Source organism: Hypomesus nipponensis, chromosome 3 (genome assembly GCF_054491055.1).
Source record: "Hypomesus nipponensis isolate SF chromosome 3, ASM5449105v1, whole genome shotgun sequence".
Taxonomy (NCBI): domain Eukaryota; kingdom Metazoa; phylum Chordata; class Actinopteri; order Osmeriformes; family Osmeridae; genus Hypomesus; species Hypomesus nipponensis.
The window spans coordinates 13749075-13891477 of record NC_140363.1 but is presented as its reverse complement, the minus strand read 5'-3'; the positions used below and the strand labels follow the sequence as shown (position 1 = coordinate 13891477).

General features: G+C 47.2%; 5 protein-coding genes and 4 long non-coding RNA genes across 17 annotated transcripts in view; 5 read left to right on the top strand and 4 right to left on the bottom strand.

The window, feature by feature from the left end:
• Positions 1 to 3648, top strand: part of LOC146299898 (procathepsin L-like) — a 4557-nt gene extending 909 nt beyond the window's left edge. The window contains exons 3-9 of the mRNA XM_084677473.1: positions 40 to 182; positions 367 to 567; positions 885 to 1076; positions 1398 to 1563; positions 2940 to 3045; positions 3186 to 3307; positions 3420 to 3648. Of these exons, the coding sequence (XP_084533599.1) occupies positions 40 to 182; positions 367 to 567; positions 885 to 1076; positions 1398 to 1563; positions 2940 to 3045; positions 3186 to 3285 (908 nt within the window). The 3' untranslated portion in view covers positions 3286 to 3307; positions 3420 to 3648. The remainder of the gene's footprint in view (positions 1 to 39; positions 183 to 366; positions 568 to 884; positions 1077 to 1397; positions 1564 to 2939; positions 3046 to 3185; positions 3308 to 3419) is intronic.
• Positions 3649 to 6554: 2906 nt separating this feature from the next.
• On the top strand, positions 6555 to 9768 carry LOC146299897 (uncharacterized). Its single transcript, XM_084677485.1, has 7 exons — positions 6555 to 6885; positions 7088 to 7123; positions 8446 to 8481; positions 8644 to 8697; positions 9020 to 9055; positions 9256 to 9306; positions 9467 to 9768. The coding sequence occupies exons 1-7, from the start codon at positions 6805 to 6807 to the stop codon at positions 9518 to 9520; spliced, it is 348 nt and encodes a 115-aa protein (XP_084533611.1). The 5' UTR covers positions 6555 to 6804; the 3' UTR covers positions 9521 to 9768.
• A 3805-nt stretch (positions 9769 to 13573) lies between these two features.
• LOC146299896 (cystein proteinase inhibitor protein salarin-like) lies at positions 13574 to 24286 on the top strand. Its single transcript, XM_084677461.1, has 23 exons — positions 13574 to 13592; positions 15508 to 15632; positions 15876 to 16018; positions 17802 to 17889; positions 18046 to 18188; positions 18288 to 18347; positions 18484 to 18504; positions 18733 to 18820; positions 18978 to 19120; positions 19220 to 19279; positions 19416 to 19436; positions 19665 to 19752; positions 19910 to 20052; positions 20152 to 20211; positions 20348 to 20368; positions 20597 to 20684; positions 20842 to 20984; positions 22777 to 22836; positions 23028 to 23087; positions 23225 to 23245; positions 23462 to 23549; positions 23706 to 23848; positions 24003 to 24286. Exons 2-23 carry the CDS (start codon positions 15509 to 15511, stop codon positions 24021 to 24023), a joined length of 1827 nt encoding a protein of 608 aa, XP_084533587.1. The 5' UTR covers positions 13574 to 13592; position 15508; the 3' UTR covers positions 24024 to 24286.
• Positions 24287 to 24466: 180 nt separating this feature from the next.
• Positions 24467 to 25405, top strand: LOC146299895 (uncharacterized). 2 transcript variants are annotated; one of them, XR_014731743.1, is made up of 3 exons: positions 24467 to 24487; positions 25055 to 25156; positions 25266 to 25405. It is a non-coding gene; the product is annotated as an uncharacterized LOC146299895 (long non-coding RNA). The 2 variants fall into 2 exon arrangements; XR_014731745.1 differs by lacking the exon at positions 24467 to 24487 and adding an exon at positions 24494 to 24638.
• A 36-nt stretch (positions 25406 to 25441) lies between these two features.
• On the top strand, positions 25442 to 26044 carry LOC146299894 (uncharacterized). Its single transcript, XR_014731746.1, has 2 exons — positions 25442 to 25575; positions 25705 to 26044. It is a non-coding gene; the product is annotated as an uncharacterized LOC146299894 (long non-coding RNA).
• A 9140-nt stretch (positions 26045 to 35184) lies between these two features.
• Positions 35185 to 36239, bottom strand: LOC146299893 (uncharacterized). Its single transcript, XR_014732306.1, has 3 exons — positions 36063 to 36239; positions 35505 to 35652; positions 35185 to 35393 (listed from the first exon to the last, which is right to left on the bottom strand). It is a non-coding gene; the product is annotated as an uncharacterized LOC146299893 (long non-coding RNA).
• A 2915-nt stretch (positions 36240 to 39154) lies between these two features.
• LOC146299892 (uncharacterized) lies at positions 39155 to 42619 on the bottom strand. Of its 2 annotated transcripts, none has more exons than XR_014734224.1 (3): positions 42063 to 42619; positions 41024 to 41221; positions 39155 to 40926 (listed from the first exon to the last, which is right to left on the bottom strand). It is a non-coding gene; the product is annotated as an uncharacterized LOC146299892 (long non-coding RNA). The 2 variants fall into 2 exon arrangements; XR_014734223.1 differs by having other exon boundaries at positions 39155 to 40921.
• Positions 42620 to 71795: 29176 nt separating this feature from the next.
• Positions 71796 to 133447, bottom strand: qkia (QKI, KH domain containing, RNA binding a). 7 transcript variants are annotated; one of them, XR_014731742.1, is made up of 9 exons: positions 133016 to 133447; positions 113913 to 114055; positions 102052 to 102168; positions 95717 to 95860; positions 78520 to 78607; positions 76417 to 76836; positions 73745 to 73819; positions 72093 to 72184; positions 71796 to 71861 (listed from the first exon to the last, which is right to left on the bottom strand). XR_014731742.1 is itself a non-coding variant. In XM_084677410.1 (9 exons), the coding sequence occupies exons 1-8, from the start codon at positions 133158 to 133160 to the stop codon at positions 73033 to 73035; spliced, it is 1194 nt and encodes a 397-aa protein (XP_084533536.1). In that variant the 5' UTR covers positions 133161 to 133447; the 3' UTR covers positions 71868 to 72184; positions 73024 to 73032. The 7 variants fall into 7 exon arrangements, 6 of the variants coding, with proteins under 6 accessions (XP_084533536.1, XP_084533554.1, XP_084533576.1 ...); XM_084677410.1 differs by lacking the exon at positions 71796 to 71861 and adding an exon at positions 73024 to 73094 and having other exon boundaries at positions 71868 to 72184; XM_084677428.1 differs by lacking the exon at positions 71796 to 71861 and having other exon boundaries at positions 71868 to 72184; positions 133016 to 133446.
• Positions 133448 to 142154: 8707 nt separating this feature from the next.
• Positions 142155 to 142403, bottom strand: part of pacrg (PARK2 co-regulated) — a 90631-nt gene continuing 90382 nt past the window's right edge. The window contains exon 5 of the mRNA XM_084683269.1: positions 142155 to 142403. This exon is cut by the window's right edge and continues 176 nt beyond it. The gene's annotated coding sequence lies outside the window, so the exon portion shown is untranslated.

Here is a 142403-nt window from a genome sequence, read left to right as displayed (position 1 = left end):
CACTAGATTTTGTTTGTGTGTGTGTTTGTGTGTGTCAAGGAAAGATATATACCTCCCCAGCAGAGGAAGCCCAGCGCAGGCTCACCTGGATCTCCAACCGCAAGCTGGTGCTGGTCCATAATATGCTGGCAGACCAGGGCATTAAGTCCTACTACCTGGGCATGACCTTCTTTGCTGACATGGTGGGTTGTACTCAGTAGAGCCAAACAAATGTAATCATTAACTTGTTTATCTTTGTAGGTGCTCGAAACATCTTTGGATCTGAGCTTTCCATACATGAAACCTCATCTCTTCTCTCTGAGGATTTTTGGGGTCATTTTTGTCTGATGATGCTCTGTGGTTCAAACACTGATTGTACCCTTCCAGGAAAACGAGGAGTACAGACGTCTCATCTCCCAGGGCTGCCTGGGCTCCTTCAACTCCTCCGCCCCACGCAGAGGCTCCACCTTCCTCCCACATGCAGGGGGCGACGCTGAGCTGCCCAACTCTGTGGACTGGAGGGACAAGGGCTACGTGACCGATGTCAAGGACCAGAAAGACTGTGGCTCTTGCTGGGCTTTCAGCACGGTAAGATGTTGATTGAGGGAGGGAAATGGATGAAGATATGAGATGGCTAGGAGCTGGAGGGGAATGAAAGAGGAGCACTGTGGGGCCCTCAGCAAGGTGTGAGGGGGTAGGAATGGATGGAGGGAATAACCACTGTAGGGTTTGGGTGAAGGAGGGGCAAGGTGAAAAGGCTTCCTTCATACATAATTACATTATATTGTGTATGGTATGTTATGTACTATATATTTATGTATATCTTACCTTTCCCACTTGCTCACCCATTGGCCAATTCCCTACCTCTCTTTCACTCTTTCCCTTTTTCTATTTCTCCCTCTCAGACGGGCTCCTTGGAGGGACAGACTTTCAGGAAGACCCAGAAGCTGGTGTCTCTCAGCGAGCAGCAGCTGGTGGATTGTTCCGGTAGTTATGGAAACATGGGTTGCAATGGCGGCCTCATGGACCAGGCCTTCCAGTACATCAAGGACAACGGAGGCCTGGACACTGAGGATTCATACCCTTACGAGGCTGAGGTGGGTGGTGGAAACATACACACACACACTCCTCACTCAATCATAGACACACACGAAACAGTGTGCAGGACCAAACTCCAGTCTTAAGTTAATTTAAGTTGTGTTGACGCAGCACAATACAGACATCTAGTGGATAGCTTTGGTGATACACCTCTGCACCTAAACTCTCCACATCGTACTCCAAACACTCTATTTAATAATTTTCCCTTACACGCTTACAGAAGGATTAGATTGTGATATTCCACATTACTAGATTGTGAAATTACACAAAACACACCATCCACTTAGTAGTTGAACAAACATGAACTCTTCCACACCCAGGATGGCCAGTGCCGTTACAAGCCCGAAAGCATTGGTGCCACCTGCACTGGCTTTGTGGACATAAAATCCGGTGACGAGGGCGCCCTACAGGAAGCTGTGGCTACCATTGGACCTGTGTCTGTTGCCATTGACGCAGGACACTCCTCCTTCCAGCTTTACGAATCAGGTTAGAGATACAGACACAGTAACTGGGTTATCAGTGCGTCTGCTAAATGACTAAATGTATCAGATTGAAGTGACCTCTAGCACAAGCAGATGTGTGTCAAAGTACATGACTTTGCCATGTCGTCTGAAAAGATCAGATTAACTGATGTGAACACCCCATAATGTTCAATCATAAATTAGTCACATACACAGTGTCCCTTAGACATTAACAAACTTTGATTGAAGCAGTAGTTTTGTCAGTATATGTAGGGTATTTGGGTGTGGTTGTGGACAAATAAATGTAGTGTTGGTGCTGTGTTTGGAGACAAGGTACAGTGTTTCCTCTAGGACAACACTGTACCTTGTACAACAAACAAAGTTCTAACCCTAACCCTATATTTCAGAGAAGGTTCATATAATAGTCTAATAGCTAATGTAATATTTCCGTCCTATTTCCCCTACAGCAATAAGGTTAGGCTACTTAAAGACACCTTCCACTCATAAAGTAGGCTATGTTCTAAATGGCATAAATGCTGCCAATTAATAATTGACGTAACAACTTATTGTAAATGGTCAGCCTAGCCTATCGAATAAAGGTACTCGGAAGCATGTACACTGTCTGCTTCATTTGATATTGACAGGCTAAGCATTCTGTAGCAAATAATAACAATACAACCACTATTTATTAATTAAAACTAATTCAGCATAATAATGCACCTAAAACACAAACGTGAATAAGGGCGTTCAGCAATTGCTATTGAATCAATAGACGTGCAATTTAGCTAGCAGAGGTAAAATACAAACAACGAAAATCACCAATTAACTTAATTTGCAAGAACTATAGACTAATACAAGAACAGGCTTAAATGAACAAACAACATAAGGTATACGCCTTACAGTTCTCAAGGACGCACACACACAATCTCAACTGGGGGAGTCAGGTGGCTGAGCGGTTAGGGAATCGGGCTAGCAATCAGAAGTTTGCCTGTTCGATTACCGCTGTGTCCTTGGGCAAGGCACTTCACCCTATTTGCCTCAGGGGAATGTCCCTGTACTTACTGTATGTCGCTCTGGATAAGAGCGTCTGCTAAATGAAAACATTTAAATGTAATGTAAATGTAACTGCGGTGTGAAGCGCATGTCTGTGCTATTCTCCGACATGCACTCTAACAACCACTGCTGATAGACGACTTTTTGTACAGCCCTATTTCTGATACCGTGGCGGCATAAATTTTGCCGTGGTGGCAAAATCAACATAGAGGAAACACTGAGGTAGTAGTGTTGGTGCTGTGTGTTTGGGGACAAGGTAGTAGTGTTGGTGCTGTGTGTTTGGGGACAAGGTAGTAGTGTTGGTGCTGTGTGTTTGGTTGAGACTTTGGTTGTTGGCTCCTCTCCCAGGTGTGTACGACGAGCCTGACTGCAGCAGCTCTGAGCTGGACCATGGTGTTCTGGCTGTGGGCTATGGCACTGACAACGGACAGGACTACTGGATGGTGAAGAACAGGTAATACACACACACACACAAGTTAGGGGCCCATTATTTAAAATGCTGATGATTCCAACAATGGATTGACAACTATTTTTCTATCTCTCTCGAAAGGTCTCACTAAGTTGTAATATGTCTTTGCTTTGGGTGGTGTCTAGCTGGGGCTTGAGTTGGGGATCCAAGGGCTACATCATGATGACCAGGAACAAGCAGAACCAGTGTGGCATTGCCACCGCAGCCAGTTACCCTCTGGTCTGAGGGGAAGTCTGGAGAAATGCAGGTGAATTCTGCAGGGAAACCAGTGGAGCCCTAAAAGAGGCAGCTCTTTAGACATGAAGACAAATAAAACGCCCCTGTACTGACTACATACGTGTTTAATGTTGCCTTCGCAGATGATTCAGGAGCACCACTACGTGAGATCCATGGAGGAGAAGATTAAATAAATAATTCAATGTAATTTCATAGAAATTTATTTCTAATTCTTGTAAGTAGGCAGTCTTCCTAGTCCGTTCTCCATGTCTCCAGGAGACATTTATGCACTTAAAGCCATGTGGGCACCCAAACTGTACTGTAAACTTCATGAACGGAAATAAATGCAGAGATTTAAAAACGTTAGAAAAACGTGTCGTTTTGTGCACATGCTGGCTGTTGAATGATTGTCCAACACACACTGTAGACAGCTCATCTGTTTGGTGTGCTTAAACTTAAATAGAAGAGGATTTTAAAAGTAAGGTTACAGAAAGTGTGAGTGGGTTGCTTAGTGGATGGATTGTACTATGTCCTGGGGCTCACCTATTCAAGGGAAGCCATTCCCTTGTTGAACCAGGCTTAGTCTGTCACATCTGTCAACAAAGCATATGTCACCTCTAGGATCTGGAAAAGTACCTTGGCAGGACCTGAGAGGAACAATTTGCCTATAAACACACAATGCTATTGTATTAACATACAGATAGAACATACAGAAACGTTTTGTACATAAGCGTAACTCTATAAGGGGACAGGGGGACACTCATACTGTATGATTATGCGGGCAATATCCATGTGACTGCTAGTACGTCTTTCTTTCCAGCTCTGAAAAAATCCCGGCCGGTCCATGTGAAAGACATTTTGGGCCTATGTACAATGAATGTGTTTTAGGAGAAGTTTACAGTTGGATAAGACGCTTGATACAATGTATGTAGATTCAACTCATTTGGTAGAGATGCCACCTGTAGTTTTATAACACCTAACTAGGAAACGTGAAGTCTAAGAGACGGGAAGTCTGGGTGACCTGGAAGAGTTCTTGTCACCTGGGGGGAAGACACAGTTGTTCCGAAGACAATGTGGATTCAACTTTATTGTTCTAAGGATTTAACCAATGACAGAAGAGATTTGGTATAGCTTCATGTCTGTAGGATGGACCAATCACTTTTGAGAACTGTCGTATCTATAAAATGGTCTGTTGAAGAATGTTCTGGGGGGTTCAGGGCCATCAGCTGAGTAGTGCTGGTGGGCTGGATTCTCCCGGTTCCATTCTAGAATGCTAGATTGAGCTGTATGGAATTGTCTTTGTGTTATTGTCTTTTGTTTGTGTGCGAATGATGTTATATTGGTAACGTTATTATGTTTAGACCTACGTCAAATAAACATTAACTGTATACTTCACCCGACTTCAGCTTAAACAATTGATTCTCTCAAAAATGTCCACGACAGTCCATTTCCCAAATCCATTCGACTTGCCTTACACTATACATTAACAAAACCTATTTCTCCTGAAACCCATGTCATGTTTTCCCTATACCTTTGTACTATTGTGCACTGTCAATGATGAAGTTACAAGCACGAAATCAGACAGACATTTGGCACATACTTATGGATGGTAAATATCCAGTATTTGGCAAACATAAACCCGTATGTAATTAATTTCAGTAGAATTTCGAATTGTAGGTGTGACTGAGGGTGTGACTGAGAACTATAAGAACAGGTTAACCCCCGTGAACCATCATATTAACTCACTGGTCATCACCTTCACATACTGCTTCAGTTCCATTTGGAGAGCAAGGTATGCCTTTTTTGTGCATCTGTGATTGTTGAGAGGAGAGAGAGGAGGGACCGAGTTAGAGCAATATGTAAATACCCATGGATACAATACCCATAGGAGTCTACAGTAGACAGGGGTAGTGGTACCTACCGTAGGTTGGTGGTTGGTATATAGATTCAGGGGTAGATACAGTAAGTGAGGGTGTATATGTGACGGATTACATATTGTGTAAACAGGTGCAGTGGTTGTTATATACAGTTGATAGCTGAGAGTGTACAGGTTCAGGGGTAGACAGGTTAAAGTAGACAGGTTCAGGGGTATATATAGGATTGATAGGTGCAGGGGGCTAGATATAGGGTTGATAGGTGTAGGGGGCTAGATATAGGGTTGATAGGTGCAGGGGGCTAGATATAGGGTTGATAGGTGCAGGGGGTTAGATATAGGGTTGATAGGTGCAGGGGTGGTTTTAGGCACGGGTGGACCGGGCAGCTGCCCGTGACCAAATGTCACGTGGGGGGCACACAAGCATAAAAAAAGAAAAAGAAAATGTCTGCGCTGCGAAGCGGTTTTCTCTTATCGCCCGGGGCAGAGTTTATCACAGGACCGGCACTGGATAGGTGGGTGTGTACAGGTGTAGGGCAGCAGGGGTAGGTATAGGGCAGATAGGTGAGAGTGTATAGCTGCAAAGATAGCTAGCCGATAGGTGATGAGTTGGCAGGCTTTGTCTGAAGTGTCTCTGTCTCTCCAGGATGCAGTCTGTGGTGCTCCTGGTGGTCCTGGTTCTCTCTGTGGCATTCGTCGTCTCCAAACCAGTAGCCAAGAATGATGGGGCGGATGTAGACAAAGGTTTTGAGGCCTGGAAGACTCAGTTTGGTGAGATGCTCTCAACACTCCTGATTCAGTATAACATTTAGAGTAAAATAATTGGCTGATGAGTACTATTCTTTCACGTGAACTTTTACTATTTCAAAATCTGAAAATTAGGCAATTATATCGGCAATGAGATTCAGGTACCATGTCATCAATTAGCCTTCTAGTAATACCTGTGAGGCAAAAACTATATTTGAAAGTCTTAGATGTTCATTCAGACCAGCTGTGCTCTTTACAGGGAAGAAGTATGCATCAGCAGAGGAGGAGTCCAGACGGAAGTCTATCTGGTTGGTCAACAAGAAGATGATTGAGGAACACAACAAGCGAGCTGAGAATGGACTGGAATCCTACACAATGGGCCTCAACTTTTTCTCTGATTTGGTAAAGAAGACATCTTTGGTTCCACAATTTTCATATATACAAGCATGTTTCCATTAAAAAAAGAAAAACGAATATTCCTACTTCCAAATTCTTCTAAGATGAACAATACTGAAGAAGATGATGTCATTTTTCTGATTGTCTGGGTTTTTCTGACTTTCTATAGGAGAGTAAAGAGATCCCGATGGGTCTCATGCCACCTCAAGGAGCCTCTTCCAGTCTTCCGCTTACCAAACAGCTGGTAAAGGTTATCCTCAATTTCCTGTATGTGTGTATATGTATGTGAGATGTCATACAGTATTAATGTCACTTCCTATTTTAATATGTATGTATAGAGGCCAAAACGTGTAAGAATGTCAAGAAGAGCACCTCTCCAATGGCCAACTGGCAATAAGGTCTGAACTGATATCCTGCACTCATTGATTAATGAATCCAAAGCTTAACTCTTGCTTGAGCATTAGTTATTTTGTGTTTAAATTACTTGATAAGTGCCTCTGAAGTGCCCATGAATGTTTTGCTATTCTCAATGTTTCCATTTTGACAAACAGCCAAACAGCCCTAAGCCCCGTCATCCACCCCCGCACCACATGGTACGAACCACCTCAATTTGAACAAATAGTTCATGTCACGATCATTCTTGTCTGTTATAAATTTAGAGATGCACTTTATAACTACCCTCTAATGTAACTCATAGCCAGAACTTTATCAGGGGAATCAAGTCAAACATATGACAGGGTTCTCCTCACATTGGTGTTTGAGTTGTCCCTGATTATCCCTGCTTTTTTTCCACAGCTTCCGGAAGATGCTCACCCACCCCCATCCGAGATAGTATGATCCACTCACATTCATTCACACTCTCCCTAAAACTACTCAATTAGAAACCCAAAAGGGTCCACTCACCAAATTTCCATTCAGTCCAGGGTCCGGAACAATGATGGTTAATTTTTCTGGCCCTTACCTCAGAGTTCTAGGGGTCATTTTGTTAAAGTGTCCATGTTTTGTGTCATAGTGACATTTCACATTACCAATTTTGAGAAGGGCAACCGTCTCCTTGCACATTAAACACATCGCGATTTTCGGAATAAACGTTTTCGCTTTTTGTTGTGTTTAGAGCACGCCATGATTTTCGCTAAGGAAGAAACAGGTACCGTTAGCAAATCGATTAGCCTGGGTTGCTGCGAATGACACACACAACTTGCGTGACCCACATAGGTTGAGGCCAACCAACGTTGAGTGAGTGAGTTGTCATGGTGATTAGTTATTACAGCTCCTGATTGGACATTTGGATTGGACATGGAAGATAGAAACCACATGTAGTAGGAACAAAATATTAGCCTGGTCCAAACCAGACCCTCGTAAATTTCATTTGTACAAAGGGTCTGGGACCGTTCCATTGACAAGCGTTAACTTCCTTGAAAGCGGGTACTCTGTAGAAGTTTAAAACTATTGGATCTGCCCAGAGCCACTCTGATCTGCCATAACCAATCGCTACGGTTCGTCTTAGCCAACTCCTTTACCACTACTGCAAAGGAGATAGCTGTCGTAGCTGGAAAATCAAACTTTTCCCAAACCCCATGGGGAGAAGGGCCACAACATCATGGCCACCAACAAAACCCAGCTTTAACTTTTGGATATTCGGCAGCGTTGCCACAACGGACCGAATGGCTTCGCTCGCATCTTTCTCCACCGCCATTACTGAAATACAACTCAAATTAGCGGTTGGCCCTACAAAAAGTTGATTTGAGAAAACCGACTTATGTGCCGAATTCCCAGACCTAGTACAAAAGCTAAATTAAAATTGAGTTGAAGTACGTAGGAGGGCAGAGCCAGGCTAACAAAATATAGGCTATAGCGCGAAATCACGCACCAATGACAACTTGCTTGAATCATGACTAAATTAGAATGTTGATTTTGGTTTTGGTCCAAATTGTATTGCGTCCGGGTGTGGATCCGGACTGGAGTCCCCCTATTGAGTAGCCTACGTACCCCCACCCTAAAATCATACATCAAACAAATAATAAAAAATAGATGCAAAACCTTTGAAATAAATACAACCCAGATTGCATTTCTATTCTTAACATATTTATGATCATAACACTAATAACGTTTTGTGACAAAACATTTGTGTGTGTGTCTGCCTTGTCTAACAGCCCACAACACCTGAGCCCATACCATTTGACGAAAAGGTAGGACCATGGCCCACTTATAAAAGCTCTTTAATCCATACATCCACAGTACATCTTGTTCAAACACTGTCATGATGAAATAAACCCTCCTTTGCTTTCTCTTCATCAAAGTAGAACTGTTGCCTGCTAATATTGTGTTTGATCAACTGTTTTTTCTGACAGAAGGACCTTTTCCCACACCACCTGCACAACCATCAATTCCATTCAGATGAAAACGTAGGACAATGGCCCACTTACCTACATTTCCATCTATCCATCCATTTTCACTCGCTAGTTTGATATACGCACCCTCACCTTCTCTTTCTTTCCCTCTCCCACCCTCTCTCTATCTTCCTGCAATGTTATGATCACTCCAGTCTGTTAGAAATAACAATAATACTTCGATTGAACGGTCTACAATATGATGAACCCACCTTTAATGTGACCTCTGGCAAACAGCCAGAACTTCATCAGGGAAATCAAGTCAAACGTATGACAGGGTTCTCCTCACATTGGTGTTTGAGTTGTACTTGAGTATCCCTGCTTTTTTTTCTCACAGCTTCCGGAAGATGCTCACCCACCCCCATCCGAGATAGTATGATCCACTCACACTCCTTCACACACTCCCTCAAACCGTACATCACACAAACCACAAACAAATAATAAAAAATAGATGCAAAACCTTTGAAATCAACACAAACCAGATTGTGTATCTATTCTAAAAATATTTATGATCATAACACTAATAACGTTTTGTGACAAAACATTTTTGTGTGTGTCTGCCTTGTCTAACAGCCCACAACACCTGAACCCCCAACACCTGAGCCCATACAATATGACGAGATGGTATGGCCTTACCCACTTATAAAAGCTCTTTAATCCATACATCCACAGTACATCTAGTTCTAACACTGTCATGATGAAATAAACCCCCTTTGCTTTCTCTTCATCAAAGTAGAACTGTTACCTGCTAATATTGTGTTTGATCAACTGTTTTTTCTGACAGGAGGACCTTTTCCCACACCACCTGCACAACCATCATTCCCATTCATATGAATAGGCATGACAATGGCCCACTTATCTCCACTCTGATCCCTCCATCCATTTTGTCCCTTAGATTGCAATACAAACACTCACGTTCTGTCTTGCTCTCTTCCACTCTCTCTATCTTCCTGTCTTTCTCTCACCATCCCTTGCTCTCTTCTTATCTATTATTCCCGTCTCTTTCTGGAGCATTACATGGAGCACCCTCCACTTCATCCTAACAAGAAGCCTGACTTTGTTGTGTGAAACATTTGGGAACTAGCTTGGCCCATTGTGTCATGTTGTAAACACACTGATCGTTCAGTGTGCTGGTCAATGTTTGGATGTGAAATTTTAATAAAATATATATGCATGTTGATGTGCAAAATATGATTTCAACATTTGGAACAAAACCTTCTGTTTGTCGTTACTAACTAATAGGCCTACTAACCGAGAGTGAGGTCATGCCGGGAAATATCAAACTGAGACTGGAACGGCAAAGCCGAGGTTTGATATTTCCCGGCATGGCCGAACGGTCGAGGTTATTAAGTCGTTTATTATATTGCATTTTTAGCTTCTTTTCATTTTGTAAACGAAAATAAATGGTACCTCTAGGCTAATTGTAGCTAGCTCTCAAGTCTTCTCACGCTACGTTTCATGTGTTGCCTAGCAACTCATTACTTTTGATAGAAAGCGGACAACATGGTTCGGCTAAAATGGCTTTAATTTCAACACAAATTAACGACACAAGTGATTAAAAGAGTCTAGACTTCATCCTCACTTTCGATGACAAATCTTTTCAGCATCATCTGGATAGTAAAACTCAGCAGCTGACTCGTCGCTGACGTCAGAGGGCAATCAAGATGACGTCAGAGGGCATTACGGAGCCGTATTGACCATAGACATATGGTATTGACCGCTGAGGAGGGCAATACGCGTCTGGCATGACTACACATTAGCCAGAAATGTACCGTCAGAAAGCTCGTACGGTCGTTGCCATATATTAAACTTCCATAATGCCCTTTTTAATTTAAATGCAATGTTACCTTTGTCATAATCTCATCAAATTGTATTTGTATACTCTTTTTTACAAGCAATGTCACAGATTCACATGAGCCCATGGAACTGCAGAACCAAACAAAGATCCTGTACCCCCCTTTTTTTGAGTAGCCTACACTATTACTTGTAATAAGAGCTTTTGTACACAGATGTTTTGATTAACCTCCTTAATCGTAGGAGGGGCTTCATATCGTAGGAGGCTACTGCTCGACTTTTCAGGGAATGTTCATGCATTACGAATACTCGAAGTTAGAATAAAAAATAACGCATCTAATTCTAATTCCACTGCCAATCTGAGAAGATTTCCCAATTATCAGGTTAAAACCCAAGGTAGGGTATAAATAATTTTTTTTATGCAATTGGACTTTTGCTTACAACAAAAAGTTTACTCACACTGACTTCAAGAAGGACTTCAAGAAGTCAGTGTGATACATCAGTACATCTTGTTCTAACACTGTCATGATGATATAGCCCCCCTTTGCTTCAAGAAGTCAGTGTGTGCAACAAGAAATGTTAAACAAAGTAGGCGACATTCCTATCTACTTCATGGGTGTATGTTATGACATTGAATTCGACAATGGTAAAACGTTAAGACGAATGTTTCCGAGGTTAGATTTTACTAGCATGTTTTTCAGACTTTCACTTAACTTCTACCGGCCAAAACATGCTAATAGTACTAATACTAATGGGTGAATTAATTCTAACAAGAACTTTAGGGAAATTACAACTTGTAAAACCTAATACCTAGGTTGTGTTATTTGAAAACTATCGTGCGAACTAGGCTACTCAGGCTGCAATAGTAGCAGCGAATTCAAACTGGCTCTAGCACTAACTACACTACACATAACGGAATATTTTTTAACAGGAAAAGGTAGTGGTAGTGTATTGCATGCCGCACCATGTGAATGCATGCATACAAATGAAATGAACAAAATTGCACATGTAATACAAATCTTTTTTTGTGGCATTAATCCAGTGCTTCGATCTGTGGCTTGTGGTTGTTTCATGTCTTTAATGTGTCTTGTCGATATTAAAGCAATAATGATAAATAACACATTGTAAATAATAATACATTCTTTATATGGCCACATATTAAAATATGACACTTTTCAGTCCTCATATATTAAAGGGGCGATTGACTGTTTTTTGGGGGGGTATTTCACACTGTTCCTTAAGGTCTCCGAATAGGGTATGTAACATTGGTTGGGTTGAAAATGGCCCGGGTGCTCTTCTATGCCCCCTGATAGATCCTCTGAAACGTTCCCGGAAAAAAACCCTGTTTTTTCTCGTTTTATGGTATGCTCATTAATATTTAGATAAGCTGCGCGCTGATTGGTTGGTTTTCAACGAGTGAAGCTGGGGAGCAAAAACGCAACACGGCCAACAGCAGCACTCACTGAAACACCAAAGGTGCATACTTGAAATATAAACGCCCAAATAAATCTATTATGTCTACACAACACTTTAACAGATTGACTACACATCATTTGAAATGATAACATTACTTGTTTCCACTGTTGTAGAAGCAAACTGGATTGACTTGAGTGGGTAGAACGTTAGGGTTAGGGCTTAACCACCAAACCATATCGTGATTCAACTCGCCTTCAGTTAGCTAGTGCTAGATATCTTGCTGAAAAATAACCTGACAAAGATCTGGACAAACATGTGTAACGGACTCTAACCAGCCCCCTACAATAATTATAAATAAAATGTCTCTGAGAGGTCAAAAGTACATTCAGCGGAGTTTTGGACGTTAATCTGTCACCACTTTATTGCACCTGCAACACAGCAGTAATGGGCGATTACACACAAGGGTAGCAATGCTGTTATCTACAACAATGAATTAGCCAGTTAGCACCCACGTAGTGGCTTGACAAACATTTATAACTCACACGTATTTAACGCCGTTAATTTGCATATTCAACAGGGTGCAAATAGCGGAGATGATAGACAACAATCTTATATCACAAAAAAAAATAAACGTGATGGAAAACTTTGAAAAATACACAACACCAATTTATCTAATTAACGGAGAATTAAAGAACCCAGCTTACCCCTTTCACAGATTTCTAGGTAAGAGGAAGTCTTGAGTTGTGTCACACCAATTATCACCCCATTAGCAACAACACTGAACCAGAGCATTAGACATTCACTGAGAATGTCTAATATAGAGAGAACTGCCACTCTCGGGAAACTTCCGGGTTCTGAACTGGTTGAAATTCCATGTGAGGGCGCTAACGAGCGAGTGCAGAATGAATGGAGGTCTATGGAGCGGTAACCCTCAAAATCCACTTTTCTCAGGATATAATTTTTTGTCCAGTAATTTGAATTCTGAGTTTGAAAGGGGAGGCCAAAAAAATACACACTGCCGGGTTTTAGATTTTTTGAAAGTCGCCTTTCTGTTCTAAAAAGCTTCTGAAAATGTCATTGATGTCATACACATCGTACGACCAGAGCTACTACTTGACGGCAAGCTCTGGTCACTTACTTTTTTCTCTCAGGGCATCGACAACACAGCTGACAGGTTAGGCTCTCCCTGTCAATACACATGCTTGAAAGAGTTTTGGCTTGCTAATGTTGTTGCTAATGTTGCTAATGCTCCGACATTCTGATTCCGCTTCGGATGCCATCAAGCGGGAGCTCTGGTCGTATCAGTCCTTTACTAACCAATCAGCATTCAGTAGCAGAATGCTAGCGTGTTATGGGCAACAACGACTCACCATGTAAGAAATCAAAAGGACATAAGTACTCGTTCATTCAATTTTCGACCTATAATCCATGTTGAACATGCACAAACTACAATCAAATCGGAGATTTTTCTACGACAATCAGGCGAAAGAGACAAATTTAGCCGTTTAGCTCCATAGACTCCCATTCAACATGCACTCCGTCGCGATCACCCCCAGTGGAACTCTGGTGGAACTGCAGCCAAATTCGGTACAATGGGGTTTAATAGGGATTGGCAAGGCTCTCCTTAAACAGGCTCTGACTGAACCCAGTAGTGGAACCAACTAAAAATATAAACAGAGATTTGGGGGAGTTCATAAAAGGCACGAAACTTTTTTTACATTATTACACATGCATCGTTAATTGTAGATTTACATGACACGTGTTATTTATTTGAATGAAACACAGTCAGGAACATGAAACAACCTTAGGCTAGCCCCATTGCCAATAAACTAGGCTAAATTATCACACATTCTACCTATGCTCCTGCGTTAGCAAGCTTAACTAGTTTACATGCCTACTACAGTCTGTGTTACTGGTAACAGTTACTAGCAATGCTAACGTATCCTGTATCAAGCACCTGCCTTTCTCCAGTTCTTTCAAATAGATTATTTAGACAGGCGTTAGCAATAAGCCAGACTGCTGTTCGTTTTCTGACTATTTTTTCGGAAGCTTCCCTTCTAATGCCGACTACAGCTAGTCTAGCTAGAGTCATTTGATGTGTGTAGAAACGTATTTAGCATTCTACCTATGCTACAGGACGCGTTAGCATTGCTAATAACTGTTAGCACAACATCATACTGTCCAGCTTGCGGTTGCAATGTAAATTTTGGGGCGTGACAAAGATACAGACCAGAGCAAAAAAGGGCGGTCCCCCGTCCTACATCACACCGGTGGCTTTGTTGAAAAGCTAGTGTTTTACAGCCAATTTTTTCTTTTTGAGATTTGCATAGGAAAGAGTTGTCAATGGACTTTGATATAAACTGTATGTTCATTTTACCCACCGAACTGTCGTTATTCATCTATGACAAGGTAAAATTGGTTTAGCAATTAATCGCCCCTTTAAAGGTCACATGATACGCTGTTTTTGGATGCTTTATATAGGCTTAGTGGTCCCCTAATACTGTATCTGAAGTCTCTTTCCCGAAATTCAGCCTTGGTGCATAATTACAGCCACTACGAGCCACTTGTAGCTGGACCAAGGAGAGTTAGTACTGTTCCAGAATTTTATTTCAGCAAGGCCAGCTTTGTATTAGCTCAAGTTGAGGAAAAAGTCGTGGCTGAAATGTTTGGCGCAAACATACAAAACTTTGAGAAGTTGTGTTGGCACATTTCCAGAGAAAATAAAATTAAGACACTTCAGAGGCTCGGATGAAGGAACTGTAAAGATACTTTTGTTTTCCTTTGTACATCCAAACTGAGCCAATGTAATGCTTCGTTCGTTTGCAAGCAATGTCTTTTGAGGAAAAACACTTGCACGGTCATAGCTCAGTTTCTCATGGGCGGCCCAGATTATCTGGGCGGGCAAAGCAGAGAGAGGGAAGGTAACTTACCACCGAGAGTTTCAAACCGAGCATTTGAGCTTTCATACTCTCTAAGGCGGAGAAGAATACCCAGGGCTTGGTTTACACCTATCGAAATTTGTAGCCCTTGGGGGACCAAAGGCAGGCTAGGGTAACTCTTTTTAATGTTAAATAACCTCCTAAAGTTCAGTTTTCATGTCATGTGACCTTTAAAGCAATAATAATAACAAAGGCGGCAAGGTGCTCAGTGTTGGCAACACTGGCAACACTGAGAAGGCGGTCGACCAATGACAGTTTACTCTAGTCAGAGCTCGCTCAAAAAAGTGGAACTTAATACCCTTTACAAAACTCGTAAGGGCGTAATAACTAGTTTGTGAAAGACCCATCCAACGAGGCAAAATCCCGGCTGATTTTGGAATCCCTGCCGGAAGCATTTTTTAGGTCTCAAAAGGACATGTCCGGGTAAAAGAGGACGTCTGGTCACCCTAGGAGATAGATACCCTTTCCAAAACTTGTAAGGGCATAATAATTAGTAAGTGATAATAATTAGTGAAAGACCCAGAGAAACACAAATATCCAACGAGGCAGAATCCCGGCCAATTTTGGAATCCCTGCCGGAAGCATTTTTTAGGTCTCGAAAAGAGGACATATCTGCAGAGATAGTCGATAGGTGATGAGTAGGCAGGCTTGGTGTGAAGTGTCTCTGTCTCTCCAGGATGCAGTCTGTGGTGCTCCTGGTGGTCCTGGTTGTCTCTGTGGCATTCGTTGTCTCCAAACCAGTAGCCAAGGATGGTGGGGCGGATGTAGACAAAGGGTTTGAGGCCTGGAAGACTCAGTTTGGTGAGATACTCTCAATACTCCTCATTCAATAAAACATTTACAGTAAAAAAAAAAACTAAAAAAAACTGATGTGTACTATTCTTTCACGTGAACTTAAAATTTCAAAATCTGAAAATGATGCAATTATATCAGCAATGAAATTCAGGAACCATGTCATCAATTTACCTTCCAGTAATACCTGTGAGGCAGAAACCATATTTGAAAGTCTTAGATGTTCATTCAGACCAGCTGTGCTCTTTACAGGGAAGAAGTATGCATCAGCAGAGGAGGAGTCCAGACGGAAGTCTATCTGGTTGGTCAACAAGAAGATGATTGAGGAACACAACAAGCGAGCTGAGAATGGACTGGAATCCTACACAATGGGCCTCAACTTCTTCTCTGATTTGGTAAGGAAAGACCTTCAGTTGCCCAATGTTTAAAGTCCAAACAAAGATGTAACTGTTTGGTTGAACTGTTTCCTGTTTCCATATTGTTGCTGAGTGGACACTGGACAGTAGTGAAAAATATGTCATTGTTGCTTTGTTGACTGTTTTATCAACTTTCTATTCACCTTATTCCGCCCCGCCCACTTTTTTTTTCATCTTTTCGCACTTCCTTTGTATTGGAGTTGTATTAAATTTGTATCAGAGCCTGTTTAAGGAGAGCCTGCCCACTCCCTATTAAGCTCCATTGTACCGAATTTTGTTGCAGTTCCACCAGAGTTCCACTTGGAGTGATCGCGGTCAAGTGCAAAATGAATGGGAGTCTATGGAGCTAAACGGCTAAATTTGTCTCTTTCGCATGATTGTCGTTGATAAATCTCAGATTTGATTGTAGTTCTTGCATGTTCAACATGTATTACAGGTCAAAAGTTGAATGGGTAAGTCGTTGTTGCCCATAACATGCTAGCATTCTGCTAACGAATGCTGATTGGTTAGTAAAGGACTGACTACAACCAATACTACCGCTTGATGGTATCCGAAGCAGAACCAAAATGTCAGAGCATTTTGAATTCTGAATTCGAAAGGGGAGGCAAAAAAAATACACACCGCTGGGTGTTGGATTTTTTAAAAGTCGCCTTTCCGTTCTAAAAAGCCTTTGAAAATGTCATTGACGTCATACACATCGTACGACAAGAGTTACTGCTTGACGGCAAGCTCTGGTTACTTCCACTTTTCTCTCAAGGTATCGACAACACAGCTGACAGTTAGGCTCTCCCTGTCAATACACATGCTAGAAAGAGTTTGGGCTTGCTAATGTTGTTGCTAATGTTGCTTATGCTCTGACATTCTGGTTCTGCTTCAGATGCGATCAAACGGGATCTCTAGTGTAGTCAGTCCTTCACAAACCAATCAGCATTCTGAATGCTAGCGTGTTATGGGCAAAAAATAAAGTACAGATACTAAAGTAAAGTACAGATATCCCAAAAAACGACTTAAGTACAGTAACAAAGTATTTCTTCGTTACATTACAACACTGGAAATCGGTGCAAAGTAATGTCGGCCCACAACACTCGGACCTCTTCTTTCTATGGTCAAAACAATGACAATACAGGGTCTGATTCTGTTTTTTCCAGCTGTTATGGCAGCCACGAACTGCACAGTTGACACTGGGCATCTCTATTAGCCTTAAATTAGTACCAGAGCCTGTTTAAGACATTCTCTTTTAGCACGTTATAAAGCGGAAAGTAAACCGGAAATGAGAATACGCGGATGGCTGCTCCCATCGTGACTTCAAGAATAAGGTGAATAGGAAAGTCCTAAGATCCCAAAGGGCCTCAACCCCCTTCAAGCAGTACCTCGGCTTGATGAGGTACAGTTTACAGTTTAAATAGTGTGTGTGGGAGTGTGTGGCACAAAACAGAAGAACACCCACAACAAACCAAAATATTATAGAACTAAAAAACCTTGTCTAACAAAACATTCTAGGTTCTCTCTGCCTGACAGCCCACAATACTTGTTGGAAAGGTATGGCCTTACTTATATAACACTTTCATCCTGCCATCCATCTATCCATCAATCCATCTTCTTTTTCTGATATAAACGTGATTAAATGAACCCCTTGCACTTTCTTTCTCTCTTGTTCTTAATTATTTTATTTTTTCTGTAACTGTTGTTCTCTCCATACAAATGTAACTGTTACCCACTGGTACTGTGCTAGTTTGACTTGTAGAACTGTATTTGCTCATAGAAAACATCTGAGCCGGACACAGACACAACCACACTTCCCTCCACGGACAAACTAGACAGAGAGTTTGAAGAGTGGAAACAAAAATTTGGTACTAAAACCTTCTTTATAGTAACAAATAAGTGCACTTCAAACTAATGCTGTTGACACTTGTCACCCTCAGGCGCATGTTTGAATAATCTCAATACAAATACCTGATGGTACCTTTTAAGAGTAAAGCTGACTCAGAGGGCCCTTAAACCCACAGGGAAGACCTATGCTAGTGCAGAGGAGGAGGCCAGGAGGAAGCAGCTGTGGTTGAAGACCAAGAAGATGGTGACTGAGCACAACATCCGATCTGACAAAGGCCTGGAGACCTACACCCAGGGCATGAACCAGTTCTCTGACATGGTAGGTGACAAGCAGCCTGTTTGACCAGACAATCTGCTGTGGTCAGTAACAAAAAATATGTAATTGTTGCTGAGTGTCTGTTTCATCAACTTTCTATAGGAAATTCATGAGATCCCACGGGGACTCATCCCCTTTCAAGGAGTACCTCGGCTTGATGAGGTACAGTTTACAATTTAAATAGTGTGTGTGGGAGTGTGTGTGGCACAAAATAGAAGAACCAAGACAACAAACAAAATATTATAGAACTAAAAAACCTTGTCTACAAAACATTCTCGGTTTTCTCTCTGCCTGACAGCCCACAATACTTGTTGGAAAGGTATGGCCTTACCTATATAACACTTTCATCCAGTCATTTATCTAACCATCAATCCATCTTCTTTTTCTGATATAAACGTGATTAAATGAACCCCTTGCACTTTCTTTCTCTCTTGTTCTTAAATGTTTTCAAATTCTTTCTCTGTTACTTTTGTTCTCTCCATACAAATATAACTGTTACCCACTTGTACTGTGCTAGTTTGACTTGTAGAACTGTATTTGCTCATAGAAAATATCTGAGCCGGACACAGACACAACCACACTTCCCTCCACGGACAAACTAGACAAAGAGTTTGAAGAGTGGAAACAAACATTTGGTACTAAAACCTTCTTTATAGTAACAAATAGCTGCACTTCAAACCAGTGCTATTGAATCATGTCACCCTCATGCCCATGTTTGAATAATCTCAATACAAATACCTGATGGTTCCCATTTAAGAGTAAAGCTGACTCAGAGGGCCCTTAAACCCACAGGGAAGACCTATGCTAGTGCAGAGGAGGAGGCCAGGAGGAAGCAGCTGTGGTTGAAGACCAAGAAGATGGTGACTGAGCACAACATCCGATCTGACAAAGGCCTGGAGACCTACACCCAGGGCATGAACCAGTTCTCTGACATGGTAGGTGACAAGCAGCCTGTTTGACCAGACAATCTGCTGTGGTCAGTAACAAAAAATATGTAATTGTTGCTGAGTGTCTGTTTTATCAACTTTCTATAGGAAATTCATGAGATCCCACGGGGACTCATCCCCTTTCAAGGAGTACCTCGGCTTGATGAGGTACAGTTTACAATTTAAATAGTGTGTGTGGGAGTGTGTGTGGCACAAAATAGAAGAACCAAGACAACAAACAAAATATTATAGAACTAAAAAACCTTGTCTACAAAACATTCTCGGTTTTCTCTCTGCCTGACAGCCCACAATACTTGTTGGAAAGGTATGGCCTTACCTATATAACACTTTCATCCAGTCATTTATCTAACCATCAATCCATCTTCTTTTTCTGATATAAACGTGATTAAATGAACCCCTTGCACTTTCTTTCTCTCTTGTTCTTAAATGTTTTCAAATTCTTTCTCTGTTACTTTTGTTCTCTCCATACAAATATAACTGTTACCCACTTGTACTGTGCTAGTTTGACTTGTAGAACTGTATTTGCTCATAGAAAATATCTGAGCCGGACACAGACACAACCACACTTCCCTCCACGGACAAACTAGACAAAGAGTTTGAAGAGTGGAAACAAACATTTGGTACTAAAACCTTCTTTATAGTAACAAATAGCTGCACTTCAAACCAGTGCTATTGAATCATGTCACCCTCATGCCCATGTTTGAATAATCTCAATACAAATACCTGATGGTTCCCATTTAAGAGTAAAGCTGACTCAGAGGGCCCTTAAACCCACAGGGAAGACCTATGCTAGTGCAGAGGAGGAGGCCAGGAGGAAGCAGCTGTGGTTGAAGACCAAGAAGATGGTGACTGAGCACAACATCCGATCTGACAAAGGCCTGGAGACCTACACCCAGGGCATGAACCAGTTCTCTGACATGGTAGGTGACAAGCAGCCTGTTTGACCAGACAATCTGCTGTGGTCAGTAACAAAAAATATGTAATTGTTGCTGAGTGTCTGTTTTATCAACTTTCTATAGGAAATTCATGAGATCCCACGGGGACTCATCCCCTTTCAAGGAGTACCTCGGCTTGATGAGGTACAGTTTACAATTTAAATAGTGTGTGTGGGTGTGTGTGTGGCACAAAATAGAAGAACCAAGACAACAAACAAAATATTATAGAACTAAAAAACCTTGTCTACAAAAAATTCTCGGTTTTCTCTCTGCCTGACAGCCCACAATACTTGTTGGAAAGGTATGGCCTTACCTATATAACACTTTCATCCAGTCATTTATCTAACCATCAATCCATCTTCTTTTTCTGATATAAACGTGATTAAATGAACCACTTGCACTTTCTTTCTCTCTTGTTCTTAAATGTTTTCAAATTCTTTCTCTGTTACTTTTGTTCTCTCCATACAAATATAACTGTTACCCACTTGTACTGTGCTAGTTTGACTTGTAGAACTGTATTTGCTCATAGAAAATATCTGAGCCGGACACAGACACAACCACACTTCCCTCCACGGACAAACTAGACAAAGAGTTTGAAGAGTGGAAACAAACATTTGGTACTAAAACCTTCTTTATAGTAACAAATAGCTGCACTTCAAACCAGTGCTATTGAATCATGTCACCCTCATGCCCATGTTTGAATAATCTCAATACAAATACCTGATGGTTCCCATTTAAGAGTAAAGCTGACTCAGAGGGCCCTTAAACCCACAGGGAAGACCTATGCTAGTGCAGAGGAGGAGGCCAGGAGGAAGCAGCTGTGGTTGAAGACCAAGAAGATGGTGACTGAGCACAACATCCGATCTGACAAAGGCCTGGAGACCTACACCCAGGGCATGAACCAGTTCTCTGACATGGTAGGTGACAAGCAGCCTGTTTGACCAGACAATCTGCTGTGGTCAGTAACGAAAAATATGTAATTGTTGCAGTCTGTTTTATCAACTTTCTATTGACCAATTATCACCCTACGTCACACGACTGTCAAGCAGGCTCAACTGCGCATGTCGGTTGCAAAAGATGAACTTCTCCCGGGTCTATTACAGTTGGAGTGTCAATCAGGTCATCATATATCTCCGCAGCGGCGTCGTTAGACTCTTTTTACTGGGGCCCCGACCCAGTATAAATTTGTTGTGCCACAGTAAAATCTTAAGTTTGAGTTTTAACAATTTACTTTATTAGTCAGTGCATTAATTTAGGTTGATAATCCCGGAAAAAATAAACACAGTATCCCAAACAGCACTTGTAAAAGCAAAGCAGTTAACCGAAAACACAAACCTATGCATGCTCTTCTGAGCTTGCCAAATAGCCACTGCAGCACACACACAGAACTCCAGGTGTCGGACTCGGCACACAAGTCAGAATTGAGGAAGGCTAAGAAAACATTACAAAACGAAAGAAAGTTTCTAAATGATAGCCCTTACCGATCATCTTATTTTTACTAAAACATAAAACAATATTACATGAAGCTAAAAAAAATGTTTTTGCGCTTGCATTAACTATAGATGTCCCTGCCAAAGCTGATATCAAACTTGCGTCCCTGAACTGTTGTATAGTGGGTTAAGCAAGGGGAGTTTCTATAATCTAGTAGTGTTTTGTGCACAACACACTTGGAAGAAAAAAAGGGATATGAATAGGGGCCTGTGCCCCAGTACAATTTCATCTCTAACAACGCCACTGTATCTCTGGCCACTGGATTGCAGTGCTTGACATTAACTTATTGTGGCACTTGTCCTTTGGACAAGTACATTTACGTTTCACTTGTCTATGCACAAAAGTCACATGACCCCGATACCTTTAAATAGCCTGACCAAGTGATCAGGCAAAACTAGCCTGGCTAACCTAACCAAGGTCGTTTTTTCAGGCAAATGACGAATGAAACAGGCTCGGTTAAAGAAATCCAAGATGCTGGCTGTCTTCAACAGGCTCGTATCTACAACAGGCAGTCCTCCCTGACGTTTTTGGGATAGAATGGAGTGAACGGGCAAAACTAGGCTGGCTCAGGAAAAACTAGCCAGGCTAACGAAGGTTGCTTTCTCAGGCAAATGATGAATGAAACAGGTTTGGTTAAAGAAATCCGAGATGCTGGCTAGCAGGCTCGTATCTACAATAGGCAGTCCTCCCAGACGTTTCTGGTGTAGAATGGAGTGAAATACAACATTGTGCACACTGCCAGTGAGCGACCCGAGTCTGACTGATGCTATCGTCAAAACACGGACGCAGTCTCACTCAGATTGCCAGTTTTAAACAAATCACAAAAATAATCAGACCAGGTGGCTAAAAGCAGAACTCCCATATCTCTTGAAAGCTGCCTTGCTCGACTTTTTAGATGTAGAATTGACTGTAAAACTGTAAAATTATAAACTTTGTGACATGACGTGAAGACATGGCTGCCGCCCGACTATGTGGTCTACCGGGCGACATTCTCACTCAAATTTCAAGACTTTCTTGATCCAAATCAAAATTCTGATGTGACAGATCAATGGGGAATCGCTTTCTCTCTTAAAGACTGTCCTCCTCAACCTTTTTGGCATTTTTAAATCTAACTATTTGTATGATCCGTGTTGTCCTTTTGCCGTTTTAAATGCTATCCTTTCCCGGTTTTCTGCAACCACATTCCCGAATGTTTACAAACAAATAATTTGTCTTTAGGCAAATCCTAAGATCCCAGAAGGACTCATCCCCCTTCAAGCAGTACCTCAGCTTTATGAGGTACAGTTTACAATTTGAATTCTGTGTGTGGGAGTGTGTGTGGCACAAAATAGAAGAAAATGACATGTTCTGACATGACATGCTCTGACATGGTAGGTGACAAGCAGCCTGTTTGACCAGACAATCTGCTGTGGTCAGTAACGAAAAATATGTAATTGTTGCTGAGTGTCTGTTTTATCAACTTTCTATAGGTAATTCATGAGATCCCAAGGGCACTCATCCCCTTTCAAGGAGTACCTCGGCTTGAGGAGGTACAGTTTACAATTTAAATAGTGTGTGTGAGAGTGTGTGTGACACAAAATAGAAGAACCAAGACAACAAACAAAATATTATAGAACTAAAAAACCTTGTCTAACAAAACATTCTCGGTTTTCTCTCTGCCTGACAGCCCACAATACTTGTTGGAAAGGTATGGCCTTACCTATATAACACTTTCATCCAGTCATTTATCTAACCATCAATCCATCTTCTTTTTCTGATACAAACGTGATTAAATGAACCCTTGCACTTTCTCTCTGTCTTTCTTTATTTCTTTCTCTGTTAACTTTTGTTCTCTCCATACAAATATAACTGTTACCCACTGGTACTGTGCTAGTTTGACTTGTAGAACTGTATTTGCTCATAGAAAACATCTGAGCCGGACACAGACACAACCACACTTCCCTCCACGGACAAACTAGACAAAGAGTTTGAAGAATGGAAACAAAAATTTGGTACTAAAACTTTCTTAATAGTAACAAATAAGTGCACTTCAAACTAATGCTGTTGACACTTGTCACCCTCATGCCCATGTTTGAATAATCTCAATACAAATACCTGATGGTACCTTTTAAGAGTAAAGCTGACTCAGAGGGCCCTTAAACCCACAGGGAAGACCTATGCTAGTGCAGAGGAGGAGGCCAGGAGGAAGCAGCTGTGGTTGAAGAGCAAGAAGAGGGTGACTGAGCACAACATCCTATATGACAAAGGCCTGTCCACATACAGCACGGGCATGAACCAGTTCTCTGACATGGTAGGTGACAAGCAGCCTGGTTGACCAGACAAACTGCTGTGGTCACCTTTCCTGACAAGACCAATTTCCTATATAGTACAGCATTAATCAAATCTCAAAGATTTATCTCGCTCTCACTTTCTGCATTTGTATATATCTGTCTTTCTCTTTGCAGCTGCCTGGGGAGGTCTGCTGAATTCACCTCATTTTGTAAGCGCTGAATAAGAAGGCCAGACTTTGACCACAGGACAGAACATTGCATGACACACTTCAATTCAATTTCAGCTCTGTGCACTCAGTAGTATTTAGGCTACATTAAGAAGCTCTCACAGCAATGACTGCTTTCTTTTCAGCTGTGATATGGCTAGCATGGACTTTAATGATAAACAAGCAACAAGTTAAATACATTGTAATGGAATTAATAAACTTATAAATAAAGGCTTGTTGTGACTGCAACAATGTGAATTATTTATACATTTGGAATAACATTTATTTTCTGCAGTTTGTTAGTGCTCCCTTTGGAAAGGTCCATAGTTTTCTATTTAACACCCATTAAATTAATTTGTGGTGTTGTTTTCAGGATAGACACGTGGCTTCAGAGAAGGGGACGGGACTTGACCAGAAATATGATGACGAACTAAGACAGGAGGGGCTAAAACAGTAAGCAGGAAATGTGATTTGAGTTAGATTATACTAGTCTATTTAAATAACCTTTGCGTCAACATACCGTTACTAATTACTTGGCGAAGAGTAAGGCGTTTTTTCGGAGTGGACTATCTGTTTACGGTGCGAACGACCTCCGAGAAAAAAGGTAAACTATCCCTATTATTATATTTCCATTACACAATACAGGCGCTAAGAATGGATAGGTACTGCTATTTACAAAGACGTTTTCATCCACCAAACTTGTCTAACTTAAATAAAAGCTACGTTTCTACGTGTCACAAGAACGGATTTCAGTTGTTCAGTGTTCACAGAATCGTTTCGCCCTCTCTCGCCCGACTGATATGGGTGGGGTTCTAGCGTAGTTTGTTTACGCAGTATCCTTATTTAGAACTCAGTTCTTTCAACAAACCATTTGTAAATCAATAATTTACTGCATACTAAAGAATATGAATGGCTTTTAAATCACATTTATTACAGTGTATTTGAGACAGTAATTTAATAGGTTTAGTTTTACCGATTTTTTTGTAATGCTCCATAACTTAATCTCTTTTTATTTCCCAGTCAGATTGAACATGGAGAAAGAGACTTGTCCAGAACATCTGCCTAACCTTCAGTCTACTGACGATGTAGACAGAGAGTTTGAAGAGTGGAAACAAAAATTCGGTACTTTATAGTAACAACTAGGTGCACTTCAAACCAATGCTATTGACACGTCACTCTCATGCCCACGTTTGAATAATCTGCATGCATATACCTGATTGTACCTTTTAAGAGTAAAGCTGACTCAGGGAACCCACAGGGAAAACCTATGCCAGTGCTGAGGAGGAGGCCAGGAGGAAGCAGGTGTGGTTGAAGAGCAAGAAGAGGGTGACTGAGCACAACATTCTATATGACAAAGGCCTGTCCACATTCAGCACGGGCATCAACCAGTTCTCTGACATGGTAGGTGACTAGCAGCCTTGTTGATCAGGTAAACTGCTGTGATCACCTTTCCTTCCACATGATTATGATCAAACCTCAAGTCAGTCAGAACTGGTGATGGCAGTCAGAGAAATGCTTCAGAATAACCAACATTACAGTCGGTAATGTCACTTAATGTTTCCTTTTTTCTACATCTCTTTCTCTATTGATCAGTTTCAAACTGTATTATGTCTCTCATCTTCTATTTTTAAATGTCACATATCTCTGTCTGTCTCACCCTCCACCTCAAGCTGCATTATGAAGTCTGCTGTGGTCATCGGAATTTCCCCCAGAACTGATGAAGGCCAAACCCTGATGATAGACCGTGGTAGCAGGGTCCTGAACACTGTGGAAACCATTGTTAAGGACCTGGTATCCAGACAGACCTCCTTTACAGAGACACAGCAGCAATATCCTATTCATGACCGGGCATGCAGGGGTCAAATATTGAATTCAATCCAACATATTAATGTCGTCGTCATGTACCACTTGTCTGGGGGTCGGGTCGCGGGGGCAGCAACCTAAGCAGGGACATATACTTGTGTCGTATCGCAATCATTGTAAATAAAATTATATGAAATAGGAAACAAATGTAATGTGTCATTTGTAATATTTTCGTGAGACAACGTTCAATGTGCAACTGAAGGTAAATATGCTCTGAAAAGTAAATTATTAGGGACAAATATGTTATTATATTAATTTATGTGCTACAATGTTAAGTATTTATACATCTGAAATAAAATATACAATCTGCAGGTAGTTGGTTACTGCTTCCTTTGGAAAGGTCCAATCGTTTTCTTTTCATTAAATCATTTTGCGGTGTTGCTTGTTTTAGTATAGACCCTCCTGCACCTAAGCATTCTGCACACATTCAGTGTGTATGGTTCTTGTTGACTCATAGTTAAAAGGTTGTGTACCTCAGAGGCTGTGGGCTTTACAGAGGTATTATACCCTCACTGGAGAGACACAAGGTTCAAGTGGACGTTCTTGTCTACTTAGCTACATTTGGAAACAGATGTAACATTTCGAAGGTTTACCACAAGACCTGAACCAGATGTTGTCTCTTAGTCACAGAGATGGCAAAAGTACACCTATCCTTCACTCAAGTAGAAGTACAGATACTCATGTGTTCTCCTCGGGTCATTCTGACCCATCAGTCATTATGACCCACCTTCGTTTGCGACAACTTTACCGCATACAAAAACAAAGTGAAGCATTTTCTTTTAACCGTTGAGCTGTCTCAGACCCCCCACATTGCAAAGGTTAAAATAATTTTTTTTAAAATTGCTTTGGTATTGGGTAAAATTGGGTAAACACAACGATGGTTCGTTATGAACCTTTTGGTCATGTGACCCGAAGGCAGCACAAGGGTTAAAAGGACCCCGGATAAAAGCAACAATTTCTCACGCTAAGAAATTAGGGATAAACTAGTCCCGCTATATACAATTAATGGACGAGGGGCAGCCATACTGTGGGAAGATGTCAGCCAATCATAGTTGTCTCGACTCATACAGAGTTTAGGTTATACATAGCAAGGACAAACATTTGTCAGACATTTTCAGCCATGTAACAGGAAGTTCACATATTCTGACGACAGCTATCAGGTCCAGATGTGAAAAGTTTTGAAGAAAAATATAAAAACCTTTCAAAACAGTTTTTTCAAAACTTTCTTTACAAAATATATATATATATATATATTTTTTTAGTTCAAAAATAAGTTACGGTACATAATTGGAGAACAAATATATAATTGGAATTGGATCAAAAGACCCGGGGCTAGAACAAGTACCCACTTAGTCATGACCGGGCATGCGGGTGGCAAATATTGAATTCAATCAAACATGTATGTTTTGAAATCAGTCTTAATTTTTTGGGGATGACATAAGAAATAAAGGTTATGTATCATATGTAATATTTATGTGAGGCAGGGTTCAATGTTTGGTGTAATCGAAGGTTAAGATGATTTGAACAGTAAGTTATGAGGGACAAATATGTTGATTTATTAATGTGTGGATTAGTTTACCATCAGAGACCTACTGACTATTTATTTCTAGCCACTGTAATATTGTTAGATAGAACTGTGCCCTTTCAAGTTCCTTTCCTGATTTTCTTCTGCACTCGCTATATGCATCTGTAAGTGTATGTTGAAATGAATTGATGTTAATGTATTTGCTGAAGTTTGGACAACATTTGGAGGTACAAGCTTTAAGCTAGAAAATATAGTAAAGAAAGAGAGAGTGCATAAAAGAAAGTAACATGGACCAAACCACTAATGAAATGAGACAGGAGTAAAGGAGACAGAGAGCGAGAGCAGGAGAAAAAGAGGACACAATGAAGTGAAACAGATTAATTGGTTTCGTTGAATCCTCCTTGAACAGTGGAAGGCAACGTTGTCTCACAAAAGGCCATTACCGGTAATCAATTTAAATCTGTTTTAGTCTACCCACAGAAACCAATTAGGAAATTTAATTTGGCCTTTCTGATTCACAGCCTATGCGTGGAGAGGCACCCGTAACAACATCAGGAGGTGTTGTTAGAAGCTAACCAAACTCATTGATCCCTCAAAAAAAGGGGAGGATAAGAGGGTAATATTTGTAATATTTGATTTAGTTTCTCGGATGGAGGACAAGCAACAGGAGCTTAAAGGCTCTTTTCTTAGAAAATGTAGAAAATCTAAACTGAAAACTCTGTGTTATATAGGCCCTGCTGCCAAAAACAGCCCTTCTCACATATAGTATATTCAGCAAATACTGCATTTATAATTTTGTCAAGGAGTCAAAATTGAGCTTTGTTGTTTTGAGCTGAACTACCATACACTTACTAGGAAATATACAATTCCTTTATTTGTCCACTAGGGGGAAACATCTGACTTCTTATAATGTTCACCATCAAAACTGTCAGCAGATCTAGTTCTATTCTTTACTGATAGACTGAGAGAACAGACCCAGGTCAACTTCTATTTACTCATCAAACTCTGGATTTGGTACTGTCTACTGCAATGTCAGATGATTTGCGTTAGTTTTTTTGCAAGGAATGTTTTCGAAACAGCCAATTTCAATAGGCACGAGAAGACCAGCCCAGATATGCATGTCAGATGTTTTCAACAATATTTAGCGATGGTCTGACACAGGCTGCTCTTTGAGGCATCGGCTTGAGAGCTGCCTGTGGTCAACACAGGGATAGGCTGGAGAGCTGGAGGGCCTCAGCTAAGTCACTGGTGACCGACCATGACTCCCACGTCTACACACCCACACACACACACATACACACACCCACACATTCCCAGCATAGCACGGGTGAACATCAGGAGACCCTGTCCACTAGAAGCTCCTGCATGGCTGGACACTTCAAAACGCCGTCTCGCATCCTCATCGATGAGTGATGCGCCATCAGCGTTTTGCTAACCGACGGTGTTGTCTTGCAATCTGGAGGGTATGCTGTCTGGCTGCGGGCCTCTGTTTGGAGTGAGGTTCCAGTCAGTCAGGCATGTCAGCCATCTTGGTTTGAGCAGCCGCTGTTCCTCCGAAGCCACAGATGTGCTTCCTCATCGGCACGCTCACTCTTCGCCATCCTCCATTTCTTGTTGTGAGGGGGGAAATGAGATGCCGTCTGTGTTTGTCACGCTAATGGGGAACATGTGCAGAGGTGACAGACAGGAGCCCTCAACAGCACTCTCTCTCTCACACACACACACACACACACATACTCACAATGAAGAAGCCACTCGTCCACTAGACTTCCACTCTACAAAAGCTCACACACAAACTCAAACATACAAACAAATGCACACCCTCAATAGACATTGATAGGAACAATCTGTTCCTTGATCCAGAACATTATACTCCTCCTCCCAGTCCTATCAGGGTAACTTGCACACACCTATGCTGACAGAGACAAGTGGTGTTCAGCCAGCAGGTAGAGAGATGGAAAGATGCAGAGATGGAGAAGCAGAGAGATAAAGAGGTAGATACAGAGGTAGATACAGAGAAAGAGAGATGGAGTGCTAGAGAGGTTGTAATGGAGAGTTAAAGAGATAACGGGATTGGGTGATGGTTTTGCTCAGGGTGCAGGTGAAAAGATGGAGAAAAGAAAAGAGGGAGACAGAGATGCAGTGAGACAGAGATGCAGTGAGACAGAGATGCAGTGAGACAGAGATGCAGTGAGACAGAGATGCAGTGAGACAGAGATGCAGTGAGACAGAGATGCAGTGAGACAGAAAAGGAAGGATGCAGAGAGAGAGAGAGACAGCAAGAGAGACAGTGAAGGAAAGAGCGACAGAGAAAGATATGAGGAGAGATGCAAAGAGACAGAGACAAAGAGAGAGAGAGGGAGAGATGCAGACAGACAGAGAGGGAGACAAGCAGTGAGAGAAAGAGAGAGAGAAAGAGAGAGAGAGTCTCCAGGCAGCAGGGCTCACAGACTCTTCCCCATGTTGTCTTCATGTTTTATAGCAGCTGACATCTCTCCCCCACAGGAGCTGGCCTCACTTTGACCTGCTCTCACCTTCCTGTGTCTCCCCCTCTCCACGTCCTTCAGACTTCATCTTCTCTCTCTCGCTCTGTTTCACTTCCTCTCGCTTTCTCTCACTCCTTTAATCCACTTTCTGTTTCCCATCTTTCATTTCCCACTTTTTCCTCCTTCTCTTTCACTTGCTAACCGACCCCCCACCACTCCACCCCCCCCCCCTCTCTCGCCCAGCCTGTTTTCTCAGCCTCTTTGTCATTTGTCGATGGCTAAAGTTAATAAGGCAATTAGAGCCTAATTAAAAGAGTCTTCAGAGAGAGGTGAGGTTGTGGGCAATGCACTGCAGCTGATGGAGCAATGAATGTACAACTGCAAAGCTCTGCTTGCTGTACACACACACACGCACACAAACTCACACACACACGCGCACACACAGCCCAGAACAAAGTCACCCAGTTGTCTATGTTGACAGTTTGGTACAGAAAGCTTTGAGAATGTATGTTGCATGTATGTATGTCACGGCAAGACAGCAACAACAACCAACAACATGAAAGGGGAGGAGAGGGGAGGGGCAGAACTGTGGCTCTGAGGACCAGTTCAGTCCCACTGGGACAGCAGCCCCACACACTATGACAGACACAGAGACTGAGTTCTACTCAGAGGGCGGGATCAGTTAAACCACACTGTGCTATGTGTGTTGGAGAGGGAAGGTGGGTATATATAGATGGAGGTAGACATAGAGAAAGAAGGAGAGAGAGAGGGAGAGAGAGAGCTCTAGTGGGGGGTACAGAGAGAAGAGAACACCCCTTCCCCCTCTTCTACTCAGGCAGCAGAAGATGCATGTTCATTCATGCTTCGGGAGGGGAAAAAAAGGCGTTAAATTAGAGCAAAAAAAGAGGAGCGGAAAGGAAATAAGATAACAGGAGAGGAAATGAAAGGAAAGGAGAGGAGAGAAGAAAAGTCAAAATCGAAGAAATTTATTATCATGTGCACAGTACAACAGGGTCATTCTTGTGACATGGCAAAATAAGCCTGAGTTGGTCCTATTAGTGGGAATAAAAGCAGGCCAGGCCCAGGTCCCCTGGGAAAGACCAGGCCAGGAATGAAGCTACCTTCTTGGCCTCCCCACTGGTGATGCTGGGGGCAAAGGACTGGAGGTAGCTAGAGTTGAAGAGAGAGAGGGGGAGAGAGAAAGTGTGAGAAATAAGATATGAAGAAGACTGACAGAAAGACAGACTAGACTAGAAAGACGAGATTCTCTCAAAAATGACCAAGCCTGGAGCACACAATCCATACTAGCAAAACAGCGTCTGAAATAAATCTTTACCCTTGATTTAGAAACCATTTAAGATGCATTAGCTCTCCAGTAATTACCTGGAACTTAATTATCACAATCCGCCACAGACCAGGACCAAACCGCTGAGCTTAAGTTGGAAGAGCTGGTAAATGGATTTAGAGTTAATTTAGGGACTCGGAGAGTGAAGCAGCCAGTGTGATGTTTGAAGCTACGAGTGTGGACAGCCATTCAGGAGAGACCTAAAGTCTCTCTAAAGAGCTGCAAACTTGCCTAATTTTAGTGTACACTCTGGTGTGTGGTGTGTGGATGTGTGTGTCTGTGTGTGTGCTTGTGTGTGCATGTGTGTGCATGTCCGCTAATGTGTCTCAGCTTTCCTTCAGAGTGGTGTGTGTTTTTGTCATGATTTTGTACTTCTGTTTCTAACCTGTCTAGGGTTGTTTTCATAACCTTGTTTATGTATAAATAAATACACATAAAACACATACAGACTGTACATCTACATACGATGCATCTACATACAGTACCATATAGTATCTAGTCACACAAAGAGTTCTTTGTGTGTGTGTGTGTGTTCTGTCACAGCAGATGGAATGACTGTTTTTGGCAGACGGTGTAGGTGGCAGGGTCTGCATGTTCCTGGGTTCCTTAGTGTGCTTGTGGGTGTGTGTGTGTGTGTGTGCGTGTGTGTGTGTGGGAGGCTGTAGGTGGTGAGCGGAGCACTGTGCCTCCTTCCTCCAGAGGCCAGATGGTGTCAGGCCAGGGTGCTGTCCCCTGCTGATGATGTCATGCCTGAAGACAGCTCCGCCAGGCTCCGACAGAGCGAGAAAAGAGGGCAAAAGGAGATACAGAAACGCACGACGCAGGAGCTGCTTCACCCAGCGTGGGACCGGGAGCCGTAAGTGGGGCTGAGGCAGCGTACCACAGAGACATGACGACAGATAAAAGTCATACGTGTCTGTTAATGAGAGTCTGTGTTCTACTGTGTGTGTGTGTGTGTGTGTGGAGACTCTGGCTAATTGAGCCTGGGGTCGTAGGTATGGAGGTATGGAACCGGTGCACAAAGGCTGCGTGTGGAGCCGACGAGGGAGGACAGAACAGAAGACGAGCGTGTCTCCTCTGTTCTCCGGCGAGTAAACGACGGGCGCCAGAGCGGAGGCTGAGGAACTAAATGAGGCCCGTGATGGACGCGGTGCCAGGCACACACTCGTCTGAAACGATATTTCCCCCCTCCCTCGTTCCTGGCTTGCTCCTCGATAGCCAATCAGCTGCTCGCACAAAGGAGGAATTAACATATTCCCTGGCACAGAACGGCTTCCTTAATTGCAGCTGCGTCAAGCCATGCGGCCCTCTCTCTCCCCCTCTCTTTCCGCTTCTCCCACCCCCTCCTTCAGTCTGCGGTCTCCCTCTATCTCCTCTGTTCGCCGTATCTTTCCTCTCTCCATCCTTCCTTCCGCCGCTTTCATCAGTAGGCTATTGTTGTGAGATGATGAAAAGGATAGAGATGGGGAGAAAGAGAGAAGGTGGCAGGGGGGGGCTGAGGTTAGAGAGAAAGACGGAGAGAGGGGGAAGGAGGAATAGAGACGGGAAAAGAGAAAAAGACGGAGGGAAGGAGAACGAATGTGTGGTGTGTGTGGGGGTGGGGGGGTTATGGGGAGGCTGGTAGTACTGTGACAATGCTTGACACTCGGCAATCAGCACAGCTTGTGTGCTCAGCGGACTGAAAACGACCAGATACTGCAAGGTCTCGCTCTTTCTCTTCCTCCCTTGCTCGCCCACTATCTCCATCTATTTCACGGTGTCTTTCTCTCCCTCTAATCTTTTCAGTGTACTCTTCTTCCATGTTCTTAACCTCTGTCTGTTTGTTCTCCTCAGCCTCTTCAGAATGGCACCTCTCATTGTACTCGATTGCAGAGATACGTGATGAAGGTGAACCACACTCACAATTCTATGTTCATCAAGCCTGATTTCTGGAGAGGCTCTTTCTGTCTCAGAGACTCCAGCTCTGTATGGTCCAAACTACTGAAGAGGGCGAGAAGGAGATGGGGGAGAGAAAGAGAGAGATGAGACATGTATCTACATGTTCTCTTTCAACACACTTGGTTCCTAGAGAGGGAGAGCTGTCAATGCATGCCACTGCATGGTTTAACCTTCTGACCACAGTCATCTGCTCTGTCCACACGTACCTACACCCATAGACACGTGTCTATCTGACCCAAAAGCACCATCCGAAACAAGGCTAGCTTTGTTCAAAGCCAGAAACAATAGTCCTGTTCCATTACTCTCTGGTCTGTCACTGATGGCTGTAATCATCATACGAGGCCTCTTTGACTTGACCTCCATGACCATGGCTGAGAATCTCTCGCTTTCCAAGAGAAGAACAGCCAGATGTCCATCCTTCAACTGGTGCCCTGCTGACACTTTCATTGTCTGTTGTGACAGTTTTGATTAGACAGTGAGGGATGATGACTCTTACAATAGTCTGAAATCATTCCAAATCTGCACATTCTTTCATCCTCTTCTCATCAGTTCATCTGGACTTAAGCTCCTCTCTGACTGTTTGTCACTTCTTTTCCCCATGCAGTCATCAGATACTGGCAAATGCTTTCTCCTCTAATCTTTAAATCTCTCGTTTTAAAACGTAATTTTGTTATTTTAGATCCACTGTGCCTTGGTGGTTGTATGTGTGACGTGTGTGTATGTGAGCTTTGTGTTCATACGTGGTGTGTATGTGTATGTATGTTTGTGTGTGTGCAAGATTATAGGAGTGTTTGTATGAATGTGTTTTGATTGTATGAACGTCATTTGTGTACATGTGTGCATGTGTGTATGTAAGTGTGTGAACATGGGTGTGTGTGTGTTCGAGTTTGTGTGTGTGGTTGAGTATGTAAGGCCTGCACTAATAACCTCTTTAATAAAGCTTGACAGCGCCTCTCTACGGGAGCCAAACGCTCATTAGACCAGGCTAACCAGTCCCTGGTAACACAACAACACACTTCTAGACAACAGGGTCATACATTACATGTTAATGGCTGAATACATACACACATAAACACGTACACACACACGCGCGCGTGCGCGCGCACACACACACACACACACACACACACGGCTCCATGGTTCTGTTTCATGGCCTTCTTGGTGGAACTGACTCTTTAGCTGCAAGTATCCTTGTCAAAACATTTTTTGTACATAAGAAATATAGATAGACTTATAAGTACATCTACAGTTAGAAAGAGACTTGCTGTACTATTTACATGGTGCCTGATGGACTCGTAACCCTACATTCTCACCGTTGCGTATATTTACTGCCTGTGCTGCATGTTTCAACGCAATTCCTTTGTATGATTGCATTTCACTTATTCACACATTTTTTGACCTTTTAGGAGGACATTAAAGTTGAGAAAAGCTTCATTTGAAATGTGTACGAATGTGTAAGACCAATCATAACACTATCAGTCTTTGGCATCAACATTTGGAGCACGCCGTGAGCAGACTAACGCGCTGTGGTGACGATGCAGTGAGGCTCTTTCACCACGTCAACTGCACAACCACCTTTACAATACGACAACACAGAATACAGAGCAATTGAGACAACAAGGATCTCGATGAAACACGAGGAAACACATTCCACATGAAACACATCCCACGTGGACCCGGTCTTTGAACATGATCTGCAAGTGTTCATGATGTTATCTGAAGAGATATGCTGTTGTTCTACGGCCTAGGTGACAAATCTCTCAAGAACATCACAAAATATATTTATTGTTTACCCATCGAGCAATGGGGTTGATATGCATAAATGGGACGATAACAGCATTACAGCAGAGTGTACCTCGGCACTGATTGCAGCTCGAGTCTCACTCGAATCTGCTTCACAGGTTTGATTCGTTTCTAAGTTTATCTACAGATCAGTCCCAGCAGGCGTATTAAAGCGAAGGAAGAGAAGAGAAACTGAAGGAAGCGAGGAGGAGGAAGAGAAGGGGCTGACCTGACAGGCCCAGCTAGACAGGGACACACGGCAGGTATCAGAGGAGCAGGACTCTGACACTGAAACAGAGCACACGATCATCCATCACCAGAGCAACTGTGGCTGTCAGAGCACGGAGCGGGGGGGACATCAGGGCGGGGCCGGGGCAGATGGGAAGGGAAGGACTGGACTGTAGTCCTCCTGCCGGAGGGCTGGGGTGGAAATTGCGGACGGAGAGGAGAAAGGAGACATACTGACACTTTTAAACACGCACACACACACCTTATACGCATACACACACACGCACACACACAGAAACACACAAACTGCAGCGGGTGGTAAAGGCGATGCTCTCCTATGTCCTTGTGTCCACTCTGCAGACAGGCTGGCCGTCTGGAGCAAGACAAGGAGATCATCCATCATCACACTCCCTCCTGTCTCAGAGCTCCCAGCTCTGTATGGTCCATACTACTGAGGAGAGACAAAGAGCGAGAGATAGAGAGAGAGCGAGATAGAGAGAGAGCGAGCGAGAGAGAGAGCAAGAGAGAGAGAGACAGAAAGAGAAAGAGAGAGAGAGAGAGAGAGAGAGAGAGAGAGAGAGAGAGAGAGAGAGAGAGAGAGAGAGAGAGAGAGAAAGAGAAAGAGAGAGAGAGAGAGAGAGAGAGAGAGAGAGAGAGAGAGAGAGAGAGAGAGAGCAGAGGAAAAGTTTTAGGGAGAAAACTTGGCCTGAATTTGCGGCCATAGACTGCTCAGACAAAAACAAATACAAAAACTGATTAACAAGTAGATGTGTTGTGAATAGATTATTGTAAACAAACTCCAAGCCTACAAATGGATAAGATAAGGAAACAACAATGCAACAATTACAAGATAATTCCCACCTGAATTATGAGCTGCCTGCAATGCTGGCGGTGATGTACCATCTCTGGGGACAGGCCCCAGTGGAATTCTGGATAAGACCTGTAACACTATAGGAGCCAGCCAGACAGCTAGCCAGACAGCTAGCCAGACAGCTAGCCAGACAGCTAGCCAGACAGCTAGCCAGACAGCTAGCCAGACAGCTAGCCAGACAGCTAGCCAGACAGCTAGCCAGACAGGCAAAAAGGCAGACAGAGAGACAGAGATACATCCAGACAGACAGGCAAAAGGCAGGCAGGCAGTGCATGTGGTGGAAGGCTTGTGGTAACAGAGCTTAATCGGATCTGTTTAGGGTTTGAGTTTGAGTGAGGAGGCTGGAGCCAAGGATTATTCAGGGGTCAGAGGGGAGGGCTTTTGATTGGCCTGCCTCATCAATAGTCAAACACAGAGACATCCTACTCTGTACTGCAGCCTCTCAGGGCAGAGGAGAGGAGGAGGGAGGGAAACAAGAAGAAAAAGGAGAGGAACAGAAGGTTTTCGTGTTCTAACAGCTCTGTGTGCCACAGGGAAGGCAGTAGTCAGCAGGATATGGATTGATTCATTTCCTTGCCTCTCGGTCTAAGACTCGGGAGATACACTTTACGTTTTTCAATTTCACCACTGTATATGTCCTCTGCATTGTACAATATGCAATGCTAAAATATCGTGCAGACAGACACACAAACACACACACACACCAAAACGTCTGCCCAGGCGTCTTTGAGAACACGTCAAACATGTAGAAGGAAAAAGAGCATTAAGTTACGTATTAGGCACTGAAACTAATCTGGGAAAGGTTCCATTCACACATGATTCATCTCTCCACCACTCAGCTCAGATGTGGAGGACACACAGAGTGCTGGTGAAGGCTATTAGAGACTCTCATGTGCACACCCTGGCTGTCCATTGAAAGCTGTTCAACTTCCTGCTCTCTCCCCACTGGCTGGAACCATGATGGGGTTTCATGGGCGCTAAAGTAAATCAGACAAATCCCTGGCTGTCTCTCTCTGTTCCAAGGGTGGAGTGTGTGTGTGTGTGTATGTGGGTGTGTGTGTGTATTGTGTGTGTGTGTGCATGTATGAGTGTGTGTGGGTGCATGTGTGTGTATGTGAGGGTGTATGTGTAAAGTGTCAGGCTTGCTGTAGAGCTGGCATAATGACTGTGAGTGGCAGGACCTGGGAGTCAAGCAGGGGGAGGGAGGGGGAGGGCACAACAGAGATGCTTTTAACGGCTCTTTACCTGCATTCAACACACACATACACACAGACCCACACACACGCACAAAAACACACACGCATAAACACACACACGCATAAACACACACAAGCACAGACACTCATACGTACAGTACACATCCAAAACTGCTGTTTACCACTACTTCTCCATGTCATTAAGCCCTTTAACAGGGTCATTCTCTCAGCAGGCAGGGGTTTGGTTCCTGTGCGTGTCGTTAGAGCTGCTTGTTAGACTGGCTGGATTCGTAGCACACTGATAAAAACTGAAGGATATGATAAATGTATGTGCTGTTTATTGTCATACCAAGATAAACATCCTCTCAAACATATATACACACCAAAACACACACACAAAAATGAATCCATTTAATCCAGCTGGCAAGTCTGTGTACAGCCCTCTTTTGGTTGAGACGCCTGACGTTTCAGCACCAAAACACTTTTTTTGTGTTTTGATTAATTTTACATTGCTGAGATAAACACAGGTGTGCAGGTACACAGAAGATATGTGCTTTACACACAGACAAACATGCACACACACTCAAGTCACACATAAACACCCCCCACACATACACATATTCATGAAAAACTGTTGAATATTACTGTGTGTGTGTGTGTGTGCTTCAGAGCTTCGAGATGGAGATGGTGAAAGAACATCTGACTCACATCCTCATCACCGTCTCACTTTCCCTTCATTGGTCTATCCTTCCATCCCTTCATTTATTCATTTTTCCGACATTTCACACCACCTCCCCCATGCCATCACACATGCCCACCAGCCTAAAATGCAAGATTTAAAAGCTAAAGGGTTTGTTTTTCATTTTTTTTCCCTTATCCCCCCTTCCCTTCCTCTCTTTCTCTTCTTCCGTTTCCTGGCTCATTCATCTCTGAGGCCTGGTGAGACGTCAGCCCAGAGCCAGCCTCAATCGATCAGGAGGTCCGAAGCCTTTTATCAGTGGCCGTGGGGAGACACGCACACACAAACATTCCCCACCACTGATTCCCTATGTGGGTGTGGCTGTTGACAGGTAGAGGGCCAACACAGTACCCTGCCTTCATGTTACCCTGGTGCCGTCCAATTAGTTTGTTGCCATGGGAGACTCTGGTGTTGGAGAGGGGGAAAGGGAGGGGGGCTGAGGGGTGGCCAGAGGAAGGGAGGAATAGTCCATAGGGGGGGAGACAGGAGAGGTATGAAGGGGGGGAGGGGGGTGAGAGGGGGATGAGAGAGAATGAGGTGGGTAGTGAGTCATGATGCCTGAGTCCCAGGTGAGACCCTCTGCTCTCCAGGCTTGAGCTAATAAGACATGCTGCCATGGGGACACCGTGTCCTGTGGATACACACACACACACACACACATATATATGTATACGCATGCACACAAACACACGCAAGCACACAGATATTCTGTTTATGCACGCACATACACACACACACACACATTCAAACTCAAAATAAACACTGTCTGTTACTTTCAACTGTGGCTCTTATCGATAAGGAATGAATGACAGTAATTAGCATGCGGAGACTGATAGCTAGTGTGGGCAGTGCACCACGCAAGAATAGGACACTCAAACCACTGACTGAATACATGCTCCTTCAGGATCCAGCTACATAAATACCCTCATTATATCTGTCTTGTCTTAGCATAAACCCTCTGCTTTCTTTCAGACAAATAGTGTTTTTCAATCTGCTAAACATGTCAGAAGCAGTGAACTGTGCACAGATAATCTGTTTTACTGTCTATTTCCCAGGGGCAAAGAGAGATCAATCAAGTTTAGAAATGTATTTAAACTGTTAAAACTTGTTGGTGTGTGTTTGTATGTGTAACTATGTGTGTGTGTGTGTACATGCTTGTGCAGGTGTGTGCTTGTGTGTGTGTGTGGATGGTCCCCTCTCCCTGGCGAGGGGTGACTCAGGTCAGCAGGGTGGTGTGCATCTCAGTGGACACGCTCATCAAACACACATCTCCTACTCTAAGCCCTGCAGACTCTCCACAGTTCAACACCTTGAACATGAAAACACTCTTAATCCGGTTGAGAAAACCTCTGGGATCGAATGTAGAGTTTATTTATGTGTTCATGTGCGTGTGTGAATGTGTATGTATATATGAATGCGAACATGTGTACTACATTTACATTATGAGCTTTGGTGCAGAGCTAAACTTCGAATTACCATAATTTTCGGACTATAAGCCGCACCTTTTGTCCCATTTTTCGGTTTATATAACGGTGCGCTTTAGAATCCGAAAATTACATTACATTAGATTAGGTAGAAAGTAGTCAAAAGTGTAAGAAATACAACTTGTTTCACAATAACAATTGTTTTCATTTCACACTTGTTTGTTGCTTTCCCCACTGTTCAGATGTTTACAGGGGTGAACCTGTTCTGCAAATGTGCATACTGTACTGTATGTACAATGTGCAAAATATTCATATGTCTTATCTTTTAACGTCTCCTCTGCGCACTGTAAAACAGGATCACTTGCTGAGGTGCTTGACAAAGAGATGCAGTGAGAAAAGATGAGATAAGAGGAGCAAAGGATGAGTGTAGGGAGGGAGGGAAGGAGGGAGGGAAGGAGGGAAGGACGGAAGGAGGGAGGGAGGTGGTTGAATATTCTGACTGTATGAGATGATTGCTTTCCCCCCTCTGGGTAGCCCTCTGACAGGGTGTGTGAGCAGGGTTTGTAAGCCGGTGTGTGATCAGTGTGGGTGAGAAGTGTATGTGTGGGATTAGAGTGTGTGCGTGTGTGTGTGTGTGTGTGTGTGTGTGAGGCATGAGGGAGGTGTGATAGCTCTTCAGGGGCAGGTGTGAGAATATCAGTGAGTAGTAGGATCTGTCCAAGGTTTTCCCCATCACAGTGTCTTTCGATCTCCCTTTTTTCCTTCTCTCCTACCTCATCACTCTTTCACCGCCATGGGAGGTCATGCATATGATCACATTGATGCTGCTATGGTTAAGAGAGCCATGCTGAGCCCTCCCTCCCTCCCAAACGAATGATGTTAATGGAGGAGATGAAGCTGCTTGTGGATGTGGACATGTTGGACTGGAGCACTGGCAGGCTAGGTCTGCAGACCGCGCTCAGGTCCACTCAACTCATCTGCTTCTCCCCCAGCACACATCACAGCTTCACCTGACACGCCTGTGACCTACTCCCGGAATAAATTACTGTTCTGTAACATACCGAGAGATTAAGCTTGGGGTGTGGGTCGTGGGGGAGGGGAGTCTGTGTGTGTGCGCGAGAGAAAAAGAAACAGAAAGAGAAAAAAATACAGATTCAGAGAGAAAGGAAAGAGAGAAAGAAAAGACAATACAGAGATTCAGAGAGAAAGAAAGAGATCCAGTTCATCGCCTGGCCAGATTCCTCCGACAGCTTGGTAGTTCGTCTGTCTCTTCCTATTCTTTTGTGACAATTGAGCGCAACAGTGCCTCTCCAGACACAGGCTGTGCTTGGCCAGCTCCTCAGCTCCCCAGCAGAATCTTTCGCAGAAGCTCTCTCAGGGCTCCACAGGCTGAGACCCAATCTCAGGTCAGGAGTCCAGACCTACTGCATGGAGATGTTCCTCAGAACACACCTGTCAATCACCAGCCTCCCCTTCCCTCAAAATGGCTTCTGTACTGTGGTGGTGGGGAAGGGGATTGGAGATTGAGGAAGACAGCAAGGAGGATTTAGTAGGGAATGCTAATGAATGCTGTATGAATGACAATATCTCACCGTCAAACAGTGTTTCGTGATTTTTGTGGATATTCCGTTTCCCCTTCGCCTTCGTTTCCCGGAGAGGGAGTAGAAAGCGGATCATACTGTGTCACATCATTAGTAAGCTTCTCTCTGTGTTTAGCTTCCTCCACTGCCACTTCTTCCATCGCTTCCCCCTGTTCCTCAACTTCTCGTTTGTGTGCCCTCCAACTTGAGCTGAGAAATTAAAAAGTGTGTCAGAGAAGCAATGTCATGTGGATTCAGGAGACAACACACCTTCCCTCCGATTAGGGAAGTGAGGGAATGTTTGTTTGGTAGAAATGCTGCACTTACCCAGGTAGCAGTAGGCAAATTGAACGTTCAGAAACTGAATATTTAAGTGGAGAAGGAGCAAGCAGGCAGTGACAATGACAAGATCAGAGCCAGTGTGTGCAGTCCTGGATGAGTTCAGGAGGGACAGTCAGCACCTTGCTATTCTTCACCACTCTACAGCAATTGTGCTGTTACATGCTACTGGTACACAGTTTATCCTGAGGTGATACCGGTGTGTGAGTGAGTGAGTGAGTGAGTGAGAGTGAGAGAGAGAGTGAGAGTGAGAGAGTGTGAGAGAGAGAGAGAGAGAGAGAGAGAGAGAGAGAGAGAGAGAGAGAGAGAGAGAGAGAGAGAGAGAGAGAGAGAGAGAGAGAGATGAAAGGTTTTGGGGAAAGAAGGAAGGAAGGAAGGAAGGAAGGAAGGAAGGAAGGAAGGAAGGAAGGAAGGAAGGAAGAGAGGACATGATATACATTGGCAGAGTCTTTCCTCTAAAGACTGCGGCTCTTGACCCTGAGGGAGAGAGGCCTCAAGAGAAAATAAAACACAGGAGAGAGCTGCCCAGGTTCGGGCTTGGGGAAATTTGAATCGTTCCCAAAAATATATGTGTGGAACGTGACAGTGTAATATCTACTGTGATAAATCGATGCCGGTTAGGAGCGTAGCCAAAGGAAAGGGGAGGGCTGCAAACAAATGGAGCCAAAACAAAGTCATATTTTACAGGAAATCTAAGAAGGCTCTTTCTTACCTCAAAAAATTCTCACCAGACATCAAATCTGCTGACGTCTGAAAAAATGCTGTTTTTCAAGGATAGAAAAGATTGCAACCTTAAAACTGAAACGAAGGCAAGAGTTTTCAAAGTTTTAGAGGGTAACAATTTTCCCATGGGGAGAGACATTGCACAGCAGAATTTGTTTCAAGGAAAGGACTCAAAACTGTTTTCCAGTGAAGTCCTAACATTCTAAACATGATTCTGCATGTCGAACAGACGTCCCTGTTAGCATCTCCTAACTCACAAGCACCTAACTCAGGTCTTGGTTTCTCCTCAAGCCACAGGTTTGAACTGGGAAGGCCAATGATGAGATGCAGAGAGGGTCTGGTGGAGGTGGTGGAGGTGGAGGGTCTGGTGGAGGTGGAGGGTCTGGTGGAGGTGGAGGAGGTGGAGGGTCTGGTGGAGGTGGTGGAGGGTCTAGTGGAGGTGGAGAACACATTTGACTGGCCTTGTTCACCCAACCTGGTCAGTGAAGCAGAGGGGCCACGTGCGTCTGTCACAGCAATGCCACCGAATCACACTTTCATTAGGCCCTGCATAATCCATTATGTCCTGTCTGAAAGAGAGAGGGAGAAAGAGAGAGAGAGAGAGAGAGGGGGGGGGTGCGGGAGAAAGAGAGAGTAACGCAGAGAAAGACAGACAGAGAGATAAAGAGAAAGTACGAGAAAGAGAGAAAGCGAGAGCAGGAGAGATATTCAGAGGAAGAGAGAGAGAAGGAGCTTATTTTGGGTACCGGATGAGTCTGCCGTCATCTTGTCAGCTGGGTCTGGGGCCTGCCTGGTTATTAACCAGCCCTCGGAACAAACAACCTTTCAATTTAGATTGGAAAGATTCCGTTGTTCCCAGGGAATCTCTGTGGCCAAGACGATAAGTGCTCCACGGACCATAAGTTCTAGAATATAGCTAACAGTTTCGTAACTGTCGAGCGAGAGAGAGATAGAACCAACCCACTGCAACGTTCTGTATTTTCTTCTCTTCAGCGTTCCGATGCTGCCAGCAACAGCAGCTGACACAACAAACCCCATTTTTTTGTTGCAGAGCAGGGGTTGATGCATGCTCCCGTACTTTTCAAAAAGGCAGCAGATGTGATATTTGTTATCACCATCAACACCATCACCACCATCATGAACATCAGCAATGACAAAAAACGAAGAAATTAGCCAGTTCATCAAGCACACTTCAGGGTTTAGGTTTCCAGGTAAAGAGTCACGGTGGACAAACTCAACCATGACATGCAGCTTTTTCTCCCTCCAACCCTTCCTGCTTCACATGCAGACACACTCTTCCATAAAAAATGGAAAAGAGACGTCTGAAATAACAAATACACTATTCGCCTTGAGGCTGGCAGATTAACAAAGTAAGTAAGAACACCCAATAGGACAATTTAATTGAAATATCTGAGGGGGAGATGGAGGCAGAGGGGCAGCATGTCCAAGTCAGTAAAGTAAAAATAAAAAGGTGTCAACATTCTTTCGATGGAATGTCATTTCCTTCTCAGTCCATGGAAAGGTCATCTAAACGCCTGGTGTATTCATTCACAGCCATTGATAATTGGTTTTCTATCAGCCATTAAAATGTACAATGCTCCAAGGCACAAGACTGTTATTAAAAACAGTTTCTCTCTTCCACTGCTTTGACTGGCTTCCCAACACATCATGGTTTCACCTGCAAGCATTATGCCAGAACTCCTGTTGCTCTCTCTCTCTCTTTCTCTCTCTCTCTCTCTCTTTCTCTCTCTCTGAATTTGTTGGCAACTTCTTATATATCTAATTGTTTTGTTTTGGGTAAGAGGTTGTATTTCAGTAGTGAGCGGAATACAAAGTTGACCTGAGGGATCCTGTTTGGATATGTGGTTGCTCATTAATGTTTTATATCCAATGGCTTATAAGTGTTTGTTCCAGCTTTCTCAGTAAATTCCTTTGTTGTCAGGCCAACACTCTCTAGTTAGGTTATTTCAATGCCAGATATTTATAGCTCTTATTGTGCTTACATGGCAATCCTTCATACAGTATGTTAACTGTTACAGTACCTGCTTTCTTGCGATCTTTATGTAAATGTTATATAACGCTGTACTCAACCATGTCTCACTCTGGGCTTGATGTGGTCGTTACCCAGCCATGTCTTTGGTTGAAGCGCTTGGTTCTTTTGTTTACTCTCTGTGTCTCTCTCTGTGTCTCTCTCTGTGTCTCTCTCTGTGTCTCTCTCTGTGTCTCTCTCTGTGTCTCTCTCTGTGTCTCTCTCTGTGTCTCTCTCTGTGTCTCTCTCTGTGTCTCTCTCTGTGTCTCTCTCTGTCTCTCTCTCTGTCTCTCTCTGTCTCTCTCTGTCTCTCTCTCTCACACACCTTTGATTCTACCCCATCACTTCACACAATCTTAAGGGAGGTGAGAAGCTAACCAGGAGGTAGTGCTTGTGACAGAGAGTGTTTTGTCCTTTTCACTGTGGAGGGAGCTGAAGTGCTGTACTTCCATAAATAACCAGGTAGTGCTGAAGCACACGCTGGCTCTTCACTTGATGTGATCCCACCCACGGATACAGTATATTGGAGGATCGTACAGAAACTAAATCACTATGTTCAGATGCTTTTCTCTTCGGGCCTCCTGCTGTGTGTGTGCAAGTTTTTCTGTTTCCACCTCACCTGGCCTCAGCATATACTCAATCAAATCCAGTCATCGGTTGTGGCGTTTCAGGCTTCTATTGCCTTTTGAAAGGTTGGTTTCTCCCAGAGGGACACAGGTTCATAACCCCTTAATACAAAAATGTAGAACCCTACAACTACCATGTGTTAGTGTATCATCTCTCCATCTGCCCAGTCCAAACTCAGGCTGATCTCCCTGTGACCTGCAGGAGTGTGGCGCAGGACTCTAATTACTGGATCAATAGACCTTTGATTGGATCTCAACAGGGACACTGAACGAATATGAAAGAACCACTGCAACATCACCTCCGAACTCTGGATCAATAGTTCTCCCACTCTAGCACACACACACACACACACACACACACAGGAACCCCCTACCTCATTCGATACTCACACGGAAACATGTTTACGATATTTTTGCATGTTAACTAAACAAGCTGCGGTGTGTGTCGGGGCAGCACGGGCCAGCAGACATCTCTGAGGCCTGTGATCTGAATGTTGTTCAAGGACAAGTCCTGCTGCTCAGCCCCCTGATAGGCCACTATCAGGAGGGAGGGAGGGAGGGAGGGAGGGAGGGAGGGAGGGAGGGAGGGAGGGAGGGAGGGAGGGAGGGAGGGAGGGAGGGAGGGAGGGAGGGAGGGAGGGAGGGAGGGAGGGAGGGAGGGAGGGAGGGAGGGAGGGAGGGAGGGAGGGAGGGAGGGAGGGAGGGAGGGAGGGAGGGAGGGAGGTTTGAATGTTAAAAGGTCAGAGAGTTGTTAAGCTACACACTAATGATGTCGCTTACAGACTAAATAAAGTTCCCATTAGAACCTGCTGACGCAAACCAAAATGGCAGACTTTGCCGGGCCGTCCAATCTAAGTTAATATTCTCCTTTGGATCGAGTTCTACACTCCCTCTCTCTTTTTCCTTTCTTTCTCTGTCTGTCTCCCTCTCCCTCAGTGATATACTTGAATTACAGCCTAATTATAGAGAACTTCATTTATTTGAGGGAGATGTGTACCGTCACATGTATTCTCTATTTGGTAATCTTCTCAGGGTAATGAAGATGAACGATGTAATAACACATTTCCAACTGTGTCAAAATACCATTCCAATTAGCATTCATGTGGATGTCCAATTAAGTTTACTGATTAATGTGGCAATCAATGGGACGTTATGATTGCTATTATAAAATAGTGTTAGGCAACATGATACAGCTGAATAGCAATACAAGCAGCTGCTCCGAGGGCGGTAAAACGTCTCTCTCTGATGTCAATATGTTCGTCCGTGTTCAAATATAGTATAACCCTATACTGCATCTCTCCCTTTCCATATATCTTTGTGACTATCTTTTTGTCTCCCCCTGTCTGAGGTAAGCTGAATGCACTTCCACTCTGCTGGGAAGATAGGTGCCATCATGTGTCCTTCCTATTCAAAGCCCAGAGAAACAGATTCACAACCCAGGTATGAGAGTGAAAGGTTTACAATGGCTACGCTTTTCTAAATCATGGAATCTTCCCCTATCAAAGCATTAGCAGGCCTTCCTCTTGACAACACATAAACCATTGGAGGACTGGCCCTGAAAGAGATGCCGAGGCATCATTTTGAAATGCCAAAGGAAATGTGTCCACTTGTGCTAAGATAATTATAGTTCAGGGCTCTACATTGCTTTGAATGTGTGTGTGTGTGTGTGTGTGTGTGTGTGGGGGGAGGGGGGATTACTCAAGTCCTCCTACTCACACGAGGACACAAATCTATTCCCCCCTCCTGTTCTCTCTTTCCCTTTTTCTCTCTCCATCTCTCACCCTCTCTCCTTCTATCTCTCTCTAAGATGACTAATTTCAGGGTTTGCAGTAGAGGTTGTGTTCCCAGGGGGTCGGTCATGTCCAGAGAGCATGTTGGCCAGTGATGAATTCCTTGTTTTTCTCCAAACAGATTTTTTCAATCTGCTCCCAACTACCGCTGAAAGAAAAAGCAAAATCCCCAAACATGACTTGTTTTCTGTTCCGTTTAATGGAGAAGCCCACAGAAGACGGATGCATGCGGGTTTCTCTCTCCTTCTCTTGGACTGAAAGGAAAGCCTGAGTAATAGGCAGATGACAAAAAGAGAAAAGAGGAGGGTAAAAAAAGAATGAAAATGTGGCGGGATGTTTGTCATTTTAAATCCCCAGTCCTCCCACGATTAGTTTGTCTGTCTGTACTGTTACTGTGGGTATAAGTTTGTGAGTGAGTACTGTTATGGTGGAAGATCCAGACAAAGTATAGTAGTGGTGAATACTGAGGTCTGAATACTCTGTCCATAAACTAAATCCTGTTTTCTCATCAGGCAGTACTTTCAGGCAGCTCCGATTGTTAATGGAGCTCAAGGGGGCCATTCTTACTCACCGTAACCCTGGGTGCCATAGCAACCAAATCAATCTTTTTGGTGTTCCAAGTCAAATACAACAGTTGTCCCATCAGTGAATTTCAGTATCCAAAATCCATTAAAAAATTTAAGACTACTGGTTCTAAGAATTATAGAAGCAGTCTTCTTCATATTCTAGATTATTTGAAAGAGAGGAGGAGAGGATAGGAGAGATGATGAAAGAAAAGTAGAAGATTGGAGAGGACAGGATAGAATAATAAAAGACATGAGAGGAAGATAGGAAAGGAAAGGAGAGGAGGAGAGGAGGGATTCTTGTTGAGAATACCAGGGGTTTTCCAGTATTGCTCTGAGCCCATCTGCAGCAGTCCAAACGGGCCCCTCAGAATCACTGACCCGTACCAAGCCACAATATTGATTTACCAGAGGAGCAGAGGGATGAGCAAACGGGGATCCTGGTGTGAATATCAGATTTCCTTTCCTGTTGACTCACTGTGTTGGGCTGGTAGGTGGTTTTCTTTTAAGGGCTAGCATTTTGTTGAATTAAGTCCAGGTGAGGTCTCCACCCTGCTATTAGTCTTTTAGGAGTGTGTGTGTGTGTGTATGTGTGTATATGCGGTCGCATAGCTGAGCGGTAGCATGCGCTTTAAGTGTTTGCGTAGGATTGCAACATGTCATATACATCAAATCTGTTCTTGCCTCCATCCCCAGGCAGGCCACAGACACACAGTTGCACCCCGGCTGCACGGAGAGACCCTCTGATGTGTTCATCACGTTAGCCAGTCCATGTCACACTGCAAGCCCCATGGACCTCCCACTCCGGGGGCCATGTTAGCCAGCCCTCTACCCCCTAAGCCTGCAGGACAGGGTGTCCACCCTCCTCCCCACATCCTTCGATGTGCTTCTTGCTCCTGGTTCCTGTCTCAGCCCAGAGCTGTGAGTGACAGATGCAATGTGTGTGTGTGTGTCTGTGCACGCATGTGCGCCTTGTTGGACTGACCACATACACACACACACACACACACACACACACTCGCCTGCAGCTGTCTCTTGTGTTTTGGCAGTACTGCAGCTCCACACATGGGCCCTGTATCTCGCTTGCTCTTTGGTTCTAAGCCTAGCATGTGGAATGGCTCCTGTAACACATGTCAAGTCATATTCTAGGATTACAGTGTCATACTAAAACACAATCACACCCTATTAATACAGAACATATGCACTGGTTGCTGTATCAAACTACACCCAGATGAGTTACTGTTCAAACTGTTGCTGTGCTCAATATGACAAGGAAGTGATCAATTTTTTTCCCTTTGTGGTGCTAATATGCCAAAATTATAAACTAAATCGACCCTCCCCTAATTTGACCAAATCTTCAAAGCACAGAAGAAATTTGATTTATCACACCACCCGTTCCAGTTTATGACAGTGGGCTTAGAGCTGACTGTGGCAATTTAACAGGAGCATGGGAGTTTGGGGGGCATTTGAATGGACTAGCGCAATTACCATAATTACTGGGAAAAGGATATGATTCATCATTAATAAGGATGTCTGAAACTGCTACACACACATACAAACACTCACACATGCGCACACAGGGGATCTAGGAACATGTTAACATGGAAAGTCCAGAGCATATCCCAGAGGGAGGGGGAAAAGTTACTCCATAACTACTTCTGCTCAACTTCAAACAGCCACATTAGCATTGCTAATCTCCAGCAGCGGAGAAGTATCCCACTCAACAACAAAAAATCTGTGCACACAGATCTCTACTATTTCTATATGGAGAGAGAGAGAGGCCCGATTGCCTTTCTCCTCTCTGTTCAGTCCGCAGGTATCCTGGAAGCAGACAGTGACAGGACAGGCTCAGCTGTTGGTGGGCGGGTCTGAGAGTGTTGTGGGGTGGCGGTACTCAGCTGTTTCTCATTGTGACTCGTTAATGGTTAATTAGGTCAGCTTGTTAACAGCCAACTGTAAACACTCCTATGTAGTCAAATTAAGGCGATGGCCTTGAAACGCAAAGCAGCTCACCCTTGTGGCTTGAAACACAACCCTGCATGGTTTGAGAGGAGGAAGGATGACGGAGATCTGGGGCCTGTTTTCTCTGGGTACACATATGCCTGCAGGCCCACTCCAGACCAGGAAGTCTGTGGCCATTCACGCTGTTGTGTAAGAAGCAAGGAATTAACAAGTTAGATTGAATGTGGAATAAGGATGAATATAGATGCGGCCTGAGGAAGAGAGAGACAGAGAGGGGGAGGGGGGAGGGAGGGACACAGAGAGAGCGGGGGAGAGAGACAGAGGGGAGGAGAGAAACAGAGAGAGAGGGGAGAAGAGGGGGTAAGAGAAAGAGGATGAATAAGAGAGTATGAGGGAGGGAAAGAGGAAGGACCTCGAATTTCAATTGACAGTGTGCAGCCAGTTTTAGAGGGGTGACACACACACACAATGTGCTTAATGCAGTGCTGAGTACATGAACCTAGAATGCTCCAGGCAGGAAAACTGCCTCTAAAAGCAATGTCTGTCAGCAGCCCCAATCACAGCACACTGTGTACCAGAGAGGCTAATCTACCACCAGGCTTCAAACTGGCCTCTGCTGCCTTTGTACCTCTCTTTGAGAAGTGACAAGCGTGCTCTCTCTCTCTCTCTCTCTCTCGCTCTCGCTCCCTCTCTCTCTCTCTCTCTCTCTCTCTCTCTCTCTCTCTCTCTCTCTCTCTCTCTCTCTCTCTCTCTCTCTCTCTCTCTCTCTCTCTCTCTCTCTCTCTCTCTCTCTCTCTCTCTCTCTCTCTCTCTCTCTCTCTCTCTCTCTCTCTCTCTCTCTCTCTCTCTCTCTCTCTCTCTCTCTCTCTCTCTCTCTCTCTCTCTCTCTCTCTCTCTCTCTCTCTCTCTCTCTCTCTCTCTCTCTCTCTCTCTCTCTCTCTCTCTCTCTCTCTCCCTCTCTCCCTCCCTCCCTCCCTCCCTCCCTCTCTCTCTCTCTGTCCTCTTTCCTCATGTATTTCTGGAGGAGCTGCAGGTCAAAGCTAGTTCAGTCAATCTATTCTCAGTGTTCCATAATTGGGCGGAGCCTCCTGATGAATATTCCAGCATGAAGGATGGTGCTTTTCTCAGCTCCAACACCTCCCCACCACCTCCCCTCTAGCTCCCCTCCGCCTCCCAAGCCTCTCTCCAAACACTACTGTACTGACCCACACTAAACGCATTATGGGAATTCACTTTTTGTACAGTACACTGTATGTGCCACTCGGCAGAGCTGCGTGGGCAGAGTTAACCAGGCTACGAAGCCTTTTGAGACTACTTCCTGTGAGGCTGGGATCACAGCGGTGCTAATGGGCTGTCTTGTCTGTGCAGAGGACTATGCGAGTGTAACAGGGGTGAGTCGTGCTGCTCTTTCCCCTGACTGGTATTCGATCCCGGAACCTCTGACTTGCACGCGTGACTCAGCTAGACCAACAACAAGCTAGCTTTACGCCAGCGGGTTTCTGTACGGGTGGCCTGTACACGTTCTTGAGGAGTGAGTTTACAAATCCACATCGGCCAAACGTGCAGCGGTTTGGGCACCGGGAAGTCAACTCAGTCACATCATCCTCACCCTCAGGTGTTTTTATCCTCGGCACCACCATCATCGTCATCCCAATCTTGACATTTCGGAGTGGTCTGTTTACAAAAGGAAGGAAAGGAACAGAAGTGTGTGGGAGTGTGTGTGTGTGTGTGTGTGTGTGAGGGGGAGCTTGCTGCTGTCCACTGACTCTGGAGTTGTGGTAATTAAAGCTGGATAGAGCCCTATCAAGAAAAGCTGCTTATCTCTAATACAGCCAACCATGCAGGCCCAGCACACTGCAGCACAGCAGCAAGGCCTCTACGCCTAATCCTCCTGAATAAACCAACACAGAGCTGGAGAGACAGCGATACAGAAAGAGAGAGGGGGAGAGAGGGAGAAGCAGAGAGAGAAGAGAAGAGAGAGAAGAGAGAGAGGAAGCTCAGAGGAGAGTAGTGAGTGCGTTAAAAGACACTATGACGTGCATGTGTACTGTCTGCAATTTACATGTGTTCCCGTGTGTGTGCGCGCGTGTGTGCGTATGAGCAACAGTGACAGTGATGGAGAAAAGAGAAGGAGATTTAGTAAGCAGGATGATAGCCTTGACTAGCTAAGTCCATTGTGCATGTTGTGGTATTGGGATCAAGCCAGACTGAGGAAGGACTCCACAGTTAGCTGGCTTCTCTGGTAGTCTGGGTGGATGTAAACCTGAGTTGACTGACTGGTCTTCTCACACAGAGAAGCAGCCCGTGAGAGCTGACTGACTAGACTCTGGTATATCCCAGAGAAGCAGCCAGTGAGATCTGGGGCTGTAGATGGTGGAGTGGAAGTTGTCACAGACTCACAGGGTGGTCTTTATACAGACCAAAACACCAGACACACTACACCGGGCCACACAACGTTCAAACCTGAAATGGATTTTCAATGCTTTATCACCCAAACTACAATACACACGCAATGCATCAAGTACAGCTTATTTCATTGCATGTTATTGCAATAGGGTATTTCAATACCTTTTTCAGCAGGTGTTGATGATAATGACAATTTGTGCACTTGATGTGACTTCTGAATTGGCAGCGGAAACAATTTGTGTTTTCGGGGACTCAAATTTCCCTGCTGGCACAGACATGTTGAAGAAGAACTCATCATCAGTTTAAGTAAATAGCACCAGGGATGTGTTTGAGTACCGGTAATGTAAGCACAGACACACACGCTGAAGGGAAACTGGCAAGCTATTTCACCCGTTGTTTTGCTTAGATCATCTTAATGGGCTTTCCTTTGGTTTGGAAGTGTAAGGGAGGTGGGGGGGGGGGGTAAATACTCATGTTTCCATATGTGAGGCAAAACTGTAATTTCACAGCTGTAATGTGGCATCAAATGAGCCTCTCAAATCAGTGTCTAATCTGGCCTCACCCAGCGAGAGATCTGAGCGACCCCTCTCAAAGAGGAGAGGCAAATCCCTCAGCACGGCTAGCAGGCGCGCAGTAACGCCTCTTAACAGGCCCTAAGCCTCCCATGTTTGATTTAAGACAACCTGAAATAACGCTGATACGCTTAGAGGGTGAATGTTGTCCCACAAACGAGAGAGAGAGAGAGAGAGAGAGAGAGAGAGAGAGAGAGAGAGAGAGAGAGAGATACAGAGAGACAGAGAGAGAGAGAGTATTTCCACTTTGAGGGATTTGTTTTCCGCTTAATGTGCACGTTTTCTGAAATGGCTCTCGTTCCGAACCCATCATCCCTTCATTGTTCAAAACTCTGACCTCATTTGACTGAGGAAGCATCCTTCCATCTTTCCCCTGGTCTCTCCCCTCCTTTTCCCTCTCTCATCCTGCTTGATCTAAGTCTGTTGTGTGTCTAAGGTATTAGGTCTCCTCAGACCAGACATTTGGACTGTGGAGATCAATAGCATCCACACAGCTCCATTCATTACCTCTGAACAGAGATTAATAGAGTTGTCCTAACGAGCGGAAGAGAAATGGCTTGATGAGGATGAGGAAATGTGACCCTGCATATCACACCGCTTCTCTGGGTGTGTTCTTTGTCATCTCACCCATTTGCTCCCTCTCTCTTATTTTTTCTCTCTCTTTTTTCACTTTCCCCTCCTCCTTGGAGCCTGGTATCTGTTTGGCGGGGATGAGAGGGTATGTGTGTGTGTGTGACCAATACTGTGAAATGAATAGTGATGGTAATCCTAATGTTTTAGTCATTAATCATCCCCAACAGAGACAGGCGAGAGAGGGAGAGAGAGAGAGAGAGAGAGAGAGAGAGAGAGAGAGAGAGAGAGGGAGAGTTTGGCGTGCTAATCCCTGTCCACATCATAACAGTTTCATTGACAGTTTTGTGACCTTTGAACCCGCTGGCATGTTTTTCTGGTTGGCTCTGATTGGCTGTTTTACTGCTGCTTTGATAGAGAACAGAAGCTGTTGTGTAGATTTCAAAGAGACCTTCAAGGTCAAGGACCCCCTCCAATTTGACCGTTGACTTCATATGACCCTAGCCAATAGAAAAGCTTTGATGTGGCCATCATCACAGTGTAATTCTCATGCACACACACCACACACACACACACACACACACACACACACACACACACACACACACACACACACACACACACACACACACACACACACACACACACACACACACACACACACACACACACACACACACACACACACAAAGGAAGAAATCCAATTCCCAGAGACATATTATGATGTGTGTGTATTCCTTACCAACATAGTCTCATTATGGTTTTTTGTTTAACTGTAGATGACATAGATGAATGTGTGTGTGTGAAAGAGAGAGAGAGATAGAGATAGAAAGTTGCTCTCTTCTGCACGTGTCACAACGTGTGCTCGTTTACATGAGCACACGGATGCCACAATCGATGCCAACGCATTAACATAAAGCTGAAGGGATTCAAATTATAGGCCCCCTCCAAGCCTGCTACCTAAATTGGGCAAAATTACAGCATGGGAGCCTGTCTGGGAGGCTGATGTCTGGGTAATTACAGCCTGCTGCCTGCACTGCCAGGAAGAGAGAGCTCTGATGAATCTGGCATGATTGCCAGTATTTAGCGCCTTCGCCTTCATCAGCACAACACATGTGACAGGTACGGCTTTTATTCCCTCTCTCACATGCACAATCTTTTTTTCTCTCTCTCGCACACTTCCTTTCCCCTCTCTTCCCACGTCTCTTTTCACCTTCTCTTCCTCCTCTCCTCCTATCGTTCCCCTCCCATCACTGTTTATCCACCATCTCTGTGTTTTCCTCTCTCCCTCTCCATTCCCCAGTGCTCTCTCTCCACGACACCTCTCTCTTTGTCGCTTTATCTCCCTTTCTACGTCTATCTTCCCTTCCACACCATCTCCCCTTTTCTCTCTCAATCCCTTTCTTCATGTGATTATATTCATGCTGCCTGGAAGGAGGGAGTTCTTCTTCTATTTAAAGCTCCATCTCCTCCACCACTGTGTCTTCCAGGGTGTTTGAGTCCCAGCGTCTGTGATGGTGACGGCTGGCGGCTGCGAGGTTGCTACATGAGAACTTCAGAGTGCTGCTTTCCCTGAGAACACCACATCTCTGGATGTTCAATTAGAGAGGCTTTTATGTGCTCTGATTTCACAACAATAGGGACAGTGGTGAGATAGGGCATGAGGCAAACATTGCCTAACAAACAATAGAACCAGATAAAAACCAGCCAAACTGCCAATCATTGACTAAAGGATGAGGGGAAAAACGAGAATTACTTTTGTCTTTGTTTCAACACAGCAGTTTCAAACAATGTGACAAACCAAAGAGTTGCACAGAGTCAGGAATTCTTTCAATTACACTGAAGACATCTCCATATTACTGATCTTGTGTGAGACTTAACCTCCATTTGGCCTTGACAGCTTCTTAGTTATCTCATCTTAATCATGACTATCGACAAAGTGGTATAAAGGGCCCTTGATTGATTTCTATTGATGAAGAAAAAATATAGAAAATGTTTGATAAGAAAACATGAAAGAATGAACTGCAAAAAACACACACAAAAAAAAGAAACCAACCAAAGAAATACCCACAATGCACCACAAGTGCACATCGCCTTTTCATTGGCTGGCCCAAGGGTCCCATCGTAGATAATCAGAATTTCATAAATAGGGCTATTTCTGCTGCTAAGGAAATGGCCTTGGCGATGATGACTTCACAATGAGAGGGGGACGTCTGAAGCTGGAGGATGTGAAGATGATAAAAGCATATGGGGCTGCATGAATAGTGTATTATGAGGCTGTGAATGGTCCTTTCTTCTATGCCCCCCCCCACTCCATTTCCCGCTCCCCAGATACTCTGTCCACTGTCCAGCTTCTCCCTCAGGAAATACCAAATGACAGAAAGTGGAGAGGGAGGAAAAAGAAACAGACAGAGAAACTGAAAGGCGGGAGAAAGAGAGGAGAGAGTCCGAGAGGGTGTTAAAGATAGAGGGGGATTAGAGTGGGAGATCACGGAGGATAAGAGGCAGAAAGAGGAGGATGAGAGAGGTGGAGAAAGACAGACTGAAAGACGTCAAGCTTTTACTGTTCAATCCTCGGCCTGAATATCAGTTGTTCCAAGGCGAATCTCCTGTGACCTCCAAAGTGAACCTAGCAGCCTGTGTGAGTGTCTGTCTGGGAGAGTGTGCGTGTGTGTGCTGGATAGAGCTCTGACAGGTGGACAGTGTGAACCAGCCACTCCCCCAGCTCTGAGGGTGTGAGCAGTGGCGCTGCTGGCAGAGTCTGTTCTCTCCTCCTGCACCGCTCCTACTGGGCCCCCTGCTCACGCATCACTTCCTGCCGTACTGACAGCGTCTGACTGCGACGGCAGCCCCCTTGTCAAACCCTGTAACCACACGCCTGACACCCTACACACACACCTCGTGCTCTCTCTCTCACACACACACACACACACACACACACTTATCCCAGCCTCCTCCACGGAAAGTGCCAAAACTACTGCAGCAGAATGTTGGATTTTTATTTATTTATGTGTGTGTCTGTGTGTAATACTGGTGATTGTGGTGGTGTGTGTGTGTGTTTGTGTGTGTGCGGGTGTGTTTTTCTTCTTAACTTTCAAATCTATATCTAAGATAGCACCTGTGTTTGGGAGCTGTCATCTTCCTGTCATGTGGTATGCTCGCCGTGGCATACACGCTGTCTCATGAATAAATGAGCTTCAAGTCAAACCTCACTATGTGCTATGCCAGAATGAAATGGATTATGGATACCAGCTTTGATGTAAAAAACAAAAAAACATCTAACATCTCATATTACACAGTGATGAACATCTTTACCATACAGTTTATTGTACGTGATGCGTCTAATAAAAATATATACAGGGGTTATATCACACAAGGGCGCTTTACAGTAATAGCCAAAGTAGATTATATTCAGGCCGTGATTCTTTATAGTTAAATCTACTATGTTCAAGATAGTATTTATTTTATAAAGAGTCAGGTCAAGTAAGAGTTAATGAATTCGACTGCAATAAAAAACACTTAGACTCAGCAGTCTAGGTGCTTCATTTGTTACCCTGCGGCCTATAGATGTAGATGTCCTTGTCCAATCATTCTTCACTCTGGCCTGATTTAACAAGGGAGGCCTCCCCTCTCTTCGTTCTTTCCCAAAAACTTCTCCCTCCATCTCTCTCTCTTCCATCTCTCTCTCTCTCTCTTCCATCACTCTCTCTCTCTTCCATCTCTCTCTCTTCCAATCTCTCTCTCTCTCTTCCATCTCTCTCTCCCTCTTCCATCTCTCTCTCCCTCTCCCCCACCATCTCAATCCATCTGTATCCCCCCCCTCTCTCTCCCTCTCTCTCTTTAATCAGCAGCTCATCATGCCAGTCTGGAGTTATGAATGATTCACTGTCAGTCAAGCCTGGGAGCGTGGGCCGCCTGTAAAAAGCCTGTTTTCCTCTGGCAGACAGTGGGTTAGAGTTGGTATGTCCCATGTGTCCACAAGTGTCTCCTCTCCTCAGTCACTACCAACTAATTTCCTCCATGCTCATGAATATGCATGAAGGTCATCAAGTGTAGTCATGTTTTCCACATTAATGGAATAGGTGGGAGACATCGACTCTCCACTCAGAGTTTGGTTTGACACGTACAATGACAATGGGTCTTAATTGTCTTCTCCTAAACTCAGTCTCTCATTTCCTGTTCCTCTCCTCCTCCAGTCCTCTCCTCTCTGATCATTTCAAGAGAGAAGATGGGTGGGGGAGAAGAAATGAAGGAAGGAGACAAAATAACGAGCCATCAAAGAAATACATTGGTATGTGACTGACAACCTAAAATGTTTTTCCCACATAGTTGGTTTGGCAGCTCTTTAAAGCTCCAGTAACCATTAGTACACTTTCAAGACTTGCAGTTGACAGTGTCTTTAGGTCCAGTTGCTTTAGGACTGTTACAGTGTGCTGCACTTTAATATCCCAAAAAATACCCAATCATAATCTGTTACCCTCCCCTTCCTTCTTCTCTCTCTCCTCCTCTCACTCCTCTCCCATGCTCCAATTTTAACATTTGCACTGATAATGAGCAAAATATCAACTGCAACAATTTTTTTCTCACTCCTCATTTATGGCGGTGCTCCAAATTAGACTGTTTATTTATGGCCATCAATATTTAATTAGGTTTATTCTAATCTTCCCTTAGTTGGTTCAGAAGTCTCATTGTGGCTGTTTAAATATTAAAATTAATTTGAGGGGAGATAAAGAGGCCTGGCTTAATTGTTCTGGGAGAGCAGGTAGTTTCTAAAGATGACTTCTGCAACACACACACACATACGCACACACACACACACACACACGCACACACACACTGTACTGTTTAGAGACTCTTTGCTTCTTTCTTTTACAACTCATACAGTAGAACCAATCCCTCACCTCCAGACAAACAATCGTTCTTACTTCTTACACTAATCACTCAACACACACATTACTTCCATCAAAACACCCAAACTTACACACTCAACCCACACATAAACACACCATCCTATATCCCACACCTTAACAACATACCCACAGCAGGAGACACACGTCAAGCCTTAGGTCGTGCTGCTGAGTTGATTTAAATAACTCTTTGTCTTCCATTTCATTAATATATTCTCCCCCCACCTTTTTCCGAGCCTTGAGGCGTCGACAGAACAGCAGAGGGAAATTCTGTTTCTCTAAATGAGACGCCAGCTCAAAGGTGATGGGAATCTCGGTTGTTGAAATTGAAAAGTAAGCGCCGCAAAATGATTCAACATTCACAACCAGGCAAACATGTAATATTGATTCTGTGTCTTTCAGGTCACATTTAATGTATTTCATATTGAAATAATCAGCATACTTTATCGATTGGTTGTGGCAGTAGATTTTGTACTTTTTATTGTTAGGTTAGTTAGGTAGACAGAGAAAGGTAGTTAGGTAGACAGAGAAAGAGAAAAGACTGGGAGTTTGTGTGTGTGTGCATGTGTGTGTCTACTTTTTTGCTGCCTTGGAGTAATTGGCCCTGGTTTCCCAGGTGACCTGGCTGTGTGTATACAGTGACCAGTCACATCACTACTCAATGCATACAGATTTCCCCAAACACCAGGCTTAACACACACACACAAACACACACACGCGTCTTAGCTCAGTCCAAATAATGGCTTTTGTTTGCTTAAGTCTGCACTTTTTCCCTCAGTTAATTTAGATTAGACATGTCCAGGATATCTTTGCATTGTATTTCCTCAACCCAGCAGTACAGAGAGCAACAAAACATTTGCTACATTTAAATCTATGACAAATATTGGATCCAGGAAAATGTGCACTCCTCTTTCTGGGGGCGTGAGTATGAGCCAGGTAACATTTGGTCTTGTATCTCTGCTCTGAATATTTTTGGCAGCCTACTCACTACCAGCAGAGCTTATTATACAGTATTTCGACAATGATTGGCCACCCTTACAACTGTATTTAAAATGACAAAACAGACTAAATACTTATATAAGAGCCACCAGTAAGACCAGCCAGCCAGTTTACTTGATAGCTAGCCAGCCAGCCATTCAATCAGTCACCCAGCTAGCTTGCCACACAGCCCCTCCAACGACACTGAAGAGTCAAATCAAGATGGATGTTGATGGATGTAGATGGATGTGTAATGCTAAAGCCGTAGAAGACGATGAGTGGCAGTGCATAGCTTTTAGAATATTCCAGACTGACGGGCGAACCGCATCACAGACTGTATGTATTATGCATTTTTTCCTAATCCCATTTCTGCATGTATATTGAATGCCAGTGGAAGAGAGATTTGCGGCATGGCTGTTTAGGTTCTGGGGGTCTCCTGCCTTCTCTCTCCCCTCCTACAGGGGGAGTTTGTTTCTGTTCATCACCCTCTCCACTGTGGGAGAGACCAGTCATGTTTACACACTCTTACCCACCATCTCTCCTCCCCTTCTTCAAACAGCAACGACACACATGTATTTTTTTACGACGTGAATGTACCTTTTGTGCAGAGAATGATAAGCAGATGAGATATCAGCATCAGAAACTGAGATGTCGACATCAAGTACAAGACTGTATCATGTTTTGTTTGTTCCTATCTCCACAGATTTCACGGACTTCACGGATTTAAGGTGTTTAAGTTACCAGGAACATACCCTGACACAGATTCAAGGTGACCCTGAAACTTGGCAGATGGAGTTTAAACCCATATTCTTTCAACAGGGTTTTAGTTGGCAACCAGAAAAGGAAAGAATAGTTTTGTAAAAGAATGGAGGAAGAGAGGGAGGCTGGCTGCTTTAAATTAGATGGCACATTGCTGCATGGATGAAGAATTTTATTAAGAGTCTTTATATCTTGTGCCTTAAGCCGGCCCGATCAGCATAATCCTGGTCCAAACAAGAGATAATGAATCTTGTCTTTTGGTGGAGGGTGAGATTGAGGGAAGCATGATGCTGATCCAGGGAGGGAGATGTGCACAAATTATTGGATTTAGATTAAGAAGAGCCTATTTTAATGGGTTTGGAGTAATACCCTACGTTAATGAAAACTCTCCTTCAGCCCACACAAGGAGGGAGGGGAGGGAGGGAGGGAGATAGAGGGTTGAGAAACTACATAAGAGAGGTGAAGATGAGTGAAGAAGTGAGAGAGAGAGACAAAGCAGTTTGAGTGGTGTTAAGACCTTGCTCCAGTTTGCAAATGCAAAAATGAACCACTGCTGTGGAAGACTACATGCCGAGTCCTGAGTGTGTGCTTTGATAATTTATAAGAGTGTTTGTGTATGTGTGCTCATACGTATGTCAGTAGGGGGTGTTTTCAATCCACACCCGAAGGTTGAATTCTATTAATCTATGTACAGTATATATTCATATTTTATTCCTAATGTTCACTTTCAGTTTGTTCTCAAACCCTTCAAAAGGGGCTCGAATCTGAACACAACAGCACACTGTATTTCACAACCTAGGAACAGAAGCTTTTTATCTTACTCCACTAGTGCCCTGTGTATTTCTATACAAGCTGTAGAAACCCTAGACTTATATACTTGTATCTCTACTAGCTGTAGGGTGCTCATGTATCCAGTGTTTCCCACACAGACTAATTCGTGGCTGTGCCACAGAATTAACACCGGCCGCTTAGTAAAAACACATTGCACATTAACATTGCGCTTAGTAAAAACGACACTATTTAGGTTCAAACACGCAGCGCATTCGTTCAGCTGCAGTTCCTTTCCCTGCTCTCCCTCCGTCTCTGTCACTCACGCGTCTTTCTCACACACAGTCACAACGTCAGCAACCATGCATACATACGCCGTTTTAGTAAGACAGACAGCTATCAGCGTGCCTTCGGCATTAGTGCCGTAGCTAATGTTCGAGGAAAGTTGATGCTACTTTTCGCTAGGTACCCACAAACATGTCTTAATCGAAGGTTCCCCTAATCCCCTTCGTTCTTTGGTGAGAAGTCTCAGGAGCTAGCTACTTACCCGGCGTAATGGAGCCGACCAGTTTAATAGTTATTTAGTACTAGCATTGCTACCTGCACATTCAGAAATTATTTGTTTGTTGTTGATTTTGTGAAGGTGTGAATCATTTTGGATTAATATTTAATACAATAAAGTTCTGTGTAACAAATTATTAACGAAGTGGTTGTTCCGTCTGACATGAAACAACCCCCCCCCCAGATCTACAGAGAAACTGTAGATGGATAAGATAGATAGGATGGATAGATGATGGATTGATAGTTTCCTCTCCTGTCTTTCACTCACCCCATCTCTCCTCTCTAAGCTCTCCTGACAGCCAGCAGGCCCTGGCAGAACCTGAAGGTGCAGTACACAGTCTTTTAGAAAAACCTCAATACTGCAACACTACTCAGGGTGTCTGATCCAGTCACCAGCTCACTGGTGGGGCGCATCACAGGCACAGAGACCTGTCGGACTGAAGGAGCATCAATGGGAGACCTTGAGAATCTTAGAAAAGCTAACAAACACCACAACCACGCAAACCAACATCTGCCTAAAAAAACACCAGAGGTGAAAATCTCTGAATTCTGTGATTTATCTAATTGCTCCACAATTATTCCTGCATCCTGCGCCAATTACCTCCATATTGGCGACAGGGTGACTCTCCAGATGCACAGGTTTGGATCATTAGCAGGGTAATTCTCTCCAAATGCGTGTGCTCTGGGCATCTCCTGTTTCACCTGTGAGAAGTGGCGTGAAACGCTGATTCCTTTGCAATGGTAACTCAGGGCTGGAGATGGATGTGGCTGTCAGGATGAATTAGCAGATCTGGGGGGCAGGAGCAGGGGGCTGGCTGCTCGCTCGCTAGCCACCATCCTTGGCGCCAGGGATAAGAGAGAGGCATGAAGGTCACAGAGCAAGACCGGTGCTTCAATTACACGCACATGCTCACGCACGCGGACAAACAAATAAACAAACCTGTGCATGTCTCTGGGGTGTCATTGTGTAGATTGTGTTTGCATGTCTCCTGTGTATGTTTCTCTGTCTCCACTGTCTGCATACTTCAGTGTATGTGTGTGTATAGCATGTCTCTAGAGTGTGTGTGTGTGTGCGTGTGTGTAGGTCTCTAGTTTGTGTGTTTGTGTCTTTAGCGGGGTGTGTGTGCATGTCTCTAGCATGTGTGTGTGCATGTCTAGCATGTGTGTGTGTGCATGTCTAGCGTGTGTGTGCATGTCTAGCATGTGTGTGTGTGCATGTCTAGCATGTGTGTGTGTGCATGTCTCTAGGGGGTGTGTGCGCATGTCGCTAGCATGTGTGTGTGTATGTCTCTAGCATGTGTATGTGTGTGCGCATGTCGCTAGCATGTGTGTGTGTATGTCTCTAGCATGTGTATGTGTGTGCGCATGTCTAGCATGTGTGTGTGTGCATGTCTCTAGGGGGTGTGTGCGCATGTCGCTAGCATGTGTGTGCATGCATGCATGTCTCTAGCATGTGTGTGTGTTGTGTGTGTGCATATCTCTAGCATGTGTGTGTGCATGACTCACACGGTCTGGCGAGGGGTCCTGCTGAGGTTTCGTGCACACATCCTCCATGGATGCAGATCTGACACCAGGAGATTAATGGGCCACAAAAACACGTCCTTCTTAGTGTTTACAACCGCCGCGGCCACATTAATTACACCCAGAGAGGACGTACACGTCCAGGGACAATGTACTCATTTGTCTTTCACACTGAAGAGAGAGAGGGCGGAGGGAGTTAGCTAACACTATGCTAATGTAGCTTCACCACACCAGTACAGAGGGAGACAGAGAGGGAGGGAAAGAGAGAGAAGGAAAGAAGGATAGAGGGAGGGAGAGAAGAAGTGCAGAAGGGAGAGGGAGGGAAAGAGAGAGGAGGGTTGGCAAGTTGGGAACAGAGTGTTGTAAGGCTGTGTATAGCGCTCCTCTCCTTCCATCCTACATCCTGTCCTGCTGGATCCGTCATCAGGACGTCCATTTTACATTTACCACTGTACACATCCTGAACCTCTATCTTGAACTCAGATCCATTTAGTTGCATTCAAAGCTCTTTCGGAGCATTTCTTAAGGGGCACTAATGCTTACCTCCTGGATGCACAGTGTCAGTCTCCAAGATTCATAATTGCGATCAAAACAAGTTGCTCTCCAAACTGTTAGTCTACCTTCATTGCCAAATAAACGTCTATCTTAATGATGCGTTTGGCATTGGATACAATGTTGCCTCCAGAACACTGTGGTATGGCTTGTGTTGTACTGAGATAGAGGTGGCTGGAGGTGTGTGTGCACATGTGTGTGAGATAGATTGAGCACAGGGCTGAGTGCAGAGAGGCACAGGTGTATTAAATTGGGTCAGCGTTTTCATTTCCCCTCTCCCGTTATTTCTCTCTCTTTGTAACACACACACACACACACACACACACACACACACACACACACACACAGCAATCCAGCAACTGTAGACAAGCAGTAGAAAGGTCACTCGGCTGCAATCTAGACAGAGATGCTCAGCCCGGGAACAAACAAACAGGCTGAGTGTGTGTGTGTATACAGGTACATGTGAATTTTTATTTCTTGTGTGCATGTGTGTGTGCATGAGTGTGTTCGAACATGTGTGTGTGTGTGTGTGTATGTGAATGAGAGAATGCGCACGCGCAGGAGAAAGACCAGGAAATTAAGACAGAGAGAAATGAGAGAACGCTAAACACAAAGGGAAAAAAACGTATGGAAGTGTGTCTGCGCACGTGTGTCAGAGAGTGTGTGTGTGTGTGTGTGTGTGTGTGTGTGTGTGTGGGGGGGTGAAGGTAGGTAGCAGGCTGTTGAGTTGCAGCCCCAACTAATCAAGCCTGTCTGAGTGGGTGTACTGATTGCAGGGTTGCCGTGCTGCAAGTGGCGGCGGCTCTAATTGAGCATGATGAATGTGCTGCTCCGGTGAGGGACAGAGGGACAGAACAAGGCCCTCTTCCCACCTGTTTGGGCTAGCGCCCCCTGCCAGCAACACTCCTCCCCGACCCCACCCCCCCGCTAGCACTGCTAGTGCCCCCCTTGCTAGCGCACGCTAGCACTGCCCCTTCTATCATCCCCCCCTGCATGTGCCCCCCACCCACCTGGTAATCTTCTATGTTTATTGTGAGAGATAATAACATAACTCATAATGCACTGTATTCACATTTCATTTCCTTACTGTCTCCATGCCTCATTTTACATACAGAACATATAGATTGGCGTAAAGATGACCTTAACTAAAATGTCATTTCAACACCTATACTGTGTTTTTTTGGTTGCAAGATATGTATTTGATGCATGAAAGATTAAAACAGACAGTATGTAATCCATGATGCATCATTGAGAAGATGCCGAGTCACCTAAGCGACTCAAAATATAATTGTACTTTTGAGAATGATGGTGCAGTACGTACTATAATATCATACACTCACACAGTAATACTGAAAAGCTATGACGTATGTGACAGTGGGTTTGAAATTGTCAGCCCCTTCTAGTCTGGCTGCACGCACACACACACACCCCACACGCACACACACACCCCACACGCACACACACACCCCACACGCACACACACACTCCAGCTGCTAGACCGTCTCATGACCCAGGTGCCCAGACAACTACAGGGCTTCATTCATCAAACTGGACTTGAAACCTGCAACAACTGTGTACTCGGAAACAACTCTTTATCCCTCTCTCACACATATTTTCACACACACAAACTAACCAGCAAACACGTAGACCATCTCACACACACTCACACTGAAACAGCTGCACTCTGATGAATGCCCTGTATTCATTCCACAGGAAGCTGGTTCATCTGTCACTCCTGACGCAACTCCCCCCCCCCCCCCCCCCTGCCTCCCCTCATCCTCCTCTTCTGCTCTGATTGTACTCCCAGCTGCTCCCTGCGACAAATGCTCCTTTGATGCATCTTCCCAGCAGCCAAAGCTGCCATCTCCATCCCCCCCCCCCCCCCCTGTGAGGCATGAAAGTCACTTCCAGCAGGCCCTCCGGTGAACCAAAACTCCCCAATGGCCTATTCAACAGTTCCCTCTTCCTGTAAGCGTGTGTGTGTGTGTACGTGAGAGAGGAGAACGTGTTCATGTGGATGGGAGTGTGTAAGGGAGCCATGTGTGTGTGAGAATGTGTGCGAAAGAGCATACACGTCTAAGTTTAGCACTACCGCTTTGATCGCTTGCTTTTGTATCCTCGAGCACAATACAAACAACCCACTCATCTGAACAATCTAAGTCCGTGCTCCTCAGCAGCGGAAGACCTGATACTGCAGCCTTCAGAGAGGAACGCTCTGTAATCGTCGTTACAATCCTGGTAGATAACATGCCAGTGTCCCTGATAACTTACTAAAAGGTAATGATGATTCAGCAGCATGCCCGCAGAGATCGACGCTAATGCTAGTAGCTAATGTTAATAAGTCAGGTGGTTGCGCAGCTCCTGTGTTTAATCAGGCAGCGCTCGACAATGATGTGCTAATGACCCGTCAAGAGGCAGATAGAAATTAGCCTGGTAAACTTAAGAGGTTTGTCATGGCATGGGCTGCTTGGCACGTTTCGGAATGCAGTTGGAATTGCAATATTGGTTACATACTAGGCTACTAAGTTGCTTAACTGGCAACACCCACTGATCTAGACTTTTGTCGTTTGAGTTCATGCTCGAATAAGTACTCAATTTTACCTTCACACCACACTGAGAATGGGGGTCAAACAATCGCTCCCATCAAGTCAGGACTTGACCTCAAAATCTTACTTCTAGAGCTCATTGCAACAATTGAGAGATAGTCTGGGTTACAACATTCTCCGACACAGACAACCAGAAGAGCTTACAGTTTTTAGTGTAATTTATGAAGCAAACCTACCTTAAGATAGTTCTTGCCTGGTAAAGCAGGGTTCCAGGAAATTATTTAATGGTGAAACAGGAAGCAGAATCTGACAGACCAGTCCATGTAGAGCAGTGAGTGACACTTGTAAATATGGTTCTTTATTGCACACATGTATTTTTATTTTTTTGGTGTGAGCAACATAACCGGCAGTACATGTTTTATATTCTACGACTTCTATTATAGTCCACTATAAAACAAGTTAACAAACAAAACAACAAAATAAAAACTACTTCACATAAAAACGTACAACTCCACAACAAATTCTCAAAGATTTTTAGTGCACCCCTATATGTATGAGGATATTATATGGCACATAAACAAAAAAAAATCTCTTTTGTTTATTTGAGTTTTTACCTCACATCGGTGACAAACAAAACAGAAAAAAATTACAAACAAGAAAGTCTTTTCCAGTGGGGCTAAATTCCTCATTCCAGGTTTTGGTAGTATTTGCCCTTTAACCACCTGAGTGCTACATCACTATGAGAGCATGCTGATGGGCTGACCTGCCGTTGTATAGATTTGCATTGCTTGAGGAATGTTTTTTATTTTGTATTTTTATAAAAGATACGACTCATACAAAACAGAAGGAAGGTAGTCGCATAAAAGTACAATGAATGCCCTGCATTTGTCCAGGTAAAAGGCACTTTGATCTTGAACCACGCACAGCTGTTTCCATACACAGCCATTATTAATGCATAATGTGGTCCAGTCATTTATTGCCACATGGGGAAATACTATAGTTCTTAATATGCTAAAATCTATTTCAGAAAATCGACCAAAAACATAGCAGTTGTTATTTCTGCGTTTCTGTTTAACGTCAGAGAATAAGGACGACCAAAATCCCAATCTTGGTCAAAATATTCCAGCTAAACAAAAAGGAAAATGAGGCACCACTAGTAATCTACAGTGTAAAGAAAAAAACGGAGTGCTTACCAAAAAGAAGAAAAAAAGCCAAGAGGGATTTAAATTGTGACTTCAATGACAATGAAAGTAGAAAAATATAAATTTCCAACATCTGGAAAAGGCACTTGTCACACATTCTAGAACAGATGCAATCTGGGCAGGCAGTGTTTGTTAAATGTTGTGCACCAGAATATGACTTTCCACTTCATATTCTTTTCAAAAGTTTAGTTCAGAGAACAAGCCTTCCTAAAAAAACCTTAGCCACCCTTCAGATGGGTTACAATCTCCTCAAGGACGGAATTCAGATACGTTTGTTCTTTTGATACAGAGAATGACCAATTTCCAAATAACTGCACAAACGAATGGGGAAAGATGCCTATTGAGAACACCAAACGAAATTGACAGAAACCTTGCTCCCATTAGTTAATGCCAATATCTAGATTGACAAGCGTCCCTTTATTCAATAGGGTGGTCTCTTCTTTACTGTGTCTAGAGCCAGGTGTTAGCAGAGATGACACCATGCTCGGATCAGGAAGAAGCACGTTAATGTCAGTCAGCGGAGAGAGAAAGTCAAATGTTAGGGGCTTTAATCACTTTTTTTACTTGAAGAAACTAAGGAATTAGACGGTTAAAGCCCGGGTTGTTTCTGTTGTGCAGAGACACTCAGTGGGTTAAAGTAATCATAAAAAAAAGGTTAATCTTTGCGTGTTTGTCAGTTTCAACACCTCAATTAGTGGAGGAAGAAGAAAGGGAAGCCACGGATACAATAATAGCCGAACTGAAGGAGACCCAGAGCCCAAACCCACACATTAGGAAACACTGGATGTGCTCAAGGCAGTTTCTTAGACTTTTACAACTTCATCTCAATTCTATAAATTATATTTTGATCCCAAAGTTTGGCATTGACAGTACTACACTGTGGGTTTAGAGTCTGACACTGTGGAAGCAGTTTCTATGTGCTATAAAACAGAATTACACAGTATCCTTTGACATTTGAGGTCCTCCCAAATGACCTACTATGAGCCAGTCAATAGGCACAGACGAAGGACTCATTAATTAGCTCAGCCATTTGCTTACAAGCTAATGCGAAGTGAAACAGCACAGCCCTAACATTACAATAAATGGAGGCACGTCAATATCCTAAAGGGTTCAGGACCTGAGTGTAGCACCAGAACACGACTAAATTCATGCATCCTGTTCTATAGCCATGTCACTTATTACTGAAGTGTGAATTAATCAATATCTATATAAGTAGTGTTTTTAGATTATGGATAAAGAAACAGTTACAATTGTGAAAGCCCTTCGGCTGTGAGCGTATCAAGCAGCTACACATGCACCAATGTTTTGCCTCTGCTACCGTCAGCATTCCATCTCTATAGCGACAGTCGTCCCCCCCCCCCCCCCCCAACAGATGAAGTGAGGTAAATCCCTTCCAATTGCGTTCTCCTATCAATGTATCTAGTCTGGTCTGTAGCTTGGGACTGTAGCTTCATCGTTCTTGGGAAACAATCACGTCATTTTCCTCTCGCCTCCCTACAGATCCGGTCCTAGAGAGAGTAGCTTTCCCCTTCTGAGATGGTGTTCTGACAGGACAACACAACAAGAGAGTTGTCATGGAGACAAAGAGACACAGGACACAGCAGCGTGTTGGGGGTGGGATTTGAAGGGTGTCAGCAGATCTTTCCAGCAACACAGGTGAGAGTGCGTGAGCAGGTGTGAGGGACGGTTCGGCTCGTGCACAGGTCTCAGTTAGGCAGTGTGTGTGTGTGTGTGAGTGCAAATTTGTGTATGTGTTGCATGCATGATGAAAGACTGTTGTTTGTGTGTACTGAAGTGTACTTGAGGTGTGTGTGTGTGTGTGTGTGTGTCAGTGTACTGTAAGTGTGTGGTGGCCAGACACCAGTTTTAATTGTGTTAGTCCGTGAACCAGACCAAGGTAGTACATTCATTAAACTGGTTAAAAACACAAGACAAAAAATATCAGCAAGTTAGTAAAATTCTTACTAAGAATGTTTATTAAAATAAATGCCAAGGGGTTAATAAGAAAAATAACAGCATACACCATGAAAACTAAATGCAAGCATGTAAAAATACTTATGACAAGAAACTAATAAAGTTGCTAATGAGTTAAACAAGCTAGGAATTGGCAAGAAAAACAAAATACAACTCTAGGAAAGGCAACACTCCCCAGGAGAGAGACAGATTTCAAGATGTATGAGTGGATGTGGGGAGCAGAGGGAGAGGGGCGTAAAAAAAAAAAAAAAACTGTTGCGGTGGGCTTTATCAAATAAAGAGTCAGAAAAATGCTTTTATAATATACATATAAAATGAGATTAGAAAAATACATTATAAACCTGTAACAATGGCTGTAAATTACATTATCATACATGTAGTAGGCAGGTCAGAGAGTGCGGTAGAGTTCACCATTTACCTGATGACTTAACCAGCCTTGTACAATGACACAGCGTGTAGGAACATTGCAGAGGGACTATCTTAATACTGTCAAATGCTGAATTGTCATCTCTTGCTCCACTTTAATATTGCATTTCATTTTTTAAAATATAGTTCATAACACTGAAAAGAAGAAAAGAAAAAGATTGAATTGACCTTTTCACTGTAACAGTATGTATGAGGAAAAATACAGAGCATCATAGACTGCCAGGGAAGGTATATTACTCCAAAATACCTCATTTGAATGCAATAGTCTAGTTCGAAGAAACCTCAGGTTGTTTCAATAACTGAAAATCAGTAGCCACAATTCACTTAGACACAAAGGCAAGGCTTTTCCCAGTCATAGCTGAACTGACCACAGTCTAAATTGGCACCAGTCTGCTTTTCTGTCTTCATCATAAATGTTTTGACTATTATCACAAGCCAATTCCACAATCAACCACCCACATTATGACTTATTCCCCCCTCCACCCATTCCTGTAACTTCACATCCAGATTCGGAAACATGAAGTCTGGGACTGTACGTCTTATGATTAGATTAGCTTTACTCACTGAAATTTAGTGGAAAAGCAGAGATGTGGCTTGTGAGTGATTCACCAGGGGCCTTGTGGGCTTAGTCTCAGGGGGAGAAGTTCACCAGGAAACTGTTGGTTTCCAGCTTTAGAAACAACAGAGTTTTCAACAACAGAATTTTCTCACAAATGGCCCACCATCCAGTTAATCGTATTTACTCTAAATTCATTATTTTTTCCTCAGCTTAATTATTAAAACACATCCTGGCAGAGCCCTGCTTGGTTATTGGCAGTTAACTTTGTTCTTGGAAGAGTAGTCACAGTAACCAGAAATCAAGACAATAACAGTGATACAATTACCAGAGTCACAACAAAGGAAATCCATTTGAAAGAAAAATCATCTTGTTCAAAACGACAGAGTCAGGGGCCATTAAGAAAACAAAAAAAATCAACTGAATCTCAGGAAGACGAAACCATGGCACATATTTAGCTGGTCAAACGACTGCTATTCTTTTTGCATAGAATAACTTTGGCAGCTCAGCAATATGATGGAGCTACCGGGCTCAACACTAAGAGCTCAAAACCACCTTCCTCTGATCCCACTGCACTTTCCTTGATGGTTCTGGATATTATTGAAACAGAATGTTGACACTTGGAAAACAGAAACGACCGTCAATAAGGCACTTTTGAAACCATCGTTTAATGCTCTCTTGAAGTCTCTCCCTCCAACACATAACAGTTCTCACATCTTTCCTAGGGTATGACTGGTTTGGTCTTTATTTTCCTCGCCAATAATATCCAAAGTAACACAGCATCTTTCTCAACATCTTTTTCTTCCTTTTTATGTATTCAGTTTTTAAACTTTTTTATGGTTTTTAATTTTTTTTGTAACTGCAAGTTAAGTATAAAAAGCTAAAATTGCCAAAAATATATTTTTTTCTTCTCCAGCACCCTGTAAAAGTATCTAATTTTGTTCTCCTCTGTATGTTTATATGCAATGACTGGTATCTACATTGGTATATATTTATATATATATATAACAGGTATGTATAAAGCAATTTGAACAGGCAGGCATGGCTTTCACATCCTATTTTATCTTGAGAAAGAGTTAAAGAAACAGTTAGGGGCTCAGGAGCTGGACTACCATCACGGGGTGTGCAAGAGACACATTGTGGATGCACAACACTTAAAATGATTTGTAAAGGGTTCAAATAAAATCTAAAAAAATTTCAAAAATTAATTTGATTCTCAGGAGGGCCAGCATAAGACGCCTGATGATTTTAAATGGGGTTAAAAAAACAAAACAATGTGAGCACACAAGTCAGAGACAACTGGCAAAATATAGAACTAAAGCTGGCTTGTTCTTTTGGCAGGGGGCGAGGATGCATTAACTTAAATCAAATTGAAGGCAAAATCAAAATAGCGGAAAAATTATATGTATGTACAAAGCTTCACTATGAGGAGCCGTCTTGTCTGAGGAGCATTAGTGTTAATCGTCTGGTTTTCTCTTCATGGGACCGCAAAGATGAAGAATCTCTGGCTTACTATCATTTTCAATTTATGCAGGCACCACAACACACCCTTTTAACTCTAAGGTTATTAAGAGAGCCCTCGGCAGTTAGATACATAATTATATAGATATAGTTAAACTGGAAACCCTTTGGCTAAATACGCACACGTTAATACTTTTTTTTTTTTGTTAAGTTCGTTTTTGTTTGTTTTTTTAATCACAGCTCGCTTAATTCATTGAGATTTCTAAATCTGTCAGGCACTGTATAGTGGACGTGTAGAGGGGGATAGTCATGGTCAGTATCTAGCGGACTTTACTCATCCACTGTTCCACTGCCCCCAACAACCTTGGCACGTCCTAAACTCAATAGTATTAAAAACACACAGACTCTTCATCCTATTCCTCCCCTCCCCATCCTACCCCCGCAGTATGTCCTGACTGCAGCTTGCTGGCCGCTACAGGGCTCAGGTGCCAGTCGCGTTCCGTTTTCACTACCTGCTCTGTTTGGCAATTTTCTCAGTACAGAGAGAAGGGAGATGTGTATGAATAAGAACATAATCAAGTGGGGAGAAAATAAAACACAGGAAAAACGGAACACAAACAGAAATCATAAAAAGCTCCGTTTGCAATCAATTTAGCCATGCTTTTAAAAACAGCAGCTTCAGGGCACACCCAGAATGTGTCAGCACATAATTACGTATCAAGAGATTGGATAACAACAGGACTCAGGTGAAAATGACAGAAGTTAACAAGTTTGTGTGAGTGTCGTTTCTTGTTCCCTCTCCCTCTCTGTCTTTTTTGTCTTTCTTTCTTTTTCTTTGCCCAAGTGGGTTTGGAACAGGAGGGGAGGGGGTCTTGGGGGTAGGGTGATGTCATCGTGTGACAGCATATAGCGTGAGATCAACTCAAATTGAAAGTTGTTTATTTCAAACTAGTGAGGTCACCGAATCAGAGCAGGTGGGGGGGGGGGGGGGGGGGGGGGGTTGGGGAGGAGTTTTATTGCTATAATTCAGTGCAGATTCAGTAACAACACATCCACCCACTTTGTGATTCATGAAGAAAAAGAAAGAGAGAGAATGGGAATTATAACTCAATGAACAAAAAGGAAATTAACATAATTTTTTTTTTTTAAAGTCACACAACTTGTTGATGGGTTTTGTTGTGTTTGCTATGAGATTGTGGTGTTTGTGTTTTCATCCAGACATGTTAGGGTAACTGTACGGGCAGGCGCCTCTCTGTCATCGCGTCCGAGAGGCTAGCAAAAGGCAATTACCAGTTAACTGATCAGCAGGCAGGCTTGGGGCGGCTCGTCATTGGGTGAAGAGTTCAGAGGTCAGAAGGTCATGTGTTAGTTGCCGGTGGCGGCTAGGTGGTTAGAAACAAAAAACAAAACAAACAGAAAAAAAAGATAGAAAGGATATTAGTGTCAGCAAGAAGAGACTGGAATGACATCATTTTAACAATAAAATGAATGCAATCTCTTATTCCCCCCTAATTCCTTGGCCAAGAGACAACCCCAGCTGATGTCGTTATAATCATGACGTTTTTACATCATGATCCCAACTACTAAGCCCCCAACCTGAATCAAAACCATGTTTCATTAAAGCGCTACATTACCCCCAGTACCAACAAACAGAAGCAGAGAGGTCAAACAGACAAACAAAGTACACAAAAACTAGTATGTTTAGTTCCTTTCAAGTAGGAATGCAAGTTACGATCAGTGTAATTAGTGGTAAGGAGACTCACGGAGACTAGTGTTATTTGGTGAATAAAAGTAAACTAGTACTACGCAATAAATAGATAGATCGTTGATTTACGATTATTTCTGTCTTTTATTTTTAAGTATTTTTATATTTACAGGAGCCATAAATACATTTGATATAAAAAACGGTCAAATATAAAATTAGTACCTCGTGTACAACCAAAATATAATACCAAAAGTTATTTCCATGTATTTATCTTTATTTCATTATTTGCAAGACACCCGAGAGAACTCTAGCCTTCTCAGATGCATGAGCCTGCCTGTGCATTTCTACATGGAGATATATGAAGAGACAAAGCAAACATTAAGGCAGAAAAAAATCAAGGAGTAAAACGATGCCTGCTAGCAACTTGGCACAGTAGCTACACTGATCCATCCTGACTACCATGCAGACGGCCAAGTGGCCTCCTATCCTCATGTCCTCTCCTCCATCTGCACTCACACTGATCCATCAGTGGAACCATTCGAATCCTCCGGGAAAAGAACGCATCTTTATTTCTCCTTCCCCTGGACCTGATCAAAAATGACAGGACTGGTCAACACGGAATAGAGGGACGGAGGCCTGAACCAGTCCAGACATTACAGACCAGATATGACCTCCAGGGGAAAGAAGGATACGTTTCACATATTTGGAGTGGGCGTCAGTGTAGGTGGAGGGACAGGAGAGAAGGACAGGACACTGTGAGCAACGCTGAGATGCGGCCGTAGCTAGCTTTAGCGCTGCTGCCTTGCACTTCCTTTAAGAGGATCAGATACAGTTAAATGATGCATAGGAACAAGTCTGACCTATTTTGAGGCTCTAATATCACTTAAGAGGAATGTAACTAAATAGCTTAAGCACTGTGTGCAGTAAAACTACCTGTCCTGTCAGGGGGTGGGGGTTCATAGTCATGTAAACCAAAGCAACGTCGATTGCTTCTTGCCTGAGCTTTCAAAATATGTTAAATAGATCAATGGAGCGCTATGAATGTAAACATAATGTGCATACCACAGGCAACCATTTAGCTGGTGTGTGGATGTGTAGGGAAGGAAGGTGGTGGTGGCAGCGAAAATAAAAAATAAAAACGACACAAACAAACTATAAATCCCAACTAAAGGCAATTAAGTCAATGCAATTTAAAAAAAAACAGTCAATAGTAGAGTATCTTAGAGACTAAACTGACCTCTGTCTGCGGTCACAATCCTTTGGTAAGGATGGACCCGAGTGTCATGCCGTCTCACTTTAGTAGCCATTGCACCTAGATCGCAACAGGTCCACAAGGTTAGAAACCATTCACTTTAAGAGGGAGAAAGACAATTCTCACAGTAACAACAATATTCACATTTAACACATTTATACTGCTTATGCAATGCACACAGATTAGTATGATACATATTATACAGGAATTACATGATACATACATGTATGTATAGAAAAGGCATAGAAAAAATAATACATCTTTTGTATTTAACTTGATATTTATAACTGTATAACTTAGGGTAAGAAAATTCCACAGTACTGAAGTGTTAAGAGGGTTCTTTGAATGGGGGCGGGCAGGGGAACAGGGAACCACTAGGCTGTCTGAGTCTTCCTGTGGGATGCAGAAGGGGGATTGAGAGAAATTTGTCTCTCAATTTTAGAGGTGGGAAAATCCAATAGAGCTCTGGTGGTAATTGAATAGTGCTAGACACCACCTGGCTCTCAAACACCCTTCTCTCTTTTTCCATTTCTCATTTGCTTTTCACTTTATTTCTGAATCTTTTCTCTCTTTCTTTCTCTCTATATATTTTCTCTGTCAATCCGCTCACTGCAAGCTGTACCAGGCCTGTCATTTTGCCTCCCTCATATTTGTCATAAAATATTTTGTTTCGCATTTGTGGTCTCTCTTGGAAGTCAGTTCATTCTGTGTCATCACGTGTGTATGGTATATGTATGGGGTGGATTTACTTCCCACAACAAAAAAAAAACTTGAATGAAAAACCTTCGAAGCTAAACCCTAGCATGTCTTCCAGACTGAAAAGACAAATATCAATACCCAGAAAAGGCTTGTTCTAAAAGTGTGATCCAAGTTATAAATCCATAAAGGACAAAAAAATAAACAAATACAAATAAACGTGATTAAAAACGCTAGACAGAGCACAACACAGCCAGATATCATTCCCAAAACTCTGGAGTCATATCTCTTCAGCTTTTATGTGGCAGCGTCAATATTTTAGATTTGTTTTTTTGCCAAGAAGGATGGTTTAGCTGGTAGGAGGCCAAGGAGATGGCAGAAGGATGCAGGCGTCGCCATATTTCTCTTCTGTTCATTACAGAGAGTGCGGTTAAAGAGATTTGTGTCTGAAGCGTTCATTGGCTTAAATGGTAACCCGCCCCTGTGGAATGGTTTGCCGCGACATCGGGATGGGCACAGAGTCAAATGCACACCATGCACTTCGTGCACAGTTTTGACTTGTTAAAACCATCAAAAAAAGGAGCCTTGATGGAATGTTGGCTCAGGTTGGGACTTGGAAGGGTTCTATTCTGGAATGTTCGGTGGAAGAAAAGAGGTGGCTTCACCACATTCCTAGACGGTCTGAGAGCAGCAGCTCTCCTTTCCTGGCCGGGCAGGAGACACAGACCTGCCATGGTTGGCTGACGACCCCTCACGCCCACATTCCACTCTCCAACACCAGATGTCCTCAAGTCTCCTCCATCCCTGCCTGCCTGCACCTGGCTAGCACTAGTAGCTGAGCCGAGTGCGAGTGTGCGTGTTCCTTTGGGCCTGCTAGCTGAAGGGGACGATCAATACAGTGAGTAAATAAAACGCACTAAGCTCCGGTAACCCTCAGAGTGGGGGAAATCCAGTGGTGTCTGTTTTCCGCAAACGCTCCCAGAGGCAGCGCTAATGCACAGGTTAGCTGGGCCGCTCCTAGCCTTGCTGGCGCAGTCTGATGATGTCAGAGCAGCCACACACACACACCTCTGCCACACTGCCAAGACACGAATACTAACTGTTACAGGGAGAACGCACCACAGCCTACTATTATTATCTGCCTAAATCAGAAGGTGACAGCTCTGATAAAACAGATCTTTGGCAGAGTGGGGCTTTGTGCCTCAGCGCTGGTGTGTTTTCATACCCACGTGTGTGTGTGTGTGTACACACACACAGACACACAAACAAAGCTAGACTTACTCCCCTGACATCTTAACTAAGGGAGTGGCAGAAATCTGTACAGAGGTGAAGTTCAGAGGGTAAAAATAAGACAATGGCAGAGGGTTGAGGAGAAAAAAAAAAAAAGAAAAGACTGGAGGAATTTAATGAACATCCCCAGCGGGATGCAGAGGGATGCTCTGCGGGCTTCAAGGCCAGGAGCGGAGCAGAGCGGGAGAAGATAGAAATCATTTCAAAAGCCTCTGAAATCCAAGGGGATCTACCACCAGACTGAATGTGCCTCTGGCGAGCGGATGAAAACAGTGCACAAAGTTTGCGCGCGTGTGTGTGTGTGTCTGTGTATATAAACATGCGTGTATGCACGTCTTCAAACAAAAAGAAAATTCCTCCTACATAAAGGGCCTGGCATTAAATGAGTACAATACTGCGCTGTGGAATGCAGCCGTGACTGAAAGCTGAGGCCTGTGGGGGGGGGGGGGGTCCTGCTTGGTGATGAGAGCCACTAACATCAGCTGATCCTACCCGTCTCCCCTCAGAAAGCAACTCCCTAGTCAGACAGGTGCCCTAGCAGGGGATCTCCCTGTCCCCCCGTGCCCAGTATTAGTTCATCCATCCATCCCGACCGGCCTCCCTGCCGGCCATCCTCCCTCAACCAACATCACCACCACTCTGTTGTCCTCAGCTGGAGACGACATATTTACCTTTCAACAAGTCCTGACTGTGGCTCATCGAAGCCGCGTCCAGTAACCCACCGTGGTAAAAAAAGCTGCCCTCCTGTCCGGGGCTAAAGCTGGCGGCGCCCATGCCCCAGGGTCGCTTACCTAGAACCCCACTGTGCTCGAGGGGGTACTCCAGCAGGGAGGTGGGCGCCAGGGTGTATGGGTAGTCATAGGGGGTGGTGTAGATGATGCCGCCGTCCGGCGTGGGGGGCACCAGGGTGGGGGTGCCGTTGGGGAGCATGGCGGCCATTTGGCCTGGTCTGATGATGTTCATGATGGGGGTCCCTCCCGGCGTTGGGGGGCGCATGCTCCCAGGGGGCAGCACTTGGCCCGGGGGGGCCGCTATGAGGCGGGGGCCCTGAGCGGCGGCGGCCGCCGCTGCAAGAGAGAACGCAAGGGTGGCTGCCATAAGCAACAGAGTGAAGGACAGGAGAGAGAGAGAGACAGGGAGATAGAGAGACAAAGACACAAATAGACAGAGAGAGAGAGAGATACAGACAGAGACAAAGACACACATAGAAAGAGGCAGAGACAGAGAGAGAGGTAGAGAGAGCAGTAAGAGAGAGAGAGGACAGATAAAGGTATATAAAGAGAGAGACAGTGACAGAAATAGAGGACCAGGGTGGCAGATGTGGTGGTGTAGGTGATCAAATCACAGGTGGAGAAATAAAGCCAGAGTGAAAATACAAAAGCAGGAAAGGGGGGGGGGGGGGGGGAGTTTGGGGGGAGGAGGGAAGGAGAGGAGGAGGAGGGAGGGAGGGGTAGGAGGAAAAGGGCGAAAAAAGGATCAAATTAGTCCATGCAATGATCACGGTGGTGAACCACAAAAAGCCACAATCTAGCAAAAAATTAAATATCAGGAAAATCAAAAAGAAAAACCCATACCAAAATAAAACTGCTGCCTTCACCCAAATGCACAGACCATAATAAGCATACCAATCACCACGACATCTAAGCAAAACATTCTGCAGGCAGCACAAGGGATCAAACAGATACAAGCCCCCCGAGCGGTGCTGGATGTGATGGTGGAGCGGGGGAGAGCTGGCAGGGAGGACCCGTTTGAGAGCGACCACGTTAGAACCCCCCCCCCCTCTCCTCTGCACCACCGTCACACCACGGAGGTCGGGGTGACACACAAAAACACAATCAATACAAAAATGAAGAAAAAAAAAAAAAAGGTTTTCAAAAATGGGTTTTTGTTTGTTGTGTTGTTTACCACACAACAGTGATCACCAGCCAGGTTCAGGGCATATGAGAATCAATGGTTTACATTAAGCTCCCGTGTCATGGTTGGCTGTCTAGCTAATTCATATTATTACTAATGCCTCAGCAGGGCCAGGGCTGCTAGACTGAGGTCCGGGCATTAGAAAACCAAATCAGCTGTTGCTGTTCGGGTTACCCAGGTTACGACTGGGGAAATACGTCCGGAACTAATCAGGCAGAAAAGGCAACAGTGCTTTCATGACCAAAACCCAAGTCATTCTGATGAAGATAACATTTAGAACATTCCAAACATGTGAACAAGTGTCATGGGCTGATGCAATCCCAGATCACACGCACATGACTGGACGATGGGCGGGCCCTCGGACAGGAAGGACAAGAGATGATTGGACAACAACACGGTGGATGTGAGTGATGCGTGAACTAAGCTGGGACATGCAGTGATGAGCGAGTGTGATCCTGCAGGGAGCTGAAGGAGTCAGAAGCCACCGGGAGTTTGCAGCAGTGTGTGATGGCGTAAGGGGGACGGGGGCTCTGGGAGAGGGGGGGAAGGGGAGGGCTTCTGTTCTATGGATACAGCTGGTTGTGGAGGTAGACAGTGTTTATGTTGAATGATGAAGAGAGAGATGAAGTAGTATAGTTGTCTATGGGAGAGTGTGTATCTGTTGCACGTGTGTTAATAAATATGTCAACATTAGTACACTATGATGAAGATCTTGTGCGTGTTCATTCGTGACATTTTAACTGTTGTAATCGTTATGAAGTTAAGGAGATGACTGTTAAATAATTAGCTCTGGGATTGTCATTAAAGTGAACCTGTGGGTGTGAGTGTGTGTGTGTGTGTGTGTGTGAGTGTGTGCTTACGTGTCTTGATGTTGGTGTCTCTGTATGTCCCGTTCAGGATGGCCAGTTCCATCAGCTGCATCTTCTTCAGGTTGTCTTCACCCTCCGCCTGGAAACACACAAACACAAGAAACATCAGCTAACAGTTCACACACACACGTAAAGACGTCTTTCACAATCAATCAATACCATTTATGTTTTTTTTCCTTCTGGAGGGTGAGACATGAGGGACAGTCTTATGGTCAGGCCCTGACGGCTGCTTTCATTCTGGATAAGGATGTCAGTGTGTGTGTGTGTGTGTGTGTGTGCGTGTGTGTGTGGTGGCGAAGAGCAAGACAACTAGATTAGCCGTTGTCACCCTGCGGCCTGTCAGGCTGCTGCTGGAACGCTGACGGGGACTTCAGCTCCAGGCTGCATCACGGGAGCCACTTCAGCCCTTTAAGATCATAATTAGTCATGTTTTCCCCTGTTCCCTTGTGTATGATCTTATGTGCAATAATAGCCCCGGCTAATGTCGGTCCTGTCAATTGTTTGGATAAATAAAATACGTAAGCAGCACTCTCATTATCGTCAAATTAGGGAGGTGAAATTATTCACAGAACGCAATTAAGTTAGCACCCCTCCTCCTCCTCTCCCAAACTAACACCTACACGCAAAAGCACAGTTCCAGACAGAACGATTCCACAGAGAGAATGAGAAGTAGATGATGGGAACACGCAATACACACACATTTTGTGTTCTGGTTTGCAGCGACAACTTCCATTGTGACGAGCAGCTTGGTGAGTTGTTCTGACAGATGGATTATTGTGTTGTGTGCAGAGGCGAGGCCGAGGAAGAGATGGTTCAAATCCCAGACTGCACCAGGAGGTAGAGCGCACACACCTGCTAGATCCGGTCTATCTTCCCCATCGCTAGCCAACTGAGTCTGCTATGGTAGAGCGAGCACCTTCAGATGACTGTTATTCTCTCAGAATGCACCCCCCACCCCCGTCCCTCGTCTACCTTCACTCTCACCCTCTCGTTTACACAATCTCTAATTAAATCAATCCCTGACCCTCACCACCGTCCAACACCGCCCCTCTCCAGGAGAGAACCTACCAGAGAAGCTGTTGTAACTGCTCCTTGGAAGCAAACAGCTGCCTTGTACACCCTCCTTCTCTCTCTCTCTCTCCCCCTCTTTTTTATCTACCGCCGCCCCAAAGTGTGTCAGTCTGTTTGGAACGGCTCCAGACTGTTGTTAGACAAACCAGAAAAGAAGAGGGGAAGAGGAGGACAAGAGGAGAGGGAAAAGAATAGGCAGTCAAGGAGAGGTTCAGCTGTAGTTTCGGTTATGAAAAACTAAAACACATCTCCTTCCCTCTCCCTCTGTCTGGCCCTCATTCCCTACCCCCCTCCATCCCTCCCACACTCTCTCTTTTTCAATGAACTCTGCGTTGCTTCAACACTGGTCTTTTGGTGAGGTTAGCTGTGAAAGAGGTGGAGTACAGAACCAGCCCCAGGCAATAGACAACCCCTGTCAGTCGCTAACTGGCCTGGATTGAAAACACACATCAAATACTTGAAAGTTTAGGGCGGCATTTACAAAATGGAAGTCTACCTGACCCTGACCCCCCCCCCCCACACACACACACACAGTAGTGTCTGTCCAGGTAAACACACACAGTGCTGTGCAGCCATGCTGGCGGAGTGGATGGCCCAAGGCAGGACCATGAGACTGAATAACCACTGGCTGCTTGCACCTGCTCAGCAACACCTGCACCGTGACATGGAGAACCTGCACACTCGCAAGTCTTCACTCAGGAGAAAGTGGATGAGAGAGCCAAAGGGAGTGAGAAAAAGACATGGAGACGAGTGAGAGAAATTCAGGATGAGAAAGAGAGGAAGGGAAAGAAAGAGGGTGAAAGAGGTGACAGAAGAGTAAAAGAGAGAATGCGAAAGGGAGGGAGGGAGGGAGAAAGAGAGAAACTAAAGAGAGATGAGTGAAAATGACCCCCTTCAGGGATAAGAGTGTCTGAGTTTGTCTGGGTGATGAGGGTTCTCTTCTCCACCCCCCTGCCCCTTACTGTAGAACTGCCTCTGGTGTCCTTGTGTGTGTGTGTGTGTGTGTGTGTCCTTGTGTGTGTGTGTATAAAGAAAGAGTACAGCCACCTAGCTGGCAATGGCTCAGCAGGAGTAATGCATGCTGGGCTATAGTGAGGAACAGGGCACCAGGGCCTGTGTGTGTGTGTGTGTGTGTGTGTGTGTGTGTGTGTGAATGATGGATGTGCAGGGTGGGGGGGTTAAAGAGGCTCCAGGGATGGGTGTGTCACCATCTATCCACCCCCTGCACAGGACAGCAAAATAGAGGGCAGCATCGGGGACACTGCCAGGGGAAAAGTGTGTTTGGGGGGGGTGTGCGTGGAACGTTGGGGCACATCGTTTTTTCACATATTAAACAGTTGTAACAATACAAGTAGTCCTCAGAATAGGTTCAAGTCCTCATTGCATACACACGGGAAGCTGTCACTGCCACACTGAGGTCTGGTGATGATGGTGTGTGTGTGTGTGTGTGTTGCAGAGGGGGGAAAGACCTCTGCTGGAATGAGAAATGAACACTGGAATCCCTGGGAGGGATGTGTACATGATTACAAGACTGGGATGGGAAGTTTCCCCTTTCCAGACACACTGCATACACATTCCCCTGTACATCCGTGGAAGCCACTCAATAACGCTGCTCTATCCACAGGAATCCCATTCAATCAATGAGGCCTATTTGTGAAATCAGCAGAGCGGGAAAAGCTATCAGGAGGAGGAGGGGTTAGGCGGTGTGTGTGCGCGCGCGCGTGTGTGAGAGAGATAGAAATACAGCGAAAGCAGCATCATCCTCTTGTCAACCTGACAGATGAGGTCACCAGGCTCGTCACACACACACACTCCGCCTGTCAGACATGGAGACAGAGAGATGCATACACAATGACCCTCCCACGGTTTCCAGCTTTCCGTCCGCCTCACTGCTAACCCTCCAGCAGAAGGAGCTCATACCGACACACCCAGGGCGGGGTGGTCTGCTGCTGATGCGTGCGGAGGACACGCTGAGCAACACATGTGGGAGCATGTTATTGGAGCCACCACCCCCTCCCACCCCCCTCCCCCAGTCTCACACCAGCCCCCCTCTCCAGCAGCACCTCCTCGCCCCTAGACAAACAGAGCAGGCGCCTGGGCTGCGGTGGGATCGTTTGCTCATGTCTGCCGCTGCCGGAGCGTTTGCTCATGTCTGGCAGAGGGCCCTGTGTTTGTGATGCACAGCAGAGAGAGAGGGGGGGGGAGAGAGCGAGAGAGAGAGAGAGAGAGAGAGAGAGAGAGACAGAGAGAGAAAGAGAGAGAGACAGAGAGAGAGAGAAACGAGAAAAACAGAGAAAAACAGAGAGAGGGAGGGAGATGAGAAGGTCTGTTAAGTGGGGGTGAAGGGAAGAGAGAGCAAGGCAGTGAGTTAAAGAAAGAGGGGGGAAAAAGGGAAATAGGAAAAGAAAACTCCTTTGGGCTTTGATGCACTGGTCTGTTCCCCGCTTCTCTTCATGAGCCCGTCTGCCAATCATAACAAAGAGGAAGAGGAGGGAAGGAACGACGGCTTAACAACTAGGGCAGGCTGGGTGAGGTTCAGAGAGGCTGGGTGAGGCAGAGAGGAGGCTGGGTCAGGGTCAGGTTCCACCCTGTTGCTCCCATTACCACCAGAGTAAACAGAACCCTGCCTTGTCTGGAGGGAGGAGGACCAACACATGCGTGCGACTGAGGAATGAAAAAAGGATGGTGAGGGAGGTTATGAGGAGCTGGAGGAGGGATGGATGACTCCACATTAAGTAACTCAGGGGTGGGACTGTGTGTGGCAGCTGGTTTTTCTCTTTTCCCCCCTCCCCCCTCCCCTCTTTTTGGGATCCTCCCAAAACCTAACATCTGGAGAAAAATGATTACTCTCTCCATGTTGCCAAGACAACTTATCAAGAACTCACCAGACTCCAGAGAGCAAGAGGCAGTGAGACAGAGAGAGGGATGGATAGAGCAAGAGAGAGAGAGAGGGATGGATAGAGCAAGAGAGAGAGAGAGAAGCAGTGAAAGAAAAAGAGAGCGAGACAGGAGGAAGAGAGTGGAATCGGGCAGTTTAAAACCGTTCCTGCCGAACCCTAAAAAGAAGCCCTGTGCAAACGCTCAATTTTCACCAGACAGAAGGAGCAGGAATAAATCACCGCCCTACAAGACAACAAGAGAAATCTCTCAAAAAAACTACTTTCAATCTAAGCAAGGACCAAATCATTGTGGGAGAAAGTAGAGAGCAAATGCTGTTTGTTCTCCCGTCAAATCACGCTACACTTTTTCTTTCTTTGAACATCTCCCCCTGTAAAACCTCCACCCAATGATTTATTTCTCCCCCAGTCGACGCAATCTCCTGCAACTCCCTCTCTCTTCTGACAGTGTCTAACCCTTCCCAGTACTCCAACAAAGCCTCTTTATTTCATCTATTACCCTCTCTCTTTCCTGTCAGTTGGCGTGAGCTAGCGCTAGCAGCTTCTCACCACCCTAAACCTCCCCCCCCGCCCCCCCACCCCCATCACCCTCAGCTGCTCATTTACATAGTCAGATTAGTCCAACTGGGTGACTGTGCTCCTCCTCCTCCAACTGACAGGCCAATCAGGGGCCTCACTTCCTCCCTTCACGAGACACAGGAAGCAGAGGATACACTGCGCGGTCCTGCTGGGTGTAGATAGTGGTGAGACTGGGTGGATGTGGAGGTATTAGATGGCAGCGGTGGTGCGGTGAGGCAGGGTGGCAGGCCCTGGCTGCACAGGGCCAGGGCTTTTTAGAGGCTCTCATTGGGCCGGGCCGGATATGCTCACGGCCCTGCGGACGGCCCGTCAACATCACCCACACACAGCCAGACACTCTGCTCTAGACGTCTCTGGGTCCTCCCTTCACGAGGCAGAGAGAGAGCAGCACTGTCTAGCACCCTCCCACCGTGAGAGAGACCAGCACCCTCCCACCAAGAGACAAGCCCCCTCCCACCAGCAGAGGGAAACCACCCAGTCACCACCAGCCTGAGTTATAGCATTACACAACATGACAGCATTAGGAAGGGGATTAAGCATTGGATAAATAAACCAGGGAAGATATACAGATGTGGTGAAAAATGTTACGAGTGTGTATTTCCCTGCTCCAGCTTTGACAAACAGATGATGTTGCAAGCAAACAGCAGGGGCGTGGAGGGAAAGACAATATGAGGCCAGGAAAACATGGAGAACATTAAAGTGATCCATGTTCTCTACTGGCGAAACATGCTGTTAACCTACGAGAGACAGCTGTCCAACAGAGATCCCAGCTCTTCGACCCCCCCTCCCCCCCTCTCTCTGTGCTCCCACACTTAATCCACCCCGGTCCTCTCCCGGTCTACATCAGGCACTCACTATTCCCCCTCCCTCTCTCTCCAGCTCTCTCCTCTCCCCCACTCCCTCTACCAGACGATATGTTGTTCCGTGCCAGTGATCCCTTAATGCCATCCAATCGAGAGGGGTAGATCTTGAGGGGATTTGGCCAGGGATGATTTGGGATGGTTTAAATACAGACGGATTAGCATGCGATGCCCAGATCCTGACTGAAGATCATCGGAGCTCTCTCCAGTCAGCTGCCAGCCAGCTCCCTTGACCAGGGGGGCTGTGCCGTCACCACAGCCCTGGCAGGCACAGTAGGCTAGGGGTGGCCCCTTCGCTGGCATTGGTAAGTGAGAGTATGTGTGTAGGCTACCTGGGGGAGAGGGGACTGTTCAGAAGCAAAAACGTAGGATACACACAGAATAAAAAATGTGTTCAACAAAGTGTTGAGGACACAACTGGTGAAAGCTTGAGCTGAGAGACAGTAGAGAGAGAGCCAGGGTGAAGGGACTGGCAGTGCTGAGGGAGGGCTGGACAGTGAGGGCTGGACAGTGAGGGGTGGACAGTGAGGGCTGGACAGTGAGGGCTGGACAGTGAGGGGGGGACAGTGAGGGCTGGACAGTGAGGGCTGGACAGTGAGGGCTGGACAGTGAGGGGTGGACAGTGAGGGGGGGACAGTGAGGGCTGGACAGTGAGGGCTGGACAGTGAGGGCTGGACAGTGAGGGGGGGAGGGGTGGACAGTGAGGGCTGGACAGTGAGGGGGGGACAGTGAGGGCTGGACAGTGGGGGGTGGACAGTGAGGGCTGGACAGTGAGGGGTGGACAGTGAGGGCTGGACAGTGAGGGCTGGACAGTGTGGGGTGGACAGTGAGGGCTGGACAGTGAGGGCTGGACAGTGAGGGCTGGACAGTGAGGGGGGAACAGTGACGGGGGGGACAGTGAGGGGGGGACAGTGAGGGGGGGACAGTGAGGGGGGAACAGTGACGGGGGGGACAGTGACGGGGGGGACAGTGAGGGGGGGACAGTGAGGGGTGGACAGTGTGGGGTGGACAGTGAGGGCTGGACAGTGAGGGCTGGACAGTGAGGGCTGGACAGTGAGGGCTGGACAGTGTGGGGTGGACAGTGAGGGCTGGACAGTGAGGGCTGGACAGTGAGGGCTGGACAGTGAGGGCTGGACAGTGAGGGCTGGACAGTGAGGGGGGAACAGTGAGGGGGGGACAGTGAGGGCTGGACAGTGAGGGGTGGACAGTGAGGGGTGGACAGTGAGGGGTGGACAGTGAGGGGTGGACAGTGAGGTATTGAAATATGAGGTCTAAACTAGCAATACTTAGTGGATTTAGAATTTAAATAAAATATATATATATATATAACATAAAATATAAAGTTGCCGTAATTTACAATATAAAAAGAGTGAAAGTGAGCTGAGGGTGGGCTGGGCCTGGAAAGCGTGCTGGAGGACCCAAGGCATCGCAGCAGCAGGCCCACTGTGGCAGCTGGATGGTGAGGGAGTGTGGGCTGGCAGGCCCCTGAGAGCTGAGCTCCACACACTCCCATTCCACTGCTTCAACACTGGGACTGACAGAGGCCGAGATGAAAGAAGTGAGTGAGCAAGTGTGTGTGAGAGTGTGTGCGCGTGCTGTCGAGGGGTCCCAGGGCAGTCCCCAGCTGTCTGAACTGGACCCGGCAGGCCTCAGGCTGGGCCAGAACTCTGGGGAAGGATAATGTGTGTGTGATAGTGTGTGTGTGTGATAGTGTGTGTGTGTGTGTATGGCCTGCCTGAGGGGGAGAGGTAGGCCTACCCAGTACCCAGCACCCCCCCCCCCCCCCCTACCACAGCTCCTCTTCCTCCTCTCCATGTAAAGGGATTAGGGAGAGCTTCAAAGAGCAGGAGATTGGCCAGCAGACAGCAGGGCCTGGGCTCTACTCTGGAGGACCACAGCAGATTAACAGAGACGCTCTCTCTGCCTCTCTCTCCCCCCCGGCGCCCCTCCTGCCCTGCCGCATACAGCCCCCCCTCCAACACACACACGCTTACACGGACGGACACACACACACACACACATTGGGCAGGATGTAAAATCTGTTTAGGAGAAGGGCTGTTGCAGGTGGATTAGAAGGGGTGTGGAAGGGAGCAGAGAGTGTGCTCATGAGAGTGTGTCCGTCCGTGTGTGTGAGCGAGAGAGAGCGACAGAGAGGACTTCATACGGGAACAGTTAAAGTGATTAGCAGACACAGTGAGCAGGGGACGGCTAGGGAGAACCCTGCTACAGCAAGTTTTCAAAGTCGGGAGAGGTGACTTTTTTTCCCACTGTATCAAGCACAATGGGCCTGCCAGCCTGCAGGATCCTCCCCTCTGTCGAGGCCCGTACGCTCCGCGCCCGCCTCCTCTGTGTGTCCGTCCTCTCTGTTCCTCCCTCGCTTCTCTGTGCGGGCGCCTCGACAGGTTGGCGAGCAGGCGAGGGGAGAGAGCGGGCCGACGCTCACATGAAAGATACCACACAGAGACGTTATTACGGTGATATGAATCTTTCCCCGACGTTGCATTTTTACCCCCCCCCCCCCCCCCCGCCGCCCTATTCCTCTCTTTTCTCCCTCCCTCCGTCCCTCTCTGGGTTCGTGACCAGCCTCCTGATGATGTGGAGACGGAGAGAGGGAGGGTCTATCTTTTTCCATGCTTTTTGTGCCTGCTGAAGACACCAGTCTGATGAAGAGCAGGACGTAGAGCCAAACACAGTCAACAAGGCTCGCTGCAGACAGGCTCATACAGCATTTAGACCCTGGAGATAAGGTTACAGCTACATCCCATAAATACTTCTGGTTGGGTGAGGGAGGTGTGGGGACGGGGGGGGAGTTTCACAACTCTCCCTGCGGGCTCCAGAAGCACCTCCACAGGCCCTGCTTGCTGCTCAGAGGTTGGCCAGGGGGATTAGGGAGTGAGAGAACACGACCAGGTGAAGACAGGCAGGCCGTGCCAGGGCTCTAGCCCACAGGAAGTGCCTCCTCTCTGGGTCAGGGCCACCTGTCCATCCCTGGGAGGGAGGATTAGGGTGGAAGAGCAGATGGTGCCAGCCAGGGCAGAGTCAGTGGGGAGGGAGCCAGCAGCCAATAACAGGCCCTATGACATCACCCTACCAAATGTCAGGCTCAGGCACTGCTGGTGGAATTTTAGGACGAGGGAAACTTCACTAGCATTTCCCACTCACTGGTGCAGACTAGAATTATGTTTCTTTTTTACACCAACACACACTCAAACACATATGTATAGTCTACTTCTATAAAGAGCTGTGTTATTTATGTTCCTGTGTGTCTGTATAAGATCGCAGAAAAATATATCTTTCCAAGTCTACATCAGTGGATTTCTGAAGAAGTCCACGGCTCACTATTGAATATGGAGACCCTAGTGGTGTTGCTCAAACCCCAGTCGTTAAACAGTGTGGTCCGGGGCAGCAGTGAGGCTGAAAGAACAATTCCTGCAGGCCACAACACACGCAGTCTGAAGACTGAACGCACACAGCAGAGGCAGACTTTACAGACCACCAGAAACAAGAGAGAAAGATGAAGAGATATGCAGAAGGAAGAAAAGGGGAAGGGGAGGGGTGGTGACATGAACGAAGGAGGCTGTGTTCGCCCGCCAAGATAAGTGCCATTAAACCAGAGTACAGCAAACAAACAGACAAAGAGACGGCTGTCGTTATAAATTATGCATCAACGTTGTAAAAGCGTTCTCCTGGCACCCCAGTGAACATGATAAACGTCTGCAGCGAGGGAATACATATTTCTCCCAGTCTTTATGATCTGGATTCAGAGAGAGAGAATCCTAATTAAGACGAGAAAAGGAGGTTTTTTGAGGGAGAAAAGAGAGGGAATGAAAAGCAGCACACAACATATGCTTGCACTCAGTCCCTGCACTTGGGTTTCAGAGGAAATGTAGCGACGGCGGTCCCATGATTATTTCTGCAGAGTAAAACACCCCTCTAACTCCCTCTCTCGCTTTCTCTCCATATGAAGCAGGAAGATTATTCACACCAGGTCTCTCTCTACCTTTCCCTTTCTGACAACCAGCCAATCAGAGCGTCTGGAAGTCCAATCCCAGGTAGAAATGACTTCCCAGAAGCCTTTGCCAATCTGGTAGTGCATTTCCATTCTCAGCGGGCCGGAGTGAAGGGATGCCAGAACGGGCTGGGCCTTGAACCCACGTCCATCCAACCAGCCAGCACCGCGGCTTTTGAAGTCCCTGCCAGGCCCTGGATTAGCATCGAGGCCGGAGACAGAGCTTCCTTTGCCGTTTGTTTGTGTGTTTGTTTTGTGTTGTTGTGGGAAGCTTCTAGAAGTTGGGAAGCCAGATCTCAGTGTAATCAGGACAGGCAGGGAGGAGAAAGACTGGGCAGCCGCTGGAGAGAGAGAAGGGAGGGGGGAAGAGGTAGAGAGGGAAGGAGAGGAGGGGAAAGACAGAGGGGGGGGGAGCAAAACAGAGGTGTCAAGAGAGAGTAGGAGAGAAGGAGCACAACATAGAGAAGGGGTATAAAGAGAGAGAGTAGAAATAGGGGGGGGGGGGGGTGGGGGGGGGGGGGGAGAGGTGGGAGAGAGAGATCAGCCAGTCCTCAGGGAGAGCTGGGGTCCAGGGATGGTCTCCATTGCTGGCTAACTGACCGTCACACGGCAACCGCACAACTATCTGACCAGCTGACACCGGTATTGGCAGGTAGGTCGGTAAAGCGCCGCTGGTTTGCTCTGGTTCACATCGGAAACAATCAATCCCAACCGCACTCATCAGTTCGGGTTGATTAGACCGAAAAATGGAGAAGTTAGGAAGCAGAAGTGGTCTCTCAGAGTGCCCAGGGGGGCGTGGTGTGAGTCCTAAGTCTGACCTAGAGGGGGTGGGAACACACATGTGTTGAGGGATGAGGGAGGAGAAACAGTAGAGGTCAAAGGTCATCCCTCCCCAGGTCTGGCCAAAGAAGAGCAGACTGACAGCCGCTAAACTCCGACAGGCTTAAAGTAAGCCTGGTAGAGCTGGGCAGAAACAACATCACTACAGCCCTGACCTCTAACAGGAGAGGTCACAAGAGTTCACCAGAGTCAGGACAACCAATTAGAAACATGATTAAGATTCCTCCACAAAGGAATGAGACAGACTGGGGAGGGGGGGGGGGATTTTCAGGCGTGCAGCTGAGCAGGTTTAACTAGTTTCTGCCTGCTATGCCCTCCCAAGGGGAGGAGTCAAGAGGTTAATATGATCCAATCCAAACACTTAATTAGTCTGATTACCATAATAGGCGCTAGGCTGGGGAGGGACTATGCCAGGTGGATTTGAAAATGTACTCTGTATAAAAGTGCTCTAAGCTTGTTTGAGCTTCTCTGCGTCCCCAGACACTGGATGTTTTTGTCATTTCTTCGAAGCCATCTCTTGCACACAAACACACACCAATGTCTGACGATGCATGCGCAAAAACACACACAATGGGGAAAAAATACCACCGTTTTTCAAGTGAAGTAAATTTTGTGACATCAGCCAGCACTGTGCATGTTAGTCTCTTTGTGCGTTATACTGTGTGTGTGTTCTTTGCGGGGTGGGGGGGGGGGGGTTACACGCCTGGGGCACAGGACGCTCTGCTTTCCCATGATGCTTTTCTCATGCGCCCAAGGCGCTGGTTTGATCCTGAGTGGGAGTGACAGCTGGCTTCTAAAGCAGGGACCAGACACATCTGTGGACTGGTACTTTTGACCCGTGGTCCAGATAGCCCACACACCGCAAGGCCGCTGGGAAATGCAGTCTTGCCACTGAGATTCTACCCGTCACAAGCAATACACTTTCTGCACAGGAAGCACAACTCAAGCACTACAAACCCACCATGTGAGAAACGTTGGACTACAAACCCCATATTAACCAGGTGTAAAAGTACGCCTCGGTGTAGTTAGAACAACAAACTCAAAACAAGCCTAAATCAGACGGGAAGTTCTACAAACATAGTCCTACCTGGGAGACCATTAGCCCATGCCCTAGAGGACTTAATTGCATGCATGGAAGGAGATTTGACGTAAAGACTAAATAAAAACAAGAGAAACTGCATCAGAGCTAACTCAATGTAAGGAGAGTAAACATCATTAATTGGAGAGGCACACATGGACAGATCCAGCCAGATGGTGTTTTCTACTCATTTGTCATCCACTACTGATGGAGGGGGAGGGGGTGGAGAGAAAGAGTGCAAGAGAGAAAGAAGAGGGCGAGATGGAGTAGAGAGACAGAGACAACAACATCGCAAGACTGTGTGTGGGCACGGGTGTGTTTTCCGACTTTCAGATTTCCTCCTTGTCAGGTCCACATATCTGCCCGTCTGATCCAAACAGCCTGTCTAGCCAGGCTGCTCCCCTGGCAGCTTGACCAACTGGTTTGCGCTGCCTGGCTGATTGGGAGCTGCCATTCTGCCGATGTGAGAAGTGGCGTGCGCGGGCGCTGCGCCCCGTGGATCTCAGAGCCTGGCGAGCATTATGGTCCATCTGTCTATCTTCTCCTTCTCTCCTCTCCTCCTCTGTGTCCTACTCTCCTCTCCTTCTCCCCTGCCTGTCCTCCTCCCCTGTTATTCTAACTGAGAACACTAGGAAATCAGAGAGAGTGGGAGAGCGAGTCGGACAAACGGAAAGGAGAGCGAATACGGGATCCCTGTCGTGCTGCAGATGGAGGAGCGTGCCGGAGGCTTGGTGTTCAAGCTGCTAATACAGTCCCTTTCTTCCCGGCAAGGACTCTCCACCCAGGGAGAGAGAGAGGGCATCGCCTGCAGGTTTGCGGGGGCGCACAACATTGCTTTCCTTTCTCTCCTTCGTTTTTCACCCCTCCCCCTCCTCCTCCTTCCCGGCCTTTCAAGCTTTCCAGAGGTCCAAACACCTGCTTTTCAACCGGGAGGTCCTCCAGCGTTGCCAAAGTTGAAACAAAATATTACAACCAAACTCTCCTACCCGCCCACACACACACGGTCTGACCCAGCAGTAAGAACTTACAGTACAGAACCTCACCCCTGGTGGGTTGGTATCACGGCCCCAGGGCAATCCACAACAAATAGAACTAACTCACTAACAGACACATAAAACAACAAAAGCAAATGAAGAGCTAAATTGCTTGATTCCAGATTGCCGCCTCTTCCAGCTCAAAGACCGACATCAGCAACACGGAGGTAAGAAAGCACCAGGAGTAGCGGCTTCCAAAAGCCTGTGATCCTGAGTGAGGGGGCCGCCATGTGGAGGGGGGGGGCGGGGGTCAGCCGTCATCAGTCCAGGCTGCTTTTGTGTTGGCAGTGCTATAAAGTAAAAGTATTCATTACATTTGACTTATCTAATGTGAGGTACAGGGTGGAATTTGAACATGCAACCTCTTGAGTTGCAGTCAAACGTTCTGACCGTTAAGCCAAGCCCAGTTGTATGAGAGCTGGTTAACAGGGAGACGCGCTAGATGGGGGGTTGGCTATCCAGGCCTGGGTCTCTCTGAACAGTCTCATATCCAGTCTCATATCTCCCCAAAAGCTTTTTAAAATAGCACAGCCACAATGACCTGTAGGAAGCCAATGGACACTCATTATAGCCATAACAATGTCCTGCAGACCAGCCTGTCAATCACATAGACACATGGGTCCTGTTACATCTGACAATTCTCTTTCCCCCACAGAGAGGATCACACATAGATCTAAATAAGCTGTCACCTAGCCATCACACCACAGGGAACGTTTGTGTGTTTGCATGCGTGCGTCTGTGTGTGTGTGTGTGTGTGTGTGTGTGTGTGCGCATGTGTTTGTTGGGGGGGAGGAGTTTCATAGGTGTAAAATAATAAGGCTGCAAGCTTCAACATTGCCTAAAGAGGAAACCAATTTGTCAGGTTTTTAAACAGATTTAAGAAGCTAATTAGTGTGCTGGAAGGAATCCTAGGACTGCCTTCTCTCTGAGTGAGTGAGAGTGTGTGTGAGACAGAACGTGTGTGTGTGTGCATGCATGCCTTGGATGTTTCTGAACATTCTGAACATCAGCTCCTGGAATCAATTAGCAAACAGCCATTTAGATGCTTCTCCCTCGACCATCGTTACTGGGGCGATTAGCAGACTGGTGTGTATGTGTGTGTGTGTGTTGTCACTGTCAGTGCCACAACAGTAATCTGTGACACCGGTTTGGCCTTTACCGCAGCTTACCCACACAATCTCCTAATGCCCAGCAGCATCTTGAGACAGAGCGAGCCAGAACACTGACACTCTGCTTGGCCAACACACACACACACAAACAGCATTCCAACACAGCCTGTTTTCAGAGTGATCAACATGGACTGCAACACACCCAGGAGGGATGTTATGTCTAAATAGCTCACTGAGATTGGATTGTCTAAAAGCAAGTGTAATTCTCCTTGAGTCATGACGGACGACCATTTGTTAGAGAATAGGTCCATACTACAAGTGTGTGTGTGTGTGTGTGTGTGTGTGAAAGCAGGAGGCAGATGGCCAGAGCGATGGGGTACATGAAGATATTAATTGATCGTCACGGCTGTGTGTGTGTGTGTGTGCGTGCACAGGCCGTCCGCCGCTCTTCTTGAAGGACACATCAAGGAGGACCATCACATGACTCAACGTCACCCATCTTAACAGAGACAGAATAAGGAAGGAGCAACGATCCCTGAGCAGACCAGCTCAGTTGAGGACAGATCTCACCCGGCTGAGGAGGTGAGAGGGAGTGGCTGGCTGGCTGCCGCAGGTCTCAGTGTCCACACACTGCTTACTTATACCAACCAATAAACTCCACAGAAATACATTAGCATCAGAATGAATATTGAGTGCAAGTCCGTTAGATTGGATTAGATAGGAACGAGGGCTCTGCCAATTCCATTTGAGTTTGATGCAAATCAACATTCTCCTCGGCGACAAGACAAACTGAATCTCTGGCTGATCACATATGTATAGATTAACGGACCTTTATTTACTCAGTAGAAATGCCTGTGAAGGACGCTGCCAGCTAGCAGAGCAGCAAGCAGCCTCACACCTCTCCTGCCACCCTGGGACAGGAAGAGGAAGCAGCAGCAGCCAATCGGCCCAGAGCACCCTCAACCGCCAGACTGCTGGAGGGTGCCTGGTAGGGGTTACCCAGAGGGCAGTGGGGCACTGCTTGAGGTGGTGTTAGAGGGCTTAGTTACCCCGGGAAAACGACGGAAGCAGCGCCGTGGCAACTGCAGCCCGGAGATGTGAGGCAGTCGGGGGAGGGGGGTGGAGTGGGGGGAGGAGGTGGAGTGGGGTCGGATCAGTGGGATAAATCCACACATGAAAGAGCAGCTCAATCAAGCCCTCTCCCCCCTGTCCTGATTCCTTCCTCCCCCCCTCCCTCTCATCTCCGCTGGTTGCCCTGCTCCCGGTGAGTTGAAGAGTTCACGGGAGGCGGGATCTGTGGCAGCGAGGTCTGAACCTCTGCCACGTCTCTCATCAGCACGCAGCCAGCCGTCAATCAAACCTGGGTTTGGGGTGTGGGTGGGGAGGAGAGGGGCAGCAAGACGACCGCCGCGAGCCAATCAGAACACGCTCCGACACTTCCCACCTACGGAGGGGTGTTTCTCTTCCTGTTTCAGAGCTGTCAATGATGGGAGCTGGAATGGGCCTCTATAAGCAGACCAGCAATGAGACCAGCTTCTACACGGCCTAACAGGGCAAACCCCCACCCCCACACCCTCTTTCTCCCTCCATCTCACTTGAACACTTGTGTTCCTTGAAAGAGCAATAAGAGGAAGTAACATGCAAAGAAAAAAAAAAAGACCCCATTTTAGTTCCTGTGCGATTCAATAAAAGCGATTTCACGCTGCCAAATGTAGAGAAGATGCCCTTCATTAGAGGCTGCTAGCCGGGCTCAGATTGGCGCCGCTATAGTTTAATCCAATTTAGTTTAGCATGATAAAGGGCATTACTGCCCGCCCGCACCCACCCTGGGTGACAAAGACTACACAGAGAATACCCCGGAGGCTCACGGGTAGATAAAACCCCACGAGACTTTATTCTGGGACAGAAGGAAAGGGGGGGGGGGGGGGGGGGGCAGAGAGAGAAAGAGACAGAGAGACAGCTACAGCAACAGAACCGGAAAAAGAAAGAAATCCTATCTTCTGGATACAAAGTGAGAGGACTTGAGTGTAGCTGAGTACAGTGGACAGTAAAGCGGCTGGACTGGGTTTCAATGCCACGGGTACAAAGGCAATGATGTATTCATGGAATCCAAAAGGTTGGCAAGGTGTGTCACGAGGAAATGACTTCTGCGTCATCATCTGAATCGTCAGGATTCATTCGGCGACACACCGAATCCTTTCCTTCCAGAAACCAGTCCCACCATTTTCTCCACCAGGATGGGGGAGGTTAAACATGAAAGGGGATTCAAGACTGGAGTTGAAGGAGTGACGGCAGTTAAGCAGGTCTGGTGAGGTCAGCTGACGTGTCGCTGAGTCACTCTGCCCCCTTCACAGCTCCTAACAAAGGAGGAACCTGAGACCTCTTCTTGGGGAGAAGTGGGAAGCTATTAGAGGCGACACTCAGACTGACAGATTTTTCATTGGCTCTGTGCTGATGGAGTGGGCGGGGGGTGGGCTTAGTGCACGAGTGTGTGTGTGTGATGGGGGTGGGGGGGGGGGGGGGGAGTGCGCATGTGTGTGTGTGCCTGTCTTCATCTCTCCACCCGCCCACCCTCAGTGACTCACACTGCGTCACCCTCAGCACACCACTGTCATGGACAGAGACGGCTTCTTCCACTCGTGCGTGTGTGTGTGTGTGTGTGTGTGTGCGTGTGCGTGCCTGATACTTGTTGCGTGTGTGTATATCCGTTCTGTTCCATTATCTACACTTCGATACCACTTAAAATGCATGGCTAGTACATTACCTTATTCTAGGTAGAATGCTAGCGTGGAAATTGGACTTGAGCTGTGAGTGTGAGTGTGTGTGTGTGTGTACGCACACTCTGGCAGGCAGGGCGAAGGAGAGCGAGAGCTATACAGCGAACGAGCAACTAAACCACAGAAGACACAGAGACGAGCAGACAATGCTGTACTAATCCCGAAACAAAGCGAGGGGATTGGCTAGTGGCGGGAGGGGGAGGGGGGGTGAGGGGTGGCGGCCGGCGCAAACGCCACGGGGTCTGACTGAAGCCATGCCAGAGAGACTGTGCGGAGGGGAGGGCTGTAACACTGAGAGCGCTGCGATGTGGTGGAGGAAACCCCGGCCGTGGACTCAGCCTGAGTCCAGGCGGCGTGCAGCGTGCGGCCTGGCTTGGCGTGCGGCCTGGCGTGCTTTCAGCTGGTCAGCACCGCCCCCTCCTCCGCCCTCCCCCCAGCTCTCCTGACGGAGAGGACTGGGGGTGCAGCTGTCCGTACATTCTGTTCACCGCGTGAAACCGGGTATAGGCGGCGTGATCCCCCCCCCCCCCACCGGCCGTGTGGCTCCGTCAGAGCAGGGGGAACAGGAAGAGGGCAGGGGAGGAAAAGAGGAGCAGACGGTGTGCTGCTGCTGCTGGGCAGAGAGGGGAGGGGCAGAGCACGGACTCACACAGGACGGACACAAGGGCACAGGGCTGGGGACCAGACTGGGGTACTCGCTGCAGCCAAATACCCCAACGCCGTTTCCCCGACCTTGGAGGAAGCTGAGCCTGATAATAATGTCTTATTAGATGTCACGCAGGAGACATATGGGCCTATGATCCACCACTACTGGAGCTGATGCAGGATAGGGCCCCAGTCAGACATACAAGACTGAAGGCTATGACAGCAGAACAGCTGAGCGCACACACACACACACACAGAGAGACAGACAGCAGGGGCTCCAGGTACTCACAGCAGGTACCAGGAGCTTCTTGACCTCCTCCACGGCTCTCCTCATCTTGACCTCGGCCCGGGCCTGGGTGTCCTCCACTGTGATCAGGACATGCAGGTCCTCGTTTAGGTGCTCCCAGTTGGGCTTGCCTCTGTTCTGCTCCTCCTGCAGGGAGGGAGGAAGAGAGAGAGAGAGAGAGAGAGAGAGAGAGAGAGAGAGACAGAGAGAGAGAGAGAGAGAGAGAGAGAGACAGAGAGACAGAGAGACAGAGAGAGACAGAGAGACAGAGAGAGACAGAGGCAGAGAGACAGAGAGAGAGAAGGGTTATGAGTTCATTCTCTGTAAAACTACATTATTTTTGCTGCTTTGCCAGTCCAAGTGTATGTTGTTTTCTCCTGTCCTGTTGAATTAAACAGAAGTGTGTGTGTATGTGTGTGTGTAGTATTATGAAAGTGGCGAGTAAGGGATGTGATGACATAACTGCAGTATTCAAGATGAGAAGCGTGCCACACACACAACCACATACCCCCACATACACACCACCTACACACCACAAGCCTTTGAAGAGAATGCGAGTGAACGGGTGACAGGTCGGTTCTTTAGTAGGCAATTTAGCTCCAACTTTAAAAGGACACCCTCTTAATAGACGAGTGCTTCAGAGGCGACACCCATCCCTTTAGCAATTAACACCACATGACAAGATGGATCCATCAAAGAGCTGCTCGCTTCCTGTCCGGTCGACCTCTCATACCTACACTCCAGTGTGTGTGCGTGCGTGTGTGACAGGACAATATGCACAGCTAACAAAAGGGACTGTGAGGGAGTCGTTTGGCCCTGTGGAAGCAGATAGACCGTGCACTCTCAAGTGCTACATTGTGAAGGTAGAAGCATAGAGCTAGGATGGGTTTTATTCACAGGCAAAACGATTGCTCCTCCTAGCTCTGAACACTCGGCCTTTCAGCAGCGTTAAATGCAGCTCCATTTTCTATGGACATACAATGGGCTTCAATGTTCCGACAGACCCAGCTGGGAGGAGGGGGGCATTTAGCGTTTCCAGACCCAGCAAAAAATTCACACATCAAGCCTCAGGAGAGAAAGGGAAGGGGAATATATGTTGGAGCAAATGCCAGGCACTCAATTCCAGGCTATTCTGTTGGCAGCTTCCTGTGAGCCCGCCCCACACAGAGCTCCTAACAGAATGGCCTGGTCACCATGACAGCTCTGTTACCATTCTTGCGCAGACAGATCGCCTGTGTGAGGGGACTGGTGGGATGTGGGGTCTACGAACGCACCTCAAACACACCTTCTCAGCTCGGCAGAACCAGTCAGGGATGTCCCAAACTCTCAGTTCTACTGCACATTAAGGAACACGCCCTGACAAAACATATTTTGGCAACCAAACATTGTTCTGTAAGGGCATCGAGTGTCTATTTGAACACTAATTTCATAAAACAAAAAAAAAGACTTTAGCTCTATAAGATCAGTGGACACCAATACACTTGCAGACCTTGGTAGATGTGTCTACCGCACTCGCCGTGTATCTCTTACACTTAAGTAGCCCTGGTTACAGCTGGACGGCTGGTTAAAGTGACCGATTAGCGGGTTGGCTGGCTGATGAACTGGCTAGCGAGGTATCCTGCATCATCAGTTTCTCCACCCGCCGGCCCCTCTGCTCGTCTGTGAAGCAGCCCGCTAATTGAGGTGTCTGATTACAAAGCCGAGCCTTGTGAGGGCTCTGCGGGGGGGGGGCACCTGACACGCTCACTAATACACCAAGCACCTCACCTGGCTGGCACGCCAACACACGCACACACACACACACACACACACACTAGTGCCACCCTGCCCACCAGCAGCTACTCTCTGCCGAGAGTGGTTGCCATGACAGTGCCGTGCCACGCAGACTTAAGTATTCCTCTCGTGTTCAACTTTCTTCGGGAGCGAGCCTTACTCTCAGCACCGCCCAGAACAAGCACAGGCTAACAGGGGGGCCACTGTCAGAGAAACTGGGGATGAGACAGATAGACAGAGAGTGACAGAGGGAATAGAGAACAGTGGTAGCCCAGAAGGCATGCTCTGAGAGAGAGACACACATAAAAAAGAGAGAGAGAGACAGAGATAAAAGAGAGGGGGGGGAGCACTTGTCCACCTCTCCAACTACTCTCTCACTAGCAGCAAGCAGGCTGTCAGGCTGTGAACAAGGTCACAGGCTGTCCTCTGAGGGAAAGTGACAGCATGACAAACAGGAGTGTGCGTGCGTGCATGCTCGTGCGTGCGGCGCTGGTACTGCATGGCACTCTGGCAGGGCCTTGGAGCAGAGCGGGAATCCTGTTTACGGACCTCCGAGACGAGGCTGACGGTGGGACGAGGTTCCAGGAGAGGGGGGGGAGGGGCCTGACACGACAACCACGTCATGGGGATGGTGGAGCCTCTGAGGCTGAGCACCGCAGGCCCAGCCCGGCCCCCAGTGTGAGCTCACTAAACCCATACGGCAAGGTTAGGCTGTTAACAGGAAACACACCACATAAAAACAGCTACAGAAATAGACAACCATATGTCGCCTCCATCTGACCTCCCTCCCTCCCTGCTCCTCTTCCCTCCCCGGGTCGTTTTGGAGAAGGAAAGTTCCATCCTCTCACCAGGAGCTCATGTGGTCAGCTGCGGTCTTGATAGAATCTAGCCAGCAGCTATAAATATAGTTTAGATCAACATGCTGGTGGAACGCCTGTTGGACAGTGAGCGCTGTTGTAGACAGCTGTCCTTCTTTCCACCACCCCCCCCCAACCCCCCAGCCACCCCACCCACCCCCCAGCATGCCACCTCAGTTGAAGGTGGTGCACTCCGGTCTAAAATGCAACGGGGCCTAAAGGGACCGAGAGGGCAGGGCAGGACGAGAATACAGGCACCGTCTAAAAGCTTGGAAAGGCTCGACATTCCTGCCATAGGATGCAGATGCCTCACTCCCAGGGCCTGTTGCAGGCAGCGCCTGAAAAAGAAAAAAAAGAATTGTTCGTTCAAACTGCCGCGGGCTCTTTGGCGGCTCCATCTTGTTAGGTGACGTTATGGGTTAAAGGAACGGGTGGTGTCTCTGGAGTGTACCGCGTTTACCTAAAAGCCCAACGAAACTGCCTAATGCAATCTTTTGAGCGCACTGTCCCTTTAACACCACACGGTGGAAAAATGATCAATGACGGAAACAAGAACAGTATTAGGATGAGGTCACTGAGGCTGCCATGGCAACCCACGCTACTGTATGAATGCATGGAACAAAAGAGCTCAAGTTAAAGTTTACAGGCCTTTCTTCAATACCTGACAGGGAGGACGTTAAACGTTTTGACCTCGCTAAAGATCAGACAGAGGCGCTCTGCTCCTGCCATGCTCCCGAGTTTCCACTTGTGCTTTTGTGTGTGAATGAGAGTGTGTGTGTGTGTGTGTGTGTGTGTGTGTGTGTAAGAGAGAGGGAGAATTAGTGGAAAGCCCTAGTAAAAACATCAGGAGATTCCTCTGCTGATCTCAGACTAATAGGCCTTCGTAAACACTTCATAAAGCCTTAAGTAGCATCAGCAGGACATCCCTCTTAGAACCAGCCCTCCACAACACCACTGTGAGACAAACCAGCCCTCCACAACATCACCCTGAGAAAGACCAGCCATCTTCAACACCACCCTGACAGCATTCCTATACAGCTTCAACTCAGACAACACCCCCCCTGAAAGGAACCATCACCTCGACAACACAACAAGCACAGTTGCAAGCCTCACTGGCAAACGCCAAATAAACGTCATCCTTTGGATTGCCAATTCTGAGGATGAGTGAAACAGTGGGAGAGCAGCTGGGAGCTGGCAGAGGGCGAGGGGTTAGATCCTGGCTGTGCCAGGGAGAAACTAGCTGGGCACAGTCATGTGATTTGAGTCGCTGCCTCGACTCAAATTAAGTCCTAAACTTCCCTTCCTCTCCAGCTTTGAGCTGGTTAGAAAGTAGTTCCCTTAGAAACTCACACAGACTAGGTGAAGTTACTGTGACAACGTGAACACCTGATCCATCCCTCTGAGAGAACGGTAGGGTGGTAGAGAGAGCGCGTGAACGTGTGTGTGTGTACATATGTGTGTACATATGTGTGTGTGTGGACATGTGCATCATCAGTCCGGCGTCAACACACAGGTCTGTCCCTGGAGTGTGTGATGTGGCGTGTGGCTGGCGTTTGATCAGAGCAGGGGCGTGTCTGTCTGGGGGACATGTTATTACCTCCCCTCTGACTCTCCAGTCCTCTCATCGCCACACACACACACACCTACACACACACACACCAAGGCCAACACTAGTCACACTGGACTGTGGTAGACACTTAACCAGTATTAGCTGTATTGATACCCACTCACTACGAAGTGCTTTATTACAGAGAAGAGGCGTTAGATTTGGGTCCACCTCATGCTATCAACACCCCCATATAAGGAATAGATTACCTGAACTCCCCTAGTTGAAGTCATCATGTAGGCAATCTGTTTCTCCAGGCACCTTCCCCCTCCCACTTACCCATATTCTCCCTCTCCATCATCCCTCCCTAACCTCCCCGCTTCCTTATCAGCCCCTACCCAATTCCCTCCTCCTGGCCTGCCTGCCTCTCTCCTCTCCCCTCCCTCCCCCTCTCCTCGCTGGCGGAGGAGTGCTGTCCCAGCAGGGAGCAGCCCACTGAATTATTGAGAGGTTGAAAACGCTGCCGTTAATGGATCCTGAATAAACACAGCCCCGTCCCGGTGAGGCCGGGCCTCCCGTCCCGGTGAGGCTGGGCCTCCTGTCCCGGTGAGGCTGGGCCTCCCGTCCTGGTTTGACCCCCACCCACCCTCTCCATCTCTGTCCCCAGCACTATCTACGTTCAACAGGGCTATAAGCACACTCCTCATATAGCCTCAAAACATATGATCTGTACTTTCCCGTATACAACACCTCTCGGAGAGAAGCCCTAATCTCTTCACTCCACGTTTGGGGCATACGACTCTCCCAGCCGCACAGAGACTAATGAAGGGACAGAAAATAGCCTTGGTCATCAAGCCTTAAGATTATAAAAGTAATCATAGATAAATTAAATGAGCTGCTAGCCATGCTGCCAAATTAGGTGAGCGAGGGTGTTTGTGAGCATCAGTAATGCTGTGTGTGTGTGTGTGTGTGTGTGTGTGTCTTGTCTGTGTGTGTTTGCGTGCGTCTCTGTTTTCTCAAACCTCTTAACATTCAATAAGTCTAATTCAGGACAGAGAGAGAGAGAGGTAGAAAAGAATCCAAGAGAGAGAGAGAGCAAGAGAAAGGGAGGGATATAATATGGGAAAAAGACAGAAAGAGGTAGAGAGAGGGAGTGAGAGAGAAAAGGGAGAGGTAGAAAGTGGTGGCCCTGGAGCAGTAAAGTGGAGCTTCTAGGATTGAGTCTCCGCTGGGAATCCTTGTGCATCCTGCCGTTGATGCTGCCTGTTCCAGGAGCAGGCGCTCTAGGCTGTGTGTGTGTGTGTGTGTGTGTGTGTGTGTGTGTGTGTGTGTGTGTGTGTGGAGGTAGGTCCCTTGTGGAAGAATAAAAAGTACACTTCTACTGCCTTACTTATGCAAATGGTTTATAATGGTGCTGCTGCCTGAGAAATGAAGTCGACTGATGGGGTGAGAGAGAACCTTTGCAGCCCAGCTAATCTGTGTCTCCTAAATAACCCTGTGTTGTAGTCATTGTCAGAGAAGCAAAGTGGTGAAATGTCAAGTTGTTGTGAAGCTGCCTCGTGGAGACAGCTATAAAATGCACCAAACACAAGCATCACAATAGGTCACTGTTGGGGACTGTTGTTGGGGAATTGTTTTGTTGACTAAATCTGCTCATTAACACTGGGGCGCTGTGTCCTCAGTGACAGACTCCTACCAACAGGGCACTGTGACCTCCTCAGTCTCTGCAGGCATGTGTGTCTCCCAAACCAACATTCCATGGCGGTGCCCTTTCAGAAACCCCTCTGCCCCAGCCCTCCACCTCCCCGATACTCCCCTGCCAAATCAGAAATAGACCCAGCTACCACAGAAACAGCACCAGTCACTGTCACATGGACACTTCTTTCCACTCGTCAGCCTTTCACAATCTGGGTTCACATGCCGACACTCGCTCGGTGTGTCGGCATGCGTGTGTGTGTGTTTGGGTCGGTGCTGGTGTACAGGGAAGTAGGTGGGATGTATGTCTGTATGTATGTGACGTGTGAAGGTGAAGTATGTGTGCATTAACTGTCTGTCTGTGTGTGTGTGTGTGTGTGTGCATGGCTGGGTCAGTGATTGGTAAAGACTCAAGCCATTATACACCAACTGTGTGTGTGTGTGTGTGTGCTCAGCCAGATTCTCACCTTCTTCCTGTCCCTCATGGAGCTCTTCCCTCGCACCATGATCTTGCAGCCCGTCTCTGCCTCCAGCTGCTTGGCCGTCAGGCCCCGCGGACCCAGGATTCTTCCCACAAAGTTATACTGTGGAGAGAAGAAATATGATCACCATGTGTCTACAAAAGGTCTTCGTACATACAGCTAACATCTCAGGGAGAAGGAAAGAGAGACACGAGAGAGATCAGGCAAGAAAGGTTTGGATACATAAAAGGCCCAGGGTCCCTTTGTACATAGCGCTTACAGCGAGAAGGAAAAGAGGAGGAGGAGGGTTTATTAGAGGAAGAGCGAGTGTATACTTTTCAGACCACACTACTGAATGAGACCCACAATGAAAAGCGGTCGATTGGACTTTTGGTAAACGGTCGCGTGAACCACAAGATCGTTAAAGCCAGTTCTGACGTGGTCCCGGGTAGCAGAGCGGCAGTCTGGGAGTTTCCGTTTTTTTCCGCATGGAGCCAGAGAGCTGGACACGTGATAGCAGTTAGCTGCCACAACGACACACCACGGCAGGTTAACAACAGCCAAGCCTCGACTTCCTCCTTCTCACAGAGAAGCGAAACAGCCATGACCTGGCTATCACAGTCTTGACTTTACACACAACGCCCCATAACCAGCCTCTGTCTGTCTGTCTGTGGGAAATGGAAAAGAGAACTAGAAGGAATTAAGAGTGTGGGGGAGGAGGGGGGGGGGGGGGGGGTGAGGGCTCAGCCTGACAAGGCTCTCTTATCGAAGACCCTTTTCTCCGCTGAGTGGCTTTGAGGCTTTGTACCACCGGGAACGTATTTACGGGCATAATCCTCTCCACTAGGAGCGAGGCTTCCACCATGGATAAAAGGATAGATGTGTAGAAATGAACCACAACAATTTCCAGTCAAAATAAAAACAAGAAAGGGAGAAGAGAGGGAAAGAGGTGGAGGAGAGGAGCAGAGTAGTCCGTCTCCAGAGGTAAACCAAACTTTGTTAACCAAAAGGGCAAGGATATGGTGAGCGGCCTGTCTTGGTGGGTGTTAGAAATGCATTTCAACAATGCATTTAACACGGTCCAATTAGTGTGTGGTTTCTAGGATCGACATTCAAATATGTCCTGTATCTACAACCGTATCAAGCTAAACTGCTTCCTGGTTGAGTTGGAAACACATGATTGGGTAGCATGAATCTTCTTTCCAGACGAAAGCCTCGTGTCCATCTGGTTACTCGGGTGGTATTGCTCATGCTCCTGAGGTCCAGGCCATGTTGACTACATCTGATCATGTGGAACAATGAGCTCATAGGCTTGGGAGGTCAAGTGGAAGGAAAAACTATTATTGCTCAGATTATCCTTCCTTGCTTCCTTCCACACGCACAAACACACACACACACACACACACACACGTGTGCCTGTGAAAGACATCTGAGCCTGAAATAGACAGAGGGCAACGCCTGCTGGATGGACTCTGATCGCTAGACGTATGCGGGGGCAGTGTGTGTGTACCTGTCCCATCGCACTCGTAACACAGTGTGTGTGTGTGTGTGTGTGTGTGTGTGTGTGTGTGTGTGTGTCTGAGCCGGGGGATAGCGGGCAGAGAGCTGTCTGTCTGCATCATGGACAATACTGAGGACCCTGCTCTGGGCACGAGGATGTCCACCCACAGATACACACACTCATACCAGTGTCACACACACACACACGAGTCAGATACTATGAACCAGTTCCCTTCTCTCCCTACCTGATACGGAAACAGCATGGCATCCTTCACCTCCTCCCTTTCCATCTACTCTCTCTCCCTCCCTCCTCCCACCTCTCACTATGACGTTTGCCCATCCCTCTCCCTGGTTCCTCCTCTCCTGAGAGAGTGCTCAGAGGCAGACACTGAAAGGAAAACTTCCCTGGTCTTGAATATGCTGATGCTGATTGGACATGACGGGAGCAGGGGACTGGCTGGGGGGGACGGGGGACGACGACACACGACACACTCACAAAGAACACAGAGAGTAAGAGAGGAGAGAGAAGGGGTGGCTGGTGAAGGAGAATGAAAGTAAGGGGTTGGTGGGACATTTCTAATTTGTGATTACAGCAGTAAGACAGTAATGGCTGCTCGGAGCGGCACACCATAACTCTCACTGGAGGATTGAAGAAAACTTCTCATTGGCTGGCGGGGATGGGGTGAAAGCTTCTCATTGGACGACATTGAGAGATGGATCGCTGAGCCACTTTGTCCACAGGGGCTGGTGATGGTAGCTCTGGTCAAGGACATTGGGGCTTTGCATGTGTGCGTGCCCTGTCCCTGGCAGTCTGGTGCGTAGGTGGTGTGCATAATACCCATACAGACATGAGCGAGCAAAAGAGGGATGAAATAGGAAACGGTGTTTAGAAATAGGAACCTTGTGTGTCAGTGTCACAGTGTACTGCTACACACTGCAGCAACAACCTCCACTACAGCCTTAGCACTAGCCTCAGCTCCAGCCTCAGCTCTAACCCCAACCCCAATCTCCACCCCAGCCTTAGTACTAGCCTCAGCTCTAACCCCAGCCCCGGCTTTCGTTCTAACCCGAGTCTCAGCCCGCCTCCACTCAAGGAAAATTCCCCACACCTCAGAAAGGCCTCCCAATGCCCTGCCACATCAAACGCCCCCAGAATGATATATATAACCCCCCCATCACATGATCCAACTGGCTGGCTGCAGTCAAGAACAATAAACATTGTCATGTGATGTGTATCAGTTAGAAACCTCATAAACAGTCCTGTTTGGAGCGTGAGCAGACAGGCTTTGTTCCGATCCCCTATACAAGCCCATTCCAGTGGTGTGGAGGTGGGTTTTAAAGGCTATATTTCATCCAGGTGGATCAACTGTCTGAAAAGGGCAACCTCTCCGTTCAGATTCAGACAGAGGAATGTAGAACTAACAGCAGTCAAGTGTTGGAGCTGGACTAAGAGCTGATGGAGAACCGCCCTGCCCTCCCCTGCTGGTCTCTCCTCCTCTAGCCTCTCTCATCCTTTCCCCTCACTGTCACGTCTCTCTCCTTCCCTTACCGCTAGTCTCTCTCTACCTCCCTCCACACAGCTGGTCTTGGCCTCCTCACCTCTCTGCTAGTCATCTCCTCGATTCTCACTGCTAGTCCAGATTCCACAGCTCCCACTAGCCCCTCCTTTCTGAAAGCATTACAGTGGTTCAGTAGCAAATGAGGTCACCAGGCCATCCCGGGTCAATCAGTGAGTGTGTGTGTGTGTGTGTTGCCGGTGGCTAGGTTGCAAGAACAAACAGCATGTAGTGTGATCAGTGTGAATGTGGTCCAGTGCAGAAGAACTGGGTTCCCTTGCTTCACCTCATCTCTCACACTCAGCAGATTAACTCCACACCCCTCCTCCACCAGTGGAATTGCTGGAATAAAATGCACACATGAATCTATTTATTTTGCCAACTCTGCAACTCTCGGCTTGCTGGCTGGTTGGCCCACCTCCCCCCTCTCTACCCCCATTTCCTCTCTCTCCCTCCTTCCCTAGTAGTTATTCCCATACCTCACTTTTAGCATGAGATATTAGAGACAGTACAACCTTGAGTGGACACTTTTATCCTTTCATCTATATTTTCCTAAAACCTCTGTGACTTACACCAAAACACACACACAGACTTGAACCGTAAACTAACTTCAGATACATAAGTTGAAGACAGCCACCGCCTCCCCAGCCGCCCCCTCCCCAGCACCCCCCTCAGGACGGGGGCTTACAGTGACATTAAAGGGCCTTTGTTTGCTGTTTCTTATCTCCTCTTGGCAGGCCGGTGGAGGCTGACCAGGGGAATGCAAAGCTCCTCCCTCTCTCCCTCTGCTCCACCATCTGAAGCTGACTGGCTCCCATGGTGCTAATGATGGGGGGCAGGGTGGGGGCGTGAGAGTGGGGGAGGGGGGGGGAAGAAAGGAACTACACAACAGGAAGCCAACAACTTTGTGTGAATATTTTAGAAAAGCAAGAGAGAGTGTGTGAATATTTTTGAAATGGGAGTGTGTGAATATTTTAGGGGAAAGAGAGCGAGCGAGCGAGCGAGCAAGGGAACGACGACAGGAAATGGCATCGTGGCTGAGGTCTACAGGAGAGTGAGTCCACAGGGCCCAGCGCTGGGCTGAGAGAGGAGGAGAATACCAATCAGACATTAGTCAGCAGTGCCTCGATGGAGATGAACAACACTGGTGCTGTCTACAGACCAGAGCCCAGCCAGAAGCAGGATCTGGAGCCCCACAGGCCACTGAAGCACAGGCCCAAACACAGCTGAGGGCACTGACTCACTGGAACGCTCTGCTGTTCCTCTTATTTGCTGAGAGGATTTCACATGGACCTGGGTCTGCTAGTGTGTGGATCTGAGAGGTGGAGGAATGACTCGCAGCAGGCTGGCTGGTTAACCCCGGGAGAAGCCTGTTTCTAAGCTTACTTCACCTCCACACAATGCCTCCATTCGTTCACCAGTACTCACCCCAGTCTCCCCTCCTCTCTTTTTCAAAGGCACAGCTCAGAACAGCTCTTTCTCTCTCCCCCCCCCCCCTTTATTTGCCTTAACATAGAAATGTATTCCTCCACCCCCACCCCTCCTGCCACCTCCCTCCCCATCTCATCTCTCTCCCTCCTTGTCCCCCCCCCCCCTCCTACACACCCTTCCCAACTGCCTAGTTCTGTTTTATCATGAATTCATCGTCTGAAGCACTAATACCGCCAGCGTATCATTATATTAATCCATTTTGCTCACCTTTGCTGTGCAGCCGACCCCCATCTACATGCCCCAAATCCCTCCGACAAGAAAGAGATAGAGAGCAAAAGCCATAGACAGAAATATTGTGTGTGAGCGTGTGTGAGCGTGTGTGTGTGTGTGTGTGTGAGTGCTGCACAGGCCCATTACTAATTAACCTGGCTAGGAAACCCAGTGATGGAGAGCTCAGCCTGTCAGCCTGCAGTCATTAAACAACTTCCTCCTCCTCCTCTTCTTCTTCACTACCATCACACCCGTGCCACTCCCTTCTCCCAGCCTCTGAAGCTAATCAGAAAACGTCACCAAGCTCTACCAGCCAATCAGAATCCCCAGTGGGCCCTGCAGAGTGTGTGACAGCGTACGTGTGTGTGTGACGGTGAGAAGATGGGGTCCCTGCCCCTGGGTTGACAGAGGGGGACAGAGTGATGGCGGTGAGAGAGGAAGACCAGTCTGGTCTGATTCTGACTGGTGACATTTTCGCCTCAAAGCGCTACAGACTTCAAAAGGTGCCGTCAGATCCCAGACGGCCTTTACTGCGTGCTCCTGCCCCCGTTTGATCATGTCGTTTGGGTTCATTTAGGGGCATGACGATGGAGCGCCCTGGAAAACTACAGTTCATAGGTCATGGACTCCTACAATAAAGCTAAAAGAAATGGAAAAGACAAATTAACTCTCAAAAACATGGTTTTGGTGTCTTCAGTGTGTGGAGATGATCGAAATGAGTCAGTCTGCTGACAAGGCAGGTGAGGGAGGGGCAGTTAGTCAGTTAGACAGAGAGACAGAGAGACAGAGTGAGAGAGAGACAGAGTGAGAGAGAGACAGAGTGAGAGAGAGACAGAGTGAGAGAGAGACAGAGTGAGAGAGAGACAGAGTGAGAGAGAGACAGAGTGAGAGAGAGACAGAGTGAGAGAGAGACAGAGTGAGAGAGAGACAGAGTGAGAGAGAGACAGAGTGAGAGAGAGACAGAGTGAGAGAGAGACAGAGTGAGAGAGAGACAGAGTGAGAGAGAGACAGAGTGAGAGAGAGACAGAGTGAGAGAGAGAGAGTGAGAGAGAGACAGAGTGAGAGACAGAGTGAGAGAGAGACAGGGTGAGAGACAGAGTGAGAGACAGAGTGAGAGACAGAGTGAGAGACAGAGTGAGAGACAGAGTGAGAGACAGAGTGAGAGATTGAGAGATATGTCGTGTCTACAGGGCAAAGGCTGCCTTAGAGAGGAGAGGTGTAGAAACAACCTGACAGCCTAAACACATGACAGCCAGGATCTGAGCGTGTAGATTGATACAGGCTGGCATGGAAGGAGTGTGCATATTCTTGCAAATAATATAGACCTGTGAGCCCATTCTCAATTCAGTTTGCACCTGTGAGTGTGTGTGTGAGTGTGTGTGTGTGTGCGTGTGTGAGTGTGTGTGTGTGTGTGTGTGTGTGTGTGTGTGTGTGTGTGTGTGTGTGTGTGTGTGTGTGTGTGTGTGTGTGTGTTGCTTTCCGTCAGCAGCTGCGTGTGGTGTTGTCGGAGGTGAGGAGGACTGACGGCTGTGTCATGTTTAATCCACATCTCCTCTCCTCCTGGACCGTGTACACTCTCTCTCTCATCCCCCTCATCCATTCAGTACATCATCCCTCACTGGAACCACCCAGCGCCATCCTCCTCATCTACATCTGAGTACAGAGTAATAATGACCTATTCAGCCCTGTTTCATCTCCTCAGTTCTATTAGCACTGAGCTGGTGTGTGTGTGTGTGTGTGTGTGTGTGTGTGTGGGGGGGGGGGGGGGGGGGTCTCCCTCCACAGGGAAGAGCTTAATGACTTTCATTTGCGCTGGGTTAGAGTTACAGGCAAACCATATCTCCATCTGTACCCATGGATTCATACCACTTATCTTGGTAACTGGACTAACAAGCTAGCCTTCTGCCTGACTAGCTAGCCTGCTACCTGAGTAGCGAGCCTGCTGCCTGACTCGCAGGCCTGCTGCCTGACTATCTAGCTGGCTGTCTGGGAGTGGAAAGGACCACATAAGCAGAGACTGACTGGCACCACGACCTTGGCACCTCATTATCTCTGCCACCAGGAGACCAGCACACCAGAGGCCTCGCTGTAACTGTGTGTATGTGTGTTCTAATGAGGCATCTGTGGCACTATCTAAGCCACCACCATGAAAACACAGAAAAGGAAAGACAGTCAAACACCTACACAATGAGTCTCTTATCTCACTCCTACCCCCCCCCCCCCACTATGCCCCACCCCCCCCCCCCCCCCCCCTCCATTATCTCACTCATACTCCACCTCTTCCTATACTCATTTACATTCACAAATTCATTGCCTACCGCGCACCTCCCCCCCCCCCGCCCCCCTCCCCCTCATTACTGCAATGGCCACTTGTCGCATAATTCACTCCCACACGCACGGTTGTGTTTGCGGCACGCGTCTTGTCCACCTGCCAGTAGGGGCTTGTCTGCAGTGGCCTCTAATTAATGTTGCGGGCAGCTCAGCTTACCAAGGTAAATCAGTCTCACACACACACTAACTGGAAAGGACATTGCTACTCTATTTTGCATTATTCCACTCGGGCATTGTCACAGCCTTTTCCCAGCAGCCACAGTCAGATTTATGCTGAACAGGCACCCCAATCCTACCCCCCCCACCCCCCCCCCCCCACACACACACACACACACACACACACACACACACACACACACACAGACTCTCCCGTTCAGAGAGAGGGAGTGTGTCTATCTGCTGAGGCTGATTAACAGTAACATGTTTGTTTCTTAAAGGGCTGCACTGCTTATATTTCATGACACCCTTATTTAGTCTGAAACGCTTGTTGTTGTTGTTGTTGAGGCTACAAATGGAAGATTCAGACTGATAGTTGTTCCAGACTGATAGTTGTTCCAGACTGATAGTTGTTCCAGACTGATAGTTGTCCCAGACTGATAGTTGGTCCAGACTGATAGTTGTTCCAGACTGATAGTTGGTCCAGACTGATAGTTGTTCCAGACTGATAGTTGTTCCAGACTGATAGTTGTTCCAGACTGATAGTTGTTCCAGACTGATAGTTGTCCCAGACTGATAGTTGGTCCAGACTGCTAGTTAAAGTCCCAGACAACTAGCAGTCTGGGACTGGGGGCATAATCACCCCGGATTCCCCCCCTCCACACCCTACATTGTCATGGCAGACGGCCCCATCTAGCCAGGCAAGCAAATACAATTTTTTATAAATCATTGTGCTTTTGAAAAAGCCTGGAACTCAGTCTCAACGCTCATTTGGAGTTGTGTGGCTTCCGAAGGCAGAGTATTAACCTGCTAATGAAGACCAGGCAGGCTTGATGAGGATCAAACATCTGTTACCGTGCCGACTGTCTCCTTTGCCACCAAGGCAACATGGCCTAATAAAAGGATGTCTTTTAAAGATTTTTTTACATGGTAAACGAGCTAAAATGCCATGACGTCTGGTTCAAAAAAGCTGTGCCAACAAATAAAGCAAGTAGACGAGGAAGATGGAGGAGGAAAGGAAAGTGATTTATGTATTCTTGTTCATATTAGGCCTAGTTCATATGCATGAACAATGCAATGGCGCGAAGGAATTAGTGTTTAGCTGGTGTTTACAAACACTATATCCACTGAGTAAGCGACCTGTCTAAACCAGATTGAATGTAGATTAGTCAACCCTCACCCAGGCTGCTGATCACCAGTACAGCCAGCCAGCCTTACAGGCAGCCAGCCCTACAGGCAGCCAGTCCTACTGCCAGCCAGTCCTACTGCCAGCCAGCCAGCCCTACTGCCAGCCAGCCAGCCCTACAGGCAGCCAGCCAGCCAGCCCTACAGGCAGCCAGCCAGCCCTACAGGCAGCCAGCCAGCCCTACAGGCAGCCAGCCAGTCCTACTGCCAGCCAGCCAGTCCTACAGCCAGCCAGCACAACAGCCAGCCCTACAGCCAGCCAGCCGGTCTAGCGGCTTCTTGAAAGGCCTCTCTACTTAGACCCGTTTTCCATTTGCTCAACACCCTACGTCCAACAGGGTGTCCCATTTCCTAGTCTCAGCAGAGATATGGCATGTGTGTGACCTCAGCGAGAGAGGACTGGTGACTGTATACCCTTCCCATAACCCTGAACACCGGGGCCTCAACCAGGTCATATTAACACACTACCAAACAGGAAGAAGACAAGACACTCCAGCTGCTCCTTCCTGTCCCCTCAAGGTCAGAGGAAATTATACGGGGACGTGCATCAGAGATCAGCGTGGGCCCGGGGGGTAATTGAAGGTGGGCGTTATCAGATTGTCCGTCACTCCACTGTCACACAAGACTGCCGTAACTGTGGCGACCCGGCTGCATGGAGCGACGACATCAAGACCTCCCACTCCTTCTTCCCACACTCTAGCAGCCCTCTACCTCACCCTCTCCTTTTCTCCACACCTCCTGCTCCCCTGCCTTTACCCTAGCATGCTCAGAGTCCACGCTGAGGGCTGCAGAGCGTTGCAGAACAAGTTGTTCTGGTGGAACTGACATGTTGCTCAGCAATGGTCAGGGACAAAGACAATCTAATGACCTGCTGCTAGGGGAGACACCATCCTGAGACCACCCTCCCTCACAACCAGCCTCCAACACAGGAGACCCCCTCCCTCACAACCAGCCTCCAACACAGGAGACCCCCTCCCTCACAACCAGCCTCCAACACAGGAGACCCCCTCCCTCACAACCAGCCTCCAACACAGGAGACCCCCTCCCTCACAACCAGCCTCCAACACAGGAGACCCCCTCCCTCACAACCAGCCTCCAACACAGGAGACCCCCTCCCTCACAACCAGCCTCCAACACAGGAGACCCCCTCCCTCACAACCAGCCTCCAACACAGGAGACCCCCTCCCTCACAACCAGCCTCCAACACAGGAGACCCCCTCCCTCACAACCAGCCTACAACACAGGAGACCCCCTCCCTCACAACCAGCAGCAGAGCTCACAAGCACGTCCACCCAGCTATAAATAGCTGCTGCAATTTAGTCTTTTTTGTTTTACATCTTTATTACATTACAGATGTAATAGCCAGACTATGCTGTCTGTGTGTGTGTGTGTGTGTGTGTAAGTGTGTAAGTGCATGCAATCTACCTCACTGACTCATCTTAGCCACCAGGGGGAACCCTAATTAATTTAGAGGCTGGCCCTAGCTGTCATAAACACATTAGTGACTTACAGCTCTGCTTCTCTCCTTCTGAAAACCGGGGGAATATGGAGGTCAACTCAGGCAGTGAGCGTGTGTGTGTCAAGTGTGTGTGTGTCGTGTAAGAAACCCTGTGTGAAACCCCCCCACCCCCCCGTGACATTCCAGTCGGGTCTTCGACAGAGTTGCCTTCCAACACACGCATGCACCCATGACACACACACCATCAGCTGCTGTAGAGGTTCACAGGGGTGCCAAATCACCCACCCTGTCATTACCAACACACACACACACACACACACTGAGGGCCCTGCATCTCCACAACAGACAAGAGGTGAGTGGGTCCATGTGTACATGGACAACATCTCAGTGGCTGGGCTTTAGGGGGCTGTGATCCTATGCAGGTCTGGAGGAATGGACGCCTCTCTTCCAGTTCCTCCTTGAACTTCCCAGGGGGCTTTGAGAAGGTCAGGCACAGTAAAAGTTACAGTTACAGCCGAGAGCCTAAGCAAGTCCCCTGTGCCATGACAAAAAGGATGGGTAACAGCTTGGTGGTCGGAGCATTTGACTGCAGATTAAGAGGCTGCATGTTCCTAAATCCCTCCGTATGCCGTTTCGTAAAATGAGCTGGAGAAAGATCTAAAGAATTGAGAAGGGACTAGGATCTGGTTGAGACAGAACGTGGGGCCTGTAGTAGTACTGGAATTGGGCTCTGCTGTGTTAGGCTGGGCTGTGTTAGGCTGGGCTGTGTTAGGCTGGGCTGTGTTAGGCTGGGCTATGTTAAACTGGGCTGGGCTCTGCCATGTTAGGCTGGGCTGGGCTAGGGTAGCTGGTCCTTGGTGCCCTTTATCAGTTCTGTCAGGGGGAAAAAGCATTTCACGGCCGAGTGAGTCCCTCTCTGCTGCACCCTGCAATCCTCCTCCTCCATCCCTATCCCCCCATCCCTCCATCATCCCCTCTTCCAGCCCAGCAGGATTAGGAAGAGAAATGTTGCTCCAGGAGGGGTGACATGGACATCCTTCTGAGCTGCTGCCCCACCAGCGTGGGATTAGACTGAGGACAGGAGGGGGGGTGCTGACCTCCGCCAACACGCACACCTCCCTGCTAAGCATCCCTCTAGACAGCTGTGTCACTTTTTTCTCCTGTCATCTCCTCTCCGACATCTTTATGTCTCTACATCCAGACTGACAGCTCTTGACCTGTGAGTGTGTGCGTGCGCGCATGTGTATGAGAGTGTATATACAGTGTGTGTGTAGCCAAACTGACAGCTCTTGGCCTGTGCTCGCGCGTGTGTGTGTAACAAGACTGACAGCTCAAACTCCTAGTCCGCCTGCCTCCTTCTCCATGCTCTGTGTGCCGATCCAGCCAGCCAATCAGAAGGCATCTAAACAGACACTGCCAGGGGCCAGTCACGAAGTCCGCTGGTAGGTTGTCTGTTTTCCTTTTGGTGGGTATTTTAGGAAAGGTGTTTTTAGACTACCAGGCCCCTCCTTCCCTCTCCCGCAGTAAGCTAGGAGCTGTAAACAGCTGAGCTCCAAGTATTCCTCCCTCAGCCAGGGGCCTGTTCCATAAAGACAGGTTACTGAATAAGCCAGGCTTGGGTCAGGTTTAGTAACTGACATAAGCCTGGTTCATTCGGTAATATCTCGCTTTATGGGACAGACCCCTGGTTTGGACTGGCTGGACAGCAGCGCTGTCTCACACTAACCACACAGCACTTGTACTGGACAACACAGAAGATGGCGATCCCTTTTTTCAGATTTACTAGCGCTATTCCAGTAGTGTCTGTGGTGTGATGTGCTGAGGCATCAGTCCAGTCATGTTTGATATTATAGCAATGGGCAAAGTCAACAACACACAGAGGACACCCACAACAAAACACACAGTGCTAGACATGACTGGACACGCTGTGGCAGGCGTGTGTGTGTGTGTGTGTGTGTGTGTGTGGCGGCGTGACTTACGTCGGGGTACTCTTTTACAGGCACAAACAGCTTCTCCTGCAGGTGGATGATGGGCCCCAGAGCCTCGGGAAGCTCCATGGGGTGTTTGTCTACCAGGCCATTCACTGTGTCGTTGTACATGTCCTTACGCACTCTGTTGATCTCTGCAACGACAGGGACACACACACACACACACACACACATCGTTAGATGGGCGGGGGAGGGGGGGGGGTTGAAAACGACAGACACTGCGGTTGATTCTTTAGGTTGGTTTACCGGGGGTTATTTTAGGCGGGGAAGAGGTTAACAAGTGCAGTGCGCGCACACACACACAGCTGAGGTATGCAGTCCTATGAGGAGGAGGCGTGGTGGAAAGACAAGGAGTTCATTCACCCTGCTACGGTGGCGTGTCCACAGTTCAGACACACACCCACAGGATCAACTCGATCGGTCACGCTGGCTGGCCTCTCACATGTGCCATCACACACTCACTCACTCACTCACTCACTCACTCACTCACTCACTCACTCACTCATAGCCTCGACTAACCAGGCTCCCTCCTCCCTCTCTCCTGCTAGGAGAGAGGGAGGAGCTCTGCAGCATGTTTGGAGTGATGGGGGTGGTTATCTGAGGTCAGGGAGGGAGGGAGAGGGGGACTATTTAAACCCCCAGCTCCTGAACCCTATACTGCACATAGCTGACCTGGGAGACAGGGGAGTGCCCCCACCCCAGAGCATCTACTGTGCCCTACTGGGAGGACAGGGGGTCTGCTCTGCATACTGCTGATGCAGAGAGGGGGAGCATGTGTGTGGGGCTAACTGAGGTGAGGTGGGAGGAGGAGGGAGGATGAGTAGGGGAGAGGGAGGGACTGGGGGGGGGGGGGGAGTTCCCCGGAATGATTGATGGGGTGTGATCGATGCGTTTCTGACACTGTGGGAACATGAGCACACACACACACACACACACACACATCTGGCAAGCAGCTGGGCCGACCTACGGAGAGAACACCTGTGAGCCATGTGGAGAGAGCCAGGGCCCCTGGCCAGCATCAGCCCCTCACAGCAGACACAGTAACTAGACCTCCTCATCACTCATCCCTCCATCCCTCCCTCCGACGCTCCGAGGGGTGAAAGGGAGGACGGGCGTCGCGGCTGGCTGACATCATCTCCACTCAGCTCGTCTCGTCTTAATCTCTCATGTGTCTTGTCGTTGTGGTCATGGTAACACCACACCACCCCCCCCCCCCCCACTGGGATGGAGGGAACACCATCAAGCTAACGTGAAGACCCCTCTTCCTGTCCCTGTTAATAAACAATCTTGATACATTCTCCGATAACAGTTAAGCTAACAGGGAGAGATGGTGTTGCTCTGCGCAAGTGTCCCTGAGAATGCTGTTCGATTGTCAGAAAGTGTGTGTGTGTGTTCTGCTAGATTAGCTTCACACACGGCCTCAGAACTCCACAGGCGTCCTCCACTACCTGGAATGCTTCCTGTGTAGAGACAAAAGAGCAAGGAAGAGAGCCATCACTGAAAGGTCTCTCTGAGCAGGTACGCGCACACACGAGCGCACGCACACCTCCCTCCACAATTTAATTTCCTCCCACTAAAATGTCACATTAACATAAAGAGGTTGGGCAGGGCCATCAGCAGTGACGTGCGACATTTGACAACCTCTAATTTCGGCGCCACAAAAAATTCCCCCGCCAAGTCGTTTGTGCGCCGCTCGGCTCACCTAAAATTACCCCCTGCCTCGCGCTCCACGCACACACATTTGTCTCTGTCCACCCCGGGAAAACGCTCTTTACACAGAGAGACGCTGCTGCTCACTGAGGGAGAGGGAGGGAGGGAAGAAGGGAGTAACAGTCAATCACCACAGAGGAGAGAGAGGAGAGGAGAGTTTGGGCGACAGGAGGAGAGAGGAAATGAGAAAGAAGGAGACAGAGGAGAGGAGATGAGAAAGAAGGAGAGGGAGGGAGAGAGAGGACAGAGCGGAGGAGGAGGAGGAGAGAGAGAAAGCAGACAGCTGCAGAAAAGTCCTGAGGGAGAAGTCTACAGAGACAATGGTTAGGGTTACAGTCTAACCCTCAGGACATGGGAGACTAAAGACTGGAGGGGCCACAGCAGCTGGTGTGTGTGTGTGTGTGTGTGTGTGTGTGTGTACACTTGAGGAAGGTTGTATAAGGTAGCTTGGGTAATTAACAAATCCCTCTCATCTCAGCTCAGTATAAGTGTGTAACAAAGGACCTGACTCAGCAGGTGAGTGGCAACACATGCCAACAAGAAAGATCGCAACACTCCTCTCACCAGCGAGGTTAAAGGGAGAGGGAGACAGAGAGAATGAGGGTGAGAGAGAGAGAAATCCCCAGCAGCAATTTGACTTGATCCACGGTTCCCTCCCGCTACAGGACCTGAGGATGAAGCCAACACTCTGCTTCCCTCCTTCCATCCCTGTTCCCTTGCTCTGCCTCCCTCCTTCCATCCCTGTTCCCTTGCTCTGCCTCCCTCCTTCCATCCCTGTTCCCTCGCTCTGCCTCCCTCCTTCCATCCCTGTTCCCTTGCTCTGCCTCCCTCCTTCCATCCCTGTTCCCTCGCTCTGCCTCCATCCTTCCATCCCTGTTCCCTCGCTCTGCCTCCCTCCTTCCATCCCTGTTCCCTTGCTCTGCCTCCCTCCTTCCATCCCTGTTCCCTTGCTCTGCCTCCCTCCTTCCATCCCTGTTCCCTCGCTCTGCCTCCCTCCTTCCATCCCTGTTCCCTCGCTCTGCCTCCCTCCTTCCATCCATGTTCCCTCGCTCTGCCTCCCTCCTTCCATCCCTGTTCCCTCGCTCTGCCTCCATCCTTCCATCCCTGTTCCCTCGCTCTGCCTCCCTCCTTCCATCCCTGTTCCCTTGCTCTGCCTCCCTCCTTCCATCCCTGTTCCCTCGCTCTGCCTCCCTCCTTCCATCCCTGTTCCCTCGCTCTGCCTCCCTCCTTCCATCCCTGTTCCCTCGCTCTGCCTCCCTCCTTCCATCCCTGTTCCCTCGCTCTGCCTCCCTCCTTCCATCCCTGTTCCCTCGCTCTGCCTCCCTCCTTCCATCCCTGTTCCCTCGCTCTGCCTCCCTCCTTCCATCCCTGTTCCCTTGCTCTGCCTCCCTCCTTCCATCCCTGTTCCCTCGCTCTGCCTCCATCCTTCCATCCCTGTTCCCTCGCTCTGCCTCCCTCCTTCCATCCCTGTTCCCTCGCTCTGCCTCCCTCCTTCCATCCCTGTTCCCTCGCTCTGCCTCCCTCCTTCCATCCCTGTTCCCTCGCTCTGCCTCCGTCCTCTGGTGGATTCCTGCCCTTTCCTGCGCTGATCTGCACCACCAACCAAAATGTCACAGTCCCTTGTTCACTGAGTGGTCTGCCCTCCTTAAGCTGCCATAACCAAAGCAGGAGAGGGGGGTGGAGAAGTGACTGTGTGTGTGTGTGTGTGTGTGTGTGTGTTAGGGGAGGTTGAGGAGTGACAGAATGTGTGTGTGGGTGTGTGTGGGGGGAGGGGGGTGTTGCTTATGCCCCAGTCTCAATCCGAGTCACTGATAGCTCGGCCAGTCTCCTGAGACTTGAGGGGCACTCAGAGCATCTCTCCCCCTCAGGTGCAGCTACTGGAGGGCTGAGGTCTGAGGACAGACGGCCCTGTCTGCATCCACCACGTCCACCCTGCTCACCTGGGCCTCTGTGTCCCCAGCACCCGCTCCGCCCCGGGCTCCGCCCCGGGCTCCGCCTCTCCCTGTCCCCCGCCCCCGCCCTCTCCCCCGCCCCCAACCTCTTCCTTTCCCCCGCCCTCTCCATCTCCCCCGCCCTCTACCCCGCCCTCGGCCTCTCCCCCGCCTCGCCCTTTCCCCCGCCCTCGGCCTATCCTCCGCCCTCGGCCTCTCCCCCGCCCCCGCTTCGCCCCCGCCCTCTCCCTCCTCTCCGGGGGACAGAGGAGTGATCCCGTGTTGCTCACGTCAGACGCTTCTGCGGCGGGTGATCAAATGCTCACCCGCACGCAAAACCCCCACTGTACCCCCCTTACACACACACACGCAGAGAGAGATAGGCAAAGTAGGCCTCCACTGAAGGGAGCAGCAGAGAGCAGTATAAATAGATGCTCACCCGCTCACCTCTATTCCAGCTCTGATGGAGTAGACAATTTTACACACTTCACTGGAATACCAGTTGGATGTATTTAGGTAGAGGGAAGGCAGAGCGTAGTATGTTTTTTTTTTTTTGGGCAGTGCTGCACTGTGATGTCATGTGGTGAGAGAATCTAATCATTTTGGAGGGCAGAGAGCAGTGCTGTAAACCAGATCCAGTAGGCTCAGGGAATCACACCATTAGGAAGCTAAAAATACCAGATCCAGCGAGACACGGCTTCTCCTCTCCTAGAACATTCCGCGTGTTTGAGTGGTATATCTCGCAGTTGACCTGTGAATAATCAGTGAGATCACAGAGTGAGTGTGTGTGTGTTTGTGTGTACAGCAGCTTTGGTTGAAGCTGCTAGTTCATGACTGGTATTAGTCAGCTAATACCCAGCACCTGAGAGGACTGGTACTGTATGCCTGCCAACCCTACCACACACTCACACACAGCTGCTGCTGATGATTCAGATCCACGTTCCAGTTGTGCTGGCTCCACACCTCCACACACAGGGGGTGAGCAGAGTGTTCTCCGACTGAGCAGGGGACACGTTTTTCCACTCTGAAGGCCCTGCACTTTAGCCATCACAAGGCCTGGCTAAACAGGGCAGTCGGCAGACGGGGGCTTAATGCGTCCGTGTCTTTCTCCCCCCTCTGACGGCCCCATGCAGCCCCCTCTTCAGACGCCCAGGACGGCCCGCGCCCACATGAAGGGCCCGTTTCAGAAAGGGCTGCCCAGTGTGGTTGAGCCATGAAAAGGGATGCGCTTCTGCTCTTATCGCCTGGCACAGACATCTCTCTCCCCTCGTGGTGGATCTAACAGTCTTATTAGCCCCCACGTTTTTTTAATAGTGGGTTTTGAGCCCCTGTAGACCCTGTAGTGTTGATGACTGGGCCGTCCCGGGGCTGACACACACCCCAATAGGCTCCCCTACAGAGATGGAGAAAACAAGCAGGCCACACCCACCCATACACACACACACACACACACACACTCAGGGTTCTATGTAACCTAATTGCTGACACACCAGGGATGGAAGGCAGTAAAGTGTGTGTGTGTGGGGGGAGGGGGGGTGACTTTGCAGTTAGGAGGCCGGGGGGAGAGATTTAGGTGTTTGTAGGAATCCTACTAAGCAGTCTTGGTAAAAAGCTGTGCTGTCAGGCCTTAGAGCAGATAGCATGCCAAGCTACTCAATAAATTACTGGAGGAACAAGCCCCCAGACCCCCCCCCCCTCCTTCTCTACACAAGCTAAGACTAGGAAAGACACCAACACACAATTTGGTCTGGGCTGATGCTTTTAAAATAAAAACCAAAACACTAGCTAATACACGCACACACAGAGCACAAGCCCAATTGTGTGTGTGTGTGTGTTTGTACCTCGGAGCAGCACGTTCCACTCCATGATCATCAATAATGAGCTGGAGCTGAGCTTACGGTCTGAAGCGCCCTCGTAATGCAATCACCACCAATACTGATGCTGAGGCTGGATCCTTCACACACACCCACTACCTACCAAGGCGTGTGTGCAGTTTCTCCTGAGAAAACACCCAGAGGCCTTAGTCCAGCAGCGCTGGAGTCTGGCCTTGGGGGAGCTCTGCAGACGACACAGGAAACAGAACGGCACTTGTGCTGCAGCCTCAGAGCTGCAGCCTCAGAGCTGCAGCCTCAGAGCCGCCGCTTCAAACATCCATCGGAGGCGTTTACAGAGAAACGTCTCAAACGTTTAACTGGATTATTTCATCCCAGTTGTGTCCCAAGAAGCCCTGTTTTCTGATGAAGATGGGGTGGATGGATATTAGAAAGCATTGGTTGGTGTGTGTGTGTGTGTGTGTGAGAGCCTGCGCTAACACAGTGGGCAGACCCATGCTGCAGTAACGGCGGCGTTTCGGGGGCTGAGCCGGCTGGCGGCAGAGCGATCTGCCAAACATGATGTGGCTTAATGTGGCTCCTGGCATCACTGCCTGCATGACGACCACGATTGGATGTGTCAGAGCCCGTTACCGCGGCGATTAGACAATGAGAACAGACAAGAGACGTGGGCGGGAGCAAAAGCCCAGCCGCATGCTGGCACACATGAACAACACACACACACAGCAAATTGCAGGTGAGTCTTTGGTCAACTATTATAGAGATAAAGAGAGCAAAAAGGAGAGGGAGGGGGGGGGGAGAGAGAGAGAGAGAGAGAGAGAGAGAGAGAGAGATAGTGTGTGTGTGTGTGTGTAAGAGGGATAGAGTGAAAGAAGGGGAGAGAGAGAGAGAACACAGAAACAGTTTCTCCGCAGAGCCATTAAATCCGGTGACTAAAATTAGAAGGAGGGAGTGGATGGATGATGGCGGCTGATGATGTGAAGCTGCTTTATGGGGCTGAGTGTCAGTGGGGGGGCACACACTCAGCCCAATGAGCCGTGGCAGTGCCAGTTTCCTGCACGCAGTGGGGTCTGCAGGGGAGTGCAGGGAAACTGGATGGGAGAGCCGGCTCAGCGCAGAGCCATAACGGCCGGGTCATAATGACAGCCATGGGGGTCCATTCATTAGCCTCCCCATGAACAGCCAGATGAGGGGAGCTGGGAGGTACTTGAGCAGGACACGCCCAGGTGAACACCCACCGCTCAAAAAAGAGAAGACAGAAAACCAACAATTGACCCACAACATGTCTCTCCTTGCCTCCCTGAAACTAGCAGTGACTGTGATCGTCATTTCAAACAGCAGCTTCCCAGTGCTGGCTGTCAGTGCATGCTAGTCTACATTCCTACAAATGTGGAACAGTTTCTGAGAGAGCAGGTAGGGACAGACGCTCTTAAGTCTTTAACGCGACACCACCTCCCAACCCCAGTGTGGACGGGGAGGGGGGCTGTGTGGGGAGGGGGGGGGGCTGTGTGGGGAGGGGGCTGTGTGGGGAGGGGGGGGGGCTGTGTGGAGAGGGGGGGGGCTGTGTTGGGAGGGGGGGGCTGTGTGGGGAGGGGGGGGGCTGTGTGGGGAGAGGCTGTGTGTGTGGGGGGGTGGGGCTGTGTGGGGAGGGGGGGGCGGTGTGAGGAGGAGGGGGGCTGTGTGGGGAGGGGGGGGCTGTGTGGGGGAGGGGGGGGCTGTGTGGGGAGGGGGGGGCTGTGTGGGGAGGGGGGGGCTGTGTGGGGAGGGGGGGGCTGTGTGGGGAGGGGGGGGGCTGTGTGGGGAGAGGCTGTGTGTGTGGGGGGGTGGGGCTGTGTGGGGAGGGGGGGGCTGTGTGGGGAGGAGGGGGCTGTGTGGGGAGGAGGGGGCTGTGTGGGGAGGAGGGGGCTGTGTGGGGAGGAGGGGGCTGTGTGGGGAGGGGGGGGCTGTGTGGGGAGGGGGGGGCTGTGTGGGGAGGGGGGGGCTGTGTGGGGAGGAGGGGGCTGTGTGGGGAGGGGGCTTTGTGGGGAGGGGGCTGTGTGGGGAGGGGGCTGTGTGGGGAGGGGGCTGTGTGGGGAGGGGGGGCTGTGTGGGGAGGGGGCTGTGTGGGGAGGGGGCTGTGTGGGGAGGGGGGGCTGTGTGGGGAGGGGGGGGCTGTGTGGGGGTGGGGGGGCTGTGTGGGGGTGGGGGGGCTGTGTGGGGAGGGGGGGGCTGTGTGGGGAGGAGGGGGCTGTGTGGGGGTGGGGGGGCTGTGTGGGGAGGGGGGGGCTGTGTGGGGAGGGGGGGGCTGTGTGGGGAGGGGGGGGGCTGTGTGGGGAGAGGCTGTGTGTGTGGGGGGGGTGGGGCTGTGTGGGAAGGGGGGGGAACCAGGAAAGCAGCTGATGTTGAGGCATAAACTGAATCTGAGAAACCAGACAGACTGTAACTGCAGGACTCGTTTGTACTCGCAAACAACGCACACACAGTCACACACACACACACACAAACACACACTGTTTACTCTACCGGCATCTCTGGGGAGCTCATTTCACAAATTTCACCTGCCACTGAATGTGTGCTCACACAAACCCAGCCAGAGCTGTACTGAGCTCGTCTCCAGACTCACTCTCTCCATGCACCTCAACTCATTTCAACATCAAGACGGGGTGGGGGTGTGTGTGTGTGTTTTGCCTCTCCTGCTGGATCAGAACACACAACTACCCTGCCACACTGTGGCCCCAGGCAGACGCCCACACACACACAGACCCTAACAGGATGGGCTGCTGTAGAGAGAATGTGGTACAGGATGCGTGTTTGTGTGTGTACTGGAGCGTCAGATAAGGAGGGGAGGACAATACCAGGAAAGGAAGGCAGGCTGGTCTGGTCTGTGGAAGCAGGGCCGGGTGTGTGTGTGTGTGTGTGTGGGGGGGGGGGGGGATGCTTTCCTCTGAGCCCTTGGGCTGTGATGGATCCTTCCTACCCCCAGGGTCAGAGGTCAGGGCGAGGGGGTGGGGGGGAATGCTGTTTGTATCAGTCAGGTGGGGTACACGCTTGTCTCAGGGTTTACTGCCAGACCGACCAACACACACACACCCTTTTCTCCACCACGCAATAACAGGAAAGGTCCTGCTGTCAGAAGAGGATGGGGGGAGGGGGGGGGGGGGGTGAAAGGGAGGGAGGGTGCTGGCTGTCAATGTGCCCCAAGAAGATAACCATAGGGCTACTTCCTGAACCGCCCCCATCCAAGGCTACCAAACTGCACACTGCCAATGTGGATAGAGACAGAAAGTGTGTGTGTGTGGGGCTGCAGGAGGCTTTTCTCCCAGCCAACAGAAGTGATGTTATCACTTGAACAGGCCTGTCAGACAACATGCCAATGTGGTGTGTGTGTCTGTATCTGTATGTGTGTGTGTGTTTGAAAGTGAGACTATGAGCACCGCATTCCTGTGGCTCTAGTTAACAGGGAATTAGGTCATGAGATAACAAGGACTGTTTATACCTCTAGTGAGGGCTTCGCTGAGAGGTGTGTGTGTCTGTGTGTGTGTGTGGGGGGCTGGATGAGGAGGCCTGGGGCCAGACGACAACCACCCCCCTGTTCTCCACAGAAGCCAGCCTCACACCAGGAACCTCATGCATGGCTTCCATCAGACCATGATCTCATGTCATGAGAGGACCTGCTGACGAGTAACACCGTCTGTGTGCACGTTCGCTGAAGCTGGCGCCATTGTCAGGTGACGGTTGGGTCAGGTGATGTAGTACCATCAGGTGTCGGAGTATGGGGGTTGAAGTCTGCTCTCTGTGTGTGCGTGTGTCCGTCCGCTTCTAGAAGAACAATAAGGAACCACCTTGCCAGTAGTGTGTGAGAGACAGAGGAGGGTCAAGATGTCAGTGAGTTGGGACCAGGACCTGTCCTGTCTCCAGCCACACTTTCATCACACCCCCTGCTAAAGGGTTTGGCCATTCATCGCAGGACTTGGGAGAGGGGGTGTATGTTTCTTTGTACACCAGACTGTCAGTACAAAGACATTCTGTGTGTGTGTGTGTGTGCCAGTGTCTAATGTTTGCCAGCCTGTGTATGTATATGCCAGTCTCTCTCTGTGTGTGTGTGTGTCAGTCTGTGACAGACCCATAGCAGGGCGTGGAGCAGAGCAGAGCGCCTAGCAGAGAGAGGGTGACCTGGTCCTGATGCAAACCGACAGGCCTGTTCCAGGCCTTTAATGTCACCACTGGTCCTCAATGACAGAGAGGAGATGTAGCCCCCAGGCTGGATTACTGCCATGGAGAGAGGGAGGGAGAGAGGGAGAGTTCAAAAGCGAGAGAGCAGAAATGAAAAGTCAGTCAACAGAACAGAGGAAGAGGAGGGGGGGAAGGAACGAGAGATAGACCAGAAAGAAAATAGAGACAAAGAGATATGGTTGAATGAGCAGAGTGTGCGAGCGAGCGACCGTGTGAGAGAGAGGTGAGCGAGAGAGAGCGAGAGCGAGCAACAGAAGGTTTAGAGTGGTAAGCCGAGGAGCGATGGAGCGTCCTTGCCAGGATGAGCGAGAGGAGACACAAAGACAGGAAGAGCAGAGTAATGCTGTTGGACTCTCTCCCGCAGGAGCTCGCTCGCCCATCCTCCCAACACATGTTCTCCAGTAGGAGGACACACTGTTTACAACGCCGATGCCACACAGGCGCTTTGCACGTTCTGTACAGCTAAACCTAACCCACCCCGTCTGAATCAGGGGGGGAGCTGGGGAGACGCAGGGGAAACGCAAACAAAAGAGAGTCGGAGAGAGAAGGGAGAGATGAAACTAGTGTTTTAAATCCGCAAGTCGATACGTTTCGTGGAAAAAAAATGAAAATTGAGACGAAATCCATGTGTCAAACACTATGAGAGCCCGGAGATAACCCGGGGAGAACGGACTGACTTCCTGGCTGCTGGGATGAAGAGTAAACCAAGATGTCCCTCCCTCCTCCCCTGTGGTTCCAGAGTCTCCAGGACAGCAGTGCCAACATCACCTGGATTGTCCCTGATAGCCCCAACCCCCCCAACCCACCCCTCCTCTGCTCTCACCCAGCCTGGCTCAGTGGCTGGCCCACTGTCAACCACTTAGCAAGGGCCCCTGTGTATACTCACGCTATCTTATCTAGCGCCACAATAAAACTACACCTCATAATCTTTATGGACAGACAGTTGCTACTTGATCCCAGAAGCAGTAGAGCATGGTGAATGGAGTGGTCTGGGTGGCTATACTGGTACCCTAGCAAGCTGGTGCGGGCTACCAGCTAGTATAGGATATAGTGTGCACACTACTGTTTTTGGAGTGCACTATGATACTGTGGCAATAGTGTATACTTGTATCCTAAAGACCACTATTGTAATGTGATGGTCATGCATACTTGTCTACTTAAGATCACTATGTTAATGTGATCGTAGTGTGTACTTGTCCACTTGGCTCCAGGGTGTGTGCCAAGACAGGACCCAGATTACACAGGGGGCTATTGTGCTCTCAACGAGGGGGGGGGGAGAGAGAGGTGACCTTGCCCTTAGCATAGGAGATTACCTCATTCACAGCACAGAGGAATGTCGCCCCCTCCCTCTCTCGTTCTTAGCACCCTCCCTCTCTCCCCATCGCTCTCTCACTCTTCCCATCGCACTCTCCATCGCTTTCCCTCTCTCCCCATCACTCTCCCCATCACTCTCCCCATCACTCTCCCCATCACTCTCTCCATCGCTCTCTCCATCGCTCTCCCCCTCCCCATCGCTCTCTCTATGCTGGCCTTGCTCCCCTTTCCTTTCAGTGCACACAATCAATCAATTCAGTAACACACTAGCACACTAACCCTTTCAGAGAACCCACACAATGATTTCCCATTGTTTTCCACTGGGAACCCAGTTGGGATGCTTCCCCTTTAGTGTAATGGTGTTAAAGAGCTCTTTGTTTCCCCAATTAAACCCCGGACACACAACTGCAGCTCCAGTGTCTGTGTCCCGATCCGCTCTGAAACGGCGTCACGCGTAACACGGCCGCCCCGCTACGGCCGCCCTGCTACAGCCGCTACCCGGCTATACGAATGTTTACCGGTTAATACTATTGGTTAAACAGTGTTGCCAATTTAGCCACAATGTTGCTGATTAAAAGTCTTATCTAGCGACAAATCTACCGACTTTCTGCTACTTAGGCCATCTCTGTTTTTATTGATGAGCAGCAGCAGATGAACTGTAATTGTACTTTAGTGTTGTTATAGCCAATCATGTAGGTTCACAGCCTCGGATTCAATGATTTTGTTTGGTTTCATCAGTTTTTTTCTGTTATTTATGCTACTATAAAATCAACCACTTATGGGGGGGGGGGGATATTTGTATTGCCCATTAATTTTTTATATGGGTCACAGACACTCGTCCATACTAAATGTTTTATCGTGTTGGTTGGTTTTCTGTCTTTTTCTTACTAAATGAGCATCCCTATACTGGACACACAATGCTGAAGTAGTTCTGCCTGAGGTTCCTTGTCAATGAACAAATCCCATCCCGACTGGCCTGCTGGACTGGACATCTAACCTGTTCCTTCAACGAACAGCAAAACGTCTCACAATCCCTCCACAAAGGTCGCATTACGGCAACTGTAGACGTGACACTAGCCCCAGTTTTAGATGCATCCAGATCGCATGTATATGTGGCATGTTTACATGATGTTTCTGTCACCGGGGGGAGAACATGGAACATGCTGATGTAATGTCCTGGAGGGGTGGGTGGTGGTGGGGGCTGTGCCCTCTGTCTGAATCACAGTCCTGCTCTCTACATATTTGATGGCGGCGCGCTACGCATGACGCTCCCGCCTGCCTGGGGGGAAGGTCATCGGGTTGCCCTTGCAAAATGATACAAGCGTGTGTGCACACACACACACACCTCACAAAAAAAAGTTACAAAAAAACACAAGCTGCTTTGGGACAGCTTAATTATTCATCGTTTGATTTATCATTCTCTGCAGGAGAGATGCGGTGGAAGGCTGGAGCAGCAATCCCACTTGATCTATGGCCGGTTTATGAAAGGAGAGGCCTGGAAACAGCCAGGTTTGCCTGGGTTGTGTGTGTGTGTGCGCGCGTTGTTGCCTGCTTGAACTATAATAAACAGAACTGGACACATATCTGCACACTGAGCAGCACCTGCAGAGTTAACCTGACAGAGAGAGGGGCGGAGTGAAAGGTAAACAGGTTAAGTGCGCTGTGCTCTGAGAAGGGATTCCTGAGGTGGAAGGCAACCGTAACCATGCCTTCCTGAGCAGGGAGGAACGCGGGCACGGCCGCCGAGCCAGAGCTTCCTTTTCCTTCATTTCCCTCGGTTGAGGCAAAGAAAACTGCAGAGAGAGACAAGCGGAAAAGACTGTGACTCTGGGAGGATCAGAAGAGGGCAGAGCAGAACGGGACAAAGCTCACACTCTACAGAAGCCCAATGGTGGGAGACCTGCAGCTCTCAGACTCAAATCGCCCTACCAAGAGAGAGAGGATACAAATAAAGGCGGAACAAGAGACAGAGGGAGACAAAAGAAAGACAGGGAACACGAGAGAGAGATGGTTGGAGCCCATCTGCGGCTCCCAGACAAAGTGATACAGAAAAAAATTGTAGAGGGGTGGGGTTTGAAGAGGGTGGGAGAGCTATTCCAAGTAGTCAAAGAATGTAAGAGGGTGAGGCCCTACTCCTCGCTGCGTGTGTGTGTGTGCGTGGGGGGGAGAGGGGGGGGGAAACAACGGCTGGTTCCAGACTGTCTCTCCCAAATAAATTAAATTGAGTCACAGGAAGTCCGTGAGACTGACTAGTATGAGAAACAACAAACAGGGAGAGGAAGAGAGGACAGAGAGGAGGAGGAGGGCGTTGGAGCTTTGTTCACCTCCCTTCATCCTCTAACCCAGCTGAAACAGCCTCCCCTTACTGGAACCAGTAAAAACAAACAGCCGGACAGGCCATTCCTGTGTGGCTCTGGGTGTGATTTCCTGCGAGCAGACTTTCAGACCCAGCCAGATTGGAGTGGAGGAGGAGGAGAGAGGGGGTCACAGTTCACTAACATATTCAGTCAATAACAGCTTAGCAGATGTTGTGACACAGCCATTACAACATCCCTTCACTTCCCCTCGTCATCTCACTCCACCATCTTAATATCTGCTGGTCGAACTGCTGTGTCACTGTGAAGGCAGCTGGCTAACAAATAAGGAGAAAACGATTTCCTATGTTGCAGGAAACAGATGGAATATTGTAGAATGTGTGTTTAATTACAGTAAGACTTGACAATCTTGATTAAACATCAGTCTGCGAGTGAAACTCACACTTCAGAGTTGTTTTTGCTTGACATTCAGACTGGAAAGGACTACAACAACCACATTTCAGTGCTGCAATGCAACAATAGAAGCGTATAAAACTAAAGACAGGAGCTCCTAAATAGCCACTAGGCTGTTTATCAGCCAGAAGGTGTAGGGAGGATTTATTGGGTAAAGCGACAGTCTGCAGGCAGGCAGACAAGCAGGCAGGCAAGGAGGCTGAGCCAAGCCAGCAGTGATAAGAAGGCCCCTGCAGTGGCAGGATAGAAGTCTGAGATAAGAAGAAGGGCCTGACGCTGAATGACTTTATCAGCCCTCAGAGAGGCAGGGGCCGGGGGTCAGTGGAAGGGGGGGGGGCGGGCTGTGGGCCAGGGGCCCCGGCTGAGGCTGGAACACACAGACACTAGCATGCTGCCTTCAGATAGAGGCTTCTGGGACTGCCTGCTCAGGGCCTGGACCCAGCCCTGTCAACCTGACACACCAGCCATTACCATACACTCAGTGTGTGTGTGTGTGTGTGTGTGTGTGTGTGTGTGTGTGTGTGTGTGTGTGTGTGTGTGTGTGTGTGTGTGTGTGTGTGTGTGTGTGTGTGTGTGTTTGAGTAAAGGAGATAGTCTGTAACTCAGCATTACAACAGTCAGAGGCAGCTCAGTAAAGCCACTCACTGAATGGGTCTGGTAATTAAATTCCAGCCTATAAGTGGTGCCTTGGGAGGGTGGAGGAAAGAGAGGGGGACAGCCCTTTTCCCAGCCCCCTTCCCTCTCTCTCCGAGGTCTCTTGCAGCCCCAGGCTATGTCTTAGTTTGCAAGCGGCACTCAATCTTGTTAGATGGCAAATTGATTGCATGTCGAAGGTTAGTGCAGGTCTGGCCCTGCACTGTGCTCACTAAGGGTCACACTGGAGAGGGGAAATAAAGTGCCAGTGGTCTGCTGGAGAGACAGACGGAGAGAGGAGAGAGACACAGATAGACAAAGACAGAGAGAGACAGAGAGAGAGAGGTTCTCGCATTGACCGTTAAGGCTTCGATAAACTCCAGTGTTGTACGTGTAGGTATGTACGTACGCAGGAGTCATTGCTCACCCCATCACATACTTTATGTCTAAACGGGGGTTTAAAAGCTATGTCCACTAGGAGGTAGGTCAGCAAAAAATGTTAAAGACGGGAAAAATGTGGACAACTCGGCCTACTTCCGATTTTGTACATTAATAAACAGAGCAGCCCCCCCCATGATTACATTAAGCTAGCTGGGAATCACCAACACAGTCTGACCCTGGGCATGACCTTAGTCTGCTGTTAGCTTTAAAAAGCATACAAGCTCCAACTGAAAGTTTGTGAAGCCTTAATCAGATTAATCTGACCTATTGAAAGCCTACAGAGATGTGCAACTCTTGGCAGGGAGAGAGGGAGTTCCATACTGACTTATGGCATTTTCTCTCCGAACCAACTGCCAGTTGCACACCGTCCTAATGTTTTATGGCTCCTCCTGCCAGGAGAATATACAGTATAGCAATTTGAACAGGTTTGTTTGCTGGCATGTCAACTGAGGATCATAAAAAAAATAAAAAAAATGGAGGACGAGTGTCACCTTGGAGATGAACAACTGCTGTGCAAGGGAATCTGAACAGGGCCTGTCAGACTGTACTGTGACCTTGACTAGCTCAATACACACCTACACACACACACAGCTACACACCTCAAACACCTCAAGCACACACAGGCATCAAACACACTTCTCTCCTTCACACGCGCGCACACACACACACACACACACACTCTCTGATGGTCTAGATTGAGGGGAACTGGGAGCAGTTGTTACACACGGGGTCACAAGGGGTAATGCTCTTGGTGTCTGCTTTCTCTCGCCATGGAAACAGCTGCACATACACACACACACAAAACATTGCACACGGGGGAATGTGTGTTAGCTATATGTGTGTGTGTGTGTGTGTGTGTGTGTGCGTGCGTGCAGCTGTCTGAGCTCCTCAGAGGAAGAGAGAGAGAGACAACTGGAAGACAAGCTCGAAGCTTCTTTCCCATGTCTCTCTGGTCTTGGCTGTCGTTGTCTATCCTTTATTGGCAGACAACACCACACAGTACATTTATACTAAACTAAAGAAGAAGAAACCTTCCTTCTACAGGTTTATAAACGTTGTGTGTAGTAGTTTTGACTGCACATTTTGTACCCATTTTCTCCACAGGGAGCTAGCACAGTCATTAAGTTAAGTATCAAACAACCTCTAGTATACTGCCTGTCTTTGCTGTTCAGTGCTATAGTTAAAACTCAGGCATGGCAGATTGGCATTCTTTCTGCTCTACAGGGTCACCTTGACAAGCTGGCAGGGGACAGCTGGGGTTCCTATGGAGACAACATTTCCTGCCGGACCCTGAACACAATCCCTTCTGGTCTTCCTGGAAAAACATGCCAACTTCCCGGACACAGGTGAATCCTAGAGCCACTACATGTCCAGGAGTTCTGGACATCCCAGTTAAATAAATAACACATATATATGTGTTATATCTCACATATATATGTGCTATATCTTTCTTGTGAGGACAATTTTGAGTGAGGGACAGAAGGGTAGAATTTAAGACCACACTGCAAATGTTACTCTTCTGTTCTCTCCGCAAAATTGTCCTTCTCAACTTTTTTTTTTTTTAAGAAAGAAAAAAGGTGCAGTGGTCTAAATTTTTTCCAGAGCTGTATAAACTTATTTCACGGGAGGTAGACAGTTCCCTTTAAGACCTGTGTGCACCAAACACATGACTGTATCCCAAATCCTGGTCCGACGCTCACCGAATATAAACAGAGTGAGAGATGTCTCCAGTGTTCTGGGCTGATTTAAATCACAGTGAGCTGTTATCCTTGTTTTTTACCACAGAGCATATGTACTTGGTGGTATGCAAATGACTCTGGCAAACAGCTAAGCACTCAGTCCATTCATACAACACCAGGCTCCTTTATACAGACTGAGAAGTGAAAATGTGAGGTAACAGGTTATAATTAATCTGTCCTTTTCTGAGTAGTGGACCTGGAGTAGTGGTTTTGACAGGTTAACGTCTATGCAATAGTTAAAGGTTGTAAAGGACATACTACTGGAATTACTTGTATTTAAATAATTGGAGATTGTGAGGAACCTCAATTTAAAGGGTGACCTAACAGTTCCAGAACAGACAGACACAGAGGTCTCTGAACTCTGGTGATTTTGATCACACACACACACACACTAAACATTTGGCAGAACGGTTCAGTTTTGGGGCTGCTGCCGTGGAAACTCCGGTAAACTGTGGAACAACGTTGTCGGCTCACAAGAGGCGGCCAGGGATTGAGGCCCAGTGTAGCCTTGCCCAGACAACTGAACTCAAACTAAGCCATGGTGATAGAGACGTGTCTTTATTTTAATCTTTACATGACTGGGTAAATCAACAGAGAAAGTGTTCTCTTGTGAAGCAACAACCTCGCCAATGAACTGAAGTTTATTTAGTGTCCAAGTTGACATACAGATACTGTGAGAGCGTGAAGATAAAGAGAGAGAAATACAGAGGCACCATGTTGCTGACTGCGTGGCCCTTTTCACTCATTGTCCAAAAGTGGAAGGGGTTTGTGTGAAAGCTGGGGTTTGGCGTTGTGGGGGTTGGGCAAAAAAAGTAAGGCGGAGGGATACGGAGAGGTAAAAAAAAAAATCAGTTTCCTGTGTCAAAACCTTGACGAGAGAGCGAGGTAGGAAGGTAAATAAGGTTTTTTTTTTTTTTTCAGGTGTAATCATTTAAGGAATGTCTAACAGTAATGTTCCAGTCCGGAAGGTTTATATTATAACTGGAAATTCAGCATCTGTAACCAGTCTAGTTGGTGGCAAAACTATTTTGTTTTACAAGTGCAAATCAGATCATTGTTGTTCAATGTTTTGGACATAAATGTTGCAGCAAAGGGCCTCGAAGATTGTAATGTTCAGTCTTGCAACCATTTAAAAAAAATGTTTACAACACGTATAGGACCTCCCACACCGGTCTAACTACTCTCACAGACTCAAACTACTCCTAACTGAAACTGTGACGAGTTGTGCAAAGAATCTGACACGTCCTTCCCAAATTCCAGTTACTATCTCATTAATACCGCACAACCTCTTTTACGTTTTAGATATCTTCACGGCATTTATTTGCCTTAGTGTCAGCTCTTTCCAAAACATGCATGATATCGACAGAATCTGACTGGGACTGTCCGCGAGGGGGATGTGGCGCTCTCTAGCGTCACCAACTCAATTACATAAACCTCACTAGAAGTAACACGCATTTGTCCTTAACACAAAATAATCATAATAATATGTCGAGTTACCGATTTTAGAACAAGGCGCTAGATCCTAGAGAACCACTGTGCCTGACAACAGTGGCCCAAAACAAAGGCGCCATGGTTAAACGGGTAGATCAAACATGACGGCTGCAGTTCGGAAACCATTTCTAACACACGTCATTGTGTATAGGGCATATGTAACTAATCCAAGCCGATAACGTTGTGATTAAGCTACAAAGTGTATTAGCCACTACTCAAAAGTTGTAGGGGTTGTGAAATCTCTGCAAACCAGTAACTCGCTGTCCATTGTTTCACCAAGACGGCAACAGCCTGGCACATTCCGATGTGTTCCTATTCAGTAATTTTGTTGCTTGGCAAATGTTTTTAAGAAAGGGCGATCCACTTCCTCAAAAGGCCGCGAAATATAATGGTTTATTTGTTTATCTGCTTTTCGTCTTGTTATTTTGTGTATTTTTTTACAGGCCCGTGCAAAATAGCTAAACCTAACCAATGTTTCTCTCACCGAGAGTTTGATGGACCGCGGACGAGCCATGGCTGTCTACCATTCCTCGTGCAAGCGAAAAAACTACCCCCGCTGAAACTTCGACTGGGACATGAAAGTTATACCGTTTTAACCAAACAAACCAATAATATGTTGTCATATTTATTTTATGCAAACAACTTATCCGGATAATACCGCGTAGGGCAATTAGCTTGTATCGTGGCTAGCTAAAACTTTTCCGTTCGCCATCGTCACAACTCTTGAATGCACAACAAACTGGATGTGCTACTCGGCCTCCAAACTCCCGGATCACATACACCCATCCTCGAACAAACACCTACTAAACTAGTTGCTTTTTCTTGCACACGTAACTTGGTATACTAAGTTAGAAGGAGAGTTTTGTCACGCCGTGGGACTATTTAGCAAACAAAACATTTGAGCTGGGCTAGTTAGCTAGTGCGTTCCTGCGCTCCTCAATGCAGCAAGCATGCCCACAGAGGGTCACAGCGCCGTGGTCACGCTTTCACTCCCGTCTCCCCATTTCTACAGACGGCATTTACCTTCATCCAGAAGCCTCTCCAGGTGTGTGAAGATTCCGCAGAGATTTGGCAAACTGGTCATCAGCTTCTTTTCGTTTAACAATTGCATCAAATAGTCGGGACTCGGCCTCGGTCTCTCCTTCACTTCGATCTCCCCGACCATCATCTTTGCGTCGAGAGTGCGAGCAAACCTCCAACAGAATCCTTTTTTATGAAAAGAAAAAAATGTAAAAGAAAAAAACTTGCGGATCAAATCCCTCGTTCCCCCCCACGTTTCGATGGCTGTGGTTAGACGACCCTCTGGACAAAATATGATTTAAATTGTTGTTTTCGTTAGAGCGGAGATAAATAAAAGACCGTTATCTCCTCCCAAATAGTCTCATTCGCCGTATACTCTCCTCAACACTGTGCGCTCGGGGACGTTCCGATTAACCACTGTGTCAGCGCGAGAGAGTATTCACCAAATGCGTCCGCCTCCTTTTTGACTATTGGTCAGCCGTGTTTTGAGGGTTGGTGAAATGCCAATAGGCATCGTTGGTTAAATGATCTACAGAGATTAGAGCCAATTGTGAGCAGTACAGCAGACCGATAGGTATTTACACATCTTGCTCTAGCACAGTTGCTCAATTTACATGAACAGTAATATTGTGCAATGTAGATATATTTCCTTTCAAAATAGCTCCTCCTTTTTAGCATTCATGGTTGAAACCTTGCTCTCTATCCGTTTTAATGTATGTATTTGATGTACTGGATACTGTTATAAACCCACTCACTGTATGCCTTTACCATATCATCTGTTTTATTGGTTTGTCATTATATTGTAACAGTCTTAAAGTTGGATAAATTCAAGGAAAGGCTTTTTTTGTTTATTCTATCTGCAAGTGCAAGTTATAAATATAAAATTTACTTTGCATCTAAGAACATGTTATTTGTATTTGTACAGTTTTACATTCTACCAAATGTTAATTGAATTCCATCATACAGACAGTCATTGATCCCTATTTTACAGGTTAATCAGTATGCTTATTTTTATTGCCCTGTCCTTGGAAAGACCTTTTTAAATATCCCCTTGGAAAGACCTTTTCAATAGAATAGTAATACAATAATCAATAGCTCACACACACACACACACACACACACACACACACACACACACACACACACACACACACACACACACACACACACACACACACACACACACACACTAGTTATAGAGACTGTCTTCAACAGTCAGTCTTTGTAAATCACTAATACACATGAAGCCCACAGCTTTGCGCTGCTTCTGGCAGCTGTCCAGTGTGAGTGGGGCCCAGCTAAATCTGAGATCTGACCTTCCCCTTCTTTCAATTTGTCCGCTTGCCTCTCTGTCTTTGTGAAAGTAGTCCCCGGACTAGCGTATGAATACTCAAACAGCTGCACTCTGACCTCTCAGTTTAGATATCTGTAGTATGTCAGGCTCAAGAATACACCTCTGGGACTTAGACGCTGGTCTCTCCTTTAAAGAGGGGATGGCACACAAATTCCTACAGATAACTTGAGTTAGCTAGAGGTGGTGTTTTGTGTGTGTGTGGGGTGGGGGGGGGGTGGTCTTACCTACTGAAACCATAACATTGAGGTATGGTATGTCTTTCATACAGACACCATCTAAAACTACAGGTGGTGATATGAAAACATAACAGACAAGTCTGGGTTTTCACTTAAAGGAGAGATGAAGATTCCTCTGGCTTCAAAAAGAGGCTGGTTGAGAGGGAAGAGATAGGAAATGGACTGGGAAGGTCCTTCATTGATGTGGTTTAAAGAGATAACTAAATTGTTCATGGTGTTTGCTTCATGTTTTTTTCTTCGTCGTCCAACTGTCTTTGAATACAAGTGAAGAAGAAAAGAAAGAAGTCAGAGACTTCTGGCATCAAAAAGATCTGGCATTTATTTCAGGCTTTGAATATGGGTTTAGTTCTTATCTCAATCAGCGGGCATGGTAATTTGCACCTTGCCTAGTGCTGTTCCTTCTGAGATAGGTCACGTGGTCCTGTAGTGTGTGTGTGTGTGTGTGTGGGGGGGGGGGGGGTCTGTGTGTGTCTGTGTATGTATGTGTATGCGTGTGTGAATATGTGTGTGTGTGTGCATATGTACGTGTGTATGTGTGTCAGCAGCCTGTAAGTGACAAGGAGAGATGCTAATCCCCGTTGCTCCGCCAGCCCCTGTGTTTTCGTCATTTTTTAATAACACGGGTTCCATTCAACAATTAATCCAATTAACAGAGCTCCGGATAATTAATGAACATGTGTTTAGCCCCTTTTGAAGAGGGGGTTAGCATGGATCCAGGAGGCAACCCTGGGCTGTTAGTGGAAGCAGGGAGAGGGGGCAGTGGTAGACAGAGGCCCAGAGAGAAGGCATTGAGCCCAGGGGACAAACCTCCTGCTAAACTGGCTGAGATAAGGCTGTGTCTCTACCACAGCACAACACAAACCCACCGGCTCCTGACAGTAAACAGACACAAAACAAAACCATTTCCTTTCCCTACTGTATCCAGTTTTACTTCAGGCCAATGTGTGTTACCAGAATCTGGGTCATTCAGAGAGAGAGAGAGGTAGGGAGACAGTGGGGGAGAGCAAGAGACACAGTAAGCATTGTTTGAGAATGTAATACAAAGAAACATAGGCAAATTCATGACTTACACTAGATTGAAGACTCCAAGCAAACATCCAAAACCTGTTCACAAGAACTGGGATTAGACTTCTAATCCTGTCAGCCGGTCAGCTGGGTGGTGACAGACATCACATGATGGATGGCGCCTTCCCCACAATGCCCTAACCCTACCTAGCTTAGGCTCCAAACAATGTTGCAGTTGAAAGTTTCCTTGTTGTCCTGGTCCTGGTCCTGGTCTTGGTGCTGGTCCCGGTCCTGGTCTGGGGAATGACATCCCTGCCTGTTGTCACAACAAGTGGGGACAGCTGCAGCCACCACTGATCGAGTGTTCTGATAGGACAAATCTCCTCCTATCCAGCCAATCATCAATCAACACCGGCGAATGACAACACACACATCAGAGTTACGACCTCGGCCATTCTGACAGGTGGAGGACAAACCATAAAAACAACAACTTTCCCCGGATGAGTGTGTGGATGTGCGTGTGCATTTGTGTGTATGTGTGTGTACTAGAGGTAAAAGAGCAGAGGGTGAGAGTGTTTGTGACTGATAAGGACACCTGCAGAGGAGGAAGAGGAAGATGCAGAAGAGAGGATCTCCATTGATTTCTTCCCTCCAGAGATTGAGCGAGAGAGGGATTGATCCTGTGGTGTGTTCTCCTCTGAGATCTCAACACAGACTGCTCCACATTGATAAGAACACACAACATAATCCTGCAATCACTCCACCAACACAAACAACACAGCACATCACTACAATTTAGAAGCGGAAAGAACACAGGATATTGGGTTAGGGACTCTTCTCAGTTTAATAATACCTAAAGGAGGTCATATTTACAGAGCAGTATGAGGCCCAAACCCAATTCCAGTCCACGGGAAGGTGTTGACGTTGCCCTGCTGTTGTTTGGGATTGAGTCTGTGCGCTGACACCTGCAGGATGGAGCAGGAGGGAGATAAATGGCACTTGTGTCCTCCTTCTGCACGTGCTCCATGGCTCTGGGACGACGCTCTCCCTCCCTTCCTCCCACTCCTTCTCTTTTTCTGTCCAACCCTGTCTGTCTCTCTCTCTCTCTCTCTCTCTCTCTCTCTCTCTCTCTCTCTCTCTCTCTCTCTCTCTCTCTCTCTCTCTCTCTCTCTCTCTCTTCCCCTCTGTCTCTTCTTCCCTTTTTCTCTCTTTTCTCTCTACCAGAGTGACTAGAAGAAGACGGATGGTTCCCGGGGGGGCGTTTATTTCTGTTGTGCTGTTCTCCTCTCTCCCCTGCTTCATTGTTGCTTCTAACAATCTGTCTTTTGATAGGAGAGCAGTGCTGAGAGGCATGGTTGCTCCACACTACACAGATAAGGCAGATGTGTGAGTGTGTGTCTGTCTGTGTATGTTTGTGTGTGTGTGTGTTATTCACCCGCTTTAGGCTTGGACTGGGCATGCAGAACTGCAGAACAAGCATTCTTTGTAGTGGGCCCTTGGTGAAACAGCTTGTGTACATACGCCCCATCAAAGGATGGGTCCTTGACGGCAACCACAAAACCCACCCAAAGTGTGACAGATACAGGCAGGCACAATCCCATCTAGCTTTATGTTTATACAGGCGAGTAAACCCAGCGGTGTCGTAAAAGCACAGTTGTCGGCTGAGGTGTCCTCTGTCCTCTGTATGTCTGGCTGGGTGAGTGAGCACGACAAGCAGCTGGCTAACGTCTCTTCTCTCTCTCTCTCTCTCTCTCTCTCTCTCTCTCTCTCTCTCTCTCTCTCTCTCTCTCTCTCTCTCTCTCTCTGCAGCTGACTGCTCCTAAATCTCCGGGCAGACTGGACAGCTGACTCTGGGCAGGTGTTCAGGTGAAACAGCAGCCCCAGCCCCGCCGTCCGTCCATCCATCCGGTTGACGCAGTCACTGTCAAACACACACACCTCCACTCTCCCACAATCCATTTCTTGAACCTGGATTCCCTCTATGCTTTCGCTGTGTCATGGCCTCCATTGCATTTTGCCTGTCGGTTTCTTGCGTGCGCTTGTCGTGTGGGCATGTCAGTCTCTCTCCCTCTCTCCCCTGGTTCCTAGCCCCACCAACACACCTGTCTCGTCTGTAATCACCCAGCTGTTGTGCATAGTTGCAGACCTCCCCTGTTATTACGTCCCCTTGTCAGTCTTTGTCTGATCGTTAGTTCTTTTTTACCCTGCGTAGTCTGTTCCTGCTCCTACGTGTTTCCTGTCGACCAGCTTTTCTTGGTTGTGAGGACATTAGTTGCGTATTTTCTTTGGATCTGGTCTGCCTGCTTTCTTTTGCATTTGGGTCCACTTGCTCTGCCACACCCGTGACACTCTCGTCTCCGCACACGCAGCTGCAATGTCTCTCTTGCTGTCTGCAATCTCTTACGCTCCCGCTCTCTCACATATCTCAGCCGTTTCTACTCTCACGCTCGTTTCTCTGCCTGGAATGTTCTCACTCCCGGACTCTTTTTGCTTTCTAACTTCATTCATCGTCTCTAGACTCTCTACTCCCCCCCTCCTCTCTCTCCCTCTATTCTAGGTAAACTGTGTACCCCCAGCCAGTCTCTTTGTAGTGTGACTCGCTGTACACCAAGCTTTTGTTCTAATGCCACCGCTGTGATGCAGCGAGACAGAAGCACAAGGACACACTCCGGCAATGCAGCTGAGCTCAACTCTAGACTAAGGGATGGGAAAGTCACCTTTAAACTAACGTAGCTAACAAAGCGCTAACACAGAGCTAGCCCCTGAGCTATGGAGCTAGTCCCTGTGGGGATGGGGTGTGGGGTTGGGGGTGTTTGGGGGGTAGTGACTGCTAGGCTAAACAAGTGGTAGGTGTAGGGGTAGTGGCAGGGGCAGCTGTTAAGGGCCAAAGCTGGCCGGGCTAATTTTAGCAATCAGTGCTGAGTGACCGTGCCCTCCCCCAGGCACGCCCGGGGGTGACCCCTCTGACAGGCTCAGATTACAGCAGAGGGCAGGATTAGGACAGGATTAGAGTTGGCTGTTGAACTCTTCCAGGAACACCCCCGTTCCCCTGAGATGGCAAGGGTGGAGAAGGCTGGTAGGCTACTCCCTGACACACACATAAACACACACTTGAGGAAAACTACAGCACAGCATGGCCCAAATAGGATCAGTGACTTCATACCTTGGATGAGAGTGAGGTTTGAGCAGAGTTTGAAATTCCCTAATCTGCTCAACTCGTATCAGGACGGTTACCAAAACCCAAACATCTCTACTAACAGAAAAGGAAGCTACAAAATGTTTGAATGACATGTTGGTGGATACTACCCTCCACTCACTGATAACCTACATTGAATGTCTGATGATCTGTCTCCACACAATAGGAACGTAATCATACAATCCACTGAAATGATCTGAACCTGCAATCTGTTCATCAACAGTCAGATTCTAGAATGTTCTTAGGAGAGCAGAATCACGCTGGTTCAATCTATTCTGCAGTCTGGAAACAAAGTGAAGGCCGTATGTGTTTGTGTGACCGCACGTCGGGAGACAGAATGAGAAACGGCTCATTACTGCATGAGCTGGGAGGTCAGGTTATGATCAACACAATGTTCTCCAAAATGAACTTTCTGTGCTGTCTTTTTTCTACTCATTTCATTTCCAGGAACAAAGAAAGAAGCAAGGGGAGGGGGGGGAAAGAAAAACCATGCAGCTCATTTTATTTCATGCTGGGCTTTCCTCAGCAGTGCGTGAGTGTCTGAGAGGCTGGCCAATCAGAGCCAGTGTACTGAAACGCTTCAGACGAGGCCAAATAACGCCTTATTTACTCTCTCTCTCTCTTTCCCTCTATCTCTCCATCTCTTCCTGCTCATTTCACAGTTCACTTGCATGAGCAGTTTCTGGGCTGCTATAGTGGGTGTCACACACACACACACACACACACACACACACACACACACACACACACACACACACACACACACACACACAGATGTCTAGGGCTATATTGGTAGAGATCTGAATAATCCAACTCCTTTCTCCCTGGACACTGAGACATTTGTTAATTTGCACCTTGATGACTATGCTAAAGTGGAAAGAATTCCCTCCCCTGTGGAAGTAATTGTTCCAAAAAGAATGTCTTCACTTTCTAGCACACACCTCTTGAGGAGTGGTCTTCACAGTTGAATCGGAAGGTAAACTGGTGAAGACTTAAAGGTGCTGTAAAGCAAATTCCATGATTTGCTTCTCAGTGCATTATATGTGTGAAATGAGTTGCTAAAGGCATGTGCAAAGTGCTAAAACTTTGTCGCACTGAAAAGTGGAGTTAGACCGTATAACTGTTTCTCACCCGTTTTCAGCTCAGGCGGGGAAAAACCCTACCTATCGACGTCACAGCCTCCCATCTACGTCAGATCATAGACGGTTTATATAACCTACATTCTGTTACTCAGGTGGTACAATGCAAAGACAAAGTAATGAACACATAAAACACTCAGAGACTGCAGGTAAGTCTGTTCTGATATCTGCAATTGATTTAGCTAGTTGTTGCTGTTGTTGATAAATTCAATCCATTTGAGGGGCCGGGCGACATGCCCCCCAGTATCAAGCAGAGAAGACTTTTCTCAGAATTTCAAAGCCTAATTTAACATACACTTGTCTGTGTTTTTTTTTCATTCGAGTAGTTAACAACACATTCTTCTGTGGTGTGATGAACTTACAACTCATTTTCAGTTCTGCTTTACTGCCACTTTAATGATCATAAAAAACTGTGTTCCTGTAAATGTTGTTTCATGTCATGTCAGTTATATTTGATATGCTTTTCTTGCTGCTTAGCAGTTGTAATAGTCATGTTTTAGTGTGATTTGTAGGTTATAGGTTTTACACAGATGTACATGCAACATACCTAATGTGTTCGCATATTCCTTTGTCTTCCAAGGGCATCCCATCCCATATGGTCTCCTGCAGCCACTCAGTGAAAACCAGAGATGGTTCAATTTGAATCTTTATAACTCAGACAATCTTTTCATCCATGTAGACCGACGAGTTTTTACTCTGTGATTCAACATCTTACACTCACAAGCCTGGCCCATGGTGGGAAAGCATGATGGTGGATCTATCATGGTGGATGATGGAGCAGGTGTCATACACACACACCACGTATGTGTGTGTGTGTGTGTGTGTGTATGAGTGAACTCTGCCCTTAGTGGATAGAAATCAGGCGGAGTGAGGCGTGCGTGAGGAATATGTTCCAGAGTTGATCTGGGCTCCTTATCAGGCCTGTCCTCCTGTGCTCTAGGAACAACAGCTGATCAGCACTGTGAGCTGCACACTAGATGCATCACGGGAGGTTGTTTTGAGCAATGTGTCTTTGTAGCTCTCCATACTGCACCTCAATGAATGAATCATTGAATGAATGGAATGTGGATCTGCCGGTCATTCATACCCAGGTAGAAGACTCCTTAGCTCCTGCCGTCCTCTGGAATGAGCTGAGGGGAGGGTTTACAGGGCTCCACACAAAACACAACACCTGGAAAGCCCATAGAGCTGCTCGGAAATATGATTTATGGAAACGTGATTTATTGTCCTGCATGTACTCTGACACATTCTTTTTGCATTTGTTAATCTCTTTTAGGCAGTAAAGAAAACGAGGAGAATAACATAATAACGAGTTTCATAGTAAACAAAACTGAGGAACAGCACTGTTTGAAATTGAAATTGAAGCCTTCTCTTCTTCAGTACTTCCTCTGCAAGTCTGTGAAGTGGTTGGGTTTGAGACATGCCTTGCATTAAGAGCCTGTGCTCCGAGTGTCCTTGTTGTGCGAGTCAGAAATCAATTAGGCAGGCTTTCTGCTGTGGGTCCTGGCTGTGCCCTGTGAACAGCAGTCTGACTAATGCTGTCATTGTGTCTGGAAAGAAGCACTCATTGTGACTGGGAGCTCTAAGCAGGAATCTCATTAACTACTGTACAGTAGGAGGACATGGGATGAAAGGGAGTGGAGACAGTAGCGCAGTGTAAGTATGGGTGCATTCCTCACACGCAGCAAAGACATGGCGTCTTTCCTTCTTCCTTCCCCCATGGTTACTGAATGTTCCTGACCAACAACACACACGCAGAGATACCAACAAAGGCACACATACACACACTCACTCGCCCACACAAACACATCATTTTAATGTTGTGGTAAAAAAAATACAAAATGGAGAAGGTTACCTGTAGAGGTGTGTGTGTGTGTGTGTATGTGTGTGAGCGTAAGACAGGAATGCTGCCGGCCCTCATTCTTCAAGGCATTTCCCAGCATGCCTGGGCATGCTCCACCTCCAGCCCCGGTTCTCACAGGAGTGTCAGTATTGGCTCCCTGCCTCGACTCACACAGGGAAACAGCTTCAGCACAGCCGATGCCCCTCTCTGTCCACCCGTCTCCGTCCATCCATCTGCCTTTGTGTTTTTATGACTGACATTCAGTGCGCAGTGCCTCGCAGAGACTACACAACAAAACCTGGCTGAATGAGGGCAAACTCAGCCAGTGTGCCCCAGAGACATTTAGAAATGAACATGTAGAGAGTGACATGAATCTGACAATCACACTTTAATGAGAGACAAACACAGTTGTTTTTGTTTCTGGTTTCCTTGTTGTTCTGTTGTTGTTTTGCTTTCTGAACCACTGTTTTGACAGAGGATAGTGTGACAGCAGTACAAACATGCTGTGGCATCCTGAGACACAGACAGCTGAAAAACTATAATGACCTGCAGTTATGAATTTAATAGGTAACAGGCTGGGGGGGGGGGGGGGGTGTAGAGGTGTGTGTGTGTGTGTGT

Coding starts and splice junctions, on each gene's coding strand:
- LOC146299896 (XM_084677461.1), top strand. CDS start 15,509: ATGCAGTCTGTGGTGCTCCTGGTGGTCCTGGTTGTCTCTGTGGCATTC. Junction 16,019..17,801: donor TCAACTTCTTCTCTGATTTG/GTAAGGAAAGAC, acceptor ATTTGCTCATAG/AAAACATCTGAGCCGGACAC. Junction 18,189..18,287: donor TGAACCAGTTCTCTGACATG/GTAGGTGACAAG, acceptor AACTTTCTATAG/GAAATTCATGAGATCCCACG.
- qkia (XM_084677410.1), bottom strand. CDS start 133,160: ATGATGGTCGGGGAGATCGAAGTGAAGGAGAGACCGAGGCCGAGTCCC. Junction 102,169..113,912: donor CTGTAAAAGAGTACCCCGAC/GTAAGTCACGCC, acceptor TTCTCTCCACAG/TATAACTTTGTGGGAAGAAT. Junction 76,837..78,519: donor AGACACCAACATCAAGACAC/GTAAGCACACAC, acceptor TGCTTATGGCAG/CCACCCTTGCGTTCTCTCTT.
- LOC146299897 (XM_084677485.1), top strand. CDS start 6,805: ATGTTTTGCTATTCTCAATGTTTCCATTTTGACAAACAGCCAAACAGC. Junction 6,886..7,087: donor ATCCACCCCCGCACCACATG/GTACGAACCACC, acceptor TTTTTTCCACAG/CTTCCGGAAGATGCTCACCC. Junction 8,482..8,643: donor CCATACCATTTGACGAAAAG/GTAGGACCATGG, acceptor TTTTTCTGACAG/AAGGACCTTTTCCCACACCA.